This window comes from Triticum aestivum, chromosome 7A, assembly GCF_018294505.1.
Source record: "Triticum aestivum cultivar Chinese Spring chromosome 7A, IWGSC CS RefSeq v2.1, whole genome shotgun sequence".
In the NCBI taxonomy this organism is placed as follows: domain Eukaryota; kingdom Viridiplantae; phylum Streptophyta; class Magnoliopsida; order Poales; family Poaceae; genus Triticum; species Triticum aestivum.
The window spans coordinates 455877894-456022072 of NC_057812.1; the positions used below are offsets into that span (position 1 = coordinate 455877894).

Below are 144179 nucleotides of genomic sequence, written 5' to 3' on the forward strand. Positions count from 1 at the left end.
TTCTGAGAATGCATATGACCTCTTCTACTTCCCTCGCACCTTAATGCTGTCACAGGTACATGTCAATGGGAGAATCCCTTGGCTCTCATAGTCTGCATTCATTTGCAGAGTTCTTACAGCATCGCATTCACTCCCCTGAAGCCAGTTCTTGTTTGACCAGTAGACGGAAGCCATTCACCATTCTGAAGCCAATCAGTCTAAATATAATGGCAACAGAGAAATTAGCTAGAAAAGGTGGCAGGCAGCGCAGAGGCAACACAACTTTAGATCTGCCTCCGGATCTGTATGAACTGTACAAGTCAGATCCTGAAGAAAGTTACGGTCAGCGCAAGACCATAATCCAATGGATTCGAAGATATTGGGCTGAACAGTGGTTCAAGTATAACTTCGCGACCCCTGAATATGCAGAGAAGAAAGCTATCAAGCGCCCATGGGGAGATATCCTGTACAGGAATCTACAGCCAAAGTCGAAGCCTGAAGCCATTGCCCAAGGCTTCTACCCATTGCATGGTCCGAGGACCGAAGCCTGAGAATGCTGACCCATCATCCATGTTATGGTGTCGCGAAGACAATCTGTTCAAGCGCAACTATTAGTTTGCTAAGGAGTCAGCTACAAAGAATAAGACGGAGCTAGGACTCAACTTCAACCCTGGTCCATCTGCTCCAAGGGCTGATGGCACGCGCGATGCCAATCCAAATGTCACCGGCCCCTTCGACAACTTCGATGGCCTCCTCTCTCATGTCGCTGCTCAGAGGGCTACGATGAATCAATCTACTAATGACGCAGATTCTGAAGATGCGCCAGCACCACCGAAGCAGATGAAGAAGTCAAAAGCTTCGAAGCCCTCTGCCACACCCAAAGCTTCGACTGTGAAGCCATTGACTACTGCACCTCCTGAAGCCAGTGTGCAGTCCGAAGATTTGTCTCGTGTCTCCAAGAAGGACGAGAAGTCCAAGAAAACCAAGAAGCCCAAGAAGATTTCTGGGCATCAACTGACTCTTGCTGCCGTTCTGCGCAACAAGGAAGACACCATTGATCTGTCTAGTGATGAAGATCTTGGCGATGATGTACTTGAGCAGCTGATCAAGAGCAAGCAAGAGGCGGAGATCTTCAATGATCTGCCCCTCTTTGATGTTGACATTCTGAACAACTTCATCGATGAGTGGTTCGGTGACCATAGCATTGGTATTGATGATCTTCAGCTGCCTGTGGACATCAGTGTCACCTTCCACGGAGCCATTGCCAATGAATTGGTCGTGGCTCAGAAAATCATCGAGCTGAAAAACAAGATTGATTATGAGAAGGCACATTTCAAGAAGAACGTGGCCAAGCTCAGCGTGGCAGATGTTCAAATCTTCAAGAAGATGATGCATGATCTCAAAGAAGAGTTTCACAAGAAGAGGGAAGAAGCCAAAGGCTCACGATAGTGTATGAAGTACTTCGCAGATAAATGTGTTCAAGCCCACAATGAAGATGAAAAGCACAAAGCTCTTAGGTGTCCTGGCATCGATCCCAGGATGGCTGCCAAGTAAAAGAAGAAGTCTGTTATAGCCCAAACTGAAGCATCAAGGCAGGAAGAACCTCGCATTGTCTTCCCTGTCAGCATGACAGGCTCGAAGCATAAGGTCACCTCAGCAGCTTCAGAGCTGAAAAAGACAAGGACAGCTGAAGCCGAAGCCAGGAAACACAAGCACAAGGATGCGTCTGATGATGCCCCATCCAAGAAGAAATTAAAGACAAAGTCTTCAAAGAAAGAGCGTGCTGCGGCCTCTGAGCCCCTCATTGTTGAACCCATTTCTGTTGCTCTTCCCGCCTCCACCAACCAAGAGAGTCGCCTTGTGATTCATGAGCCTGCTTCCACAGAGGCTCCTGAAAATGAAGAAGTTCCAGCTGTTGACCCCATCACAGCTGAAGACATTGGTCATGATGACAATGTTGAAGATGATGTAGTCCTTCCTCAACTCGAGCCCCAGTCGGTATCATTGCCTGCTCCCACGAGCAGTGAACTTATCAACATTGGTCGTCCATTGACGCCAATTGCTCAGGATGACTCATGGGCCGAGCGCCCTCAGCAAGACACTCCCGTCCTTGATGAGACACCCAGAACTCCACCACCTCAAGTCACCACTCCGGTGCTTGACGACGGCAACTACATGGTGCAGACCACTCCTTCACCAAAGGCGTAGCCCGCATTTCGCAGGCTTCGCAAAGGCTCCAGGCCATAGGTCACCATGTCGAGCATTCCGGAAGGGGAAGTGCAACAAAGCTCAGTAGCACGTCAAGTGTTTCATGAAGCCACCCCTACTGTGAATGTCTCTGAGTCTGAAGCCAAAGATGTCGAAGACATTTCGGCTGCATCAGCCAATGAAGATAAATGAAGAAACAAGAGAAGAAGAAAGAGTTGCCACACCCCCTGCTACTGATTAGCCCCTTCGCGAGGAGAATGTGATTGTGCCCGGCCCTCCTGTTATTGAACAACGAAGGTTGAAAACACTAAGGCTGCCACAAACAACACCACTGAAGCCAATGACACTATCATGGGTGAAGACAATGTGGAGCCTGAAGCCAACGTGGAAGCTGAAGCCACTGTTCCACCTCCAAGGCATCACACCATTGAACAGGCCTATGATCATGGTCAGCTTACCACAGTTAGATGGCCTATTATGGTTCCTCCCACTGCTCCTGGGCCACAATATGATTATCATGTGTAGCAGAGGCCACAAGTTCAGAAGCCCAAGCCACGACTGCCAAGGCTTCCAGGTGTTGCAACTACTCCAAGTTCTTTCAATGTGCACAGCTTCAGAGCGCATAACACCTTCTTTGACAGTGACAAGAATCTATACTCGAAGCCAAAGATCTCTTCCGATTGATTCTGGAGCCATCCTCAGCGCAACTATTACTCCTGCATTCTATACAATCAAGAACAAATCTTTCCACACATGCGTCTTGATTGTGAAGCTATTGCTGGGCTGCCCTGTCTTGAAGAAGCACTTGATTGCTTCAGGGATGTTGGTCTTCTACCATTTGTGACAGACGAAGAGCACTGGAATGAAGATCTTCTGCTGCAGTTCTATGCTACAGTTCACATTCGTGGTTACAACAGGGATCTGAAGACATGGATCCTTGAGTGGATGTCAGGTGATGTACACCACGAAGCCAAAGCTCGTGACATTATCGAGCTTACTTCTCTGCCCACTCCAAGTGAGTTCTACAAGCCTGGTTTCCAGCATCATCGAGATGAACTGCAGAGTATCTTCCAGTGGCTCGAGCCAAATATGAGTGAGATGCTCAGTATGATGAAGTCACTACCTCCCGATGCTGAATACCCCAAAGAGTTCTTCGTGCAGGACCTCGAGTACTTGCCACACACAGTTTATCATATTCTGAGGCGTACTCTCTGGCCAATCAAGGGACACTCTTCTGAAGCCAAACTTGAAGGAGCCATGAAGACTTTGGTATTTTATATCATCAATGGCATCAGATTCAATACCCAGGATTTCTTCCTCAAACAACTCGCTGCATCTGGGATTGATCTGTTTGGCTTGAAGTTTTATGCTCCATAGGTGATGCGCCTGATCAACCATCTTGTTTTTCTGCCTGAGGTTGATATGTCCATTGAAGCCACCTACCCCGAGCCTACCAAGAAGCCTCTACATCTTCAGAATGCCGAACACCAAAGCTTCTCACAACCAATGGAGGGAATTCTTGTCCCCAATACTGCGACCCTACTTATCATCTGGCTGGGAATATGATAGTGCCACATCGTGCCAACACCGAAGCCACTGCAAGTACGGTTGCCCAAAGGCCTCGGAAGCGATCTCGAGTACTCAATGACCGAGAGCTTCTTGGGGCCTTGCATCAGAAGTAGGATAAGCATCATGACTCGGTAAAGCATCAGATGCAGAGTGCCTTGGTGGATGTCAATCGCATTCGAAACTTGGCCACCAAGAACTCGTTTGTTGCCCATGAAGCCTGTCGGCGGTCCTGGAAGAGTCTCACACTGCTTTGTCCTGAAGACGATCTTCGCGAAGATGGCTTCACTGAGGACTTCAAGTTTGATTCCAGGCCTCCACAAAATGCAAGCTGGCATCGCACTCCCTTAATTGAAGATTCTGAGCGTTCATCTTTGGTTGCAACTATTGTTGCGAGAGTCGTCGATGAAGAAGACGACGTCACTTCACCAACAATGGCTGCACTGCATCTCGACACTGCATCAGGCCCGTCGGCACCACCAAACTCCAATGTTGACCCTGCTCCTTCATCTACTTATGATGGGAACACATAGATACTCTATGTCTTCAAACCTTTTTGGTCAGTACTGACAAAAGGGGGAGAAGCTTATGAGTTGATAGTCTTCAAGCGGGTCCGTATTGGGTGGTTGCATTATTTTTGCTAAGTCTTTACAACTCTCGTCTTTTGAAACATTTGGTTATTTGAGTTGTAACACTTAAACTCGATGGTCGTCTGCTACTTTTTCTGCTATATTGTGATGCGATGATAAATTCCGCATGAAGCCATTCCGCAGACGTCCATTTTTCATTATGCATGTCATTATCTTCGTTATCTCTTTATATGCATGATGAATTGTCTTCGTAAGTTGAAGAGAATCTCCACAAAGTATAACCTACCATGTGCATTTGCATTCAAAAGCAAACTACTTATATGCACATCTTCAGGGGGAGCCTTTGCTACTTATGAAGACAATGCCTTAATTCTTAAACTTTCACATACTTTTATCCCCGTTGAAAACTTCAACCGGTTTGTCATCAATCACCAAAAAGGGGGAGATTGTAAGTGCATCTAGTGCCACCCTTAGTTGGTTTTGGAGTATTGACGACAAATTTGATTGAGGGACTAATGTGTTTGTGAGAATTGCAGGATAACACAGGCAGTAGTCCCATATTGATACAGTTTACCTACCAGAGATGACCCCTAAAAATGTGTGAAGACATTGAAGACAATAGTGGTATGTGAAGATATTCACAGTGAAGATTATGACATGAGAAGACATTCACATGAAGACTATGGAGTGCGAAGACATAGTTGTTTCGTAGTTTCCTTTCCATCTTTGTTGAGTCATAGGAACCACCGTACTGTTAAGTGGGGTCCAAGTGAACAAAGTCAGAGTGACTAAAGTGATGTTCAACCAAATCCTATGTCTTCGAGCGAAGACAATGGGAGCAAATCTTATCCATAGCTGGATGAGTCAGCTTTATTTGTAGCCCAAGTCAAGCTGTCGCGTGTGTTTGAAATCTGACCGTTGGACACGTGTCAATTCCTTAGTGACCCAGGGTCATTTCGGACAAATCAGGTCGGGTTACCTCCTGGCTATAAATAGCCCATCCCCTACACCATAAATTGGTGGCTGCTCAGAGTTAGTGCACGGCTTTTCTCGTTTGAGAGCAACCCACCTCCGAAGCATTTGAGAGAGAGATCCTTGCAAGGATAAAGCCCAAAACACCGAGAGCCAAAAAGTGTTAGGCATCACTGAAGTCTTTCTGTCCGCGTGATCTGAAGACTTGTTACATTTGAAGACTGTGAATCCTCGAGCCGGTTAGGCGTCGCGTTCTGAGCATCCAAGAGTCATTATGGCGGTTAGCCGGCGGCGGCTAGGTCTAGGAACTTGCTGCGATAGATACCATGTAAAAGACTAGAATAGGCTATGCAACACAATTGCATTGATCGGTGCACCACATACGTATATATGATATACAAAGGGGGGCACAACCTTAATTATAAAGATAAACTAGAAGGTGAACCCAAGATATAATATACACGTACAATATATTTAACGCTCGATACTCCTCCTTCCTTCTCCCATGAACGAATCCATACAGACTTGGGCTCTCGTAACTTCTTTAAAAACGAACCGAAAGTACATCGTGAAACATTAACGAAAGAAGAGAAAACGATGGGAGCAACTAGTTAACGAGCGCTCCTTCAGAAGCCTCGTAATGATCAGCGTCACTTGACGCGCTCTCAGCCATTCGCCACGTGTCACGCTCTGGACGCTCCCTCTGGATTTTATTTTTTTATTTTTCCGCACGCTTTGGTTTTCTAAATGTTTTTTTCTGGGTTGTTTCGACGTTTTGGTTTTCTCCCAGTCTTCCTTAATTTTCCGATCAAAAAAATTTGAAAAACAAATTTTGCATGAAAAAACGCTTTTTTCCTTTCGCGAAAGTCACGGTTTTTTTCTACGAGAGGCACGGTTGTGCTTTAGCGAGAGTCACGGCCGTGCCTTTTGGAAACGAAAAAAAACGCATTTTCTGTTTTTTTTCGCGAGTCACGATTTTGTTTTCGCGAGAAGCACGGTTGTGCTTTCGCGAGAGTCACGGCCGTGCCGCTCGATGCTACCTCTTGAGCACTACGTTGGTTTTTCCTTAAAGAGAAAAGGGTGATACAGTAGAGCAGCGTAAGTATTCCTCTCAGTTTTTGAGAACCAAGGTATCAATCCAGTAGGAGGCCACGCACGAGTCCCTCGCACCTACACAAACAAATACACTCCTCGCAACCAACACGATAAAGGGGTTGTCAATCCCTTCACGGTCACCTACGAGAGTGAGATCTGATACATATGATAAGATACTATTTTTGGTATTTTTATGATAGAGAGAAATAAAGATGCAAGTAAAATAAATAGCAAAGGAAATAACTAAGTATTGGAAAATTAATATGATGGAAAATAGACCCGGGGGGCATAGGTTTCACTAGAGGCTTCTCTGGAGAGCATAAGTATTATGGTGGGTGAACAAATTACAGTTGAGCAATTGACAGAATTGAGCATAGTTATGAGAATATCTAGGTATGATCATATATATAGGCATCACGTCCGAGACAAGTAGACCGACTCCTGCCTACATCTACTACTATTACTCCACACATCGACCGCTATCCAGCATGCATCTAGAGTATTAAGTTCAAAAGAACAGAGTAACACTTTAAGCAAGATGATATGATGTAGAGGGATAAACTCATGCAATATGATATAAACCCCATCTTGTTATCCTCGATGGCAACAATACAATACGTGCCTTGCTGCCCCTACTGTCACTGGGAAATGACACCGCAAGATTGAACCCAAAGCTAAGCACTTCTCTCATTGCAAGAAAGATCAATCTAGTAGGCCAAACCAAACTGATAATTCGAAGAGACTTGCAAAGATAACCAATCATACATAAAAGAATTCAGAGAAGACTCAAATATTATTCATAGATAAACTTGATCATAAACCCACAATTCATTGATCTCAACAAACACACCGCAAAAGAAGATTACATCAAATATATCTCCACAACAGAGGGGGAGAACTTTGTATTGAGATCCAAAAAGAGAGAAGAAGTCATCTAGCTAATAACTATGGACTCATAGGTCTGAAGTAAACTACTCACACTTCATCGGAGAGGCTATGGTGTTGATGTAGAAGCCCTCCGTGATCGATACCCCCTCTGACGGAGCTCCGGATAAGGCCCCAAGATGGGATCTCGTGGATACAGAAAGTTACGGCGGGGAATTAGGGTTTTGGCTCCGTATCTGGTAGTTTTGGGGTACATAGGTATATATAGGAGGAAGGAGTACATCGGTGGAGCAACATGGGCCCCACGAGGGTGGAGGGCGCGTCTGGGGGGAGTTAGGCGCACCCCCTACCTCGTGCCTTCCTCGTTGATTGCTTGACGTAGGGTCCAAGTCCTCTGGATCATGTTCGTTTCAAAAATCACGTTTCCGAAGGTTTCATTCCGTTTGGACTCAGTTTGATATTCTTTTTCTGCGAAACCCTAAAATAGGCAAAAACAGCAATTCTGGGTTGGGCCTCCAGTTAATAGGTTAGTCCTAAAATAATATAAAAGTGTACAATAAAGCCCAATAATGTCCAAAACATGATATAATATAGCATGAAACAATAAAAAAATTATAGATACGTTGGAGACGTATCACTCGAAAAGGGAAAAACAAAATGCGTTTTCTGTTTCTTTTTTCTTTCGCGAGAGTCATGGTTTTGCTTCCGCGAGAGGCACGGTTGTTATTTCGCGAGAGTCACGACCGCGCCTCTCGGAAAGGAAAAAAATACGTGTTTTCTGTTTTTCTTCTTTCGCGAGAGTCACAGTTTTGTTTCCGCGAGAGTCACGGTTGTGCTTTCGCGAGAGTCACGGCCGTGCCTTTCGGAAAGGAAAAACAAAACATGTTTTTATTTTTTTTTCTTTCGCGAGAGGCACGGTTGTGTTTTCGCGAGAGTTACGACCGTGCCTCTCAGAAAGGTGAAAAATACGCGTTTTTTGTTATTTTTTCTTTCGCGAGAGTCACGGTTTTGCTTCTGCGAGAGACACGGTTGTGCTTTCACGAGAGTCACGGCCATGCCTCTCGGAAACGAAAAAAACGTATTTTTCTGTTTTTTCCCTTTCACGAGAGTCACGATTTTGCTTCCAAGAGGCACAAGTGTAATTTCGCGAGAGGCACGGGCGTGCCTCTTTTGAAAACGAAAAAAAATCAAGCTTTCGGTTTAGTTTTTTCGTCTGGTTTTTTTCGTTTTTTTTTTCGTAAAAAAAAGTTTGTCAAAACCTATTAACATGAAATCTAGTTTTGAATATTTCAACGCGAGGAATCTAATGATGAAAACAGTTTGAGATTTGGACACACGATTTTAAAAATAAAATATTTTAAATAAATGAATCTAAAAAAGGAAAACTCTCAAGTTGCAACAAATGACCTGTTATATGTGCGCCACTTATCGCGACCTGGAAAGTGAAGTGTTTTTACAAGTACTCGATTTCACAAAACGATTCGCGAACACAGTCGTAGAAACAGTCGAACCATGGGCCGTCCTAGAAACAGGAATCCAGTTAGGAGTTCCCATCTAAGAGGCCCAGTTTTTTTACAGACCCGACACATGACGAAACAATGGGCCCATTTACCACATTGCACCGCATCCGCACAAAGGCCCATGCGACCGTTCAGTCCAGCCCAAACTTCTACCGCGAAACCCTAGTGCTCGGCACGAACCACCTATAAATTCCCATCCCACCGCGCCTCCCCAAAGCCTAGAAGCCCCCTGCCTCCTGCGCCTCCACTTCCATCGCCTCCCCAAGGTAAGAGCCGCCGCCGCCCTTCGTTCCCACCTTGCCGCCGCACCCCTTCTTCCCCCCCCCCCCCCCCTGACGCTGCATCGTGTCTTTACTCTTGCAGATCGCAGATCCGCTCCGGTGAGAATCCGTCGCCATGTCTTCCAGCGAGGTCGCCTGCACCCTTGCCGCCCTCATCCTCCACGATGACGGGATCCCCATCACTGTAAGTTGTTTGTCTTGGTTCCTTCTCTTTGCGCGATTCCTGGTCTGTTTCGTTGTCTGAGTGTTGTTGCTTGGCCCAACGCAGTCCGAGAAGATCGCGACGGTGGTGAAGGCTGCCGGAATCAAGGTTGAGGCCTACTGGCCCGCGCTCTTCGCCAAGCTCCTGGAGAAGAGGAGCGTCGATGACCTCATCCTTTCTGTCGGATCTGGTAAATCTCTCCCGCTCTCACTGTGTTATAATCCTCTGTAGTTTGTCCGAGGCTTTGATTCACCTGGCCCGTTGTCTACTTTGCAGTAGACATATCATATTTATGTAACGTACTTTGATCTGCTGCTTGGTTAGTCTGTGCAAGTAGAGAATCCATCGCTTCACTTCATGTTAGACGACTTATTATTAAATTGAAGGATGCTCTTCTAGTAGATGTACCTCTTAGCTGTTATGTTTTCTGAATTTAATTTCATGTGTAAATTTGTAGCCATCCCTGTTTGACCAATCTTCTGCATTGTAATAGCAGAAACCGAGTATGCTACTCTTGATGTTTGTAATTTACCATGAGCAGCAACAGCAGTCGTTCTATGCTTTACGTTTTTCTTTACTTTTAATCTTGTCAATGTAGTAATGTATTTTATTTGTTTATAGGTGGAGGTGGTGCTCCAGCTGCTGCTGCTGCTGCCCCGGCTGCTGGTGGTGCTGCTGCCGCTGAAGAGAAGAAGGAAGAAAAGAAAGAAGAGGCCAAGGAAGAGAGCGATGATGACATGGGCTTCAGCTTGTTCGACTAAGCTGTTCAATTCCAGTTCTCCTGTGGGTTCTTCTATGCGAAAGACTTGTCTTATGTGCTTTTAGGTCGAATTTTGAAGATTTATTATGTTATGCTGTTTGAGACTAAGTATCTGTGCAATGAGTACTGCAAAACCTCCTTGGGATGGTCTTGTTAGAATGAAAATGGTTCTACATTATGTTTATTGATCTTTTGGTGCATGTTTTCCTTTTTCTGGTCAGTTACTGATTATGTTGTCACCAGTTTTCTATGCTCTGTGCTTGGATGACTGCCTGTAGCTTTTTTGAAATTGTGTCTCGTTGATTAATTATGGTGTTGCAGCTGATTTGGTGGGGTGCACGTAGCTGCTCGTATTATGTGTGCCGATGGGTTTGTGTATTTCTGCTAAACATATATACTCCCTCCTTTCATCTATATAGGGGCCTAATGCGTTTTTCAAGATCGCGTTTTACTATTGACAAGATTAATACTACATGACATGAAAAACATATTAGGCCCTGACATGAAAAACATATTAGGCCCTGTACAGATGAAAGGAGGGAGTAATCTGTTTCTAATGGAAAGGTACTTCTTGCATGATAATTTGGCAGCTTGTTGTGCAACAAGCGCATACTTGAATATAACAGCAGGAGTTTGACAGTACAGTACATCTACCAATACTAGTTTTTCCAAAGAAAAATTTAGGCAGTTCTGTAGAAATTTGGCTAATTAGTTCCATGGACCCCTTGTGAATATAAAAATGGTTTTCATTGTTTCGCGAACTGAAAACTCAAAATTTCAGATTCAAATTTCAGATTCTGATTTTACTAACTAAAAATCCATGAAATTGATACTAAACTTACGCCATGACTGACTCTTATTGGCCATATATATATACTTGTATCCATGGATGAGTTTAGAGGGGGCATGGATGAGTTTTGATGAGAATTTGATAATCCATGGATAACCCTAATTCCAAACACTAGGTAAAAATAAAGAAAAAATGATGAGAATTTGATGGACAAGAACTATGGAGACATAGAGGGGGCATGGATGAGTTTTGGAGATGGTCTCTTCATGGATTTATAAATAATACAAGAAATAGTCCACCACCATAAGTTCCTCAAAATCTGATTGATACAAATTAAAACCAACTGTCCACATGATAGCATAGCACGCCCAAAGATGGGTAATTATTAGTGTGGAATACTTTCTAACTTTTTTCATCTGGCAACAAAAGCATACTTGAATGTTGACTAAAATAGATATTGCATGTAACACTCGGTGCACAGAAAAAGGAAATATGATATAAACTTGTGTACCTGATCGTTGTGGGATTCAACATATATGATGTGAACATTTCGTATGGAAACTTGGATATTGTCCAGTATCTGCCAAACGGAGCAAAATTATCCGTGCTTTGGCATATCAATGTTACTATTGTTCAAAGAATAAAATTGTAAGCTTGTTACCTTTGCTGACATGTAGGATAGAAGTGATTGCCCCGTTTGGTTATCTAGAAGTCAAAAGAATTAGGGTTTTCAGGAATACCTTTCAGTGTGTTAACTCGGTAAATAAACATGCAATTTGCAAATGTTATATTAACAGTATGATAAACATAAGCAAGTACATGTTACGAATTGGTAACAGCTAGTTCATCACTGGCAGCCTTCAGATACTTGCATACAATTTGATAGATAAAAATGTCTCCCGAATGTGTGTTTGTATCTTGGTGACACTGATCTACACATTTAGTAGTTAGCATATGTACCTATAGATCGCGGATTTTTATACTCCCTCCGTTCCTAAATATAAGTCTTTTTAGAGATTTCAATATGGACTACATACGGATGTATATAGACGTAGTTTAGAGTGTAGATTCATCCATTTTGCTCCATATGTAGTCCATATTGGAATCTCTAAAAAGACTTATATCTAGGAACGGAGGGAGTATAATGCATGCTAATGCACATGCAAGAAGATAAAGAAAAACAGCAAGGACACGAAACCTGAAGTTACCACTAGCAGTCTAGCACAAACAGCTGAAGTTAGCATGTTGATATTGAAGTGAATTGCAGTGACAAACTGATATCTGAAATTTGCAAAAAAATGATGAAGATCACAGGAATCGAGACTGACCTGTCACTCTTCTGGAAAATTTAGCGAGCTCTATAGCATTAAGTTTAGCCAATTTTCCAGCTAGTTCTCTCTTACCAAGTGAATCGGATCCCCACTGATAAAGAAACAGCGTATTTATTGGGTCAACACAGTGGAAACACCATTGGCAAGCTAATTGAACAATGTAAAACCAGATTCAGCGACGTGCCTCAGAATCCTCCCGCGGATATGCACATACAAACACATCTTCTATAACAATAATTATAGGGTCCCATCCAAGTTTTTTCCATGGAATCTTTATGCTTAACTTCCCGATTCGACCTGTGATAACAGCAGAATGGAAACTTACGACTTAGGATAACACATAGTTTTACCTATACGTGACAAAATAGCAAAAATAGTGTTGATAGCATCCAGTCAAACAGTCTCAATGGGATCATAGATCATACCAGTCTTGAGTGCGAAAGGCAACTGCAGGTAGTCAAAGGCTTCCAGAATGAGCTCTACATTTTCCAAATTTATTTCCTCTGCACAAAATGAAGTCATCAAACGCTTAGCCACCATCAGGATCAGAGAGACCGCACAATCCAGAGCTAAGGCGCAAAATGTTAACAATTCTAAGAAGAATTATACTTGGCAATATGTATGTCAGTATCCATCACCGACGCAACGCATAAACAGGCGTAACGAGGGAATCAATACAACCCGTGCACATAAAAATCCCAGTACGATCAAACCCAATGCCAGTCACGCCTTAATCAAAACTCAAACATCTGCAGCACTAAACGCAGCCATGGAATTAACCAGCAAATTTACTGCTGCGGCAACCGAGGAGCGACGAATTGGAGAACAGCGGGGACCAGGACAACCGCTGGCTCGCGGGTGATTGGGCCAACCCAGGTAGCGGAACGCAGGGGTGCGGTCTCTACTCGCTAGTGTTCTTGGGAGGGAATCGAGTACGAACCGTTCCAGATGCCGATCTTAAGCTGCTCCTTCTGGATGCCCTTGACGTAGCGGCCGAGCAGGCCGGCGAGCACCTGGCTCACCACCCCCTCGAACATGGCGGCGGCGGCGGAGGAGGAGGAGTCTCCCTAGCGAGCCCGCGCTCCCATGGGGCGGGGGAGGAAAGGGCAAGGAGGCGAGGGGTGGAGTCGAGGAGGGGGCGAGGCCGTCGAGGGAAGGGAGTGTGGGGAGAGGAGAGGAGAGGCGAGTTGGGTTTGGGACTTCCGTTTGCTTGGAGGAGGAGGCGGAGGAGGACGACGGCGATTCGTGTCGTTGATGCTCGGGCATTCCGGCTCGGTGCGTGCGACCGTGCGATGTACGCGTGTACGGTGCTCGACCTGTATTGTCCGTCTATTTGGCAAACCTATTTTCTTGGACCCCAATCCTGGCGCCCGTTCGCCATGGAGTATCGGAAACTTTTTTAGACGGGACATGCCTGGTTTTGACGGGAGCAATTAGTTTTTTTTTTACGTCTGACGGGGAGCAACTAGTTAACAAGCGCTCGTAACAAGCGGTTCAGGAACGTTCCGCGTGTGACAAGTATCGCGTGTGGAGCGTTCCCGCAAGGAAAAACTAGCTGGCATGGTGGGTTCCCGATTTTCCCTTTCTGATGGTTTCGTGTGTTTTGCAGTTTGACCCTTGAACTATTAAAAAATTTTGTTTTCCCTTTTCGTGCGATAACACAAAGAAAATACCAGTTCACGCGGTTGGTTCTCTGTTTCCCTTTTTCGTTTTCCTTTTTGTTCCCATTATATTTCCGGGTAATGGAGATTTATGGGGTAGTTATGGGCGGGGACTACGAACACTATCAAATGTGACCTTTCAAGTAAGGAAAAAACAACAACTTTTTAATGCAAAACGACAGTCTTCAGGATCGTTCAATCGTGTGAATTCTGTATAGGCACAGGTGTACACAAGTAGAGCCACGGATGTATAACTTTATTAAATTGAAGAACATCGCCTTCGGCGTGAGGGAACCTCCTGCTCGTCTTCGGCTCGTTTAATTTTTATAAACATCTTAAAGGGGGGCATAGGTCAAAGTGTGTGTAGGTCGTGCAGCGTGCTGCTTCGTGCGGCGCGTTGTCCGTAGTGGTGTGACACGGCGCCTCCGGCTGAAGGAACCTCCTACTCGTCTTCGACTCGTTTAATTTTCATAAACATCTTGAAGAGGGGACATAGGTCGAAGTGTGTGTAGGGCGTGCAGCGTGCTGGTTCGTGCTGCGCGTTGTCCGTCCTGGTGTGACACGGCGCCTCCGGCGCAAGGGAACCTCTTACTCGCCTTCGGCTCGTATGTGCGTGGATGCACATGTGTGCATCCTACGAAGGCATTGGTATGTTGCCTCTGGAGGCACGGGTGAAGCATGTGCAGTCACGTGTGCGTAGGAGCTAGCCATGGTTGAGGCTCTAGAGGTATGTGCGTGCATGCACATGTGTATATTGTCCGGAGGCATGGGGCCTTGTCGCTTCCGGAGGCACGGGTGTGAATCATCTATAGTCACGTGTGCGTAGCGCTAGCCACGGTTGAGGCGCTCTTGGTATGTGTGTGTGGATATTGTCTCTGGAGGCACGAGAAGTTGTCTCCAGAGTCATGCGTAAGGGTTCGTTTAAGGAGTCACTGATGTCGAACAAATAAAAAGTGGCACTGTTGTTTATAGTGTAATGGCACTCTCTCATGATGTTCTCCTTTCAACATGAACACGCAATTTCTAATTACATTACATACAAATATGAGTTATTGATAAACTGTTTTGTCACGTCTTGATAGAATTAGCCTCTTTGGCTAAATCAAAAGTTTTAGTCTTCATTGTTGCTGAAGATCTTGTTAATCTCATCACTCATTTCATTAGTTTTGACTTGATTCATCTCGCTATGTAAAAGAATGTACATTGCCTCTGCTCTTCAGTTTTCGACCTCATTCTATGAAATTTTGCCGAAAAGAGAAGTATATTATTAGAGTTGGTGCATAAAAGTTGTATATAAATAAATATATATAGACTTACTGTCAAATCTTCCAGGTCTTCGATGAATTTTTCACCATCATAGAGGAATGCAAGATTTAAAACAACAAATGATGATTTGCCCTTTTCTACCACTGGAACATCTTGCACGGTATGAATCTGCCATCTTGTACCCTTGGCATTCATTGTTTGTCCTAACATGATGTTGAAGACTTCTTTAAACCTAGATACCTGGGAATTGCATTTTGTAATTGTTTTAATATTACAATTTGTAAAATTGAAAAAATTGTTATGTATAAATGCTTACAATTGCCGACTTATAACATGATATTTCTGAAACTGTGTTTCTCTTTCTTTTTGAGCGTCTTCATGTTCCTGAAGAACTCAATATGCTTCATGTGGATCCAATTTATCCATGTCTATCTTTTCTTTCTCAAATTCCTTTGAAGTCGCTTCTCGAGGATTAATAATGTGAACTTTGTGTTTATATTTGTCCAGCATATATAGTATGTAGCGGTCACCCTTCTCCATTGGAATGAATATCTGCGTCCAAAATAATTGTTAATTAGATGACAGTTTAATATAAAGTAATTTAATAGAATGCATATTTTTTGATTTTGTCATGGAGGAAAGGGATGTTACCATGTTTGCTGTTGAGAGCTTTTTCTGTTGATTTTCTTTGAGATACATGGGAACCAGTTGATTATTTGTTTTTTGCAATTCATTTTTAAATTTTGCAATACTAGTTTTGTGTTTCTTTAAATTTAATATATGCTGCAAATAATAATTACGATGAAAAAACTGTTAGAAAAAAGAGCAGTGTAACAATATAGAAAGAGTAGGTGTTGCAATATAGACAAGATTTTGCTTTTTTAAATTTACCTCTGCAAAGTTTGGGCCTAATATTATTCTGGCAGTCTCTTTTGAATCTTGTCTGCTTTCCCAGATTTCTGCTATGTCATCGAGCACACTCTTTTCCATATGATGTGGTATGTTTGTCTGTGCTGGTCTTAGACCAAATACTGCCTTCAGTTGGGCTCCAGTAAGTTGCGTGTTTTTCTCTCCCTACGGATGCGCCTAAATATAGTTTTACTGTGACAGGGAGATAAATAATTTTAGAGGTCAGGGTAAGTGAGAAACATTTTTTTACCTTATTTTTGGCCTCGGTTCAACTATTTTGATGTGCAATAGAAAACAACTCACTTTTTGAATTCCTCCTGCTAGCTGTCGCTCATGACTAGTTGGAAGAGGTCGGATGCCTCCTTTGTGTGTTGGAAGTAATGAGAATGTCTTCGATATGGATTGGTGCTTCGTCCTTTTTTCCTTTTTGTTTCATCTGTTTCTGTCAGTGGAAGCAGATATGTAATATGTAAGCTCTTGTGATACCAAAGACATTGATCAACCATGGGATTGGTAGGTCATTACAAAAAAAGATAACGAGAAACAATTTTCTTACCTTTGTTGGTGGAAAAGAAGTTTGAAGTTTCTGGTTTGAATTCTTTGATTCTTCCAGGTAGTTGCTCGCACTTTACTTGGTTTGTTTCACCAAATATGGTTGTAAAAAGGAACTCTGGTTTCCACTCGACATCTACCTTGCTATGTTGTATGAAGGTCATCAGGTATTCTTTTATTTTTCTTTGATGAGATAATTGAATTATTCAAGTAGTGCTGCTTCTAAAAATAAAATTGTTGCTCTCGTACTATTCACTTACATGGAAATCCTCATCATCTTTTATGAGATCAATGTCATTCCAGTATTTTACAAATTTAACCATGAAGTGTCCGCATTAGATACCCTGCTGTTTTGGCATGCAAACTTTGTTAGGTGTTTCTGCTATCCTCGACCAGTTTGGTTCACTGTTGGCTCGTAGTTCCGCTTCGTCGTAATGCTTCTTCATGAGTGCATGCATCATTTTAATATGTGATTGCGGTTTGGTTTTATTGTTGGATTTTGCCATTAAAAAGGGTATACACGAATTGGAAAACTAATTAGAAAACCAAGGTTGAATTGACGTACCAGTTCTGGGTGATCCTTATGGTGTTTTTTCCATGTATTTTTCCCCCTTCGTGTCTGTAATTCAGTGAGTCAAATATGTCGATGGAGCTCGTGTTCTTGTTGAGCACGTACAATGTGAAGTGTTTAGCTGTGTTGTGAGGTATCATAATCTGCGGTATTTGGAGACAGAGTGAGTTAAAGTTCATTCTTGTCGGAAGAATTAAATGACATGTAAATGTGCAATATATAGGAATAATGAATTATGTTTGTATATTTCTATTAACTTACCAGCTTTATTAAAATTCCTTCCCTGTTACACGGGGTACAAACTGTTTCAATGCTCCGTCCTCATTGAATTCTGCTAGTCCTCCTCCTTCTCCAGTATTAACACCGAGCACAATCTGCGACAAAAAAGTTTTCTACTTTTTAGTTCAATCTTTGTAATCACTAAAATGATGCAAGTGTTTTTGTCAAATTGGACTTCATACGTTTGCAAATTCTACGGGAAGTATGGCTTTATCAGTTGTGTTGTATTGTTGCTGCCATGTCCATTCTTCGAACAATGCATTTGCGATGGAGCCCTCCATCTGTCCTCCATATCCTTTCTGCAGCTGTTCCATTATTTGTTTTCCTGTAATCCAATCGAGTCGCTTAGAGCTAATGTATACATTTAGACTGCAAGCAGAAAAAGTTTATACATTAGTTAGGTGGGTTTAAAAAGGAGCAACATTTCTTTGTTTTTTGTTGTGATAAGAGAAAGTACTTACTTTGCGCATTCTTCCCGTCCTTCTTTGCTGAATAGGTATTCTTGAAGTGCTCTGACTTTGTTCATAAATTTGAAATCTCCTGGGACAAAAGTAGGAATCATGATTTTTCCATGGAGTCTGCTTGAAGGCTTTACCGGCCTCTTCTTAATCGAGATTTTCTTGTCTGAGCTGTTCTCAGATGATTGAGGCATTGAATGTTCTCCTAATTCTTGCTGCAAGATTGTCAGATACGGCGTGGCATCTTTGTTGAATTCATAGCTTTCATGGTCATTCAGCCATGTTTTGATTACATCGAATTTATAGCCCATCTTTACAAACTCATGGTATTCCTTTAGTTGGAGTGAGTTAAGGCTTAAAAGAAATTCATCAACTTCTTCATGCTTTTTCGTTGTTTTGGGTTTTAGGAAGTCTAGAGAGATGGTGCTGGAGGTGCCTTGCTGATTGCTTGTTGAGCCTGTTTCTTCTTGAAGAAGAACAAGTTGTTTATTCTGGTCGGAAATTTGTTCTTGTGTATTTGGTATGTCGTTGCTTCTGTCATCCTTTTTTAAAGCAGCGTCTGTTTGTTCAAGTTGCTCTATGCTCGGGATATTGCTGTTGATATTTTGCTCGTTTGTGGTGTCTGTTTCCTCTTCAGGATGATGTGGTATCTTGTTGTCTAGTGGTGGTTGATCTGGTTCTATTGGTGGATCCTTTTCTTCGTGGTCTGTGCAAGATTCTTGGGCGACGACATGCTGCTGACATGCATAAGCTCTTTCCATTTACTGGATATATGAATAACTTCATGCTCTTGTGTGGTTGTCGCATGCATAATATGTTCCTTTGGCTCGGGATTTGGCAGAAGCTCTTCTAGTATGCAACATTCTGCCTGTTGTATTACTTTGTCTCCCATATCGACTTCATACTTCAGCATATCTGTTAGAATCAAAAAATAATAATTAAAAAAACTTATTACTTGTTGTAGTGTGACAAAATTGTAAGGTTTTGTTTCTGAAAAGACTAACCTGTTGTACACTTGATTAATGACAGTTTGGTATTCCCTTTGTGTTGACTGATTAGTTGATATAGAATTTTTTTCCTCAACTTTGGTACTTGTTCTGGCTCTAAGATTGCTGCTGTTCCATCATTGGAGTAGTGCTTCAGGTTCATGTACATATAGAATGCGCAGTTCATTCTGCATGTAGAGGAATGGTACTAGTAAAATTGTTGCATTCAAGAAACATAAAGAAGAGAAATGTTTGAGCAATGGTAGTGGTAATTGTTGCATTCAAGAAACGAAAAGAAGAGAAATGTTTGAGCAATGGTAGTGGTAATTGTTGCATTGAAAAGACGAAATAACGGAATTACTTCAGTAATGGTAGTAGTGAATCTTGCATTGAAAAAAAGAAAGAAGAGTAATGTTGGAAGTGCTTACGTGTCTACTCTTGAAGTGGCACTTGCAGTTTGACCTTTTTGAAATGGTCGATGCTTTTTTTGAAAGTTGTAGCTCTGTGCTTACGTGCTTTCAGATTTTCATTAATTTGCTGGTTACATTGTTGAAGAATTCTATTGTGCCTGGGTATGGAGTTGAAGAGTCAAGGAGTTCAAAGCGCTGTTTTTGCATGTTAACTGCAATGGTGAAGTAATGACTTATAGTTTTGTCTTTCTCAAACCCGCGTAACGAACATGGTAGAAGGAACTGCAAAACACAAAATAAAAAGAAAACATTTAGAAATCTTCTTATATTTAGAAATATAAAATAAAAAGAGAACTTTGCATAACATATATGCAATTGTATTTCGTTTTTGAAACAGTTAATCTGCTTACCATGTTATAATCTTGCAGTTTTTCTTCTTCTTGCAGGTTGAAAAATGCTCTAAGCCTGGCAGGTAGTAATTTTTTTTCTAATGTGTTCTTGATCATTATTTTTGTAGCACATTGGGTCTTCGTTGTCGGCTTCCTTTATCGAGTGCTGCTTGTTTTGTCACAGATACACAAAGGGGTTTTGTTAGTTCAGTTATTTATTTATAAAGTCATATTTGTCGTTTTATATGTGATTCTTTTTGCCGTGATCTTTACAATGTTGCTTAACGCCAAAATATTTCTCCCTGTGCCATTGAGTTGTTTTCTTAAGATCGTTAGCATGGGCTCGATTGCTTCGGTGCTTACTGGTTTACCGACCTTGAAGCTTTCAGCGACATGGCCTAGATTGACATCAAACTTGTCCGTTGTAATGAAAAGCTCATCCATGCAAAGTATATTTAAAAAATGTTTTAGTTTACACATGATACAGTTAAAATGATCGTGTGTAAGAATGTGTTTTGTGTTAATTGCATGAACTTACCTTTCTTTCTTTGTCCATGGCTTGCATACAGCGTTGTACAGGTCTTCGATGGCTTTGTTGACGGAATCACTATCTTTGCCCCCTTTATCCATTGTGTCTGCGATGGTTTTGAATTTAATTTAAATAATTCCAAATCACAAGATAGCAATTAAGTTTCTATTGTCTTGCCTTCTTCGGTGCTAGAAGATAGTCCTGTCCAGTGTTGTTCCTTTCTTATTCTCCTTCTGCTTCTTGCGACATGTTATGTTCTTCTTTTTGCATTGTATTCTTTTGTCCAGTTTCTGCTCCATCCTCATTTGGGTCGTCTGTGCTTTTCTTAGCATCATGTTTTTCCTTGTCAATCGTCATGTCTTGCTGGTGGTCTTTTCCGTCTTGTTTTTCAGTCTCGACCTGGTTGGCACTGACCTCTCTCCCAGGAGAATCGGCATCGTACAACGGTGTAGGGTTTTCTTTGATAGTTACTGGTTCTTTCTCTGGAACAATCTGTGTGTTTGCTTCATTGGTTGTATCTCCGTGGTTGCCTTCTTCGTGTTTCTGCGTTATCATTGAACGAGCATTGAAATAATTTAACTTGCTACTTTATTTTAATTAATGAAGTTGTATGGGAAAATAACGAAGCGTTCGGTGTGTACTTTGAGCTATTTTGATTGTGATTAAGTTGTAATTTTGTGGAAAAAATTTGTGCAACTTCACCTGTTGAGTTGTCATTGGTGCTGCTGACTGTTCCACCCGTTCTTCATTGAGTGTTGTTTCTTGGGGATCCTCTTGTTCTTTCTTTTGATGTTCATCGTCACTATCATGGTTTTTGTCTTGCAGCTGTTCAATCATAAAGGTGGCTAAGTTGGAGTGCATTTGAGTTTTCATGGAACTACTTTATATTTTCGTAGAATCAACCTACGTAACTTTACCTCCTCAATCCTTACTGCTTCTGTTGTCTCTGCTACTGTTCTCGTTGCTGCTGCTGACTGTTCTGCCTATTCTTCATTGAGTGGAGGTTTTTGGGCATCTTCTTGTTCTTTCTTTTGGAATTCATCGCCGCTGCCGACATTTTTGTCTTGTAGATTTTGAAACACACATGTGGCTAAGTGGCAGTGCATTTGAGGTTCCAGAGAGCTATTTTATACTTTCATAGGATCAGCTTATGCAACTTTACCTTTTTAGTCATTGTCATTGCTGCCGTCTCTGCTGCGTGTTTTTCGGTGAGTGAATATTTTGGGGCTTGGTCTTTTGTGACATTGATGTCTGCCGTTTGAAGAACATGCTGCCCTTCTTCAGTGCCCTCCTTTTGCTCACTGGTCTCCTTTGTCTGCAATGCAGGAAAGTAGTGAAATGTCAAATGCGTATTTTTGAACTATAAGATCGTGAAGAGGTATTATGTGTTTTCACCTCTGTATTTGTTGTTGTTATTGTTGATTGTTCTACGTGTTCTTCGTTGAGTGGTGGTTTTGGGTCCTTCTCTTGCTCTTTATTTTGCTGTTCATCGTCACTGACCTTGTTTTTTTCTTGCAGCTATTCAAACATAGAGGTGGCAAAGTGAGAGTGCATTTGAGTGAATACATATGTGGTAGGTTGGAGTTTATTTGAGTGTGCACGCAGCAATTTTATAATTTCATAGTTGCGGGTTTCGTAACTTTACCTTCTCAATCGTTGACGCTGCCGCCGTCTTTATTACCTGTTGTTTGGTGAGTGAATTTTTTGTGGCTTGGTCTTCAGTGGCATTGTTGTCTATCGTTTGAAGAACATGTTTGGGTTGTTCATTGGGCTCCTCCGGTTGTGTTTGATGGTCTTGATTGTTGGTGCTCTCTTGAGCTTCTTGGGCCTGCTCTAACACAAAAAATATTTAAGAAATGGGTGCATCTCTGACTATTCAGTTGCAATTTTTTTATAAGACCTCTTTCTCTGGAGTGGCAGGACTGTCTATTGCTGGAACTACGGCTTCTCCTTGTCTCGTGTTGTCCTCTTGTTTTTCTTGTTCAATGTCTATGCCAGTGCTTTCGCTTGCTTCCTCTTCATGTTTAATAAAAATTGAAATTATAGATTGAACTTCATTTGTGTCTGAGTTCCTCACCTCTTCAGATGTTGTTGTTTGAAGTTCTGTGTGTTTTTGAGTTTCCTTTGGTTGTGCTACTTCTTGATCTTCGAGATCAACGTACTCATTTTTTTCCTGCATTTGTTCAAAGAAAAGGGTGAGACATCCCTTATAATTGTTGTATTGCGGTGGCGGGGTGTATTAGGTAGTTCAGACATCATAAATGTTTTGAAAAGGGGTTGTTGTTGTTGTTGTTGAATTTTTACCTCTGTGTTGATGACTGGGTTATTCATGCCTGCATCGACTGTTTCTTTGTCAGGTATAACAGTCTCTAGTTTCTCATCGGCTGGGATGTCTTGGGCTTTCTCCTTTGTACTCGTGATGGTGATCTACAATGTTGTGGCACTGGAAATCTCTTGTACACAAACTTTCTGTTCTGTGACGCCTTCGTCTATTTGAGGTTCACTATGGGGTTCAATTTCAACACAGGTTGTCTCTTGGTCTTGCAGTGCTTGTGATACCTGGAGATCAAACAATATGAGTTTGCGATTCACTTTCTTTCCTGCCATTATGAGTTTTTGGTGTGGGCTGTAGTGGGATGTGGAAGTTTAGCTCCTCTTCGTTGTTTTCTTCTTCTTTGTCGTTTGTTATGCTAACGGTTGATTGTGGGTCAGCCTCTTGCATTTGGTTGGCGGGACTGCTGACTTGATTGTTCTCTAGCTGAGCCTATATTTTGTTGGAGGTTTGTCAGTTAATTTATAACTCTATCCAGTTTTGAAAGGAAAAATGGATGTTCATACTGACCTCTTCACTGGTTCTGTCGTCGATCGTATCTTGTGCTTGTGTTGGGGTAGTTGTTGTTGTAGCATTGTCTGTTGTGAGGTTTGTTTGTTTGTTGCGTTCATTCTTGTTTTTGGGGTTGTTGACATCATCCTGCTGTTGGAGTTCATCTTGGCCTGGCGTCCTATTGGTACGTTCCTGAAAGCATTGAGAGAGTTCTTTTCAGTTGAGGTATGAAAACATCGGTTTGCTTTAGGGGGCGGAGGGCACGATGCATTACTATTTATTTACCTATTTTTGCCGCTTTATCTTTTTCTTGTCAATGCCCATGTCCCTTGATTTTGTTCTTCTCTTCCTCTCTTCGTCTTCTTCTTCTTTCTTTCCTTTTCTCCTTTCTCCTGATTTTGTTGTGGCTACGATTTCATTTGTGCGGTTGTCATCAACTAGTCTACTTGTGGCTGCTGGATCTGCTTGCTCTAGTGTCTGCAGGGTCGCCTTGTCTGTCAGGTACCTTGTGCAAACTATGTCCTGAAATTCTCTGAGTTGTCCGAGAGCTTCGATCAGGGATATTGTTTGTTGCACGACTGAGTTCTTGTTTTTTTCATCCAATCTCTTCTCTTTTTCGCTGCATTGGTGTTCAACCCTCGTGGTTACTCCGGATAACCGTTCTGCTTCATGGAGCACTTTTTCCAACAATTACTTTATCCTTTGTAATCTTTCTTCTAGTCCTGTGCTGATGCTTGTGTTTGGTTCCTTGCTTCCACTGGTGCTGACACGTGGTCCGCGCCAGCACTTGGGTGGAGGTGGTAGTAGTTTGGTCGTGTGCTGGTGTTGTTGTTGTTAGCGATGTTCTCCTGGTATCTGCTAATCTGAAGTAAGTTGATGCTATGCTAGCATAGACGATCCTCTCTGTTGTTTCTTTCCATGTCTGCATCGTTTTGGTAGAAATGGAGTTCATTATAATGGAAACAGTTTAAAAAAAGAAAGGATTGATTTATGTACAATAGAGCTATACCTGTATCTTGCCAAATTCATAGTCATCCGGTCATGCTTTTCCGTCCGTTTTCATGTCTGCTCTAGCTATTTTTGCTAGGTGACTCTCTTTCAGATGGTTTGCTCGTGGTAGTGAGGTCTTGTCCATTGTCTTTGCAATCTTCCGCATTTCTTTGGTGTCGGTTGGCGGTAGCAGGGAGTCGAGGTACATGATTACTGGTCCCTGTACCAAACCATTGAGTTGCTTTTTGTTCTTGCTTTCTTGATCCAATGTCCTATGCTCCTGCCATTTCTTGGCTCCTTCCTTAATCCTTTCGACGATTAGCTTGCAGAAATCCATCTGTGCCATATATTCATAATTCATGTTTTTGACCATTATAGCTTGTTGGCTGAAGATAGCGGCGGTTGACCCGCAGACAACGTTGTGGAAAAAAATAAGGAAAAATATTTTAACTGATTTCCTGTTCGACTCTTTGTCATCTATTTCCACCATTTTTCTAGCTCCTTGAACAGTTGTTTTGGCGTGAACTCTGTACTTTTGAAGCCAAGGTCTGACATCAGTTCTTTCATTGAACTTGGGGAACTCGTTGGTCTTGGTGCTGACATTTGCGTGCCATTTGGGTATCCAAAGACCTTGTGGATAGCTTCCTTGGTAATCTTGATTTTTTTGTCTTCGGTATCATCACCGAAGGTTATTGTCATGCTTTCTGTGTCCAGGTTGTTGTAGATGTGTGATGCAAGCGGTCTGCAGATGGAGCCCGTTATTTTGCAGTTCTCTATGCTGCCAAATCATGTCGTCCTAATATCTTGCCTGTGACGTTCTGTAAGTAATTTCCATGCTTTCTTGACATGAGCGAATGCTGCTCCTGCCTTGATTTTGCATTCGTCCTTATTTGTTGTTGCCTCTTGTTCTTCGTCAACTGTTGGTACTGTCAATTCTTTTCCGCTCACCTTTCTCCTCTTCCCGGCTTTCTGGCTTGATTTGGGCTGTTTCAGAAGAAAAAAAGGTTTTGTTAGAAAGGACCGTTAGATCTTGAGTGTTGAATAGTGGTATTCAAAATGAGTACATAAGTACGTTTTTACATCGTCGTCCTATTCTATGTCACTGTCATGCTCTTCCGCATCATCGCAGTCCGCAGGAATGAAATCTGCATCATGTTGTCTGTCATCGTCGGCATCATCGGTATTTGAACCTTTGATGTTGGCATCGTCTTGTTCTTCTTCTACCCTTTGTCGTTTGTTTTTCTTCTTGCTTTCACCTTGTTTCTTTGTGGCGATTGGTGCTGTTGGCGGGAGTACCATTAGAGGTATTGGCTGATGCTGCAAGGTACTAGTGTCGACAATGTTTTCAGCATTGTCCTTTTGCTTTGGCCTTTTTGCTCCAGGAGTAAAAACAGTGCTGGTAACTGATTTTCTCTTTTTTTTTGCTTGCTGCTATATGTTTAGTCCTGTTGAGCCTTGTGTAAGTTACCATTTCTGCCGCAGGTGCTTTGTTCTTCATGTTTTATTCTATGTCCTTTTCTGACGAATGAGGAGACATGCTGTGTGTTTCTGTGATTTCAGTATCACCGTCTTTGTGTCCTGCATAATGACCAGGTAACAAAAAAGGATATAGTTTTGTCCGGAAAAAATTGATACAGATTTAAAACTTATTTCTTCCACTATTATGCATAAGGAATGTGAAACTCCGAGACGAGGTTTTTAGTTTCTTTTTTGGGTTAAAATATTATATTACTACTGTTACCGATTCAGCTAATCAGGGGATAGAACAAACTATTAATTATGGTTATAAGTGCAGCTGAGGAAGTGAAGTTAGGGTCAAGTATTTTCTGGGACAAAAATGCATACTCCAGGTGATATTTCATAATGGGAGGAATATCATCAAGCAGAGTCGAAGATTTACTGGGTAAGATAAACTGTTTTTGAATTAAAAATAAGATAGTGTGTGGACATGTTTAATGTTTTCTGTAAACAAATATATAAAAAGGGGCATGTAGTTTTATTTGTATAAATAATTAAGTTATTATTGTCAAGGAGAGCAGTTAAGTTATTAATGTCTCTTTATAGTTTTTGTTATATCGAGAGTCGTCACTTTGCTCAAACCTTTGACAGGAGCTTGCTGTATTGCATGCTCTTCAGCAGGGTCTTCGTCAGTACTTTGCTGGGTGTTAGCTTCTTCGTGAGGGTTTCTCATTGCTGCATAAAAAATGGCCAGGTGTTAGAATCATAGTTGAGTGTTACGGAGAAAAACTGCATGGTGTGAAAACAAATTTGTATGGACAGAGAGGCACAGGTTGTTTCACCCTAGAAGCACATGGTACACCTATTCTTTGTTCACGGTTTTTCACACCAGAGGCACTTAATTTGAAAATTGGTTACATTGAAGGGACAAGGAATGTAGAAAATCTCGTATGGTTATCAGGTTTGGCCTCTCAGGATGCTTGCGGGGTTTGGATCTATCGACGTATTCTAGTTAGTGATGTTTCAGGTATAGTACCTTTGAGCACATATCGTATGGCGAAAATTCTAGGGTGGGGAGTAGTAGCATTTCTATTAAATATCATCTCTATGCTAGTTCAACCTGTTAGACAAATTGATTTAGGGTATTGGGAAACTCCTTGGTATCGGTGGCTAGGGTTGCTGTTCCTGGAAGTGGAAAAATCACTTCGATCTACCCGGTGGAATGGAATGGGATAGAATGATAATTACCTTCAATTACTTGTGCGGTGTTCTTCGCTTCCATCTGCTTATTGTGTCGTTGCTCTTTTTTTGTTGTGATTTCCTCCGCCGCTGTTGAAGTCCTCGCCGTCGGTCGCCGTAGCCGGCGGGGTTATTGATGTTGTCGCGAGCAGTGTTTGGCTGTCTGTATGTTGGACTGGAGGGCAGTTGGCAAATGCGGTGGCGGTTGTCTGGTGACGCGAACTCGATTTCGAATTTGTGTTTTTGTGCGAAAGGAAGGAGGAGAGCGTGCGGGAGTGATGAAGGTTTCGAGATTTACTTTGCGAAAGGGGAAGCAAGATAGTAGAAGAGGGAGGGAGAGATGGAAACCATCGAACCGTCTCTAATCTACAACCGTCCGTTTGAGCATCAAGATTCGTTCTGCTTGGCTCGGGTTTTTTTGTGTGCTATATTATTATTATTTTTTAGTGTTGAGTCTGGTAGTGCTAAAGTGGGGCCTCTCTACAGGCATGTGGATGCAGGCACACGAGGCACGGAAGTGCAGGTTCTACAGGCACGTAGATGCATGCACAGGAGGCACGGAAGTGCATGTTCTACAGGCAGTTAGAGAACCACGGGACAGGCAAATGTCGCGTGAGGCACGTGGATGTAAGCATCGGAGGCACAGAAAATGAACCGAACACGAGCACGGACTTGCTGCTTCTCGAGGCATGGGTGTCAATCATGTCGATGTACAAGAGTGTGGTGGCAGACGCATGTGTTAGAATGCTCGGTTAAAGAGGCACGGTTGTGAAGTGTCAGGAGCAACGCAGGCGTGGCAGTGGGAGCATGTAAGGGTCACGGCGCATGTTACGTTAGGCATGTGGGTGCAGGCACATAAGGCAGAAAAGTGAATCCACTACAGGCACGTACGTGTGTTTTCTCAAGTCACTGGTGTGCATGTTCTGGATGGACAAAAGTGTGTCGGCAGAGGCATGGGTGCGACTACTCGGTTAGAGAACCAAAGTTGTGAAGTCACGTGGGTGTGGCACTATGGGCACATAAGAGTCGTGGCAAGTGTCACGTGAGGCGCGTGGGTGTAGGTGCAAGAGGCACATGGATGTAGGCGCAGGAGTCACTGCATTCCAGGCAACGCAGGCATGGACTTACGGCTTCCCGAGGCACGGGGTATCAACCCTGTGGATGCACAAGAGTGCGGTGGCAGAGGCATGTGTCAGAATGCTCGGTTTACAGAGGAATGGTTGTGAAGTCTCGGGAGCCACGCATGTCACGTTAGGCGTGTGGGTGCAGGTACAGAAGGCACATAAGTGAAGGCAGCACATGCACGTACGTGCGCGCTCTGGATGCATAAAAGTGTGGCGGCAGAGGCATGGGTCCGACTACTCGGTTATAGAACCATTGTTGTGAAGTCACGTGGATGTAGGCGCAGGAGACACGTGGGTGTAGGCACAGGAGTCAAGGTATTCCAGGCAACGCAGGCATGGACTTATGGCTTCCCGAGGCATGGGGTATCAACCCTGTGGATGCACAAGAATGCGGTGGCAGAGGCATGTGTCAGAATGCTCGGTTTACAGAGGAACAATTGTGAAGTCTCAGGAGCCACGCATGTCACGTTAGGCGCGTGGGTGCAAGTACGGAAGGCACATAAGTGAAGGCAGCACAGGCACGTACATGCACGCTCTGGATGCACAGAAGTGTGGCGGCAGAGGCATGGGTCCGACTACTTGGTTATAGAACCACGGTTGTGAAGTCACGTCGGTGTAGGCGCAGGAGGCACGTGGATGTAGGCACAGGAGTCACAACATTTCAGGCAACGCAGGCACGGACTTACGGCTTCCCGAGACATGGGGTATCAACCTTGTGGATGCACAAGAGTGTGGTCGCAGAGGCATGTGTCAGAATGCTCGGTCTACAGAGGAATAGTTGCGAAATCTTAGGAGCCACGCATGTCACGTTAGGCGCGTGGGTGCAGGTACGGAAGGCACATAAGTGAAGGCAACACATGCACATACGTGCACGCTCTAGATGCACAAAAGTGTGGTGGCAGAGGCACGGGTCTGACTACTCGGTTAGAGAACCACGGTTGTGAAGTGACGTGGATGTAGGCACAGGAGGCACATGGATGTAGGCACAAGAGTCACAACATTCCAGGCAACGCAGGCACGGACTTATGGCTTCTCGAGGCACGGGGTATCAACCCTGTGGATGCACAAGAGTGCGGTCTGATAACCCACAAGTATAGGGGATCACAACAGTTTTCGAGGGTAGAGTATTCAACCCAAATTTATTGATTCGACACAAGGGGAGCCAAATAATATTCTCAAGTATTTGCAGCTAAGTTGTCAATTCAACCACACATGCATAACTTAATATCTACAGCAAAGTGTTTAATAGCAAAGTAATATGATAGTAGTGGTAACGGTGGCAAAAAGTAACTGTAGCAAAAGTAATATTTTTGGGTTTTATAGTGATGGTAACAGTAGCAACGGAAAAGTAAATAAGCGAAGAACAATATATGGAAAGCTCGTAGGCAATGGATCGGTGATGGAGAATTATGTCGGATGCGATCGATCATGTAACAGTCATAACATAGGGTGACACAGAACTAGCTCCAGTTCATCAATGTAATGTAGGCATGTATTATGAATATAGTCATACATGCTTATGGAAAAGAACTTGCATGACATCTTTTGTCCTACCCTCCCATGGCAGCGAGATCCTATTGGAAATTAAGGGATATTAAGGCCTCCTTTTAATAGAGTACCGGACCAAAGCATTAACACATAGTGAATACATGAACTCCTCAAACTACAGTCATCACCGGTAATGATCCCGATTACTGTCACTTCGGGGTTAACGGATCATAACACATAATAGGTGACTATAGACTTGCAAGATAGGATCAAGAATTCTCATATATTGATGAAAACATAATAGGTTCAGATCTAAAATCATGGCACTCGGGCCCTAGTGACAAGCATTAAGCATAGCAAAGTCATAGCAACATCAATCTCAGAACATAGTGGATACTAGTGATCAAACCCTAACAAAACTAACTCGATTACATGATAAATCGCATTCAACCCATCACCGTCCAGCAAGCCTACGATGGAATTACTCACGCACGGCGGTGAGCATCATGAAATTGGTGATGGAGGAAGGTTGATGATGATGATGGCGACGGATTCCCCTCTCCGGAGCCCCGAACGAACTCCAGATCAGCCCTCCCGAGAGAGTTTAGGTCTTGGCGACGGCTCCATATCGTAAAACATGATGAATCCTTCTCTCTGATTTTTTACTCCCCGAACACGAATATATGGAGTTAGAGTTGAGGTCGGTGGAGCGTCAGGGGGACCACGAGGCAGGGGCGCGCGCCCAGGGGGGTAGGCGCGCCCCCACCCTCGTGGACAGGGTGCGGGCCCCCTGACATGGATTCTTCTTCCAGTATTTTTTATATATTCCAAAAATAATCTCCGTTGATTTTCAGGTCATTCCGAGAACTTTTATTTCTGCAAAAAATAACACCATGGCAATTCTGCTGAAAACAAGGTCAGTCCGGATTAGTTTCATTCAAAACGTGCAAGTTAGAGTCCAAAACAAGGGCAGAAGTGTTTGGAAAAGTAGATACGACGGAGACGTATCAACTCCCCCAAGATTAAACCTCTGCTTGTCCTCAAGAAATTCAGTTGATAAACTGAAAGTGATAAAGAAAAACTTTTACAAACTCTGTTTGCTCTTGTTGTTGTAAATATGTAAAGCCAGTATTCAAGTTTTCAGCAAAGATTATGAACTAACCATATTCACAATAACATTTAGGTCTCATGTTTACTCATATCAATGGCATAATCAGCTAGCGAGCAATAATAACAAATCTCGGATGACAACACTTTCTCAAAACAATCATGATATGATATAACAAGATGGTATCTCGCTAGCCCTTTCTGAGACCGCAAAACATAAATGCAGAGCACCTTTAAAGATCAAGGACTGACTAGACATTGTAATTCATGGTAAAAGAGATCCAATCACAGTCATACTCAATGTAAACTAACAGTAATGGATGCAAATGACAGCGGTGCTCTCCAACTGGTGCTTTTTAATAAGAGGATGACGACTCAACATAAAAGTAAATAGATAAGCCCTTCACAGAGGGAAGCAAGGATTTGTAGAGGTGCTAGAACTCGGTTTTGAAATAGATATGAATAATATTTTGAGCAATATACTTTCATTGTCAACATAACAATCGAGAGATCTTGATATCTTCCATGCTACACACATTATAGGCGGTTCCCAAGCAGAATGGTAAAGTTTATACTCCCCCACCACCAACAAGCATCAATCCATGGCTTGCCCGAAACAATGGGTGCCTCCAACTAACAAAAATCCTGGGGGAGTTTTGTTTGCAGTTATTTTGATTTGATTTGCTTAAAGCATGGGACTGGGCATCCCAGTGACCAACCATTTTCTCGTGAGTGAGGAGCGGAGTCCACTCCTCTTGAGAATAACCCGCCTAGCATGGAGGATACAGACAGCCCTAGTTGATACATGAGCTATTCGAGCATACAAAACAGAATGTTTATTTGAAGGTTTAGAGTTTGGCACATACAAATTTACTTGGAACGACAGGTAGATACTGTGTATAGGCAGGTATGGTGGAATCATATGGAATAACTTTGGGGTTTATGGAATTGGATGCACAAGCAGTATTCCAGTTTAGTACAAGTGAAGGCTAGAAAAAGACTGGGAAGCGACCAGCTAGAGAGCGCAACAGTCATGAACATGCATTAAAATTAATCAACACCGAATGCAAGCATGAGTAGGATATAATTCAACATGAACATAAATATCGTAGAGGCTATGTTGATTTTGTTTCAACTCCATGTGTGAACATGTGCCAAGTCAAGCCACTCGAATCGTTCAAAGGAGGATACCACCCCGTCATACCACATCACAACCATTTTAATAGCATGTTGGCACGCAAGGTAAACCATTATAAACTCCTAGCTAATTAAGCATGGCATAAGCAACTACAATCTCTAATTGTCATTGCAAATATGTTTCTTTCATAATAGGCTCAATCAGGAACGATGGACTAATCATATTTACAAAAACAAGAGAGGTCGAGTTCATACCAGCTTTTCTCATCTCAATCAGTTCATCATATATCATCATTATTGCCTTTCACTTGCACGACCGAATAGTGTGGATAATAATAATAGTGCACGTGCATTGGACTAAGCTGGAATCTGCAAGCATTCAATTCAAGAGAGAAGACAAGGTAATATGTGCTCTTTGTTAGATCAACAATAATGCATATGAGAGCCACTCAATATTTTCATTATGGTCTTCTCCTCTCGACCCCCAAAGAAAAGAAACAAAACTATTTACACGGGAAAGCTCCCAACAAGCAAAAGAAGAACGAGAAATCTTTTTGGGTTTTCTTTTTAATTACTACTACTACAGGCATGGAAAGTAAACTAACTAAAAGCTACAGCTATTTTTTTTGGTTTTTCTTAAGGTTTATTAAGGCACACAAGAAGAAAGCTAAAACGGAAATAAACTATCATGGATGATACAATGAAAAAGTATGAGCACCGACAACTAGCATGAGTGTGTGAACATGAATGTAATATCGGTGAGAAATACGTACTCCCCCAAGCTTAGGCTTTTGGCCTAAGTTGGTCTATGCCCATGGATGGCCTGGTGGATATCCAATGTTGAAGCTGGGGTCATACTGAGATGCATCAGCTATTGCCTGAAGAGCTGCAGCTTGGAGGCAAGCTGCCTCCGTCCTCCTCTCGTACTCGGTCGCCTCCTCCCTAGTTATAACATATCTCCCTTTTCCCTGAAAGTCAAAGAAGGCAGGATCAGGGAGAGCGACGTGATAGGTGCGTCGTCTATCAAAGATTAGTCGGTACTGGAGGAACTGATTGTTCCTCTCAACAAACTGATGGCGAACCATGGCATTATAATCTAAATAAGCAGGAGGCAACTCAATATCATCTCCACGTATGAGTATCTCAAGAAAATCAGCTAAACGGGCTGCGTAAATTCCACCAAAGAAATTTCCATTAATTTTGTTATTATGCAACCTGCGTGCAACAATGACCCCCAAGTTATATTGTCTATCTCCTAATATAGCACTCTTGAGAACACTAAGATCTGGCACACACATGTGACATGCCTCATCCTTACCATTTATGCATCTACATATAAAGAGAGCAAAATAATGTATAGCAGGAAAATGAATGCTCCCTATGGTAGCTTGCATGATTTCCCTAGATTCCCCCACAGTTATACTAGCAAGAAAGTCTCTATATTCAGATTTGCGAGGTTCACTAACATTAACCCACTTTGGGAGTTTACAAGCAGTGTTAAAATTTTCTAAGTCCATGGTATAAGATTTATCATAAAGATCAAATAGGACAGTTTGAGAATTGCGTGATGATGAAAATTCAAACTTTCTCACAAAGGAATCAGTGAGGTAGTGGTACTGACGGCACTTATCTGCCATGAAGCTCTCAAGATCGGCATTATGCACATATGGTTCAAATTCCTCCTTGATTCCTGCTCGAACCATGAAGTCCTCTGACGGCCATTCACAAGGCCGCACTTGAGCATCCCTTGGTGGTTCATTGTCCGGCTCGCGTATTGCGGGCCTGGGTCCTTGCTTCCTTGAGGAACCACCTTGGAACATTTTCCTAAACATATTTTTTCCTCTGAAAAATTTCTGAAATTTTTAGTAACTTAAAATAAAAGTGAACCAAACTCAACAAAATTGATAGCAACTACTCCTACAAGTGTATAACGCCCTCGACGCGGCTATATCCCCCACGTGTCGAAGCACGACTTAGAGGCATAACCGCATTGAAAGCAATGTCGCAAGTGAGGTAATCTTCACACAACCCAAGTAATACATAAGGGAAAGAGATACATAGTTGGCTTACAATCGCCACTTCACACAAATACATGAATAAAGCATTACATCATCCAAATACAATCAGGGTCCGACTACGAAACCAAAATAAAAGAAGAACCCCAAATGCGTCAAGGTCCCCGATCGACCCCAACTGGGCTCCACTACTGATCAACTGGAAACGGGACAACACAAAGGACAAGATCTTCATCGAGCTCCTCCTGAGCTTGGTTGCGTCACCTGCAAGCTGGTTTTGGAAGTATCTGTGAGCCGCAGGGACTCAGCAATCTCGCACCCTCGCGATCAAGACTATTTAAGCTTATGGGTAAGGTAAAAGGTATGAGGTGGAGCTACAGCAAGCGACTAGCATATATGGTGGCTAACATACGCAAATGAGAGCGAGAAGAGAAGGCAAAGCACGGTCGATAAAAGTATGATCAAGAAGTGATCCTAGAACAACCTACGTCAAGCATAACTCCAACACCGTGTTCACTTCCCGGACTCCGCCGGAAAGAGATCATCACGGTTACACACGCAGTTGATTCATTTTAATTAAGTTAAGGTTCAAGTTATCTACAACCGGACATTAACAAATTCCCATCTGCCCATAACCGCGGGCACGGCTTTCGAAAGTTCAAATCCCTGCAGGGGTGTCCCAACTTAGCCCATGACAAGCTCTCACGTTCAACGAAGGAATAGACCTCCTCCCGAGACATTCCGATCAGACTCGGTATCCCGGTTCTACAAGACATCCTCAACAATGGTAAAACAAGTCCAGCAAGACCACCCGCTGTGCCGACAAATCCCGATAGGAGCTGCACATATCTCGTTCTCAGGGCACACCGGATAAGCTAAGCGTACAGGAGCCGACGTAACCCAAGTTGCCAAGGGATGGCCCTGCACGGTGCTCTGGGTTGGACCAACACTCAGAGGAGCACTGGCCCGGGGGGGGGGTTTAAAATAAGATGACCCTTGGGCTGGCCTAACCCAAGGGAAAGAAAAGGCTAGGTGGCAAATGGTAAAATCAAGGTTGGGCCTTGCTGGAGGAGTTTTATTCAAAGCGAACTGTCAAGGGGTTCCCATTATAACCCAACCGCGTAAGGAACGTAAAATCCGGGAACATAACACCGATATGACGGTAACTAGGGCGGCAAGAGTGGAACAAAACACCAGGCATAAGGCCGAGCCTTCCACCCTTTACCAAGTATATAGATGCATTAATTAAATAAGACATATTGTGATATCCCAACAAGTAAACATGTTCCAACAAGGAACAACATCTCCATGTTCCAACAAGGAACAAACTTCAATCTTCACCTGCAACTAACAACGCTATAAGAGGGGCTGAGCAAAGCGGTAACATAGCCAAACAACAGTTTGCTAGGACAAGGTGGGTTAGAGGCTTGGTTCACAAAATGGGAGGCATGATAAGCAAGTGGTAGGTATTGCAGCATAGGCATAGCAAAAGAGCGAGCATCTAGCAAGCAAAGATAGAAGTGATTTCGAGGGTATGATCATCTTGCCTGAAATCCCGCAAGGAAGAAGAACGAGTCCATGAAGAAGACAAATGGACGTAGACGAACGAATCCTCACAACACGACATTATCGGAACCAACCCGAAGAAGCAACACCGGAAAAGAAGCAAACAACATAGTAAAAAACCATCACATAATCATGGCATGATGCACAACCAAGTATGATGCATGTCCGGTTTAATTATGCATGGCATGGCAAACTGCACAAGCAATCCTACAAATTAAGTGGAGCTCAATATGCATCGGGATGCATAATGACAAACACCACATTCAAGTTATTTAGTTCGATCTCGTTTATGTACCCAACAATATTAAATGTTGATAAACATGGCAAGAGATGAAGCAAAAGTAAACTACACAATCTAAGCAATTTAAATGGGGCCGGAAACATCAAACAACAATTCTGGTAAATCCCCGTATGCATTTAGCAATTTAAAGCAAACAACAATTTTAAAGATTTAAATTGTTGTTATCATGATGCGGATGACATGAACAAGTTTATGCAATTTTTATTAAAAGTTTGACAAGAGCATTATGAAGCATTTGTCACCATGTTGGAAAGGAAAGGGGTGCCACGGCAACGATAATGAAAATGATGCCACGGCAACGTTCCGGTTCCGGTAACTCGATTGAGATACCGATGCAAAGGAGAAGTGTGCGGATGCGTGCAAAAGATGGTGGGGCACTCCCGGATTCCGGGTGTCCCACGAGACGACGGTAACAAGGCAAAAGAGGGGCAACATGCATCGACAATTCAGACACGGTTAGAACATGAGCATCTCATACAACTTGCATTCATTCTCGGAAGGTCGTCTCGGCGATTATACCTTTTGGAGCGTGCATTATCGGAACGGATCAAGTTCAAAGCGGAGAAGGGGAAGTAGACGTTCTCGGGACCTTCGTAGTGGAAGTAGTCGTTCTCTCATGCTCTAGGGTCGACGGTAGAGGTTCTCACACTCTCGGCGACGGTAGTGGTACATGCTTATCGGTAGTCGAACATGACGATCCGGAGAGGGTACTTGGCAACATGCATGTCGTCGATAGTTGTACACAATCGTTGTCGGACTTGACGGGTTCGAGGTCTCCGGACGTAGTGGTACATGTTCGTTCTTCGGTCATAGGTACTTGACGGTTTTGCTACCCGGGTCTTCGGCGACGGTCGTTGTTCTATGCATCGGGTGATACGGTCGTTGTTCTATGCATCGGGCATCACGGTACTAGCCGAGGTACTTGCCGTTCTTAGCGGTTCCGAAGACGGTGGTAGATGAACATGACGCGTCGTCGTGATACTTGTTGGTCTCGGTCGAGGCGGCAAAACGTAGTCGAACTTGAGGTGGCCTTGACGACCCGAAAAACGTTCCTGCTCGAGAAGGTCTCTGTCTTGGTCTTCACCGGGCGTGGTACTTGGCGAAAAGGATCTCCGAAGGCGGCCTTGTGTCCCTGGATTCTGTGACCTTGGCAACGACAAAAAAAAGGCAGCGGGGCAGCGAACAGAAGGCGAAACACGGGCAGGAGGTGATGCGGTTCGTCCTCCTCGTCCTAGACATGTCGAGGCAGGGGAGGTCTTGGCGCTGGGCGCGGGCACACACACTTCCAGCGGGGCATGCTGGAGGCAGGAGGCGAGGCAAGGCGTCGGAGCAAGGGAAGCAGCAGCAGGAGTAGAGGCGGAGGCAAGCTCGCCGGCAACAGAGCAGCAGCGACCCGAGGTCAACCGCAGGAGGTGGGGCGACGAGCTCGCTCCGGCGATGGCGGGGCACAAGGCGTGGGCATGGCCGGACGCTGGTGAACGCCGGAGACGGAGGCGCTGTGAACTGCAGCGGTGGGCACGGCGGCAAGGTGGACTCGCCGGCCGACGGGGCGCCATGGCAAGGAGGCGGAGCAGAGGAACGGATAGCAGGGGAACGAAGGAGAGGGAGGTGGCTCGGGCGCTGCTCTCCTTCGCTGATGGCGCGTCGAAGGAGGAGGGGATCGAGAGGGGCACGATCGATGGAGAGGGAGAGAACTGGATCGGGCAGCGCGTGCGCTCTGCCTCTCACTAGCGGCGCTGGAGGGAGGATGAGAGGGAGAGGAGTGGGATCGAGGGAGATGGTAGCGATCGGCTAGGGTAGCGCTAGGGTTGGCCGGCTGGGCCTTGGGCACTAGTGCGGGTAGCATAGGGTTGAGAAGGCGGGGCCGGCTGGGCCTAAACAGCCAAATGGGCCAGAGGTGGTTGGGAGGCCCGGGTGGCCAGAGGCCTGACTGGGCTCCTCTCTCCTTCCCTCTTCTCTTTACCATGAAGAGAAAACAAAAAAAAAGATAGAAAAAAAATAAAGAGATGGTTAGTGAACGAATTTGAGCAAGGGGTTAAATTTCTTGGACTCACACAAAAATGTGTTGATCCAAGAAATTAGGAAAGACCAAGATTGAAAGAATAAATTCAAATTTCTTTGGATTTAATTCAAAAGGTTTGAACTAGGATAGGTTTTAGGAATGCCCAAAAATGTTGAGAATTTAGGTGGAGCTCCGGAAAATGAGGAAAAGATATATGACAAAGTTAGAGACCAAGAGTTGAGAAGGAAAAAGGCATGAGGATTATTTTTGCACGTGTGTTATGGTGAATATCAAATTAAAGAAATATTGAATATAGCTCCCTACTATCGGGAGGATAGGTTATAAAGAGAAACCACCATGTGAGTTCCCTCAATTTAAATGGACCAAAGATCCATGCAATTTATTTAGTGAGTTGAGGTGCAAAGATTTATGAGATGATGGCATGATGACATGATGCAATGCACATGATGCAAAGATGAATGCAACAGACAAAACAAATCACACAACGAATCTCGGAAACCCTGGAAGACATCTGAAGCTCCGGTCTTGGGGCGTTACAACACTCCACCACTACGAGAGGATCTCGTCCCGAGATCTAGAATGGCACCGGAGGGAAAAGGAAGAGGAAGAGAAGAGGTAAAACTAAGTTGCTTCTTTGACAAATGAGTGAAACCAAAGAATCTTGAAAAAAAATTGAGCAAATTGAAAGAAAGAATGCAACGGGGATAAACAAAGTTGAAAGCACTCCGTTAAGAAAGAGGAATAAGAAAGAACCGATTCGGGTAGCACTCCGCTTGAAAAGAGATGAAAGACTTGATAAGATGAAGGAACTTGAGCACAGGGCACAACACTCCGGTTGAATGTATAAACCCATAAAAGAACACGCTCCTGAAAACACAAGAAGATGTGTTGAAGAGAGCAACATCACAATGCCTCCGGATGAAGGAATAAAAGGTAGATCGTCGAAACGAAAGAACGGAGAAGAAAATGGCAACTTCTGCCACAAGTGAGCTTGAAAAGGCATCCTTAAGATAAGGGTCGAACAGAGTTGTTGGAACACCAACAACGAAAGGATAAGCTTGATAACGTCTTGTAGTAAACATTATGAGGTGACAACTTGCCACTCACGAAAAAAAGATTTGATTGGATTGATATTACAAGGAGACGAGAAACTATATCACCGGGAGGATAAATGAAGAACTTGGGTCATTTACAAGCACCACAATTAGCAATGATCCTTAGGGAAGGCTTTAGGTGAAGTATAGCCCAAGATAACTCCAATGACGAGATTGCTGGATTTAAAATATCTCATTCTTGACAACATGTGAATCATGACAACATGAACTCAATGATTAAGAATGACATAATACCACCTCCAATAATATGGAAGAAAGAATTGCACTCCGGATAGCAAGATGATGAAAGCTTGAGTTTCTTAGAAAAGAATCTCGATGAACACTTCGAGAAGGAATTAATTCCTTGATGAAACACCATGTCGAGCCTCCCTGAAGAACTCCGGTGACAAAAGGATGATCAAACGGAAGGAAAAAGAAGTTGAAAACACAAGGTGAATCCTTGTAAAGATTTTTGATAGATCTCCGTGATTACATAATTGCGAGAGCTTGGAACTCCGGGAAAAGAAAGATGAGCACTTGAAACCAAGAATTTAATCATCGTGAACAAACTCCAGGAGAAAAGATTAACATATGGAAGAAACAAGAATAAGAATTACATTATGCTTATCCTTCACCAATTTAATTGGTGACAAACAATGGATTTGGCACACTACTTATTCCCATAGCAAGGATTAAGAGAGATATAGCATAAACTTGGGAAGGTCTTCAATGAACCGCCGGTAGGATTGAAACAACGAATGAATTGATATGATAAACGAAGGAAGAGGAACTCTTGAACGAACCACCGTAAGAATTGAAAGTGAACGAAGAGAAGATAAAGAAACACCGGGAAAAATTAGCAAATGAATGAAGATGCTTGAGAGAAATTATATATGAGAGAACGAAGAGATCTTGCACTGATTAGAGGATATTTGATCGATGCACCGGTAAAATTTAGAGAAAGAGAGCTGAAAGCTGAGAATGAAAAAAACCCTGAAATGATGGACTCCGGATAATCAAACTGAGAAGACTCTTGAATTACTCCGGATGGGTGAAAAGAAATTCTCACAACCGAAACAATTATGAGGGGATGGCAACAATCTCGAATGACGAATCTTGAAGAGAATGGAGCAAGGTTGAAAGAAGAATCTTCTTCGGTCTTTCAAACTGAGAATGCCGACGAGAAATACCACCAAATTGTAGAGATACTCCGCGATGAAAATTAGAAAGGTTGAACCAACGATGAAAAGAAAAGAAAGATCTTGGAGAAAGGCATTTGACTGATGAAAAATCATTCTTACATCAAACTTCGAAAATAAATTTGAGGATAGCTCCGGGAAAATAAGAAGAGTCAGGTAAGATCCTGGGAAAAGACCTGTGGGTTAGGGCTCACTCAAAAGAAACACCGTTGAATGATTTAAAAGATAGATTGCAGCGGTTGAATTAAATGGCTTGAATGAGATACCAATCTCGAAATAGGTTGAACGGATCTTGAATGACAAGAAGATCTTTCTAAGATATCTTTAGCACTCCGGAATCATTGAATAGCGAGAAATGGATGATTAAGAGGTCCACCGGCACGAAAAGGCATAGAAATGAGGAAAAAGGGTAAAGAAGCATCAAAAACTTGAATTGTATCCACAGGAGAAGAAAACGAGTGAAAAGTGACGAACTTGAAACTCTGTTAGAATCTTTCTGAGAATCACCGGATAAGAGCATTGATGGAAAAGAATGGAGAGGCTTGCCATCACTAAAAGGATACTTAATAAGAAATCTGAGTCCTTGAAGAAAACAAAGGGAGGGAGGGCGGGAAAACAAAGACAATTTGGAATGGATGAAACGAACACCGTTGAGAAACTTAGAATTGATCTTGCGGATGTTGAAATGATCGGATCCACTTGAAGAGAAAACACGCCGGTTGAAAAGGATTGACAAGACAGACTCGATGATCAAGAAGGATTAGTGTTCACATCGAGGTATGAGAACACCGCTTAGGAAAAGGTATGGAATCAACATTTGACTTCGAAGCAACTCGAATACCACAACTCAAAACAAAACAAAGGATTGGCTTGCAGAATAAGCCGGAACAAACATATGATAGAGATTTCGTCCGAAGTTTTCGTGGTGGGGCCTACACGGGCTCGATCGTACAACACCATCATGTACAAGGCAGTGCACATGACATACGAAGCGTCCCCGAGTCGGCATAGCCAAGGACTCTTTAAGACACAACGAGACCACTGTAAAACCGACCGTGGATAGGCGGACCACTAGACATCGAACCCCAATTTCATAACATACATCTGTCGAAAAGATATCCTAAGAGCTACTTGAATTCCCACTTATAAACTCCCGAAATTTTCCCGGTTATGCAATCAGGTGTTGGGGATACAGGGGAAGCATAATATCTCACCCAAAACTAGCAAATCCTACATCCAGCTGTATCCATCCTTCAACACATAACCAAGAAACCTTCAGAAATCGTCTACCTCAACCTTCGAAAAACATCCGTTATACAAGTTATGGCAATACTCCCAAACTCCCGCCCCAGTACTGGGTGGCGTCGAGGTTATCTCACCAACAACTGCAGAAAAGAGATTTTCGATGTCGGCGAAACTAATCTTAGGTATTCCAGAACTGCAACGATAAAATTGTGATGACAACACCTCGGAGCTCAACTCCCTGAGACACTGCCACAAAACCCCTGACAGGAGGCACCAAGACAATGTTCTCGTCACAAAACCATCGGAACGATTCCAAGATACCCGCGTGATCCTAAATTTTTTTAGTGAAATTTGAGAAGAGAAGAGTCAAAACTCTACGTCAGGATGCCTTACCAGAGTGATGAGGAGACTGGAAAGTAAAAAGAATTCCTAAACTCTCCGATATATAATTCCTAATTGACTCAAAACATTTTTCTAGACACAACTCGGCCGCTAATAACGATCAATCAGTGAGGGGCTCCTAAGGTCGGGGAAGGCTCTGATTACCAACTTGTAACGCCCTCGATGCGGCTATATCTCCCACGTGTCGAAGCACGACTTAGAGGCATAACCACATTGAAAGCAATGTCGCAAGTGAGGTAATCTTCACACAACCCATGTAATACATAAGGGAAAGAGATACATAGTTGGCTTACAATCGCCACTTCACAGAAATACATGAATAAAGCATTACATCATCCAAATACAATCAGGGTCCAACTACGGAACCAAAATAAAAGAAGAACCCCAAATGCGACAAGGTCCCCGATCGACCCCAACTGGGCTCCACTACTGATCAACTGGAAATGGGACAACACAAAGGACAAGATCTTCATCGAGCTCCTCCTGAGCTTGGTTGCGTCACCTGCATGGTTCAACGACACCTGCAAGCTGGTTTTGGAAGTATCTGTGAGCCACGGGGACTCAGCAATCTCGCACCCTCGCGATCAAGACTATTTAAGCTTATGGGTAAGGTAAAAGGTATGAGGTGGAGCTGCAGCAAGCGACTAGCATATATGGTGGCTAACATACGCAAATGAGAGCGAGAAGAGAAGGCAAAGCACGGTTGATAAAAGTATAATCAAGAAGTGATCCTAGAACAACCTACGTCAAGCATAACTCCAACACCGTGTTCACTTCCCGGACTCCGCCGGAAAGAGACCATCACAGTTACACACGCAGTTGATTCATTTTAATTAAGTTAAGGTTCAAGTTATCTACAACCGGACATTAACAAATTCCCATCTGCCCATAACCGCGGGCACGACTTTCGAAAGTTCAAATCCTTGCAGGGGTGTCCCAACTTAGACCATGACAAGCTCTGATGGTCAACGAAGGAATAGACCTCCTCCCGAGACATTCCGATCAGACTCGGTATCCCGGTTCTACAAGACATCCTCGACAATGGTAAAACAAGTCCAGCAAGACCACCCGCTATGCCGACAAATCCCGATAGGAGCTGCACATATCTCGTTCTCAGGGCACACCGGATAAGCTAAGCGTACATGAGCCGACGTAACCCAAGTTGCCAAGGGATGGCCCTGCACGGTGCTCTGGGTTGGACCAACACTCAGAGGAGCACTGGCCCGGGGGGGTTAAAATAAGATGACCCTTGGGCTGGCCTAACCCAAGGGAAAAAGAGGCTAGGTGGCAAATGGTAAAACCAAGGTTGGGCCTTGCTGGAGGAGTTTTATTCAAAGCGAACTGTCAAGGGGTTCTCATTATAACCCAACCGCATAAGGAACGCAAAATCCGGGAACATAACACCGATATGACGGTAACTAGGGCGGCAAGAGTGGAACAAAACACCAGGCATAAGGCCGAGCCTTCCACCCTTTACCAAGTATATAGATGCATTAATTAAATAAGACATATTGTGATATCCCAACAAGTAAACATGTTCCAACAAGGAACAACATCTCCATGTTCCAACAAGGAACAAACTTCAATCTTCACCTGCAACTAACAACGCTATAAGAGGGGCTGAGCAAAGCGGTAACATAGCCAAACAACGGTTTGATAGGACAAGGTGGGTTAGAGGCTTGGTTCACAAAATGGGAGGCATGATAAGCAAGTGGTAGGTATCGCAGCATAGGCATAGCAAAAGAGCGAGCATCTAGCAAGCAAAGATAGAAGTGATTTTGAGGGTATGATCATCTTGCCTGAAATCCCGCAAGGAAAAAGAACGAGTCCATGAAGAAGACAAATGGACGTAGACGAACGAATCCTCACAACACGACGTTATCGGAACCAACCCGAAGAAGCAACACCGGAAAAGAATCAAACAACATAGTAAACAACCATCACATAATCATGGCATGATGCACAACCAAGTATGATGCATGTCCGGTTTAATTATGCATGGCATGGCAAAGTGCACAAGCAATCCTACAAATTAAGTGGAGCTCAATATGCATCGGGATGCATAATGACAAACACCACATTCAAGTTATTTAGTTCGATCTCGTTTATGTACCCAACAATATTAAATGTTGATAAACATGGCAAGAGATGAAGCAAAAGTAAACTACACAATCTAAGCAATTTAAATGGGGCCGGAAACATCAAACAACAATTCCGGTAAATCCCCATATGCATTTAGCAACTTAAAGCAAACAACAATTTTAAAGATTTAAATTGTTGTTATCATGATGCGGATGACATGAACAAGTTTATGCAATTTTTATTAAAAGTTTGACAAGAGCATTATGAAGCATTTGTCACCATGGTGGAAAGGAAAGGGGTGCCACGGCATGACGATCCGGAGAGGGTACTTGGCAACATGCATGTCGTCGGTAGTTGTACACAATCGTTGTCGGACTTGACGGGTTCGAGGTCTCCGGACGTAGTGGTACATGTTCGTTCTTCGGTCCTAGGTACTTGACGTTTTTGCTACCCGGGTCTTCGGCGACGGTCGTTGTTCTATGCATCGGGCATCACGGTACTAGCCGAGGTACTTGCCGTTTTTAGCGGTTCCGAAGACGGTGGTAGATGAACAAGACGCGTCGTCGTGGTACTTGTTGGTCTCGGTCGAGGCGGAAAAACGTAGTCGAACTTGAGGTGGCCTTGACGATCCCAAAAATGTTCCTGCTCGAGAAGGTCTCTGTCTTGGTCTTCACCGGGCGTGGTACTTGGCGAAAAGGATCTCGGAAGGCAGCCTTGCATCCCCGGATTCGGTAACCTTGGCAACGACAAAAAAAGGCAGCAGGGCAGCGAACGGAAGGCGAAGATTGAAAGAAATTAGGAAAGACCAAGATTGAAAGAATAAATTCAAATTTATTTGAATTTAATTCAAAAGGTTTGAACTAGGATAGGTTTTAGGAGTGCCCAAAAATGTTGAGAATTTAGGTGGAGCTCCGGAAAATGAAGAAAAGATACATGACAAAGTTAGAGACCAAGAGTTGAGAAGGAAAAAGGCACGAGGATTATTTTTGCACGCGAATTATGGTGAATATCAAATTAAAAAAATATTGAATATAGCTCCCTACTATCGGGAGGATAGGTTATAAAGAGAAATCACCATGTGAGTTCCCTCAGTTTAAATGGACCGAAGATCCATGCAATTTACTTAGTGAATTGAGGTGCAAAGATTTATGAGATGATGGCATGATGACATGATGCAATGCACATGATGCAAAGATGAATGCAACAGACGAAACAAATCACACAACGAATCTCGGAAACCCTGGAAGACATCTGAAGCTCCGGTCTTGGGGCGTTACAACACTCCACCACTACGAGAGGATCTCGTCCCGAGATCTAGAATGGCACCGAAGGGAAAAGGAAGAGGAAGAGAAGAGGTAAAACTAAGTTGCTTCTTTGACAAACGAGTGAAACCAAAGAACCTTGAAAAAAATTGAGCAAATTGAAAGAAAGAATGCAACGGAGATAAACGAAGTTGAAAGCACTCCGTTAAGAAAGAGGAATAAGAAAGAACCGATTCGGGTAGCACTCCACTTGAAAAGATATGAAAGACTTGATAAGATGAAGGAACTTGAGCACAGGGCACAACACTCCGGTTGAATGTATAAACCCATAAAAGAACACGCTCCTGAAAACACAAGAAGATGGGTTGAAGAGAGCAACATCACAATGCCTCCGTATGAAGGAATAAAAGGTAGATCATCGGAACGAAAGAACGGAGAAGAAAATGGCAGCTTCTGCCACAAGTGAGCTTGAAAAGGCATCCTTAGGACAAGGGTCGAACGGAGTTGTTGGAACACCAACAACGAAAGGAGAAGCTTGATAAGGTCTTGTAGTAAACATTATGAGGTGACAACTTGCCACTCACGAAAAAAAGATTTGATTGGATTGATATTACAAGGAGACGAGATACTATATCACCGGGAGGATAAATGAAGAACTTGGGTCATTTACAAGCACCACAATTAGCAATGATCCTTAGGGAAGGCTTTAGGTGAAGTATAGCCCAAGATAACTCCAATGACGAGATTGCTGGATTTAAAATATCTCATTCTTGACAACATGTGAATCATGACAACATGAACTCAATGATTAAGAATGACATAATACCACCTCCAATAATATGGAAGAAAGAATTGCACTCCGGATAGCAAGATGATGAAAGCTTGAGTTTCTTAGAAAAGAATCTCGATGAACACTTCGAGAAGGAATTAATTCCTTGATGAAACACCATGTCGAGCCTCCCTGAAGAACTTCGGTGACAAAAGGATGATCAAACGGAAGGAAAAAGAAGTTGAAAACACAAGGTGAATCCTTGTAAAGATTTTTGATAGATCTCCGTGATTACATAATTGCGAGAGCTTGGAACTCCGGGAAAAGAAAGATGAGCACTTGAAACCAAGAATTTAATCATCGTGAACAAACTCCAGGAGAAAAGATTAACATATGGAAGAAACAAGAATAAGAATTACATTATGCTTATCCTTCACCAATTTAATTGGTGACAAACAATGGATTTGGCACACTACTTATTCCCATAGGAAGGATTAAGAGAGATATAGCATAAACTTGGGAAGGTCTTCAATGAACCGCCGGTAGGATTGAAACAACGAATGAATTGATATGATAAACGAAGGAAGAGGAACTCTTGAACGAACCACCGTAAGAATTGAAAATGAACGAAGAGAAGATAAAGAAACACCGGGAAAAATTAGCAAATGAATGAAGATGCTTGAGAGAAATTATATATGAGAGAACGAAGAGATCTTGCACTGATTAGAGGATATTTGATCGATGCACCAGTAAAATTTAGAGAAAGAGAGCTGAAAGCTGAGAATGAAAAAAAACCTGAAATGATGGACTCCGGATAATCAAACTGAGAAGACTCTTGAATTACTCCGGATGGGTGAAAAGAAATTCTCACAACCGAAACAATTATGAGGGGATGGCAACAATCTCGAATGACGAATCTTGAAGAGAATGGAGCAAGGTTGAAAGAAGAATCTTCTTCGGTCTTCCAAACTGAGAATGCCGACGAGAAATACCACCAAATTGTAGAGATACTCCAGGATGAAAATTAGAAAGGTTGAACCAACAATGAAAAGAAAAGAAAGATCTTGGAGAAAGGCATTTGACTGATGAAAAATCATTCTTACATCAAACTTCGAAAATAAATTTGAGGATAGCTCCGGGAAAATAAGAAGAGTCAGGTAAGATCCTGGGAAAAGACCTGTGGGTTAGGGCTCACTCAAAAGAAACACCGTTGAATGATTTAAATTGTTGTTATCATGATGCGGATGACATGAACAAGTTTATGCAATTTTTATTAAAAGTTTGACAAGAGCATTATGAAGCATTTGTCACCATGGTGGAAAGGAAAGGGGTGCCACGGCAACGATAACGAAAATGATGCCACGGCAATGTTCCGGTTTCGGTAACTCGATTGAGATACCGATGCAAAGGAGAAGTGTGCGGATGCGTGCAAAAGATGGTGGGGCGCTCCCGGATTCCGGGTGTCCCACGAGATGACGGTAACAAGGCAAAATAGGGGCAACATGCATCGACAATTCGGACATGGTTAGAACATGAGCATCTCATACAACTTGCATTCATTCTCGGAAGGTCGTCTCGGCGATTATACCTTTCGGAGCGTGCATTATCGGAACGGATCAAGTTCGAAGCGGAGAAGGGGAAGTAGACGTTCTCGGGACCTTCGTAGTGGAAGTAGTCGTTCTCTCATGCTCTAGGGTCGACGGTAGAGGTTCTCGCGCTCTCGGCGACGGTAGTGGTACATGTTTATCGGTAGTCGAACATGACGATCCGGAGAGGGTACTTGGCAACATGCATGTCGTCGGTAGTTGTACACAATCATTGTAGGACTTGACGGGTTCGAGGTCTCCGGACGTAGTGGTACATGTTCGTTCTTCGGTCATAGGTACTTGACGTTTTTGCTACCCGGGTCTTTGGCGACGGTCGTTGTTCTATGCATCGGGCATCACGGTACTAGCCGAGGTACTTGCCGTTCTTAGCGGTTCCGAAGACGATGGTAGATGAACATGACGCGTCGTCGTGGTACTTGTTGGTCTCGGTCAAGGCGGCAAAACGTAGTCGAACTTGAGGTGGCCTTGACGATCCCAAAAACGTTCCTGCTCGAGAAGGTCTCTGTCTTGGTCTTCACCGGGCGTGGTACTTGGCGAAAAGGATCTCCGAAGGCGGCCTTGCGTCCCTGGATTCGGTGACCTTGGCAACGACAAAAAAAAGGCAGCAAGGCAGCGAACGGAAGGCGAAGCACGGGCAGGAGGTGATGCGGTTCGTCCTCCTCATCCTAGACATGTCGAGGCAGGGGAGGTCTTGGCGCTGGGCGCGGGCACACACACTTCTAGCGGGGCATGCTGGAGGCAGGAGGCGAGGCAAGGCGTCGGAGCAAGGGAAGCAGCAGCAGGAGTAGAGGCGGAGGCAAGCTCGCCGGCAACAGAGCAGCAGCGACCCGAGGTCAACCGCAGGAGGTGGGGCGACGAGCTCGCTCCGGCGATGGCGGGGCACAAGGCGTGGGCATGGCCGGATGCTGGCGAACACCGGAGACGGAGGCGCTGTGAACTGCAGCGGCGGGCATGGCAGCAAGGTGGACTCGCCGGCCAACGGGGCGCCATGGCAAGGAGGCGGAGCAGAGGAACGGATAGCAGGGGAACGAAGGAGAGGGAGGTGGCTCAGGCGCTGCTCTCCTTCGCTGATGGCGCGTCGAAGGAGGAGGGGATCGAGAGGGGCACGATCGATGGAGAGGGAGAGAACTGGATCGGGCAGCGTGTGCGCTCTGCCTCTCACTAGCGGCGTTGGAGGGAGGATGCGAGGGAGAGGAGTGGGATCGAGGGAGATGGTAGCGATCGGCTAGGGTAGCGCTAGGGTTGGCCGGCTGGGCCTTGGGCCACTGGTGCGGGTAGCATAGTGTTGAGAAGGCGGGGCCGGCTGGGCCTAAACAGCCAAATGGGCCAGAGGTGGTTGGGAGGCCCGGGTGGCCAGAGGCCTGACTGGGCTCCTCTCTCCTTCCCTCTTCTCTTTACCATGAAGAGAAAACAAAAAAAAGATAGAAGAAAATAAAATAAAGAGATGGTTAGTGAACGAATTTGAGCAAGGGGTTAAATTTCTTGGACTCACACAAAAATGTGTTGATCCAAGAAATTAGGAAAGACCAAGATTGAAAGAATAAATTCAAATTTCTTTGAATTTAATTCAAAAGGTTTGAACTAGGATAGGTTTTAGGAGTGCCCAAAAATGTTGAGAATTTAGGTGGAGCTCCGGAAAATGAAGAAAAGATATATGACAAAGTTAGAGACCAAGAGTTGAGAAGGAAAAAGGCATGAGGATTATTTTTGCACGTGTGTTATGGTGAATATCAAATTAAAGAAATATTGAATATAGCTCCCTACTATCGGGAGGATAGGTTATAAAGAGAAACCACCATGTGAGTTCCCTCGATTTAAATGGACCGAAGATCCATGCAATTTATTTAGTGAGTTGAGGTGCAAAGATTTATGAGATGATGGCATGATGACATGATGCAATGCACATGATGCAAAGATGAATGCAACAGACGAAACAAATCACACAACGAATCTCGGAAACCCTGGAAGACATCTGAAGCTCCGGTCTTGGGGCGTTACAAAGTGCCTAGAGGCCACATCATGCATTAAAACTAGTTTTGACCACATAAATTTGGCATGCAAGCTCAAGAACAGGGTCACCTAAGCAGAAAAGATTTGCAATAAATAAAGCACTAGAACAAAAACTAATTGGACCTTTGGAGGAGTCACATACCAAAGAACAATCCCCCAAAGCAGTTTTGTGAATGGAGCTTTGAGCTAGGAGATCGAAAATGGCAGCAAGATGAGCTAGAACTCGTGCTTGAGCTGGTTGGTGATTTTTTTGGGAGGAAGAAGGAGTGTGTGGTGGCTGGAATAAGTGGAGGGGGCCACCAGGGTCCCACGAGGTAGGGGGCGCGCCCAGGGGGTAGTGCGCGCCCTGGACCCTCGTGGCCAGGTGCTGGCTCCCCCTGATGTGTTGTCAGTGCCAGATATCCTCAAATATTCCAGAAAAAATCATATTAAATTTTCAGGGCATTTGGAGAACTTTTATTTTCGAGGTATATTCTATTGCATGGATAATTCAGAAAACAGACAGAAAATATTATTTTTGCTTTATTTAATATAAATAACAGAAAGTAAAAAGAGGTGATGACCCACAAGTATAGGGGATCTATCGTAGTCCTTTCGATAAGTAAGAGTGTCGAACCCAACGAGGAGCAGAAGGAAATGATAAGCGGTTTTCAGCAAGGTATTCTCTGCAAGTACTGAAATAAGTGGTAACAGATAGTTTTGTGATAGGATAAATTGTAATGAGCAACAAGTAACAAAAGTAAATAAAGTGCAGCAAGGTGGCCCAATCCTTTTGTAGCAAAGGACAAGCCGGAACGAACTCTTATAATAGGAAAAGCGCTCCCGAGGACACATGGGAATATCATCAAGCTAGTTTTCATCACGTTCATATGATTCACGTTCGATACTTTGATAATTTGATATGTGGGTGGACCGTGCTTGGGTGCTATTCTTACTTGAAAAAGCATCCCACTTATGATTAACCTCTATTGCAAGCATCCGCAACTACAACGAAAGTATTAAGGTAAACCTAACCATAGCATGAAACATATGGATCCAAATCAGCCCCTTATGAAGCAACGCATAAACTAGGGTTTAAGCTTCTGTCACTCTAGCAACCCATCATCTACTTATTACTTCCCAATGCCTTCCTCTAGGCCCAAATAATGGTGAAGTGTTATGTAGTCGACGTTCACATAACACCACTAGAGGCTAGACAACATACATCTTATCAAAATATCAAACGAATATCAAATTCACATGACTACTCATAGCAAGACTTCTCCCTTGTCCTCGGGAACGAACGTAATTACTCATAAAGCATATTCATGTTCATAATCATAGGGGTAATAATATTCATATAGGATCTGAACATATACTTTCCACCAATTAAACCAACTAGCATCAACTACAAGGAGTAATCAACACTACTAGCAACCTACTAGCACCAATCCCGGACTTTGAGACAAGAATTGGATACAAGAGATGAACTAGGGTTTGGAGATGAGATGGTGCTGGTGAAGATGTTGATGGAGATTGCCCTCTCCCGATGAGAGGAGCGTTGGTGATGACAATGGTGATGATTTCCCCTTCCGGGAGGGAAGTTTCCCTGGCAGAACAGCTCTGCCGAAGCTCTAGATTGGATCCGCCAAGGTTCCGCCTCATGGCGGCGGAGTCTCGTCCCAAAAAGTTCGTGTCTATTTTTTTCTCATTGAAAGACCTCATATAGGAGAAGATGGGCATCGAAGAGCCACCAGGGGGCCCACGAGATAGGGGGGCGCGCCCTAGGGGGGGGGGCGCCCCCACCCTTGTGAGCAGGGTGTGGGCCCCCTGGCCTTCATCTTTGGCGTGTATTTTTCTTTATTTCTTTTAAGATGTTCCGTGGAGTTTCAGGACTTTTGGAGTTGCGCAGAATAGATCTGTAATATTTGCTCCTTATCCAGACCAGAATTCCAGCTGCCGGCATTCTCCCTCTTTATATAAACCTTGTAAAATAAGAGAGAATAGCCATACGTATCATGACATAAAGTGAAATAACAGTCCATAATGCAATAAATATCGATATAAAAGCATGATGCAAAATGGACATATCAACTCCCCCAAGCTTAGACCTCGCTTGTCCTCAAGCGAAAAGCCGATAACAATAAATATGTCCTCATGTTTAGAGGTAGAGGCGTCGATAAAAATAAAATACGAACATGAAGGCATCATGATTATTCTCATAACAGCAACATATATAAATTTTGTCATATGATTACTTATGCTCAAGTGATGATCTATTCACAATGCAAAAGTATAAATCATAAACCTTATTGGGTTCCAACAAACTATAATCTCAGTCATTGAAGCAATTGCAATTTATCATAACATCGGAAAGAGTCTATGTCAGAGCTAAAAAGCAAGTCCACATACTCAACTATCATTTAGTCCCCCATAATTGCTAACACTCATGCGATACTTGTGGTTACGGAGTTTTAATCGGACACAGAGAAAGATAGGGGCTTATAATTTTGCCCCACAACCTTTTACCTCAAGGGTAATGTCAACAATAATGGTTCATGCTCCCCTACATCCAATTAGATATATATATCATGTTCTTTCCAACATGCTGAGCTTGCCAAAGGATAAAATGAAAAAGAAAAGGTGAAGATCACCATGACTCTTGCATAAGGTAGAAGATGATAATAAAGGATAGGCCCTTCGCAAAGGGAAGCAGAGGTTGTCATGCGCTTTTATGGTTGGATGCACAAAATCTCAATGCGAAAGAACGTCACTTTATATTGCCCCTTGTGATATGAACCTTTATTATGCAGTCCGTCGCTTTTATTACTTCCACATCACAAGATCGTATAAAGCTTATTTCTCCCTCATCAATCAATCATACATATTTAGAGCAATTTTTATTGCTTTGCACCGATGACAACTTACTTGAAGGATCTTACTCAATCCATAGGTAGATATGGTGGACTCTCATGGCAAAACTGGTTTAGGGATTTTGGAAGCACAAGTAGTATTTCTACTTGGTGCCGAGAATTTGGCTAGCATGAGGGGGAAAGGCAAGCTCAACAAGTTAGAGGAACCATGACAACATACTTTATCTCAGATATAAGAAAGACATAACTCATTACGTTGTCCTCCTTGTCCAACATCAACTCTTTAGCATGTCATATTTTAATGAGTGCTCCCAATCATAAAAGATGTCAATGATAATATATCTATATGTGAAACCTCTCTTTCCTTATTACTTCCTATTAATTGCAACAATGACCAAAGCTATGTCTGCCAACTCCCAACAACTTTTAATCATCATACTCTTTCTATGTGAAGTCATTACTCTCAATAAGATCAATATGAGCTTTTTGTTTCTTTTTATTCTTTTCTTCTTTCTTTTATTCACCCAAGATCATGACAAAATAATCAAGCCCTTGACTCAACACTAATCTTTATTATATATAACTCACGGACTCGATTACATATAGAGATCATAAAGCAAAACTCAAAACTAGATCATGCCATAAACTTTATTCTACTAGATCAAGATACTACTGATAGGATCGAACTAAGAAAAACGGTAAAGATAGGAGTTGTGATTGTGATACGATACCGGGGCACCTCCCCCAAGCTTGGCAGTTGCCAAGGGGAGTGCCCATACCCATGTGATCATGTCTCCTTCTTTGTTGGAGGAGACGATGGTGGTGATGGATAATCGCACATCGAGCATAAGAGGTCCTCCAGCTTGCGAATAATGCCCTTGAGTGCGACAATATGCTCCTTCAATAAAATATTTTCTTGTGTGAGATACTTGTTTTGTATACGAGCTAACTCAATCATCTTAAAAGCTTCGATCTCAGTTGGGGTAAGAAGGTTATGATCAAGTTGAAGGATGTCTTTTGCTGCCGGAGCTTGATCCTCCGTGGCCTTCTTGATCCTTTCATCTTTGTTGACCCTCGTGGGTTCTTCCCTCTTCAGATCTATCTTCATTAGCCAAGCATCGTTGTCACCATTGTTGGAGGAGGGAGATGACATGATGCCTAGCCTAGGAAACCCTGACAGAAAACAGCTCGAAACAAGAACAGAGGAGGTTTGCGTGATACGAGAGTCAAAACCTTCGGGAGGTTATATAATGAATTTTTACCGACCAAAATACGTAACATGCAAGAAAACGGAGTCCGGAAGGCACACGAGGTGCTCACGAGGTAGGGGGCGCGCCCAGGGGGTAGGGCGCGCCCACCACCCTCGTGGGGCCCCCGTGTCCTTCCCGGACTGCTACTTATTTTTCTATTTTTCTAAATATTCCAAAACGGAGAAATATTGCCTTAAAAATTGTTTTGGAGTCGGTTTACTTACTGTACCACATACCTATTCCTTTTCGGAGTCTGAAACGTTCCGAAAAGTGTCCCTTATGTATTCCTCCGGGGTTACGGTTTCAATAATATTGGTTTCAACATTTATGGGATTACCTGAGATATAATGTTTGATTCTTTGACCGTTTACCACCTTCGGATTTGTGCCCTCAAAGTTGTTGATTTTTATGGCACCGGAATGGTAGACCTCCTCGATAACATAGGGGCCTTCCCATTTAGAGAGAAGTTTTCCTGCAAAAAATCTTAAACGAGAGTTGTATAGCAGTACATAATCACCTACATTAAACTCACGCTTTTGTATCCTTTTGTCATGCCATCTTTTAACTTTTTCTTTAAACAACTTGTCATTTTCATAAGCTTGGGTTCTCCATTCATCAAGTGAGCTAATATCAAATAACCTCTTCTCACCGGCAAGTTTGAAATCATAGTTGAGTTCTTTAATAGCCCAATATGCCTTATGTTCTAGTTCGAGAGGTAAGTGACATGCTTTTCCATAAACCATTTTATACGGAGACATACCCATAGGATTTTTATATGCAGTTCTATATGCCCATAATGCATCATCAAGTTTCTTAGACCAATTCTTTCTAGACCTATTAACAATCTTTTGTAAAATTAATTTGAGCTCTTTATTGCTCAACTCTACTTGAACACTAGACTGTGGGTGATAAGGAGATGCAATTCTATGATTAACATCATATTTAGCAAGCATTTTACGGAAGGCACCATGAATAAAATGTGAACCACCATCAGTCATTAAATATCTAGGGACTTCAAACCTCGGAAAAACAACTTCTTTAAGCATTTTAATAGAAGTGTTATGATCAGCACTACTAGTTGGAATAGCTTCTACCCACTTAGTAACGTAATCAACAGCAACTAGAATATGTGTGTATCCATTAGAGGCAGGAAAAGGTCCCATATAATCAAAGCCCCAAACATCAAACGGTTCAATAACAAGTGAATAATTCATAGGCATTTCTTGACGTCTACTAATATTACCAATTCTTTGACATTCATCACAAGACAAGACAAACTTACGAGCATCCTTGAAGAGAGTAGGCCAATAAAAACCAGATTGCAATACCTTATGTGCAGTTCTATCTCCAGCGTGGTGTCCTCCATAAGACTCGGAATGACACTTGCGTAGGATCTGTTCCTGTTCATGCTCAGGTACACAACGCCTAATAACACCATCTACTCCTTCTTTATAAAGATGTGGGTCATCCCAAAAGTAATGTCTCAAGTCATAGAAGAACTTTTTCTTTTGCTGGTATGTGAAGCTAGGTGGTATAAACTTAGCAACAATATAATTAGCATAATCAGCATACCATGGAGTACTACGAGAAGTACTTATAACATTTAATTGTTCATCAGGAAAGTCATCATTAATAGGTAGTGGGTCATCAAGAATATTTTCTAACCTAGATAAGTTGTCTGCAACGGGGTTCTCAGCTCCCTTTCTATCAACAATATTCAAATCAAATTCTTGTAGCAAGAGAACCCATCTAATAAGTCTAGGTTTAGCATCTTTCTTTTCCATAAGATATTTAATAGCAGCATGATCAGTGTGAATAGTTACTTTAGAATCAATAATATAAGATATGAACTTATCACAAGCAAATACAACTGCTAAAAGCTCTTTTTCAGTAGTAGCATAATTTCTTTGAGCATTGTCTAGAGTCTTACTAGCATAATGAATAACATTTAATTTCTTATCAACTCTTTGCCCTAGAACAGCACCTACAGCATAATTACTAGCATCACACATAATTTCAAAGGGTAAATTATAATCAGGTGGCTGAACAATAGGTGCAGAGACCAATGCTTTCTTAAGTATTTCAAATGCTTCTACACAATCATCATCAAAGACAAATGGTATATCTTTTTGCAATAAATTAGTCAGAGGCCGAGAAATTTTTGAGAAGTCCTTAATGAACCTCCTATAAAATCCGGCGTGACCAAGGAAACTTCTTATACCTTTGATATCCTTGGGACATGGCATCTTTTCAATAGCATCAACCTTGGCTTTATCAACTTCGATACCTCTTTCAGAAACTTTGTGCCCCAAGACAATACCTTCATTAACCATAAAGTGGCACTTTTCCCAATTCAAGACAAGATTAGTTTCTTCACATCTCTGCAAAACTCGATCAAGATTGCTCAACCAGTCATCAAAGGAGGAACCATAGAAGGAAAAGTCATCCATGAAAACCTCACAAATCTTTTCACAAAAGTCGGAGAATATAGCCATCATGCATCTTTGAAAGGTAGCAGGTGCATTACATAAACCAAAAGGCATACATCTATAAGCAAAAGTACCAAAAGGGCATGTAAAAGTAGTCTTTGATTGATCTTTAGCCGACACAGGTATTTGAGAGAAACCAGAATAACCATCTAGAAATCAATAGTGTGTATGTTTGCATAATCTTTCTAGCATTTGATCAATAAAAGGTAAGGGGTAATGATCTTTCTTAGTAGCTTTATTTAATTTGCGGAAATCAATTACCATCCTATAACCTGTGATAATTCTTTGTGGAATCAATTCATCTTTATCATTAGGAACAACAGTAATACCTCCCTTCTTAGGGACACGATGGACATGACTTACCCACTCGCTATCAGCAACGGGATAAATTATACCTGCCTCCAGAAGCTTGAGTATTTCTTTTCTTACCACTTCTTTCATTTTAGGATTCAGACATCGTTGAGGATCACGAACTGGTTTGACATCTGCTTCCAAATTTATTTTATGTTGACATAAAGTGGGACTAATGCCCTTAAGATCATCAAGAGTATATCCAATAGCAGCACGATGCTTCTTCAGAGTTTTCAATAATCTTTCTTCTTCATGCTCTGAAAGGTTAGCACTAATAATAACAAGATATATCTTCTTTTCATCAAGATAAGCATATTTAAGATTATCAGGCAAAGGTTTAAGCTCAAACACGGGATCACCCTTGGGTGGAGGAGGATCCCCTAAAACTTCAACAGGTAAATTGTGTTTCAGAATAGGTTCCTGTTTAAAGAATACTTCATCTATTTCCCTTATTTCATTCATGAACATATCATTTTCATGGTCTAGAAAATAGTGTTCTAAAGGATCACTTGGAGGTACGGGAATAGAAGCAAGACCAATAATTTCATCCTTACTAGGTAATTCTTCCTCACGATGTTGTTTACTAAATTTAGAGAAATTAAACTCATGAACCATATCATCCAAGCCAACAGTAACAACATTCTTTGTGCAATCTATGGTAGCATTGACAGTATTTAAGAAGGGTCTACCAAATATAATGGGACAAAAGCTATCTTGCGGGGAACCAAGAACAAGAAAGTCAGCAGGATATTTAGTTTTCCCACACAAGACTTCAACATCTCTAACAATTCCCATTCCTGAAATAGTATCTCTATTGGCAAGTTTAATTGTGACATCAATATCTTCTAACTCAACAGGTGCAATATCATGCATAATTTCTTTGTATAAGTCATGAGGTATAACACTAGCACTAGCACCCATATCACATAAGCCATGATAACAATGATCTCCTATTTTAACAAAAATAACAGGCACGCCTACCACATGTCTATGTTTATCTTTAGCACAAGGTTTAGCAATTCTAGTAGTTTCACCTTCGAACTGAATAACATGCCCATCAATATTATCAGACAAGAGATCTTTAACAATAGCAATATTAGGTTCTACTTTAACTTGCTCAGGAGGTGTATAAGTTCTAATATTGCTTTTACGAACAACAGTTGAAGCTTTAGCATGATCCTTTATTCTAACAGGGAAAGGTGGTTTCTCAACATAAGAAGTAGGAACAATAGGATCATTATAAGTGACAATCTTTTCTTCAACTTTAATAGGTGCAGCTACTTTTACTTCTATGGGAGGATGATATAAACCACTTCTCCTTAGGGAGATCAACATAAGTAGCAGAAGATTCACAGAAAGAAGCTACTATCTCAGAGTCAAGTCCATATTTAGTGCTAAACTTACGGAAAATATCGGTATCCATAAAAGATTTAACACAATCAAACTTAGGTGTCATACCTGACTCCTTACCTTCGTCGAGGTCCCAATCTTCAGAGTTGCATTTAATTCTATCCAATAAATTCCATCTGAATTCAATAGTCTTCATCATAAAAGAGCCATCACAAGAAGTATCGAGCATGGTGCAATTGTTTTCAGAAAGCCGAGCATAAAAACTTTGCATAATTATTTCTCTTGGGAGCTCATGATTGGGGCACGAATATAACATTGATTTAAGCCTCCCCCAAGCTTGAGCGATGCTTTCTCCTTCGCGAGGCCAGAAATTATATGTATAATTGCGATCACGATGAACAAGATGCATAGGGTAATACTTTTGATGAAATTCCAACTTCAATCTTTTATAGTCCCATGATCTCATATCATCACATAGCCTATACCATACCAATGCGTCTCCCTTCAAAGATAAAGGGAAGACCTTCTTCTTAGCAACATCATCGGGTATACCTGCAAGCTTAAATAATCCACAAACTTCATCCACATATATTAAGTGCTCATCAGGATGCTTTGTTCCATCTCCTGTAAAAGGTTAGCTAGCAGTTTTTCCATCATAGCCGAAGGAAATTCAAAAGGAGTTTCATTTTCAATAGGTTCAGTAGGTTTAGGAGCAACTCTTTGCTCTACTGGACGGGGTGAAGATACCCCGAACAAGCCCCTCAGAGAAGTACTTTCCATAGTAACAAGTGACAGTAAATTTCAGCACACTATATAAATTTTTCCTTACCAAATTCCACCTACCAAAGGCGCTACACTCCCCGGCAACAGCGGCAGAAAAGAGTCTTGATGACCCACAAGTATAGGGAATCTATCATAGTCCTTTCGATAAGTAAGAGTGTCGAACCCAACGAGGAGCAGAAGGAAATGATAAGCGGTTTTCAGCAAGGTATTCTCTGCAAGTACTGAAATAAGTGGTAACCGATAGTTTTGTGATAAGATAAATTGTAACGAGCAACAAGTAACAAAAGTAAATAAAGTGCAGCAAGGTGGCACAATCCTTTTGTAGCAAAGGGCAAGCTGGAACGAACTCTTATAATAGGAAAAGCGCTCCCGAGGACACATGGGAATATCGTCAAGCTAGTTTTCATCACGTTCATATGATTCGCGTTCGATACTTTGATAATTTGATATGTGGGTGGACCGGTGCTTGGGTGCTGTTCTTACTTGAACAAGCATCCCACTTATGATTAACCTCTATTGCAAGCATCCGCAACTACAACAAAAGTATTAAGGTAAACCTAACCATAGCATGAAACATATGGATCCAAATCAGCCCCTTACGAAGCAACGCATAAACTAGGGTTTAAGCTTCTGTCACTCTAGCAACCCATCATCTACTTATTACTTCCCAATGCCTTCCTCTAGGCCCAAATAATGGTGAAGTGTTATGTAGTCGACGTTCACATAACACCACTAGAGGCTAGACAACATACATCTTATCAAAATATCAAACGAATACCAAATTCACATGACTACTCATAGCAAGACTTCTCCCTTGTCCTCAGGAACGAACGTAATTACTCACAAAGCATATTCATGTTCATAACCAGAGGGGTAATAATATGCATATAGGATCTGAACATATAATCTTCCACCAATTAAACCATCTAGCATCAACTACAAGGAGTAATCAACACTACTAGCAACCTACTAGCACCAATCCCGGACTTTGAGACAAGAATTGGATACAAGAGATGAACTAGGGTTTGGAGATGAGATGGTGCTGGTGAAGATGTTGATGGAGATTGCCCTCTCCCGATGAGAGGAGCGTTGGTGATGACGATGGTGATGATTTCCCCCTCCGGGAGGGAAGTTTCCCCGGCAGAACAGCTCTGCCAGAGCTCTAGATTGGATCCGCCAAGGTTCCGCCTCGTGGCGGCGGAGTCTCGTCCCGAAAAGTTCCTGTCTATTTATTTCTCATCGAAAGACCTCATATAGGAGAAGATGGGCATCGGAGAGCCACCAGGGGGCCCACGAGATAGGGGGCGCGCCCTAGGGGGGGGGCACCCTCGTGAGCAGGGTGTGGGCCCCCTGGCCTTCATCATTGGTGTGGATTTTTCTTTATTTCTTTTAAGACGTTCCGTGGAGTTTCAGGACTTTTGGAGTTGCGCAGAATAGATCTCTAATATTTGCTCCTTATCCAGACCAGAATTCCAGCTGTCGGCATTCTCCCTCTTTATGTAAACCTTGTAAAATAAGAGAGAATAGCCATAAGTATCGTGACATAAAGTGAAATAACAATACATAATGCAATAAATATCGATATAAAAGCATGATGCAAAATGGACGTATCAAGAGGGTACAGAGAGTTGTGTTTTCTAACTTCATCCATCTCATGCTCATCAAAAGGAATCCACTAACAAGGTTGATCATGTCTTGTTAACAAACTCATTTCGAATAACATGAAACCGGAGAAATTTCGAATAACACTAGGTTACCTCAATGGGGATATGCATGTCCCCAACAATAAGAATATCATATTTCTTCTTGACAGTAGGAAGAGGAAATTCAAAACCTCCAATAGTGATTGTTGAAAATTTTCCAATAGAATTAATACTGTGGACTTGAGGTTGTTTCCTCGGGAAGTGTACCATGTGCTCATTACCATTAACATGAAAAGTGACATTGCCTTTGTTGCAATCAATAACATCCCCTACAGTATTCAAAAAGGGTCTTCCAAGAATAAAAGACATACTAGCGTCCTCGGGAATATCAAGAATAATAAAGTCTGTTAAAATAGTAACGTTTGCAACCACAACAGGAACATCCTCACAAATACCGACAGGTATAGCAGTTGATTTGTCATCCATTTGCAAAGATATTTCAGTAGGTGTCAACTTATTCAAATCAAGTCTACGGTATAAAGAGAGAGGCATAACACTAACACCGGCTCCAAGAATACATAAAGCAGTTTTAACATAGTTTCTTTTAATGGAGCATGGTATAGTTGGTACTCCAGGGTCTCCAAGTTTCTTAGGTATTCCACCCTTAAAGGTATAATTCGCAAGCATGGTGGAAATTTCAGCTTCCGGTATCTTTATTTTATTTGTAACAATATCTTTCATGTATTTAGCATAAGGATTCATTTTAAGCATGTCAGTCAAACGCATACGCAAAAAGATAGGTCTAATCATTTCATAAAAGCGCTCAAAATCCGCATCATCCTTTTTCTTGGATGGTTTAGGAGGAAAGGGCATGGGTTTCTGAACCCATGGTTCTCTTTCTTTACCTTGCTTCCTAGCAACAAAGTCTCTCTTATCATAATGTTGATTCTTTGATTGTGGGTTATCAAGATCAACAACAGGTTCAATCTCTACATCATTATCATTACTAGGTTGAGCATCAACATGAACATCATCATTAACATTATCACTAGGTTCATGTTCATTACCAGATTTTGTTTCAGCATCAAAAATAGAAATATCATTGGGATTCTTAGGTGTGTCAACAACAGGTTCACTAGAAGCATGCAAAGTCTTATCATTTTTCTTTTTCTTCCTTTTAGAAGGACTAGCTGCATCTATAGTAGTTCTCTGAGAATCTTGCTCAATTCTCTTAGGGTGGCCCTCATGATACAAAGGCTCCTGAGTCATTTTACCACCTCTAGTCATAACTCTAACAACATTATCATTCTTATTGTTTAATTCATTGAGCAAATCATTCTGAGCTTTAAGTACTTGTTATACTTGAGTGGTAACCATAGAAGCATGTTTACTAATAAGTTAAGTTCACCTTCAACATTAGCCATATAATCACCCAAGTGTTCAAGCATATCAACATTGTGTTTCAATTGTCTACCAACATATAAGCATTGAAGTTTTCTTGTTTAACCATAAAGTCATCAAACTCATCCAAGCATGAGCTAGCAAAATTAGTGAATGGGATTTCACATTTATCAAATCTATAGAGATAATTTACCTTTACTACCTGTGTCGGGTTATCAAGACCATGTATTTCTTCAATAGGCGGCAAATTAAGACCATGTATTTCTCCAATAGGTGGTAAATTCTTAACATCTTCAGTTTTAATACCTTTTTCTTTCATAGATTTCTTTGCCTCTTGCATATCTTCAGGACTAAGAAATAGAATACCCCTTTTCTTCGGAGTTGGCTTAGAAGTTGGTTCAAGAAGTGTCCAATTATTTTCATTAGTCAACACATTATTCAATAGCAATTCAGCTTGATCAACAGTTTTCCTTGAAAACACAACCAGCACAACTATCCAGGTGGTCTCTGGAAGCATCGGTTAGTCCATTATAAAAGATATCAAGTATTTCATTTTTCTTGAGAGGATGGTCAGGCAAAGCATTAAGTAATCGGAGAAGCCTCCCCCAAGCTTGTGGGAGACTCTCTTCTTCAATTTGCACAAAATTATATATTTCCCTTAAGGCAACTTGTTTCTTATGAGCGGGGAAATATTTAGTAGAGAAGTAAGAAATCATATCCTGGGGACTACGTACACAACCAAGATCAAGAGAATTAAACCATGTCTTAGCATCACCCTTTAATGAGAACGGAAACAACTTAATGATAAAGTAATAGCGAGTTTTCTCATCATGAGTAAATAGGGTGGCTATATCATTTAATTTAGTAAGATGTTCCACAACAGTTTCAGATTCATAGCCATAAAAAGGATCAGATTCAACCGAAGTAATTATCTCAGGATCGACAGAGAAATCATAATCCTTATCAGTAATAAAGATAGGTGAAGTAGCAAAAGCAGGGTCATATTTCATTCTAGCATTTAAAGACTTTTCTTTAAGCTTGGCTAATAATTTCTTAAGATCAGATCTATCATTGCAAGCTAAGAAATCTCTAGCAGTTTCTTCATCCATAACATAACCCTCAGGAACAATAGGCAATTCATATCTAGGGGGAGAATCTTCATCATCACTTTCATCAATATTATCAGTTTCAATAATTTCATTCTCTCTAGCCCTAGCAAGTTGTTCATTGAGAAATTCACCTAGTGGTACAGTAGTATCAAGCATAGAAGTAGTTTCATCATAAGTATCATGCAAAGCAGAAGTGGCATCATCAATAACATGCGACCTATCAGAATCAATAGCATGTGTAGGTGTCACAAGTTTACTCATAACAGAAGGTGAATCAAGTGCATAGCTAGATGTCAGTTCCTTACCTCCCCTCATAGTTGAGGGAGAGATCTTGGTTCTTTGATCTTTCAAGTTCTTCATAGTGACCAGGAGATATAAATCCCAAGTGAGTTAAAGAATAGAGCTATGCTCCCCGGCAACAGCGCCAGAAAATAGTCTTGATAACCCACAAGTATAGGGGATCGCAACAGTTTTCGAGGGTAGAGTATTCAATCCAAATTTATTGATTCGACACAAGGGGAGCCAAAGAATATTCTCAAGTATATGCAGCTGAGTTGTCAATTCAACCACACCTGGATAACTTAATATCTGCAGCAAAGTGTTTAGTAGCAAAGTAATATGATAGTAGTGGTAATGGTGGCAAAAAGTAATTGTAGCAAAAGTAATATTTTTGGGTTTTATAGTGATGGTAATAGTAGCAACGGAACAGTAAATAAGCGAAGAACAATATATGGAAAGCTCGTAGGCAATGGATCGGTGATTGAGAATTATGTCGGATGCGATCAGTCATGTAACAGTCATAACATAGGGTGACACAGAACTAGCTCCAGTTCATCAATGTAATGTAGGCATGTATTCCGAATATAGTCATACGTGCTTATGGAAAAGAACTTGCACGACATCTTTGGTCCTACCCTCCCATGGCAGCGGGGTCCTATTGGAAAGTAAGGCATATTAAGGCCTCCTTTTAATAGAGCACCGGACCAAAGCATTAACACATAGTGAATACATGAACTCCTCAAACTACGGTCATCACCGGTAATGATCCTGATTATTGTCACTTCGGGGTTAATGGATCATAACACATAATAGGTGACTATAGACTTCAAGATAGGATCAAGAACTCTCATATATTGATGAAAACATAATAGGTTCAGATCTGAAATCATGGCACTCGGGCCCTAGTGACAAGCATTAAGCATAGCAAAGTCATAGCAACATCAATCTCAGAACATAGTGGATACTAGGGATCAAACCCTAACAAAACTAACTCAATTACATGATAAATCTCATCCAACCCATCACCGTCCAGCAAGCCTACAATGGAATTACTCACACACGACGGTGAGCATCATGAACTTGGTGATGGAGGAAGGTTGATGATGACGATGGCGATGGATTCCCCTCTCCGGAGCCCCGAACGGACTCCAGATCAGCCCTCCCGAGAGAGTTTAGGGCTTGGCGGCAGCTCCGTATCGTAAAACGCAATGAATCCTTCTCTCTGATTTTTTACTCCCCGAACACGAATATATGGAGTTGGAATTGAGGTCGGTGGAGCGTCAGGGGGACCACAAGGCAGGGGGGCGCGCCCAGGGGGTAGGCGCGCCCCCACCCTCGTGGACAGGGTGTGGGCCCCCTGCCGTGGATTCTTCTTCTAGTATTTTTTATATATTCCAAAAATAATCTCCATTGATTTTCAGGTCATTCCGAGAACTTTTATTTCTGCACAAAAATAACACCATGGCAATTCTGCTGAAAACAGCGTCAATCCGGGTTAGTTTCATTCAAATCATGCAAGTTAGAGTCCAAAACAAGGACAGAAGTGTTTGGAAAAGTAGATACGACGGAGACGTATCACGGTCATAGAGGCATGTGTCAAAATGCTCGGTTTACAGAGGAACGGTTGTGAAGTCTCAGGAGCCACGCATGTCACATTAGGCGCGTGGGTGCATGCACGGAAGGCACATAAGTGAAGGCAGCACATGCACGCACGTGCACGTCCTAGATGCACAAATGTGTGGCGGCAGAGGCATGGGTCCGACTACTCGGTTAGAGAACCACGATTGTGAAGTGACATGGGTGTGGCACGACGGGCCCCGTAAGAGTCACGGCAAGTGTCACGTGAGGGACGTGGATGTAGGCACAAGAGGCATGACATTGAAGGCACATGAGGCATGGATGCAGTTACAGGAGGCACTAAAGTAAAAAACACTGCAGTGACGGACATGAGGCACTTAACTTGAAAACAGTTACAATCAAGGGACAACGGGCAGAGAAAATCTGGTGTAATTACCAAGTTTGAGCTCTCAGTATGCTCGCAGTGTTTGAATCGTTTGAGGTATTTCAGTTAGTGATATGGCAGGTATAGTAGGTTTAAGCACATATCGTGTGGCAAAAATTTCGTAGCGGGGAGCAGTAGCGTTTCTATTAAATCTCGTGTGTACAGTACTTCAATTTTTTAGACAAGTTGATTTTGGATAGTGCAAAACTCGGCTGTTGTGGTGGCTAGGGTTGCTGTCCCTAGAAATGGAGAAACCACTACGATCTACCTCGAGGAATGCAATGGGATAGATTGGTATTTACCTTCGATTGCTTGTGTTCGGCTTCTCGCCTCCATTGGTCTATTCTGTCTGTTCGTCTTTTTTTGTTGTGATCTCCGCCGCCGGTGTTGAAGTCCTCGCTTCGTCGCCACCGGGTGGGTACTTTGTGTTGTTGGGCGCACTGTTTGACGGCGTGTATCTCGAAGTGGAGGGTGGTTGGCGAAACGTGGTGGCAGTTGTTTTGTGAGTGGAACTGTACTTCGATTTTGGGCTCGTGTGCAAAATGGAGGAGGAGACCTTGTGTGAGTGCGAAATGTTTCGAGATTTACTGTGGAAGAGAGGAAGCAAGAGAGTGGTGGAGGTGGGAGAGATGGAAATGGTGGAACCATCTGCAATGTTCGACGGTCTCATTTTAGCATCAAGATTCGTACCGCTTGGCTGTGGTTTTTTTGTTCGCTATAGCATCTTAATAAACGTGTGAGGCACGAAACACCAGGCTCTACAGGCACCGACATTGGAATTATAGAGGCACTGGTATCAACTCTATGGATGCACAAATGTGTGGTGGCAGGGGCATGCATCCGAAGACTCACTCAGAGAGTCACGATTGTGAAGTCTTTAGAGTTACTAGCGTGTGTCACCACGGACACGTGAGAGTCATGCGTTGGGAAGTGTGCTAGTAGAGACATGGGTGCAAATACTACTTAGAGAGTATCGGTTGTGGGTCTACATGTGTGAAGTCTCTACAACATTCGTCGTGTGGTATTAGCGGCGTGCGTCAGGAAAGGTGCAAGCAGTTCATCATAGTATGCGCTTAATAGCTGAACGGAGTGCACACTATCTAAGCGTGCCAGTGCAGTATGTGCTTAAATGGCTTATGCAAAAACATTTGTATGTGCTTAAGAGGACGCTTTGACAGTTGCTTTTTCCCGGCAACCGCGTGCACTGCCACTCGGCGGTTTCCCCGACGCACAGCAACGACGAGCGCATGTCTACCGCCCTCACTACCACGACGAGGCCACGTCCAACTACCTCCTCCATGACCCAAACCTTGACACAAAAAGGCAACTGCGCTTCCATAGCCGCTCAATTCCGAAAATACCATTGCCGCTCCATCTCAACTAGCAACTCCCCACAATCTCTGTCTCAAGGCCGCCATCGCTGGAGGAGCGTAATGGCGGAGGAACCATCTGCCAAGCGTCCCCGTGGTGAGACATCCGACCAGAGCATCGAGGTCGACGACATTCAGGTCCCCGGTCAGAAGCATGACTACAAAAGGCACCTCAAGGAGGTTGACATCCACAACAAGGAAAAGCTGGATGTCATATGCACCAGCAATCCTGACGAAGCCGACAAGATGATCAGCAGGATCCTGAGAGGGTCTGCGGCTTGTACCCTTAGTACATCAGTGTTGATGTCGAGTATACCAGGGATGACGAACCTCCGCAGAGGGTAGTGGTCCTGCAGTTATGCATGGAGGAACTCTGTCTGGTATACCACATCACCGCGGCAACAAAATGGTGAACCATCCTACAAATTCAACCTCTCCATGCTTCTGTTTAATTAGCTATGCACCTTAAATTTTGATTAAATTGGTTTATTGACTTGATGTATCAGTGAAGTTTCTGAAGTATATGCAGCAGAATAGATTTTGAACCTGACTCACCAGATCAGTTTATGTATTTGATGCACTAGATTAATTTATGAATTTGATGTACGAGATTATTTTCTGAACTTGACGTTCTAGTGTAGTTTCTATACTTGATGTTCTAATATAGTTCAGTTTCTTGAATTGATGTGGTAACGTGGCTAAGAAGCAGATAGGTCATTGATTCAAGTGTAAATACCAAAAGAAAAATAACATGTTGTGCTTGTATTTAATTTTGAACTTTGCATAGCAGTTTTTGAAATTTTTTCATCCATGAATTATGCGTACTATATAAGCATGTACTTGATGGATACTTGATGGATCCACCTTAAATGTGTCATCCCCCTTGCAGGCCCAAGAGCCTGCGCCCGTTCTTGAAGGAGAACAGGTTCTACACCTTTGTCGGCTTTAGTATTAAAGATGACAAAGAGATGCTGTGAAGATCTAGTTTGGAGATTGTCGGTGTCAAAACCGGCGGATCTCGGGTAGGGGGTCCCGAACTGTGCGTCTAGGACGGATGGTAACAGGAGGCAAGGGACACGAAGTTTTACCCAGGTTTGGGCCCTCTCAATGGAGGTAAAACCCTACGTCCTGCTTGATTAATATTGATGATATGGGTAGTACAAGAGTAGATCTACCACGAGATCGAGGAGGCTAAACCCTAGAAGCTAGCCTATGGTATGATTGTTGATGTGTATGTTGTCCTACGTACTAAAACCCTCCGGTTTATATAGACACCATGTAGGGTTAGGGTTACACAAAGTCGGTTACAATGGTAGGAGATCTTCATATCCGTATCGCCAAGCTTGCCTTCCACGCCAAGGAAAGTCCCTTCCGGACACGGGACGGAGTCTTCAATCTTGTATCTTCATAGTCCAGGAGTCCGGCTGAAGGTATAGTCCGGCTATCCGAACACCCCCTAATCCAGGACTCCCTCAGTAGCCCCTGAACCAGGCTTCAATGACGACGAGTCCGGCGTGCAGATTGTCTTCGGCATTGCAAGGCGGGTTCCTCCTCCAAGTACTTCATAGAAGATTTTGAACACGAAGATAGTGTCCGGCTCTGCAAAATAAGTTTCCACATGTTGCCATAGAGAGAATAATATTTACACCAATCTAATCTGCTGACGTATTCCATAGCGTGTCACACCACGACCAAGCCTTTATCTGAGTCGTTTCATTATCCCACCTCAGCGCGTCATGCGAGGCGGTTTCCTTGGCATGTCTTGTTAAAGCAGAGATCGTGTCCCCTTATCCTGGGATTCTCATCAATACGGGCGTGGGTAACCCAACCGCGCCATTGATTACGGCGCTTGGAGAAAAGCGAGTTTTACCAGGCTGGTGGGGACGCGTAGTCGCATCCACCCATATAAGGGGATAAGGATCCATCTTTTCACCTACGCCTTCTTCCTCCTTTGCCTATCCATTTTCGCGCACTCGAGCTCCAGCGCCCAAGTCCGCACTCCCCACCTCAACCTTCTCCAGCCATGTCCGGAGCGGGAGGCAAGTGGATGGTCTCCTCTGTCACGGAGGGACACATCAAAAAGATGGGGAAGGCCGGATACCTGTCTAACGACATCGCGTACCAGCTTCCCGAAAAGGGGCAGCTCATCCCCACCCCTAGGCCCCATGAGAGGGTGGTGTTCCTCCCCCATTTCCTCCGCGGACTGGGCTTTCCTCTCCACCCATTTGTCCGGGGGCTCATGTTCTACTACGGCCTGGATTTCCACGATCTGGCCCCGAACTTTGTCCTCAACATCTCGGCGTTTATCGTCGTGTGCGAGGCCTTCCTCCGCATTCGCCCTCATTTCGGCCTATGGCTCAAGACTTTCAACGTCAAGCCAAAGGTGGTGCGCGGCAACCAGGCGGAGTGCGGAGGCGCCATGGTGGGCAGGATGGCCAACGTCCTTTGGCTCGAGGGCTCCTTTGTGGAGACCCTGAAGGGGTGGCAATCGGGGTGGTTTTACATCACCGAGCCACGCGATGCCGAATGGGTCGCACCCCCTGAGTTTCGATCTGGACCCCCTACGTGGCTCACCTCCTGGAAGGAGACGGGCCTGTCATGGGGTAAGAAGGGAGAGCTGACAGACTCCAAACATGCGTCCAAACCCTGGTAGACAAGAAGCTCAAACTTGTCAACGTAGTCCAGGTTATGCTCATCCGCTTGATCCTCCCGTGTCAACGACGGGCTTTCAACCTGTGGGAGTTCGACCCGGCGCGACACCAAACTCTGAGCAGGCTCTTCGACACGACATACGAAGATGCCTGGAAGGTGCTTTTCAAGGGCGCCAAGGCTCCCGCATCCGCTACCGAGGATCGCGGATTCAGTGCGCAGCGTCATGCTCTCGCGGTAAGCTGTTTTTTTCCTTTTACAGGGTATCCGTTTTTCATAGTTTGACTCCATGCGGGATCTAAACTCCCTTACCTTTGACAAGATTGGCATGTGACATCCAGACAGATCAACTGTCCGGCTCCTTTGCCCGAAGGCCCAGCGGACGCTTGCTTGGCAAAGCTGCTGGTTCCAGCACCCTATGTGGTGCCGGCGAAGAAGGCTGCAAAAAAGGCCGCGAGGACTCAAAAGAGTGCCCGGCGCCAGGAGGTGTCGGATCCATCATCCGACGGTTCCGAGGCGCATTCCTCCCGTGAAGACGAGGAGGAAGAAGAAGAGACCTCCCCCCTCCAGCGGGAGGAGAGAAGAAAAGGAAGGCCGCCCTCTCTGGGGAGGCCGGAGGGTCCAAGAAGGGGAAAACCCTTCCTCCGGACTACTCCACCGACGCCGACGGCGGAGAGGAGTGGCAGCCCAGGGCCAAGCCCCTGGCAAAATCGTAAGTATCCGATACCAGAGTAATTCATAGTATTCGTTTATTGCACAGCTTTCCCTTACGTCGAATATGTTTATGCAGCCCACCCAAAGACCGGCTCGACGCGTCGTCGAGCGGCTCACTGGACTCGTGGATGTGAACTCGCTTCCGACGGCTTCCTCCCCCCGCCCTACGGACGACACCGAAGTGTTGTCCCAATAGGTTCCAAGCCGGGAGGAGGTGGTCCTGGAGGCGCCGCAAGGTGACCTCCCGGACTCCAGGAGTAAAGGGGATGAAACCCCCCAGGGCTCCAAGTCTGGCTCTAGGCCGGATACCGCTTCGGAACCTTCAAAGGTTCCAGAGTCCGGCGGGGGACCTCCTTCCAAGAGGAGCAAGTCCACCGTGCCGGCGGCCCCCGTCCAACCGGAGGCGCCGGACAATATGTTGGAGGCGCTCCAAGGTGCCTCCATCGACGAGGAGCACCGCACTATTATGAGTGCAGTGGTCCAGAAGGTTCAGTCCGCCAAGAGCGGACTGACTGAAGCTTGTACTAGCCTTTTGACAGGCTTTGAGGTAAGTAAAGAATGTGTAAATAATAGTACCGCATAGACAGTAGCCCCTGATGCTCTGTTTGGCGTTCGGGAAGAAAAGACGAATAGAGGATCAAATAGAATATGCAGGAGTCTAACAAAAATGAGTCAATATGCATATGCAGGCTTCCCTACTTGTGTCCGCCGCACTGACTGTGGAAGTGGACACGCTAAAGCAGAACCTTGAGCGGTCCGAGCAAGAGCTTGGGCGTGCCAAGAAGCAGATCGAGGACAATGAAGGTAAGAAATACCATGTTTTTAAATATGTATAAAAAGGTGAAATTGCAAAGAATGACAGGATTATCGTGGCTATTTTAGGGGCCACGTCTGAAGTGGCGACCCTTAAGCAGGCGCTGGTCAAGGCCGAGAAGAGGGCGGCCTCGGAGCGCACCGAGCGGGAGAAGTATGAGGCCGAGGTTGGCAAGGTGCGGCAAGAGCTCCAGGCTCTCATGGAAAAACATGAGAGTTTGGAGCTTGACTCAAAGACGCGAGCATCCGAGCTCGCGGTGGCTATTGAAAATGCCAAGTCTGCCAAGGCCGAATCCCAGAAGACCCTCCCGGAGTTGGATGAGGTGAAGAAGATAGCGACGGGTAAGGCATTCTCTATGCAAAGCAAACACATAAACGTGAGTTACTTGTTACTTACCCGAATCCAGAGCTCCCCAGGAGCGTTCGCAGATCTTCCCCGGAGTGTATCCGATGCCGCCGCATTCTACCGAGCCGAGGAGGGCAGCTCGACAGAGAAGGTGTTCTGGTCTCAGTATACTGAGGCCGGACACCCCGTGCCCCTGAGCGACCAGCTGAAGCAACTGGTCGAGCTTCACAAGGCGGCCGAACAGGCCATGAAGGGCCTCATTGTTCGGCTGTGGCCTGGAGGGGCTCTGCCTGGGAGCTATTTCGGGCTGGTGCAGCGGTTGGTGGAGGCCTGTCCAAGGCTTGAAGTCATCAAGCGCTCCGTCTGCATTGAAAGTGCCCGTAGGGCCCTTGCCCATGCTAAGGTGCACTGGGGCAAGCTGGATGTTGAGAAGCTGGTGAAGGACGGGCCACCGCCGGGGAAAGAGCATCGCAAGCCCAAGAATTACTACAAGGATGTTCTGAAGGGTGCCTGCCTTGTGGCGAATGAATGTTCTAGGGATGTAATTTTTGAGTGAAACTTGCTCGTTTTGTCCTGTGCGCTGAAAACTTGTTTATATGCGCTAAGCAATGTTGTTGGAATTTAAAATATTACCTTCTGTGTGGTTGTTTATCAATTCTGAGAGATGGCGAGTCATCGGCTTCTGCCCCCGTGCCGCTAGTGCTGGGGTGTTCGGGGATAAACCTGAGCGATCTTTTTCCCATGTTTGGGTCCTTCGAGGGAGGCGCTCAGCCCAACGAACAAGGCAATCAGACTATAATGCGTGAACACTCTCACTTAGCCATAGAATTCTATAATTTTAAATTTCGGCGAAGCCCCTGGTATTCGGAAGACCGAGTTCGGGGCGCTATCCACGCCTTGGCCGGACAGAGCCGGCTCCTCGCCCTAAGCGGCATAAGTCTTTAGGGACTCGAAAAACCTCTCGAACAGCGACCAGCTCTCGCTTCATCATGACAGTCAGTTTTAGCTTTCTCCACTGAGGTGCTCGACCCAGCTCAACTGGGGCACAATCGCAGTGGTTCTCCTAGTGCTACCTTAGCCGATATAGCGGAACGTAAGGCACCAAAACATAGGAGCCGGGCAAACCCAACTATTGACCCAAGACATGATTCGGAGCTGATGCATATAATGCTATAAGTTCGGGGTGCCGCACTTGTTAAAGTGTTCGGAATTCTCACACCATATTGAGGGGTACTAAAGCCCCTGGCGTATTTTGGCCGTACCAACGTGTACGGGTGCAACATGTCGTTAAGGAACATATATAAAGAAAAAAAGGTAATGCAAAAATAGACGAAAGCTATGCATTGTTTATTAAAAAGGGCTGCGACCAAAGCAGAACGATACAAATAATGCGATAAGTGGAAGGACTAGTTAACATGTCCGTTCCAGGGGCAAGCTGCGGAATAGTATGCGGAACAGGTATACTGCTTGTGATAGAGACCACCTGGGAGTTTCGTACTGCGGCGTGGCTTGTCTGCTTCCCTAGTTCTTGCATCATTTGTGCGGCAATTGAACTGCCGAACAAGCCTTCCGAAGGATGGATTCTTGAAAGTAAGAGAAAATTAAAAAAAATCGGCAGCCCCTGGTACGGTTTAAGCCGTATTTTTGGGCGTGCCGTGATGGTGCCCTTCCCCCTGTACCCATGGTATCTCTAGCGAGGGTTGGGGTTGGGGCCGCATTGCTACGCCTGCTCAGATCATGCTAGGCGGTCTTGTTGTAGGTTACTCCGGGCGTGCTTGACGGTGTCCGGTCGTTTAGTGGCCGGACTGGAGAACTGCCTGGAGAGGCTGCTTTGTACTTCTGCTGCAAGGGCCGCCATGTGCTCCTCCGTTCGAAGGGAGCGTTCGGTGTTTCCATTGACCGTAATTACTCCTCGAGGGCCTGGCATCTTGAGCTTAAGGTATGCTTAATGCGGTACCGCATTGAACTTAGCGAATGCGGTTCGCCCGAGCAATGCGTGATAACCACTGCGAAACGGGACTATGTCGAAGATTAACTCCTCGCTTCAGAAATTATTCGGGGATCCGAAGACCACTTCAAGTGTGACTGAGCCTGTACAGTAGGCCTCTACACCTGGTATTACGCCTTTAAAGGTCGTTTTGGTGGGCTTAATCCTCGAGGGATCTATGCCCATTTTCCGCACTGTATCCTGGTAAAGCAGGTTTAGGCTGCTGCCGCCATCCATAAGGACTCTAGTGAGATGAAATCTGTCAATAATTGGGTCTAGAACCAATGCGGCGAATCCGCCGTGATGGATGCTAGTGGGATGGTCCCTTCGATCAAAGGTGATCGGGCAGGAGGACCATGGGTTGAACTTTGGGGCGACTGGCTCTACCGCGTATACGTCCCTTAACGCGCGCTTCCGCTCCCTTTTGGGGACGTGGGTTGCGTATATCATGTTCACCGTCCGCACTTGTGGGGGAAAACCCTTCTGTCCACTGTTGTTCAGCGGCCGGGGCTCCTCGTCGTCATCGCTATGCAGCCCCTTGTCTTTGTTTTCAGCGTTTAACTTGCCTGCCTGATTGAACACCCAACAATCCCTGTTGGTGTGATTGGCCGTCTTTTTGGGGGTGCCATGTATCTGGCACAAGCGGTTGAGGATTCGGTCCAAACTGGACGGCCCCCTAGGATTCCTTTTGAATGGCTTTTTCCGCTGACCGGATTTAGAGCCTCTGAATCCGGCATTAACTGCCGTATCCTCAGCATTGTCGCCGTTAATGCGGCACTTCTGCTTGTTGCAACGCGACCTGCCACTACTGTCCCTGGTGTCCGAATTACCAGGGTTCTTGGTCATATTGTTGCTACGAGCAAGCCAGCTGTCTTCTCCCGCGCAAAAGCGGGTCATGAGTGCTGCCATAGATTTCGGCTTTTCCTGTCCAAGGTGCCGGGCCAGCCACTCGTCACGGATATTGTGTTTGAAGGCTGCTAGGGCCTCAGCGTCCGGACAGTCGACTATTTGATTTTTCTTTGTTAGGAACCGTGTCCAGAATTGCCTGGCCGATTCCTCTGGCTGCTGAATTACGTGACTTAGGTCATCGGCCTCTGGGGGTCACACATAAGTGCCCTGGAAATTGTCGAGGAATGCGGCTTCCAGGTCCTCCCAACAACCGATTGATCATGTTGGCAAGCTGTTAAGCCAATGCCGAGCTGGTCCTTTAAGCTTGAGTGGGAGGTATTTGATGGCGTGGAAATCATCACCGCGGGCCATGTGGATATGAAGGAGATAATCCTCGATCCATACCGCAGGATCTGTTGTGCCATCATATGATTCAATGTTTACGGGTTTGAAACCCTCGGGGATTTGATGATCCATTATTTCGTCTGTAAAGCATAGTTGGTGTGCGGCGCCTCTGTACTGGGCGATATCATGACGTAGCTCCAATGAGCTGTGTTCGGCCCTGCTGAATTTGTGGCCGGCGTGACGGTTACCGTCTCGAGCCGTGGGGCGCCCACGCGATCCGTAGATTGATCTTGTTTGCCTTGCCTTGTCCTCCAACATGTCTCGTAAGTCCAGCGCATATTCCCGTGCCTTGGTACGGGGTGCGGCTTGAGTGGAGGGCCGAGAGGCCTCTCTGTCGCGACCACGAGGTGGCCGGTCGGCCGCATCAAGTGCTTCCTCCTCTAATCGGGGTAGCAACCTGCGCTTTGGGTAGCTCTTGGAGGGGCGTTCGAGTTTATGCTCTTCGACCGCAAGGACTTCAGTCCATCCGTCGACCAACTAATCTTGATCAGCTCTAAGCTGTTGTTGTTTTTTCTTAAGGCTTCTTGCCGTGGCCATAAGCCTGTGTTGAAAACGCTCTTGCTCGACGGGATCCTCTGGCACGACGAATTCGTCGTCGTCGAGGCTTGCCTCATCTTCGGAGGGATGCATATAATTATTGTCCTTGACCTCTATGTCTGCCGCTCTCTCATGAGGGTTGGTTTCTCCATCCTCCTGTGCTAAATCTTGCTGGAGGGGGTTTTCTTCGGCGCTTTCCGGAGTATTATTATCTCCCGTGCTGGAATCATCGTGTTTGTTTTGGCGGGATTTTGAGCGGCGCCGCTGATGCCGACGCTTAGGCTGTTTCTTGGAGGGGTCATCCTCCGTTGTTCCATCGCGATCTCCCTCTTTTGGGGTGTCCACCATGTATATGTCATATGATGAGGTGGCTTTCCAGGGCCTAGTAGGCACTGGTTCTTCATCATCTCCTTCATCGGCGTCCATACCGTCGATGTCCTCGGAGTCGAAGTCGAGCATGTCGGTTAAGTCATCGACAGTGGCTACAAAGTGGGTGGTGGGTGGGCTTTGAATTTCTTCATCGTCCGTACCCCAACCTTGCTGACCGTAGTCCGGCCAGGGCTCTCTTGATAAAGAGAGAGACTTCAGTGACTTCAGGATATCGCCGAAAGGCGAGTGCTAAAAGATGTCCGTGGCAGTGAACTCCATGATCGGCTCCCAATCGGATTCGATCGGTAGGGGCGCGGAGGGTTCGGAGTCCGGCTCCTTGGAGTCACGAGTCTTGCAGAGTACGGGGCTGGTGCTTGGCTCAATCACCATTGGGGTCGCAGCCCCCGAGGTGGCATCCAACCGCCCATCCTCGATCAGCGCAGTTGGCTCCGAATTAAGGGTCGGAGCCGATGCGGGTGTGGCCTCCAGGGCACTGTTCGGCGGCAGAGTTAGATCATGCCCGTCGTGACAGTGCGGCGCACTCAGCAGTGGCTCGAATCCGTCGAAGATCAAGTCCCCGCGGATGTCAGCCGTGTAGTTTAAACTTCCAAATCTGGCCTAACGGCCAGGGGCATAGCTTTCGATCTGCTCCAGACGGCCAAGCGAATTGGCCGGCAGTGCGTAGCCGCCAAAGACGAAGATCTGTCCGGGGAGGAAGGTCTCACCCTGGACTGCATCGCTATCGATGATCGTAGGAGCCATCGAGCCTGACGGCGATGACACAGAGGAACTCTCAATGAAAGCACCAATGTCGGTGTCAAAACCGGTGGATCTCGGGTAGGGGGTCCCTAACTGTGCGTCTAGGCCGGATGGTAACAAGAGGCAAGGGACACGAAGTTTTACCCAGGTTCGGGCCCTCTTGATGCAGGTAAAACCCTACGTCCTGCTTGATTAATATTGATGATATGGGTAGTACAAGAGTAGATCTACCATGAGATCGAGGAGGCTAAACCCTAGAAGCTAGCCTATGGTATGATTGTTGATGTGTATGTTGTCCTACGGACTAAAACCCTCCAGTTTATATAGACACCAGGTAGGGTTAGGGTTACACAAAGTCGGTTACAATGGTAGGAGATCTTCATATCCGTATCGCCAAGCTTGCCTTCCACGCCAAGGAAAGTCCCTTCCGGACATGGGACGGAGTCTTCAATCTTGTATCTTCATAGTCCAGGAGTCCGGCTGAAGGTATAGTCCGGCTATCCGAACACCCCCTAATCCAGGACTCCCTCAGAGATCAACCCCGACAAGTACATCGACATCCAGCGCAAATGGAGAGTTCCATTCAAGGGAAGAAAGAGGTACCACTCTTTGGCTGATGTTGTAGGGAGCGTGATCCACCCATTATACAAACAAATGAAGAATAAGATTGACAGGGTTGAAGACCATAAACTGTGTGGGGGATCAGCCCACTGCCAAATTACCTCATCGAGTATGCAGCGATAGATGCGTACGCCACCTATGAGTTGTGGAAGAGAATTAAAAACATCAGAGAAGGTGTGGAGAGTGCAAAAGAGGCAGAGAAGAATTATGATGATCCCTACTACGGCTACTAGTGATGACGAAAACTTAGAAAACTGGCCTTGGAGTTGCTTGTGTTTCTGCTTGTCCTTTCTATTGTTTCAGGTTCGTAGTTTACTTCTGTTAGAACGAAGCAGTTTTTAATGTTATGTGTATCAGGTTAAACAAGTTTGCTTATGTCAAGTTTGTAGTTTGTTTATGTGATTGAACAAGTTATTTATCTTGCTAAGAACTATGTTTATTCAACAATCATGTGATTTTGAAGTAGTTATGTTGCTCTTTACTCTAAGAACAACAAAATACAAAGCAGTCTTTGGACAGTAAGTACAATTTAGTTGTGCACACAAGCATGGCTTCTCGAGGAGCGGCAGGAGTGGCATGGGTCAGAATACACATTTAGAGAGGCACAAGTTTGTAGTCTCTAGAGCCACCGGCGTGGGTTACTACAGGGGCTGGAGGCACGGAAGTGAAGTCTATACAGAAATGAAGGCATCACAAGCATCGAGAGGCACGTGGATGGAGTAGGAGAGGTGAGCTCCGAATACATAGTTACAGGGTCATGGTTTGGAAGTGTGCAGAGCCAAGGGTGTGTGACACCATGGGGCATGTAAGAGTCATGGCTGTTGTCGTGTGAGGGAGGCACCTGGATGCAGGTACGCAAGGCACGAGATTGCGACTTCTCGATGCACGGGTATCAACCTTGTGGATGCACAATAGTGTGGTGGCAGAGGCATGTGTCGGAATGCTCAGTTAGAGATGCACGGTTGTGATGTTTGTGAAGAGACACGGGCGTGGTACCACGACCATGTAAGAGTCGTGGGGCGTGACACGTTAGGCACGTGGATGCAGACACGGAAGGTACGAAGGTGAAGCCGCAAGAGGCACGAAAGTGGGTTTTTTCTTGTTGCGAACAACTATCAATCATGTGGATGCACAAAAGTGTGGTACCAGAGGCATGCTTCCGAATACATAGTTGGGAAGTCACGGTTGTGAAGCCTCTAGAGAGTCACGCATGTCTTTCATCACGGGCGTGGAGTGGTGTGGGGCTTTGAGAGGCATCACCGGCCCTCAACCCTCTGGATGCACGGTGGTGTGGTAGGAGAGGCTTGCTTGCTAATACTGAGGTAGGGAGGCACCATTGTGGATGCACAGGTGTGAGGTCTCTAACGACGTGAGTGGGTGGCACCACATGCATTTGTTCGAATACTCATTTAGAGAGTCACGTCTGTACTCAAGCCATATGCATGTTGTAGGTTGGTGGCATTCGGCATCACACAGTTGCAGAGAGGGGGAATGTTTGTGAAACATCAAAGTCACCGGCGGTCACGTGTGACGGCATGAGGTGTATGTAGAGTCACGACGCGTCGATGTGACGCATGTATGTCTAGGGACGGACTTGGGGCTTTATGGGGCATGGTCATCAACCGCCTGGATTGATAGTCGTGAAGTGTCTAGGGGCACCAGCTTGTGTTCGAATGCTTGGTTACAAAAGAAACAAGGAACTACATCAATAAAAAGAGTTTGTTGTTTATTATCACAGTATGATGTGCGGTTAAACCATTTTTCTGAGGTTTCGATGGAGCTAGGCTCGTTCGCTTATCAACAACTTTTTATACCCTGATGTCGCTGTAGATCTTTCTAATCTCATCGCCCATTTTGCTGGGTTCGATTGTATTCTTTTGCTAAATAATAGCCTGCATAGTTGTTCTGCTTTCCATTGTTCCGTGTGATCCTATAAAAAGTTCAGCAAAACAAGGAGAAAAAACACATCAAAATTAGTTCATGCAGTTGTATGATATCTAGCATATTTAGTGCGAGTTTTCAGCGAAAACTTACGTCGAAATTATCTATCTCTTCGATGAAGTGGTTGCCATCAAAGAGATGCGCGAACCTTAGAATAGCAAATGGGGTTTCACCTTTGTTTACCTTTGGAACACCTTGTAAAAAATGAACTTCCCATCTAGTCTTTTCCTTTTTGATTTTTTCACCGAGTAATATTTCGTATACTTCTTTAAGCCTGGGTACCTGGGAATTGCATATTGTTTTTGTTTTAGACAGACATGTGGTGTAATTTGTAAAACTGAAAGATGATCTTATTTACAATTCTTACCAGTTTGTCTTTATGGTTGTGGTATTTCATATGCTCCTTTTCTTTGTTGGTTTCATTGATTTCCATGTCAGCAATTGGCTTACTTAGTTTGCCATCATGCACGTGTCGATCACGTTGATTTTTTAGGTATTCTTGCCTCTTCAATTCTTCAAGAGATGTTTCTTCAGGTTCGATGATTTGAAGTTTTCTTGTATATCTGTCGAGCACGAATAGTGTGTATCGATCTTCCTTTTCAAGTGGCATGAATACTTGCGGTACAAAAGTTTTATTGTTAGAGGAGAGTTTAGAATATACTCCCTCCGTAAACTAATATAAGAGTGTTTAGATCACTATTTTAGTGATCTAAACACTCTTATATTAATTTACAGAGGGAGTAGTATTCTGTGTGAAATGCTTATTTTTATTTTGTTGTATGGAAAACACTATTACCATTTTTGCTGTTTTGAGCTTCTCTGATTGACATTTCTTAAGGAACAAGGGAACCAAGTTATCCTTCTCTCGTATGAAATCATATCTGAAGTTCTTCAAAGCTTTTGTTTTATCCTTTAAACCCAGAATATGCTACAAGCAACAAATAAAAAACGATAACAACGAGTTAGAAAAAATAGATCGGTACCAAGAGATTAAACAATCGTTGCAAAAAGATGAGTTTATATGATTGTTGTGTTTTTTTTGAAATTTACCTCTACAAAGCTTGGGCCTAATAATAGTCTATGTCTTTTGTGTATAGTTTGGTTTCTTTCCCATGCTTCTGCTAACTCATCGAGCACCTTCTTTTCCATACCTTGATGTTTTTTCTTCTTTGCAGGCCCAAATACTTCCTTTAGGTTTGATCCAGTAAGAGTTGTGTTGTTGCTCTCTGAATGATGTCGCAAGAATACTACTTTTCTGCTTACAGGCATGACAGTAGAAGAAATTTTTCTTGAGAAAGTCATTAACTAGCAAGCTGATAAACAGGAATTTAAGGTTCTTTCTAGTTTCCTATCTTATTTGTGTGATTGCTGCCTAACTTTAACTAATTTCAGGTGTAAAAGGAACCAAGTTACCTTTTGAATTTCTCCTGCCATGTGTCACTCATGACTATGTCGTAGAGCTCGTTCGCCTTATCCACGTGTTTAAACGAATGCCGGTGTCGCAGGTATTTCTTGCTGCTCCCTGATTGATGCTGATTTTTTTCGTCTCACTCTATCAAAATAAATAAAAAATTATGGCCGTTGTTTCTAAAATAAATATTTGAAGCTCTTGTCATGTTGACTAATGGTAAAAATGAAAATAGTTATATTACCTTTCATGGGCGAAAAAAGGTTTGTAGTCTCTGGTTTGAAATCTTTGAGTTTTCCAGGAAGTTGATGGTGCTTTATTTGGTTGGTTTTACCGAATACGAGTGTGAATACATACTCTGGTTTTCATTCGGCATCCACCTTGCTGGGCTGCAGGCATGTCAAAATGTATGGTTTATAGTTCGTGTTGTTCACGATTGTTGATAAACTAATTACGGTAATAAAGAAATCAACTTCTTTGACGTGTATGTACTGGTAACTTACATGAAAATCCTCTCTGTCCTTGACCAGTTCTTTCCCATTATAGTATTTCGCAATTGGGCCGTGAAGTGACCGCATTGTGTTCCTTCTTGCTTTGGTGTGCAGACCCTGTGAGGCCTTTCTGCTATCCTTTCGCAGTCTGGTTCGTTCTTGTGTTTTAGTTTGTGGTACTTGTTCATCAACACGGACATCCTTCTCATATGTGATTGCATTATGGTTTTGTTGTTTGGGTGCGACATTGAGAACAGTAAGAGTATCATACTATCACGAGGAAAAGAGTAAATCAATGTACAAAAGTACGTATGAGTTCTGCTCGATGCACGTGGTGTTGGCTCCAAGACAAATCGACGTAGTTTACATAGTTCAGTGAGTCAAGAATGTCGATGCTATCTCTGTACTTGTTTAGTACATAGAGCATGTAGTGGTTGTCTGTGTGATGAGGTATCATGATCTACGTTGAGAGAGGAGATCATTGTTGATGTAAAAATTGAATTTCATTTATTTGTTGAAGCTCAAGGAGAATAGGTCATGTGTTCAGTAATAATACTGAACTTACCATCTTCGAATGCAGGATGTTTTTACCACCCACGAGGAGTTCAAATCCTTTTATTGCATCGTCCTCGTTGAATTCTGATAGCTCTCCTTTATTATAATTGAGACCGAGCACCAGCTTCAAGAAAGAGAGTGGGTGGTTTTAGTTAAATATACAACGCGATACTATACTTGCTCTATACTAGCAGCAGAACAACTCGTAGCAGCGGAATACTTCTAGCAGCGGAACAACAATGAAGGTGGTGAACTCCACTCTGCAGGGACTCTGGCTGGGACACGATCTAGCTCGCACGCACGGCAACCTCAACAAGCAATCAAGCAATCATGGCATCACCTGCAATCTGGCATGACACGCCTGGCCAGTACATTGAATGTACTTGCAAGCTCACAACAACCATAAACATCAAGGCAAGACAATAACATAGCATTAACAAGTTAATTAATTAACAACTACCATGATGAAACAACTACTAAGCATGGTATGAAACTGATACAATACTAATAAATCACCATCTCAGATCTCCATAACCATATCTCTCTTGGCTAATAGGCCAAGCAATATACTATCTCGATCACCTTGTGATCAAAATCAAACGGTGATCTTTCCAAGGATCACAACCAGGACCAACACTTGGTCTCAAACGGTGATCTTTCCGGCGATCATTAGCATGACCAACACTTGGTCTCCAACATCATCAACATCCCGCCAATCTATACTGCTGAAAATATCAACATATAAATCACCTATAAGTCATTCCGTCATGTGAGTGTTGATCGAACGGTGTGACCTAGTACGAACCCATGCCCACGACCGAGGACGCGACTATCGATAGTTTAAACACACACACTCTTGATACGTCTCCAACGTATCTAAAATTTTTGATTGCTCCATGCTATATTATCTACTGTTTTGGATGTTTATGGGCTTTATTATACACTTTTATATCATTTTTGGGACTAACCTATTAACCCAGAGCCCAGTGCCAGTTTTTGCTTTTACCCCGTTTTAGGGTTTCGAAGAAAAGGAAAACCAAACAGAGTCCAATTGACCTGAAACTTCACAGAACTCATTTTTGGAAGGAAAGAATCCTAGAAGACTTGGAGTGCACGTCGGGGGATCTACGAGGAGGTCACGAGGCAGGGGGGCGCGCCCTCCACCCTCGTGAGCCCCTCGTGCCCCCCCTGACGTACTTCCACCTATATATCTCCATATACCCTAAAAACATCCGTGAGCACAATAGATCAGGAGTTCCGCCGCCAGAAACTTTCGTAGCCACCGAAAGCCAATCTAGACCCGTTCTGGCGCCCTGCCGGAGGGGGAATCCTTCTCCGGTGGCCATCTTCATCATCCCGGTGCTCTCCATGACGAGAAGGGAGTAGTTCTCCCTCGGGGCTGAGGGTATGTACCAGTAGCTATGTGTTTGATCTCTCTCTCTCTCTCTCTCTCTCGTGTTCTTGAGATGATACGATCTTGATGTATCGCGAGCTTTGCTATTATAGTTGGATCCTATGATGTTTCTTCCCCCCTCTACTCTCTTGTAATGGATTGAGTTTTTCCTTTGAAGTAATCTTATCGGATTGAGTCTTTAAAGATTTGAGAACACTTGATGTATGTCTTGCCGTGCGTATCTATGGTGACAATGGGATACCACGTGATTCACTTGATGTATGTTTTGGTGACCAACTTGTGGGTTCTGCCCATGAACCTATGCATAGGGGTTGGCACACGTTTTCGTCGTGATTCTCCGGTAGGAACTTTGGGGCACTCTTTGAGGTTCTATGTGTTGGTTGAATAGATGAATCTGAGATTGTGTGATGCATATCGTATAATCATACCCACGGATACTTGAGGTGACATTGGAGTATCTAGGTAACATTAGGGTTTTGGTTGATTTGTGTCTTAAGGTGTTATTCTAGTATGAACTCTAGGGATGTTTGTGACACTTATAGGAATAGCCCACCGGATTGATTGGAAAGAATAACTTTGAGGTGGTTTCGTACCCTTCCATAATCTCTTCGTTCGTTCTCCGTTGTTAGTGACTTTGGAGTGACTCTTTGTTGCATGTTGAGGGATAGTTATGTGACCCAATTATGCTATTATTGTTGAGGGAACTTACACTAGCGAAAGTATGAACCCTAGGCCTTGTTTCCTAGCATTGCAATACCGTTTACACTCACTTTTATCATTCGTTACCTTGCTTTTTTTTTATATTTTCAGATTACAAATACCTTTATCTACCATCCATATACCACTTGTATCACCATCTCTTCGCGGAACTAGTGCACCTATACAATTTACCATTGTATTGGGTGTGTTGGGGACACAAGAGACTCTTTGTTATTTGGTTGCAGGGTTGCTCGAGAGAGACCATCTTCATCCTATGCCTCCTACGGATTGATAAACCTTAGGTCATCTACTTGAGGGAAATTTGCTACTGTCCTACAAACCTCTGCACTTGGAGGCCCAACAACGTCTACAAAAAGAAGGTTGTGTAGTAGACATCAAGCTCTTTTCTGGCGCCGTTGCCGAGGAGGTTAGTGCTTGAAGGTATATCTTTAGATCTTGCAATCGAGTCTTTTAGTTTCTTGTTTTATCACTAGTTTAGTTTATAAAATAAAACTATAAAAAATGGAATTGAGTTTGTCTCATACGCTTCACCTTTTTAATATCTTTCGTGAGTATGATGGAAAGGATAATTGTGCTCAAGTGCTAGAAGAAGAATCTATAAAATGTTTGGCACTAAATATTTGAATGATGAGCATGATTGCAATGTTGTTAGTACGAATTCTTTGAATATCCATGATACTAATGATGATTGCACTAGTTATGATGAAAATGTCTCCTATAAACATGTCAATTTTTGTGGAGTGCATTGGGTTTGTAAGTACACACCAAATAGGGAAGATAGATATTGCAAGAGGCATAAGTACTTAGAAACTGAATTGTTGCAAGAAAGTCTTGATGATTGTGCTGAAAAATTCAATATTTTTCGCGCCCCTTGTGAACTTTACAATGAACATGGTCATTTAAATCTCCAATGCAAATTGTTTCATGACCGAATCGTATCCAAAAATTGTGATAATTTGATTACCCTTGGGCATCATAAAGAGCTTAGTCTTCTTTTGGGGTATGAGGAAATGAAACATATAACTGAGGGTATTCCAAAGTTTAATCTTGATAGATTTCTTGATTTTGATCTAGAGAAAATTTATATGTATTGTGCGGTGAATTGTATTGAAAATCCTTATATTGCCAACTACATAAAGAAAAGAAAACAAATAGAAGATGAAGAGAAATGCTAATGAAAGGGAAGAGACTTCCCAATATCCTCCTATTATTTCTTATGATGAATCAGGTAATGAGGAGGAGCCTCCTATTCAACCAATCTCATTAATAAGGAGCTCCAAAAAGAGGATTGAACCCACACATGATGTGGTGAAGAAGAAGAAAAGAAAAAGGAAGAGAGGTAAAAGATATCTCTCCCAAATAATGCTGCTCCTATTACTATTGTGCCTCATGAAAATATAATTGTGGAAGATAATGATACTTCTTATGATCTTGAAAATCTTTTTGGCACTTGCTTGGAAGAATATGATAATTGCTATACTATTGGTGCTATCCATACTATTAATTATGAGAGTGATTATGCTTATGATATGAAAAGGCCCAAGCTTGGGGATGCTATGTTTGATGAAAATGATGTTTTTGAGAATATATTTGCTGCAATTAATGTTTTTCCCAAGCTTGGGGATGCTACGTTTAATGAAGATGATATTTTTAGTCTCCCAAGTTTTGATATGCAAATTTATAATGATGATAGCATGCCTCCTACCTATGATGATTATTATGATGATACTTATGCTATAAAAAGTAGTGATTATATTTTAAAACTTGTCATGATTATGGTTACCCATTTTCTGAACATTACTCTTTTAATGTGGAAACAATTTATAGTATTCGAGTCTCTTATGATACTCCCACTATTCCGAATGAGAAGAATTTTGCTTATGTGGAGAGTAGTAAATTTTCTATGCTTGTAGACCATGAAAAGAATGCTTTAGGTGCTGGTTATATCGTTGAATTCATTCATGATGCTACTGAAAATTATTATGAGGGAGGAATATATGCTTGTAGGAATTGCAATAATATCAAGTTTCCTCTCTATGTGCTTAAAGTTTTGAAGTTATGCTTGTTTTGCCCTCCTATGCTAGTTGATTATTATTCCCATGAGTTGTTTACTCACAAAATACCTATGCATAGGAAGTGGGTTAGACTTAAATGTGCTAGTCATATTCTTCAAGATGCTCTCTTTATGTTTCACTTCTTATCCTTTATGTGAGAATCGTTGAAATCATCATGCCTAGCTAGGGGCGTTAAACGATAGCGCTTGTTGGGAGGCAACCCAACTTTATTTTTGTTCCTTGATTTTTGTTCCTGTTTAGTAATAAATAATTCATCTAGCCTCTGTTTAGATGTGGTTTTAAGCTTTTAATTAGTGTTTGTGCCAAGTAGAACCTTTGGGAAGACTTGGTGAAAGTCCTGTTGATCTTGCTGTAAAAAAACAGAAACTTTAGCGCTCACGAGAACTACTGCCATTTTTATTTGGAGAGTTATATTTAGTTAATTCTTTTTGCAGATGATTAATAGACAAATTCCTCAGGTCCATAAATTTATTTTATAATTTTATGAGGTCCATAAGTATACGTTTGATTCATATTACTACAGGCTGTTCTGTTTTTGACATATTCTGTTTTCTATGTGTTGTTTGCTTATTTTGATGAGTCTATGAGTAGTATCGGAGGGTATGAACCATACAGAAGTTGGAATACAGTAAATATTACACTAATATAAATAAAGAATGAGTTCATTACAGTACCTAAGTGGTGATTTATTTTCTTATACTAACGGAGCTTATGAGTTTTCTGTTAAGTTTTGTGTTGTGAAGTTTTCAGGTTTTGGGTAAAGATTCGATGGACTATGGAATAAGGAGCAGCAAGAGCCTAAGCTTGGGGATGACCAAGGCACCCCAAGGTAATATTCAAGGATATCCAAGATCCTAAGCTTGGGGATGCCCCGGAAGGCATCCCCTCTTTCGTCTTCGTTCATCGGTAACTTTACTTGGAGCTATATTTTTATTTACCACATGATATGTGTTTTGCTTGGAGCGTCATTTTATTTTCTTTAGTTTTGATTGCTGTTTGAATAAAATACCAATATCTGAAATTATTAAATGTTAGAGAGTCTTCACATGGTTGCATAATTATTCAACTACTCACTGATCTTCATTTATATCTTTCGGAGTAGTTTGTTGTTTTCTCTAGTACTTCACTTATATCTTTTAGAGCATGGTGGTAGTTTTATTTTATAGAAATAGATGAACTCTCGTGCTTCACTTATATTATTTTGAGAGTCTTAAATAGCATGGTAGTTTGCTTAATAATCCTGATATGCTAGGTATTCAAGATTAGTAAAAAAAAATTCCTATGAGTGCATTGAATACTAAGAGAAGTTTGATGCTTGATGATTGTTTTGAGATATGGAGGTAATAATATCAAAGTCGTGCTAGTTGAGTAGTTGTGAATTTGAGAAATGCTTGTGTTGAAGTTTGCAAGTCTCGTAGCATGCACATATGGTAAACGTTGTGTAACAAATTTGAAACATGAGGTGTTATTTGATTGTCTTCCTTATGAGTGGCGGTCGGGGACAAGCGATGGTCTTTTCCTACCAATCTATCCCCGTAGGAGCATGCACGTAGTGCCGAGGTTTTTGATGACTTGTAGATTTTTGCAATAAGTATGTGAATTCTTTATGACTAATGTTGAGTCCATGGATTATACGCACTCTCACCCTTCCATCCTTGCTAGCCTCTTCGGTACCATGCATTGCCCTTTCTCACATTGAGAGTCGGCGCAAACTTCGCCGGTGCATCCAAACCCCGTGATATGATACGCTCTTTCACACATAAACCTCCTGATATCTTCCTCAAAACAGCCACCATACCTACCTATTATGGCATTTCCATAGCCATTCCGAGATATATTGCCATGCAACTTTCCATCATTCCGTTCATCATGACACATTCATCATTTTCATATTGATTAGCATGATCATGTAGTTGACATAGTATTTCTGGCAAAGCCACCGTTCATAATTCTTTCATACATGTCACTCTTGGTTCATTGCATATCCCGGTACACCGCCGGAGGCATTTATATAGAGTCATCTTTGTTCTAGTATCGAGTTGTAATCATTGAGTTGTAAATAAATAGAAGTGTGATGATCATCATTATTAGAGCATTGTCCCAAGTGAGGAATAAAAAAAAGAGAGGCCAAAAAAAAGAGAAGGCCCCAAAAAAAGAGAAAGGCCATAAAAAAGAAAAGACCCAAAAAATGAGAGAAAAAGAGAGAAGGGACAATGTTACTATCCTTTTACCTCACTTGTGCTTCAAAAGTAGCACCATGATCTTCATAGTAGAGAGTCTCTCATGTTATCACTTTCATATACTAGTGGGAATTTTTCATTATAGAACTTGGCTTGTATATTCCAACAACGGGCCTCCTCAAGTGCCCTAGGTCTTCGTGAGCAAGCAAGTTGGATGCACACCCACTAGTTTCTTTTGTTGAGCTTTCATACATTTATAGCTCTAGTGCATCCGTTGCATGGCAATCCCTACTTCTTGCATTAACATCAATCGGTGGGCATCTCCGTAGCCCATTGATTTGCCTCGTTGATGTGAGACTTTCTCCTTTTTGTCTTCTCCACATAACCCCCCTCATTATATTCTATTCCACCTATAGTGCTATATCCATGGCTCGCGCTCATGTATTGCGTGAAAGTTTATAGGTTTGGGATTACTAAAGTATGAAACAATTGCTTGGCTTGTCATCGGGGTTGTGCATGATGAGAGCATTCTTGTGTGACGAAAATGAAACATGACTAAACTACATGATTTTGTAGGGATGAACTTTCTTTGGCCATGTTATTTTGAGAAGACATAATTGCTTAGTTAGTATGCTTGAAGTATTATCATTTTTATGTCGATATGAACTTTTGTCTTGAATCTTTTGGATCTGAATATTCATACCACAATTAAGAAGAATTACATTGATATTATGCCAAGTAGCACTCCGCATCAAAAATTCTGTTTTTATCATTTACCTACTCGAGGACGAGCAGGAATTAAGCTTGAGGATGCTGATACGTCTCCAACATATCTATAATTTTTGACTGCCCCATGCTATATTATCTACTGTTTTGGATGTTTATGGGCTTTATTATACACTTTTATATCATTTTTGGGACTAACCTATTAACCCAGAGCCCAGTGCCAGTTTCTATTTTTACCCTGTTTTAGGGTTTCGAAGAAAAGGAAAACCAAACGGAGTCCAATTGACCTGAAACTTCACGGAACTCATTTTTGTAAGGAAAGAAGCCCAGAAGACTTGGAGTGCACGTTAGGGGATCTGCGAGGAGGTCACGAGGCAGGAGGGCGCGCCCTCCACCCTCGTGAGCCCCTCGTGCCCCCCTGACGTACTTCTTCCGCCTATATATCTCCATATACCCTAAAAACATCCGTGAGCACAATAGATCGGGAGTTCCGCCGCCAGGAGCGTTCATAGCCACCGAAAGCCAATCTAGACCCGTTCGGGTACCCTGCCGGAGGGGGAATCCTTCTCCGGTGGCCATCTTCATCATCCCGGTGCTCTCCATGACGAGGAGGGAGTAGTTCTCCCTCGGGGCTGAGGGTATGTACCAGTAGCTATGTGTTTGATCTCTCTCTCTCGTGTTCTTGAGATGATACGATCTTGATGTATCGCGAGCTTTGCTATTATAGTTGGATCCTATGATGTTTCTTCCCCCTCTACTCTCTTGTAATGGATTGAGTTTTCCCTTTGAAGTAATCTTATCGGATTGAGTCTTTAAAGATTTGAGAACACTTGATGTATGTCTTGCCGTGCGTATCTGTGGTGACAATGGGATACCACGTGATTCACTTGATGTATGTTTTGGTGACCAACTTGCGGGTTTCGCCCATGAACCTATGCATAGGGGTTGGCACACGTTTTCGTCGTGATTCTCCAGTAGGAACTTTGGGGCACTCTTTGAGGTTCTATGTGTTGGTTGAATAGATGAATCTGAGATTGTGTGATGCATATCGTATAATCATACCCACGGATACTTGAGGTGACATTGGAGTATCTAGGTGACATAAGGGTTTTGGTTGATTTGTGTCTTAAGGTGTTATTCTAGTACGAACTCTAGGGCTGTTTGTGACACTTATAGGAATAGCCCACCGGATTGATTGGAAAGAATAACTTTGAGGTGGTTTCGTACCCTACCATAATCTCTTCGTTCATTCTCCGCTATTAGTGACTTTGGAGTGACTCTTTGTTGCATGTTGAGGGATAGTTATGTGATCCAATTATGCTATTATTGTTGAGGGAACTTACACTAGCGAAAGTATGAACCCTAGGCCTTGTTTCCTAGCATTGCAATACCATTTACGGTCACTTTTATCATTCGTTACCTTGCCTTTTTATATTTTCAGATTACAAATACCTTTATCTACCATCCATATACCACTTGTATCACCATCTCTTCGTCGAACTAGTGCACCTATACAATTTACCATTGTATTGGGTGTGTTGGGGACACAAGAGACTCTTTGTTATTTGGTTGCAGGGTTGCTTGAGAGAGACCATCTTCTTCCTACGTCTCCTACGGATTGATAAACCTTAGGTCATCCACTTGAGGGAAATTTGCTACTGTCCTAAAAACCTCTGCACTTGGAGGCTCAACAACGTCTACAAGAAGAAGGTTGTGTAGTAGACATCAACTCTGCAGAGGTAGTGCACTTAATCCACACCACGGAATCCATGGCCTCGCACTCCCATTCGGGTGGACCAACGACATTCCGACAAAACCGATCTACTGCCATGACACTCTCCCGGCCACTCCGACCAACTCCCCTCTGGGCCAGGTCATGGGTGGCCCCGTGCCTACCAAAGGCGCCAACGGCCACCGTCGTGGCGAAACGGCCACCATCGTGGCGAAACGGCCACCATCGTGGCAAAACGGGGACAATCCGGATATAACAACAACGGGCACACAAGGTTATGTCTGCTTACCGGGCTAGGGTACCGCACGCCCATAACCTTCCCTCGTAGGAGGCACCGGCGAGAGGCACGACAATAGACCGCATTAGGGCCTTCCCATAAAAGGCAAATGTGGTTGCACTGGAAAAGCCCGGTTCGTTGGCACTTGACCAACTTAATGATGGAATTTATCCCCAAAATATAACAGTAATGACTGATACTCCAGTATCATCTATCAACCTATAATCCAAGTCATAGCAATATCCAACAAATAATCCAAAGCTTAATATCGTCATATCAAAATACTCCGAGGACAGTATAACACTACCATCATGATGAATCCAAGAACGATAATACTACTACTCAAATATCAAGAACTAACTATCCAGCTATGATCGACATGAAAACCTCATCTCCAACATCATACTCCAAAACAATAATATCATCTAGCATCATGATGAAAATAACACTGGCCACTAATAATCCAAAGGCAACATGATATCCAAAGTAATACTCCAAAATAATACCAGATACCATCATGAAAATAATAATAATAGCCACTAAGAATCCAAAGGCACATGTCATCTCCATAACCATCAAAATATAAGTCCTAGAACTCCAAGCAATATCATGGCAATATCAAGATCAAAACCATACTCCGAGAAATGCCATGAACAAAACATACATAGCTAATGCAATATTTTAGACAAGTTAAAATAAATAAACCATGCTAATGCATTGCAATCATGCAAATGGATGGTGTGGCTTGCCTAGGGTGGAAGAAATCACATGGAGAAAGTGCGAGAAACTCGTGGAAGCGATCGCCGGAAAACGTACTCTCTCGGAGGGGCAGAATAAGGGCAGGGGCAAAATAGTCATTTTCAGAATGTCAAAACATGGTGAAAATGTTTCCATCAGAACGGGTTCGACAAAACGAAGACGTGGGCTTTGGAATCACCTGATTTGGAGCTATGGGTAAAAAGATATAAGGGTTTTTCTGACTGGGACCTATCTGTAACAAAATCATCACAAACACGCCCTTAGCCGGAAAAACAGAACGTGCACTCGAGGAAATACACTTTCGGTGAACTAAAAGCGCAATGCAGCCCACAACCGCAGCTGCTTACGCTTTTGGCTAGCGTAAACGTACTCTCGGGAATACGTTTCCACTAATCCACATAAGCGAGGGCGGGTCAACGGGCTGTGCGGCTGACGAGTGGGGTCCGTGGGTGGTGGAGCCCGCCGAGCCAGGTCAGCGCCTTCGACCTCTCGCGCCGGCGTTCGGTCGCGACAGAGGAGGATCCCAACGGGGCTCGTCGGCGAATCCGGCCGCCTCCCGCGGCGCTCGGCACACCAACGTGCTCGGGGGACCGAGCCGCGTCGCCTGGTCGGCCTCCCGGTTGCTGAAGACGACAGGAGTGGGAGCATCTTCGACCGCAGCGGACGACCACATCATGCAGCGATGGGCACGACTCCCTGGTGCACCGGAGGATGAGGGAAATGGCAGGGGAGGGTCGCCGGAGGTATATAGGGGCTCTGGTGGTGGAAGAATACAAGGAGGAGGACAACTTTGAGCGAATTTAGCCGGGACAAAGCGACGTCCGTGGCGACGAGGGCAGGGAATGAGAGCTCCTCGAGCTCGCTTGGGTGGTCGGGGAGGAAGCTAGGAGGGAGGGAAGAAGCTTGGTGAGGTTGAGAGGCCTCGGGTGGGCTTATATAGCCAGGGGAGGAGGAGGTCGAGCTAGCGTCGCCGCGGATGCGTGGCCACGCGCATGAGCTCGGGGGTAGACGACGGGAGGGGGCACAGGGAGCAGCTCATGGGGTAGAGGGAGCCAAGAGAGCACAGGGAGGAAGGGACGAGGAGAAAGACGATGGTCGGCGCACTGTGCACTTGTGGGTGTTCTGCGGCGAGTGTCGGTGAAGAAGCGGACGGAGGGGGAGAGGGGTCCAGGGGAATGGTGACGATGAGGTGAAGCCAAGGGACACTCTCACGCGTGCGAAGCCGACGAGAAGGGAGCGGACGAAGCAGAAACGACGCACTGGACACGGCCATTGCGCACAGAGCGCGCGCACAGGTTTGCCAGCGTCGTAGTCACCATGTGAACCGGGGCATTCAATGCTCTACAGCACCCAAAACGTTGTCTAGCTGATAGTCCTTCCAAGATAAAGCATTGATGAGGCCATGGCTGGATCTGGGGTGCTATGGTTAAATGGTAACTAGGCTCTAAAGTTTACTGCATCAAACTTGGCAGAGCACTGCTGATAAACAGGAAACTGACTGGGTCAAATTGTGTTGTCTGTGATGATTAACTACGAAAGGACTATGATCCTGGAGGTTTTGGAGCATAATGGAGCACAAACTAATATAGTTGCTTTGTAACTCACATTATGGGTCCAGAATCGAAATGATGATGGTTCACTCACATAGAGTAACCACTTGAGATGAAATTTTGCAGGGCCTAGTGATTTGGCCAGATAAAGGTGCTGTAGAAAGTTTGCACCAAATGGATTCACCAAAATGATACTTCCTTCACAGCTATTCTCTCTGTCCAGAAACTTGCAAAAATTCTAGAGAAATACTGGCTAGATTAATTGGTCCCAAATTTGGTGGAGAGAGGTTTTATGGCCATTAGAATGCTCTGGTAAATTTTCAGGAAAAATGAAGCAATATAAAATATACTTGCTTCACAAGCTGAAAATATTGGCAGAATCAAAGATTTGATCCTGTGCTCACATAGATCAAGAGATGGGGCTTAAATTTGGAGGAGTGTGATAATATGAGAACATGAAGGAGTGTGCAAAATGTCAACTCATTTGGATAACCCTATCTAGTACTTCCTTCACAATGCCTTCTGTCTGACAGAAAGTTTGTAAATTTGCTGAGGAAGATTGGATAGGTAAATAAAGTTGAATTTTGGCATGAGGCAATGATTTGGACATAAGAGAATGCCCAAAAGGTTTGGGAGCAATCAGGAAAGGATAGGTGGCACTTCCTTCACAAAGTGCCCCCCCTGGACAGAAATGAAGAATAATTATTGGGGAATTATTCTTGGGCTAGGACAGGGAAGTTTGGCATATTTGATCTACATATGGCCCAAAGAAATTATGAGAATTAATTTGGATTTTTGGGAGTGACGGAAATATAGGTTGCTTCACAACCTAGGGCAAATAGGGTTATTCCTTTTATAGAAAAAAGGAATATTCCTGAGAAAAAGAAATTAGGGTTTGGTCAAGCAGTGAAGTGACATGATCTTGGAAAGGTTTTGAGAATGATGAGACACTTGGGAGAGCAAATGAAGGTGATTTCCTAGGTGGCAAGGCCACAGAACCACTCCAAAAAGAAAAACAGAGCAAAAACCAATAAATCAAAAAGAAAAAGAAAAGGGCCAAAAACCAGGCTGTTACAACTCTTACCCCCTTGAAGAAATCTCGTCCTCGAGATTTAGTTGCTTAGGGAACAAGTATGACTTGAGGACACCGTTTCCAGCCCGGGTATCCTTTTTCCTTTAGTTATTGTTCCCCCGAGAATTTCATATGATTTATTATCTATGCTCGGGGGTGGTTTGCTCCCCTTTCCCCAAATTCTGACGGGTTTTTGGCTCACACACCAAATCCTTTTGCTGACGTTGATTCTTTCATATCTACAGTGATATCCACTGGATCTGAGCATAAATTTCCTTTTGTCATGAAAACCTTAATACTTCTATGATGGGGTTGCTTCAAATAAATGCATGCCTTCTGGTTTCAATAAATGTTGAGAATTAATCATAGCCATCTTCTGACGAGATCTGACTGCTCATAGGTGGTAATGATTTTGATTTATTTCTTTGGCTCGAGCGTGAGATATGTACTATCGTGGAAACGTCATGGCAGATGTCCTAGTGTGAGGACTTAGTCGTGAGGCCAACGCATCTATGCGGTAGCTTGAAGGGGTTGATCGGAATCGAGAGACGCAACACGCAAGACGAAGATTTAGACAGCTTCGGGCCCCGGGAAACATCATCCGGTAACGACCCTACACGCTGTTTGTGGCTAGGTCTCATTATCATCATGAGGGAGTCGCCGTAACTCCGGCTCTCCTAGTTGTGTCTAGACTTAATGATTATTCAACTTGCCCCCCTTGGGGTGCACTGCCCCTCCTTATATAAGTTGAAGGAGCGGGTTACATGTAGAGTCCAACTCGGACTTAAGACTTAACTATTCTGAATTCTCTTCACGGGCTTCTCTCCATGGGCTTCTTAACGTCTTGGGATTCTTTAACTGCCGAATTACAATCTGGCTTAACTGTCTAGCTTAACTATCTGCTTAACTGTCTGCTTAACTATCTGGCTTAACTGTCTGCTTAACTGTCTGGCTTAAACATTCTGCCGGCTTACAGTAAACAATCGGCCGGCTTACATGACTGTGTCTGCCGGCTTAACCCGCTCAACTGTTCCAGCTGACTTATAGTCTGCCAGGTCACCAATGAAACATTAAGTCCCAGCCGGGTCATATCTCCGGCTGGGTCACACCGCGGGGTATATCCCCGATATTAGCCCCCAGTTTAATTTGGATTTATCCATGTTAAACTGATCCTGTAAACAAAACACAATAACAATTTTAACAGGTTATGCTCTGGGTTAAATATTCTTTTAAGCCGTCACATGAACATCCTTAAGTTCTTGTCATTTCCTTCTTCCAGAGAATCTGGGTCAATAAGCCAACTTCATAATCAATTTGCTGACATTGGTTTCTCACAGAGAAAGACTATGAAGAATAATTCATTTGACTCAGCTCCCAATGCTTAAAAATATTGGTCTTTGAAATACTCATGTGACCTTCAACCGACTTAAAGATGAAAAACTTGTCGGGTTATAAATAGATAATGCCGAGTTATAATTGTTGTAGACACCCGGTCAATCTGGTTTACTCAAAACTGAGAATTTGAAGATTTTTCTCCCTTATATCCATATTACCTGTAGCCCCCAAGTCTTGAGCAGAAACAAAGTGGTGACTTAAGACTTGCTTCAACATAAATATTGCCACTTTGAAGAAATCCATGTGTTCATCTCAGTCACTAGTAAAGACTGAATACTCCATATACGTAGCCCCCAAGTGCCGGGTTGTCATGCTTGCAGCAACTTGGGACTTGTAATTGCCTTATACTCATAAAAACTTCAACCAGTGTAGCCCCCAAGGGCCGGGTCATTATGCAATAATGAGCAGGGACTTTATAAATATGATCATATAGACTTGAACAACAACGTGTAGCCCTCAAGGGCTGGCTCAGTAAGATAATATTGAGCTGGGACTTTATATATACTTCTTTGAAAAGAACATCATATGATGTAACCCCCATCATGGGGCTTGAACCCACATCCACAAGGTTAAGAGCTTTGTGCTTTACCAACTAAGCAGTGGACCCTTCAATATAATGGAATAAAACTTGTGTACCTTGAATTGTTGACAGGAGCAATTGGTAGCCCCCAAGGACCGGCTCATTACAATGTGATGAGTCAGGTCTTCAATAAGGCCAGTTAAAATGACTTTGCATTAGCCCCCAAGTGCCATGGTGCAGGCTGGCAGTGACATGTGACTTGCATATTTGATGTAATCTCAACTTGAATAATGTAGCCCCCAAGTGCCGGGTTGTAAGCCTGCAGATAATATCCATTGCACTGAAGCGACTTTGAAAACCTCAATCGTAATATTGGTTACTGATAACCATAATAAAAATCCAGCCATGTTGGCTATTAAAGATTTGAATGATATAACCCGGTTTGAAAAACCGGTTCCTGTGATATTGAATCGTACTGCCGGTTTAGGATACTTGTGCAGTAAGGGTGATAACCCAATCTTTAGAAGCCAAAAAACTTCCAAATGTTTATGATTGTCATATATGGTGACTTATCATCCAAAGTCAAGCCGGGTTAATCGAAACCACATATATGCTTCAGATATGAACAAAAAGTCTCAAGACAAACCCAAAAGACTACTTTCAAAATACTTAAGCAAAATAGAAAAAAGAATTTGAGGCTTCTGATTCGAATACGATTAGTAAACCGGATCAAAGGGGTTAAGCTAGGATTCGAATACGATCATGTAGTCCCCAATGGCTTTGGCGTTGCACCGATCAAGAGGGTACCGACAGCTATGTTCTCTTTGGTTCGAATACGACCTATGTTTGAATAGGAAGCCCCCAAATGACCTTGTGAGGTTTTTAACGACCCTGATTCGAATACGATCCAAGTTGGACCCAAAAGGGGTTAAGCTATGATTCGAATACGATCAAGAAGCTCCCTAGTGGGTTTGGCATTGTGCCGATCAAGAGGGTACCGACAACTATGTTCTCTTTGGTTCGAATACGACCTATGTTTGAACAGGAAGCCCCCAAATGACCTTGAGACTTTTTTAATGACTCTGATTCGAATACGACCAGAGTCGGACCAAAAAGGGGTTAAGCTAGATTCGAATACGATTCGCCCCCAATGGTCGTTGAAGCAGAGTACCTATGTTTCAGTTGTGCTTTGCAACAGACTCTCTTTGGTCCCTTTATTTTTCTGAGAACTCAAACTTGTGAGTAATGAATTTGTCTTGAACCAGGCGTTGAGCCGGATATTGAAAGCTTCAGAGCTTTGTGGGAGACAGATTTCCCTTGAGCCAGATTTTAAACCGGAATTTTCGTTTAGAGCCAGAAATTTTCTGATGGCCTTTAAATTTTTATCAATATGGCAGCAGCCTCCGGGACCGGGTTATCTTCCCCTTCAGCGTCCTGGGGTCTTGAATCTCACAATTTTTGCTAAGTCATGTCATCATAGCCCCAGAGTCTTAAGACTACTCGAGGAGTTGGCTTGAGACTCTCCATGCTTGACCATGATATGACCAATGGATTGCTGGAGTATGTTGAATCTCGGTGGGTTATAATTGACCCTGTCCATTGACCCGTCCGGTGTAGGTAAGGGCCGTAGTTTGATGGCCTCTTTTGTTATGAAGAATTGTTGTGCATAAGAAACTGCACAAACAAGAGTAATTGTTCTCAAAGTAAATAAAATGTATCAATAAAAATTGACCGGATGGATTTCACCAGATCCGTCTGGACGACAGATTATCCTCAGAACATGTTGATTGATGTAGCTCAACACGGACCCTCCGGGTCATCATATATATATATATATATATATATATATATATATATATATATATATATATATAACCCGGCCAATGGAGACTTTTTTGTATGACCATGGATACCGGAGATCCAAAGCATATCAAACGTGTGATATAGCTCCTTTGAGCAGCTGGTTCCTTTGACCATAGTCCAACTTTACATGGACAGCCGGTCTCCTGTTCTTTCCTTCTCTCCTTAGTAGCAATAGAGTGCGGCAGTGGAAACAGGGGCGGAGGCCGACATGGGCGGCGAGCCGGTAGGCATCTTGAACGCGGGAGGCGGCAGTCAACCAGCGCGAGCGACTCCCTGGACAGCGGAGGCGGGTCAGCCCGGAGCAGCAGAGCAAAAGGGGAGGAGCGAGGTTGGCCATCTTCAGAAGAGTCCGGAGATCCGTCGTGATGGCAGCTCGTCAACGGGACGGAGGTGAGGCCCTGGCCATACGGGTCAAGGATGAAGCGGAAGTAGCAGGCCGACTCATCGCGATGGCCAAGAGACTCGCCCACGACGACTTTTGAGATCACACCCGCAGAGGCGAGGTGAGCGCCGCGGTGACGGCGACTCAGGAGCGATTCGGCCACGCGAGGGCGACTTATGGAGGCGATGCGAGATCACGCGACGGCCGGCTCGGCTCACGGGCAGTCTGCAGCGGCGAAAGCAAAGGCCGCGGGATAGCTCGTTCCGCAGCCATCGAAACCCCCGGCAAGGCAATTGCAGGGACTTGGCTAGCGGCGGTTTGCGCAGACGGGCACGGAATTCCGCAGTTGGCAGAGGAATCCACTTGGCGACTCACAAACGGCAATTATGGAGGCGATCTATAGCGTCTTGAGGGAACTGCGGCTGAACCAGGGCGCGGCAGGTCCCAGAATAGTGGCGCAGTAGCATCCGCGAGAGGAGGCTCGGCGACCCGAGGAAACAGAGTTGCAGAAGGCCCGGTCCAGGCGATTTGACGCGGCGACCGAGGGTGACTTGTAGGTACAACAGTTTAGAGCCCGAGTCTAAAGCAGAGTCCTTGGGCGACTTGGCAATTCACGGCACCAAGGCGGATTCGAGGGCGAAGGCGAGCTACGGGTGCAGCACTCAAGTCCGTGGTCTAGGTGGCAAACACGAGGCGCGACATCCATGGAGTTGACCCGGTGAGGCGGAGGCAGACTCGCTTGAGGTATGGCGGCTTTAAAGTGAAATGCGAGAACACATCTGCGAGGCAGCTGTCGGCGGTGGCGGGCCTTCTCATGGAGAGCCGACAGGGCGCTGGCGATTATCAGTAGAAGCCGATTCACGGCAGAAGCCAACAACGGAGGCAACCCACGGCGACAGCTTGTAGGCGAGGCCATGGCGGCTCGACCGGGGTGGCGTCTTGACAAAGGCGGAGGTGGGTCACGGCGAACCTCGGCAGAGGAGCAGACCGGCCCCGAGGCAAGGCAGGCCCGGCTCGGAATGGCTTCGCGGGTAACTTGACGCCGGCCACAACAGGAGCGCCTCAATTATTGTTGTAGCCCCGCGACGACGACTCAAGGCCGAATCGGCGACTCAACGAGGTAGAAAAATGGCGGAGGTGATTCGCCAGCGACGGAGACTCGCGGCCGCAATGGCGGGTCATGACGTCGATGGCGAGGGCGGCCCGGCGCCTTAAGGCTGCAAGGCTGGCGTGACGCGGGGTGGCTCAGATGGAAACGGCGGCCTGCAGGCAGGTAGTTGACGCCGTGAAGGCCAAGGTGAGCAGAAAAGCAAGTCCACAACGACAAGGCCGGGAACATGGGACCACGACAGTTTGATGTGGTGGTGCCTTACTGCAAAGGGAGAGGCGGACGGCGACTCGGCAACCTTGGTGAGGCCGGCGGCTCGAAGCCTGCTCGAAGACGGTCGCTCGGGCAGACCAGTGTGAATAGAGCGAGGCCACTCCGGCGGGCCGATCAGGTGCGACCGGCTTGGGGCGCTAAGGTCGCAGAGGCGGCGAAGTGTGGTTGAGCCGGCGGTGGGTTTGGAAAGTGCTGGTTCAGCGGGGGCGCGGCTGAGCGGCAGTCAGAGGCGCGCCCGATGATGGCGGCTCAGAGACGAAAACTGTGGCCGTGTCCAAGTCCGTGGCCTCGTCCACTTTCGTCGATGGCCGCTCAGAGACAACAATTGAATCACATTAACCCAGGCCTATAAAACGTGCGGTGATAGCTTGCCCTGATGGATCTTCCTTGTCCTCACGTGCGAGACCTGTGAACTTACGTAGTATCTTTTCCTTCCATAATTCTTGAATTAACCTCCCAATAGTTTCCTTGTGCGCGTGTACCAATTGGCGTTTTTGACTTGATACATGATTTCCGCCCCTTTGTTTGCCTCAACCTTGTGCTTGTACGCAGTGGCGGCGGCTCGACCAATGAGACAGAAAACGAACGCAACTTAATGATTTTGGTGTGTATGGATGGAACTCCCCTTGCACTTGTCTTCTTGTGGTAGTGCGGCAGACATTAATCCGGCTTATATGGATCACCTGGCCGTGCGATTATGTCAGTCTCGGCGATGCGCGGTAGCAGTAGTGGAAATTTTATCTCCTCTCGCATCCGGCTTGCAAAGGCGGCGGCTCACGGCGCAACCCTAAGTTTTTGTTTAACCTTTAAACCTCTCCGTTCATAAATCTGATCCGACAAACCTGAAGATGACGCATATCCTTTCAAATCGGCTCTTCTTCATCTGAAAAATTATAAACTCTCGATCCCTAGGAGAGATCCCTCTAAGAACTCAACACCACAGTGCGCGAGCCCCACGGCGGGCGCCAACTGTCGTGGAAACGTCACAACAGATGTCCTAGTGTGAGGACTTAGTCGTGAGGCCAACGCATCTATGCGGTAGCTTGAAGGGGTTGATCGGAATCGAGAGACGCAACACGCAAGACGAAGATTTAGACAGCTTCGGGCCCCGGGAAACATCATCCGGTAACGACCCTACATGCTGTTTGTGGCTAGGTCTCATTATCATCATGAGGGAGTCGCCGTAACTCCGGCTCTCCTAGTTGTGTCTAGACTTAATGATTATTCAACTTGCCCCCTTGGGGTGCACTGCTCCTCCTTATATAAGTTGAAGGAGCGGGTTACATGTAGAGTCCAACTTGGACTTAAGACTTAACTATTCTGAATTCTCTTCACGGGCTTCTCTCCATGGGCTTCTTAACGTCTTGGGCTTCTTTAACTGCCGATTTACAATCTGGCTTAACTGTCTGGCTTAACTATCTGCTTAACTGTCTGCTTAACTGTCTGCTTAACTATCTGCTTAACCGTCTGGCTTAAACATTCTGCCGGCTTACAGTAAAAAATCGGCCGACTTACATGACTGTGTCTGCCGGCTTACATGGCTGTGTCTGCCGGCTTACATGACTGTGTCTGTCGGCTTAACCTGCTTAACTGTTCCAGCCGACTTATAGTCTGCCAGGTCACCAATGAAACATTAAGTCCCAGCCGGGTCATATCTCCGGCCAGGTCACACCGCGGGGTATATCCTCGACATGTACCAAAGATCTGACTGCCTTTTGTCAGGAGCAATATAACGGCGTATGGAGTTATAGCTGTGTCATACCTCAAATATTTACATCTTGAGACTGGCCCGACAGGGGGCTGATGGACAAATGCTTTTCCTGACAGACTGACCGCGTACTTGATTTCGTCGGTGATTATACCTGACCTGAGCTGATGGTTCTGCTTTTAATTTACCCATGGTGTCGGTATACCCTTTTTGTGATAATAGACTATGTGATGTTCTAATACTGCCATTGAAGTCAAACTATTGAGGTTGCAAAGGAATCTTTGGATCTGACCAAAACAGACTTGGATATTCCACACTAACCATTTTAAGCGGGTCAACGGGATATGAAATCCTTGTAAAACAGAGTAGGCCGCCCTTGTGGATCCATATGGAATTACGGACTCCAACTGATTTGGATATCCGGACCCTGGTGGTCGTGCAAATATCATCATACCTTTGCTGTTAGTCTCACCCTTTAACAGTCATGATTTTCTTTGTTAGGATTTCTTACTGAAATAATTTGGCCACACCTGTCCTTTATTCTTCGTATGACCATGGACGTGATTCACTACAAAAAAAGACACATCCGTGACATTTTGGACCGAACGAAATTTTTTTTCTATCATACATATGACACTTCTATGACGATAATTGTGACAAAACCCAGTATCATCATAGATGTGGTGGGCTCCTACTTCTATGACAAAAAATCATGACAAAAAATGGGCTTTTCGTCCTAAGCGGGCCGGAGACACAGTTGCATGACATTCTTTGGGCCGTCCATGACGGAAAAAACTGTGTTAGAAGCGAAGGGGAGGAAAATTTCGGGGAGTTCCCGGTTACGGTGGGAGGTCGGGGGCCGAGCGATGCGCGTTTCTCTCGTACACGTACACACGTGTGTGCGAGGCGTTGGCTCTAACTGAACCCGAGCGAGGCGTTGGGCTCTAACTGAACCCGAGCGATTGCACTGCAGGAGCGATCGATCGATGGCTGTTAACTGAACTCGATCGAGCGATTCCTTCGCTACTGCTACTAACTGAAGCCGATCGATTGGATGAACAGTGAGCATTAGGGGGGGGGGTGGATGAACAGTGAGCGGTGGCGTAGCCTCTGGATGAACAGGACCCCGTAGTGTGGAGGGCTGGATGAACAGTAGAAGGTGGGAGGGGTGCCCGTGGAGGGGTGGTTGAACAGGACCCCGTGGTGTGGAGGGCTGGATGAACAGTAGATAGTGGAGGGGTGCCCGTGGAGGGGTGGTTGAACAGTAGCCGGTGGAGTAGCACGCGGTGGAGGCTGGATGAACAGGAGCCCGTGGAGGCTGGAGGAGGTTGACGGTGGAGATGAACAGTATCCCATGGAGTCTCGTTTTGCGGTACGCCACACCCCTCCCGATGAACAGGACCCCTGTTTCGGTCGTAGGAGGTCCGTTTCGTACGTTTTGCGGTACGCCACACCCCTCCCGATCAACAGGACCCCCGTTTCGACCATAGGAGGTCCGTTTCGTCCATTTTGCGGTACGCCACACCCCTCCCGATCAACAGGACCCCCGTTTCGACCGTAGGAGGTCCGTTTCTTCCATTTTGCGATACGCCACACCCCTCTCGATCAACAGGACCCTCGTTTCGACCGTAGGAGGTCTGTTTCCTCCGTTTTGCGGTACGCCACACCCCTCCCGATCAACAGGACCCCGTTCCAAACGTAGGAGATCCGTTCCCTCCGTTTTGCGGTACGCCAGGCCTCGTTTCCATCGTCTGTTCCATCCAAGCCCTCCCGATGAACACGGCCATGCATTCCGTTCTGACCCAGCCGGTTGGCTCCCACGCGTTCCGTTACCTCTCGATGAACACGACGCATTCCGTTGCCTCCCCATGAACACGATGCATTCCGTTGCCTCCCCATGAACATGATGCATTCCGTTGCCTCCCCATGAACACGACGATGACGCTGTTTTCTCCGTTCCGACCCAGCCATGTACACGAGCCCTGGCCGTACGTATGCGCGAGTAGGCGTTCGAGACCCTGCCCGTATGTACACATACATGGCCGTATTTTCTTTCTTGCACCCTGGCCACTGTACGTATGTGTACATGCTACGTGCGCGCCTCTACTACGACACATGCACGCCTCTACATCCACCAGTATATATGTACATACACGTTCGCGACCAGAATGACAACGCTACGTACGCTTCGACCAGGTGGGTCCCGACTGTCAGGCACTTCCTTGCGTGCGAAGATGTAGCTGGTGGGTCCCAGCAGTCAGGGGGAAACGTTTTTTTCTGAAATACGGTGGCCCGTCCGGTGGGTCCCCGCTGTCAGGTGGAGGAATAATTATTTTGCACGTAATAAGGAGGCACTTCCTTGCTGCGGCCGTGGACCCAGCTGTCAGCCTCTCCACGTACAGTCCACGTCCGATGGAAGCCGTTCCTTGACCACGTTGACCACGCCGCGCCGAGAGCACCAGGGCGGTGGACGACGGCGAGGCCTAGGAAGGGGACGACGCGGAGCCGGGGAAGACGCGGCAGTGGATGCCCACGCGTAGAGGAGTACGAGGGTTCACTGGTTCGCTGCGGTGTGAGGCTGCCGTCGCCGCAGAATAACAGGGGGTGTGGGTGAGTAGAGGGATGGCCTGGCCAGCGGTGGGAGTAGTAGGGGGCGGTGAGGCCTCCGCCGCATCGCAGCCGGCCACGGGAGGCAGGAGCACGAGGCACGACCGGCGCTGGTTTGGGCGGCTGGAGCAAGAAGACCAGAGGTTGAAGAAGCACTACGGCCGTTGGATGGACATCGTACGGTCACTGGAGCTAGAATCGTGCATATTGACTAAGTTGACAAAGCCCTCCGTCCCCGTCAACTTAGTAGGCCCACAAGTCAGCCTGCCACTATACTGGGTCCCAGCTAACAGGGGGAGTATTCATTTTTTTGTGCGTAATAAGGAGGCACTTCCTTGCGTGCGAAGATATAGCTGGTGGGTCCGAGCTGTCAGCGGCGGTAACGTTTTTTTCGCGAAATACAGAGGCCCTTTCGGTGGGTCCCTGATGTCAGGTGGAGGAATCATTATTTTGCGCGTAATAAGGAGGCATTTCCTTGCGTGCGGCCGTGGACCCAGCTGTCGGCCTCTCCACGTACAGTCCACTTCAGATGCATGTCGGTCGTTGACCACGTTGACCAGGCCGCGCCGAGAGCACCAGGGCGGTGGACGACGGCGAGGCCTAGGAAGGGAACGACACGGAGGCAGGGAAGACTCGGCAGTTGTTTCCCACGCGGAGGGGAGTACGACTGTACGAGGGTTTACTGGTTCGTCTGCCGTCGCCGGAGAATAACAGCAGGTGTGGGTGAGTAGAGGGATGGCTAGGCCAGCGATGGGAGTACGGTGGGGCGGTGAGGCCTGCGCGGCAGCAGAGCCGGCCGCGGGGAGGAGGGAGCAGGCAGTCCCGCCGGCGCTTGTTTGAGCGGCTGGAGCAGGAAGAGCAGAGATTGAAGAAGCACGACGGCCGTTGGATGGCCATCCAACAGTCACTGCTTGTGCGTCAACCTTTTTTTAGGAAAGCCTCAAATCTGTGGAAAACAGCATACAACCCATCTGCCATTATTTCTAATAATTTACAGCCCATTTGCTAATTATTAAGGTTTTTTTGGAGCCCATATTCTTTTTGTTAGCATTACAGCCCATATTGTGGCCACGGTTAAAAAATTATACGAAATTTTGCATATTTCGGTGCGGTCCGAACTGTTTTTAATCCCGAAATTTCGACTCACATTCAAACTGATTTTAAAAATAAATGTATATCAATATAAAATCCAACAAATTCTCCACGCATAAAAATTAATGTAATTTAAAATCTCGAAATGAAAAAAAAGATATTTGAAACTAATTGCCGGTTTGATGTGTTTTAAAAATGTACAACCCATTTCTCATTACTGATGGGCCATTTTCTCGGCCAGCCGAATGAAAGCTCTCCTCGTCTTGAAAGATTTGCAGCCCAACAGGCCTGACAAAGCGACTTACTTGGCAAATCACAAAAAAACTGGGCTGTGGCCGTGGACCCAGCTGTCAGCCTCTCCACGTACAGTACTCTTCCGATGGAATGTCGTTGACCACGTTGACCACGCCGCGCCGAGAGCACCAAGGCGGTGGACGACGGCGAGGCCTAGGAAGGGGACGACGCGGAGCCGGGGAAGACGCGGCAGTGGATGCCCACGCGGAGAGGAGTACGAGGGTTCACTGGTTCGGCTGCGGTGTGAGGCTGCCGTCGCCGCAGGGCCTGGCTAGCGGTGGGAGTAGTAGGGGGCGATGAGGCCTCAACGGCAGCACAGCCGGCCACTGGAGGCAGGAGCAGGCGGTCTCCCCGGCGCTGGTTTGGGCGGCTGGTGCAAGAAGAGCAGCGATTGAAGAAGCAGCAGGACCGTTCGATTCAAATCCAACGGTTACTGCTGCTAGAATCGTTTGTTGACTAAGTTGACAAGCCCTGCGTACGCGTCAACTTAGTAGGCCCACAGGTCAGCCTCCCAACCGGTGCGCCCCAGATGTCAGTGGGAGGAATCATTTTTTCGCGTAATAAGGAGGCAGTTGATTGCGTGCGGCCAGGCCAGCGGAGGGAGTAGGGTGGGCCGGGGAAGCCTGCGCGGCATCACAGCGGGCCACAAGAGGAGGGAGCAGGCAGTCCCGCCGGCGCTAGTTTAGGCGGCTGGAGCAGGAAGATCAGAGATTGAAGAAGCACGTCGGCCGTTGGATGGACATCCAACAGTCACTGCTGCTAGAATCGTGTGTTCACTGACAAAGCCTTGCGTAAACAAGTCAGCCTCGAAATCTGTGGCGTGTACAGCCCATTTGCTATTATTTTTATAATTTTTACTCATTTTCTAATTCATATGGAATTTATTGCAGCCCGTTTTCCATTTTTAGAATTGCTGGCCATTTTCTGGTCAGTACCAGGGTCAAAAAATTAACTAAATATGTGGGAAATTTTGAAAATTCGCAAATTTTTGCTGGGGAACGAAATATTCTTAATCCAAAAATTAATAGCCATACTAAAACAAATTTAAAAATAAATTAGTACTATGTCATGTTAAATCCAATGAAATACGTATAAGATATCAGTGAAGAACAAAAACAAAAAAAGAAACTTATATCCCATTTGCTATAATTTTTTTGGAATTTTCAACCCCTTTTGATATTACTTTTAACAGACATTGACCATACTCTTAAGCCAGGCCGGAATGCATCCCTCCTCGTCTTGAAAGATTTGCAGCCCAGTAATTCGGAGAAAACAAATAGGCCTAGCTTGGGTATTCTTCAAAAAGAAATACTGGGCTACCTATTTTCCCAAAGAACTGGTGCATGAGCATTTAGCTTTATTTATTTATTTACTTATTTATGTTTAGGGGACCATGAGCATGTACCTGGGCCGGATTCATGTGAGAGCCTCCCTTCCAGTTAATTATGGGCTTCTCTATTGGGCCTTCATCAGTGGGCTGCATGTTATCAACAAGTGGAAAATGTGTTCCGTACGAAAAATAGTATGCGCTACGTACGGTACGGGGCACTAAAGGATCGAACCGTGCAACGACTTCCAAAACATTGTGTTTGTCGTTCTAACAACACATTTATTCAACCAACAGACGAAATATACTACTGATTGTACATTGAAAACAGCAGCAGCAGCAACCAGGGCTGGGGGTGCAACAGAAGCAGTAAGCAGGCCAGAAGAGTGAAGACGCAGCTCTCTCTTCCAAACCAAACATCAGCCATCATTACAAAAGGGCTACCAAAAAAGAACAAGTGTATGCATCAAACTAAATAAAGATCCTACTACACCAAGTGTACGCATCTAACTAACTGGCTCAGTTAGACGTTACTATTTATTAAGCTGTGGAGATTGGCTGACGGCTTGAACCAGATGGGTGCCTGACGGGGGAAACTCCAGCCAGCAGGTCGAAGTCTGATACTTGCGACCCTCTCTCCTACTTTGGGCTGCAGAGCGTGGCGGCACATATCAGGGTATGGTGCATGCAGAGACGCATGGTACGCTGTGTACACACAGTTTTGCCTGATGAACGAAACCGCGCTGCCATCATGATCCTTGCCGTCGGTTATCTCCTGGTTAATCGGATAATTCAGTCCGACAAACAGAGAGCGTGTACCAAGGCTACTTACCAGCCTCCAGTCAAAAATTCCTGAAGGCCCAGAGAAGCTGGGATCCTGCTCAAAGACCTTGCAGTGACTGTGATTGTATTCCGCGAAACAACACGTCCGGTACGTGCGAACGATCATCAATCTTTCGCCGTCGTCTGATCGAGCCAGGAACCACCTGCAACTGCCATGCCGCTTTTCTTTGAAAGGTTCTGGGATTAGGAAGGGTAGGGACACCAGGCGGCCTACAACATCATATCAAGTTGGAGTCAAATAAAAAAGGGCTCTTGATTTAGTCAATCTTAAGAACAGCATGTTATGAGCATGAATATTTTTTCAGCAAATGTTGACAGTAATATAAGCAAGCCATCATGATATCATAGGAAAGTAACATACTGCTGTAACAGCCGTTTGTAGCGATGACTGGAGTAGGCCAGCAATACGTCCAGCCATAGAAGGAGTCGACAGCGTAAATGAAGCCCTTGTGTTCAATGGCATCAGAGAACCATGGAGGATGTATGATCCTGCGATGGACGTGCAGATTTATCCACTTACCGCAGTGACCTGTCAGATAGGCGAGACCGCGGTTGAAGAACGCAATTAGCCTGAAGTCTTTATAATTCGCAGATCTTGTGGGCACTTGGCAGATTACAACCTTGAGCAAATCAAACTTGGTATCATGTTGGCTACTGTAAGATTCCGAGTATTCTGGGCCGCGGTGCCAAAGCAGTGCAGTGTTAATCGAAGGAAGGGGGATCAATCGCCGGGTGTAGACCTCCACGAGCATCCAGCTGCCGCGACCGTCGACGAGCACCATCCAAGACGTGTTCATGCCGACCCAGTACATACCGTTAATGTAGTTGAGGCTGACGGGGATCGGATCGCAGTCAAGGGGGTTGATGCTCGCCACCCTACGATCGTTATGCTGCGTGACACGCCGTTTCTGAAGATCAGGCGGCATCAGCAAGCAAGGAGCTGGCTTAAAAAGCTCCGGCCTGAGGGCTTTGAGTAAACGGTACAGCCCCGACGAGCACGCGGCGAGCGGCATGGTACTGAGATTGTCCACACGCGAAACAATGAGCTTGATTACCTCTGTGGGGAGCGAATTCCAGCCACTCTTTCGGCGGACGCTGCTCGGTTCTGCCATTGTTAGTGCTTGGGTTTCGGACGAGGGGGGAGGCGCCTTAGCGGGGATGGAAGATTGGACGAGATTATGTGCGGACAAAGATGGAGAAGCGAATATGTGCTGCGGGAAGTGGACAGGTGATGATGACTACAGCACGCCGCTTGACTTACGAGACACATACCAGCAGCGTAGGGTCATGTCGATGCCAGACAACTTGCTTGAGTGATCACAGTACTGGTACTCCCTACAGTGCTATGCCCTAACTTGCTTGAGTAGAGTAGTAGAGTAGGACTCTGCTCTACTACTAGCACCGGAGGAGTAGTATATTCTAATCTAAAATAGTTACAAACTTCAATGCCCGAGCGTGGAACGACTACGAACCGTGCTCAAAGACCGTGTCTACGTGGTGTTTGGACATGGGCGACAACCTCAACGCCAACGGTGCTGCTCCCGTTGCACCGTATGTGTTTCTGTCCTTCCTGTTCGAAATCGTGGTAGAATTCATGTTTCTACTCTGTATCCTACTACTATGCTAGTCCACATGATTAGTTTCATCTCTGTTATAGCCGTCATGATTTATTTTGTGCTTATTCGGATTAAATCTCGTAGTAACTTGCTCATATATTCAACTGGCGCAACGTCCCCTACAGCCACTCCCGTTTCATGGACGGCCTGGTCGATGCCTCCAAGGAGCCCTTCGTCCACTGCTATGAGTGCCCGATGCCGTTTTGTGGCTCGCCGGCGGACATGGTGCATCACCTCACGGATGCGTGCAGCGGTCACTGCTGGCCCTTGGCGGAGAACATCAAGTACGAGACGTGCTACCCGTTCACCATGCCGGAGTCGCTGGAGGATCACCGCCGCCTGCTAGTCTCGGAGGAGGACGGCAGCGTCTTCCTCTTGATCGTGGGCACCGGCGAGGCCCGCGCAGGCCGCCGCCCCGTCTCTGTAATGTGCGTCAGGGGCGACGCCGCTGACGCTGACACTGACACGAGGCCGATGTACGGGTGCGTGGTCAGTGTTACTACCCCTCCGGGTCGCGTGGGCGGCGACACCGGCCTCATCGAACGGACTTGGACTTGGAAAACCCATGGCATCCTTTACCCGCCGACGCGGTGCACGGGGACTCCAAGGAGGTTCACCTGGACATACGCATTATCAAGTTAAATGTTGATCATTAGTCTTCGCTCAATGTAATCCGCTGTCTAAGCATGTGGAGACTTCCATGCAGGATCTTGCTCTATTGGAGTATCGCGCATGAATAAAAGTGTATCCGTTTATGGTTTAGTCTAGAATCTTCCATGTATGAATTTTTACTACAGTACTGGTGAAAGACTTACGATGAACCATTTCTTACATCTCCTCTGCCCGCTTGCAAGTCATCCTGATTTAATCCCTCCGTCTAGGTGTATAAGGGCATGGTTAATATTACTTAATAGTATAGCCAACTGTTGACTATAAGAAAGTGCCATGTCATCTGTAGCCAACATGTATAACAATCGATACTCAAAAACTAATTCTTAAAGATCATTTCTTGCAAAGCACAATAAGTGTTATTTCTTCACAAGTTTTGGATGCAGGTTGAACAGTTGAACGCTTTTGTTTGCAAAAGATACCTTTTTATCTATTTCACCCGGATGTTTGTGAGCTCTAGAGATGAAATAATATCCGAAGAAACCTATCGATACCCGTTACACATGAGATGACCCCCACATCCTTTGTCAAAATAAACAACTCCCCGATCAATGCATTTCACTCTTCGGTGCAACGCACGGGCACCTTACTACTATAGATTAGTACGACCAAAAATTGAACTAACATTATATATAGTACGATAAATGCTGATGCATGTCACCTAAAATTATATCATTCAAAACTATGTTCAAATACGAATCCAACGATATAGTTTTTGTTGACATGCACTAACATTTTGTCAGTTAAATCTTCAGTCAAATTCAATGGGGGACTAATAAACCACGACCGATGTAGTACAAGTGTAGAGGGCGGCGCTGCACGGGAGTCTCACCTCTCACCCCGCTCGTGGCGCGGCAGTAAAGCCGTCATATCACAAAACCCAACCACTCCCAGTAATAAGTGGCCTGGTAAAATAAACGGACAAGCAACCATCACATCCCTCCGTCTTTTTTGCATTTCATCTCTCTGCATTTACTTTCTCCGGTTCATCTCGCACACTCGATCCCTAGCTACTACTCCTAGGGCCAGTTCTTTTGGCGGCTTCCCCAGCTTTTCCCACAAGACTAGTCACAGTGGAGAGTAACAATAAGGCGCCTCACTCATTTATTTGGGCTTCTAAACTACTACTCCGTCCTGGTTTATTCCTCACCATTGTAATTTGTGCTAAATTTTGACCAAAGATTTAACTGGTTTATTCCTCACCATTGTAATCCCTCCGTCTAGGTGTGTAAGTCATCTTACGAAAACCAAATAATCCCAAAACACTTAGGCGCGGTGCATTAACTTCTACCTCGTTTCTTGTTTCTTGACATATCAACCAATAAGAGATAAAGAGTGTGCATGCTTTTAATGACTTGAGATATCAAACACGACATGCAGTGGTTAGTTCATTGCATGCAATACTATTAATTAGCAAATAAACATTAACGTTTCTCGTTTTCTCCTCCTCCTTGGTCACGGTGCACAGCCTAAGATGACTTACTCACCTAGACGGATGGAGTAGTGCATGTGACATGCACTAACATTTCATTAGTTAAATTTATGATCAAAATTTGACACAGATTACAATGGGGACCAATAAACCAGGACGGAGGTAGTAGTTATGGGATTACTAATCTAGAAGCCTAAAAGAACTGGCCCCTGGTACTCCTACTAGTAGTAGTACTCAAGTTGGAATTCCAATTGCACGACACAACTTGTTAGGCAAAAAATTCGATACAGGGTGTAGGAAGCGGTTCGGGAATTTGCATGTCTTTCCAACCAGTGAGATACTCCGTACAAAGTACGACAGAGAAATAACCACAGAGAAGGAAGCTAAAAGTAAACAATCAAACGAGCATTTTTGCATTTGTTTTGCATTGAATCGTTTCACAAGCTTGACTAGTGCTGTTTTTCTACTTTTACAAAAACCGCATCGTAATGTTAAAACGTGCATTTGCACATCCATAAGTAATAGTAGTACTCCCTCTGTCTAGGTGTATAAGTCTTCCCTCCTTCTTGGTCACGGTGCACAACCAAAGATGACTTATTGACCTGGACGGAGGGAGTAGCATAGTCTGCAAGCATATCGAGAGAGACGTGTAGTGCGATAATATATAGTAAAGTTTGTGCTATATGCACGTACTTGCAAAATGCGTACGAATACACAAGGTTTCCAAACTTTCCCTTTTACATACTTAATTAAGGACGCTAAAAATTCCTGAACGTCCGGGATTTATCATTTGCATCCCAAAACAAATGAGATCGCCTTACGAAACAAAAATTATACTCCTCCGAAAAGCCACGGCGCTCGCAGGAGCGCTTGCGGCGTGCCACGAGTGCCCTGGTGCGCGGCCGTTTCCCAGCGCGCCGACACAATGCCTCTTCCTCAGCCTCGCAACTCGCGAGGTGCTGATTGGCGGCTTGCCGGCGGGCGAGCGCGATCTCACCGGTGTGGTGATCCGGCGCCAACGGGTACCCCTCCTCGCTGGAAGCTGCTACCTCTTGAGCACTGCGTTGGATTTCCCCGAAGAGAAGAGGATGATGCAGCAAAGTAGCGTAAGTATTTCCCTCAGTTTTTGAGAACCAAGGTATCAATCCAGTAGGAGGCTACGCGCGAGTCCCTCGTACCTACACAAAAACAATAGCTCAACGCAACCAACGCGCTTAGGGGTTGTCAATCCCTTCATGGTCACTTACGAAAGTGAGATCTGATAGAGATGATAAATAACATTTTTGGTATTTTTGGTATAGAGATGCAAAGTAAAAAGTAAAAGCAAAGTAAAAGCAAAGCAATAATAAAATGATGGAGATTGATATGATGAGAAAGAGACCCGGGGGCCATAGGTTTCACTAGTGGCTTCTCTCAAGAGCATAAGTATTCTATGGTGGGTGAACAAATTACTGTTGAGCAATTGACAGAATTGAGCATATTTATGAGAATATCTAGGTATGATCATGTATATAGGCATCACGTTCGAGACAAGGAGACCTACTCCTGCCTGCATCTACTACTATTACTCCACTCATCGACCGCTATCCAGCATGCATCTAGAGCATTAAGTTAAAAACAGAGTAACGCCTTAAGCAAGATGACATGATGTAGAGGGATAGTTTCATGCAATATGATAAAAAACCCATCTTGTTATCCTCGATGGCAACGATACAATACGTGCCTTGCTGCCCCTTCTGTCACTGGGAAAGGACACTGCAAGATCGAACCCAAAGCTAAGCACTTCTCCCATGGCAAGAACAACCAATCTAGTAGGCCAAACCAAACTGATAATTTGAAGAGACTTGCAAAGATAACCAATCATACATAAAAGAATTCAGAGAAGATTCAAATATTATTCATAGATAGACTTGATCATAAACCCACAATTCATCAATCTCAACAAACACACCGCAAAAAGAAGATTACATCAAATAGATCTCCACGATAGAGGGGGAGAACATTGTATTGAGATCCGAAAAGAGAGAAGAAGCCATGTAGCTACTAACTATGGACCCGTAGGTCTGAAGTAAACTACTCACACTTCATCGGAGGGGCTTGGATGATGATGTAGAAGCCCTCCGTGATCGATGCCCCCTCCGACGGAGCTCCGGAACAGGCCCCAAGATGGGATCTCGTGGATACAGAAAGTTGTGGCGGTGGAATTAGGTTTTTGGCTCCGTCCCCGATCGTTTGGGGGGTACATGGATACATATAGGAGGAAGTACATCGGTGGAGCTTCGAGGGGCCCACGAGGCAGGGGGGCGCGCCCTGGGGGGGGCCCTCCACCCTCGTGACCGCCTCGTGGGTTTCTTGACGGAGGGTCCAAGTCTCCTGGATCTTATCTGGTGAGAAGATCACGTTTTCGAAGGTTTCATTCCGTTTGGACTCCGTTTGATATTCCTTTTCTCCAAAACCCTAAAACAGGCAAAAAGCAACAATTCTGGGCTGGGCCTCCGGTTAATAGGTTAGTCCCAAAAATAATATAAAAGTGGATAATAAAGCCCAATAATGTCCAAAACAGTAGATAATATAGCATGGAGCAATCAAAAATTATAGATACGTTGGAGACGTATCAAGCATCCCCAAGCTTAATTCCTGCTCGTCCTCGAGTAGGTAAATGATAAAAATAGAATTTCTGATGCGGAGTGCTACTTGGCATAATTTTAATGTAATTCTTCTTAATTGTGGTATGAATATTCAGATCCGAAAGATTCAAGACAAAAGTTCATATTGACATAAAAATGATAATACTTCAAGCATACTAACTAAGCAATTATGTCTTCTCAAAATAACATGGCCAAAGAAAGTTCATCCCTACAAAATCATATAGTTTAGTCGTGTTTCATTTTCGTCACACAAGAATGCTCTCATCATGCACAACCCCGACGACAAGCCAAGCAATTGTTTCATACTTTAGTAATCTCAAACCTATAAACTTTCATGCAATATATGAGCACGAGCCATGGACATAGCACTATGGGTGGAATAGAATATAATGAGGGGGTTATGTGGAGAAGACAAAAAAAGAGAAAGTCTCACATCAATGAGACTAATCAATGGGCTATGGAGATGCCCACCGATTGATGTTAATGCAAGGAGTAGGGATTGCCATGCAACGGATGCACTAGAGCTATAAATGTATGAAAGCTCAACAAAAGAAACTAGTGGGTGTGCATCCAACTTGCTTGCTCACGAAGACCTAGAGCACTTGAGGAGGCCCATTGTTGGAATATACAAGCCAAGTTCTATAATGAAAAATTCCCACTAGTATATGAAAGTGATAATATGAGAGACTCTCTACTATGAAGATCATGGTGCTACTTTGAAGAACAAGTGTGGTAAAAGGATAGTAACATTGTCCCTTTTCCCTTTTTCTCTCATTTTTTGGGCCTTTTCTTTTTTATGGACTTTCTCTTTTTTGGGCCTTCTCTTTTTTATGGCCTTTCTTTTTATTTATTTATTCCTCACTTGGGACAATGCTCTAATAATTATGATCATCACACTTCTATTTATTTACAACTCAATGATTACAACTCCATACTAGAACAAAGATGACTCTATATGAATGCCTCCGGCGGTGTACCAGGATATGCAATGAACCAAGAGTGACATGTGTGAAAGAATTATGAACGGTGGCTTTGCCACAAATACTATGTCAACTACATGATCATGCTAAGCAATATGACAATGATGAATGTGTCATGATGAAAGGAATGATGGAAAGTTGCATGGCAATATATCTCGGAATGGCTATGGAAATGCCATAATAGGTAGGTATGGTGGCTGTTTTGAGGAAGATATAAGGAGGTTTATGTGTGAAAGAGCATATCATATCACGGGGTTTGGATGTACCAGCGAAGTTTGCGCCAACTCTCAATGTGAGAAAGGGCAATGCACGGTTTCGAAGAGGCTAGCAAGGATGGAAGGGTGAGAGTGCGTATAATCCATGGACTCAACATTAGTCATAAAGAACTCACATACTTATTGAAAAAATCTACAAGTCATCAAAAACCTCGGCACTACGCGCATGCTCCTAGGGGGATAGATTGGTAGGAAAGACCATCGCTCGTCCCCGACCGCCACTCATAAGGAAGACAATCAAATAACACCTCATGTTTCAAATGTGTTGCATAACATTTACCATACGTGCATGGTACGGGACTTGCAAACTTCAACACAAGTATTTCTCAATTTCACAACTACTCAACTAGCATGACTTTGATGTTATTACCTCCATATCTCAAAACAATCATCAAGCATCAAACTTTTCTTAGTATTCAACACACTCATATGAACGTTTTATTATTAATCTTGCATACCAAGCATATTAGGATTTTAAGCAAATTACCATGCTATTAAGACTCTAAAAATAATCTAAGTGAAGCATGACAGATCAATAGTTTCTATAAAACAAATCCACCACCTTGCTCTAAAAGATATAAGTGAAGCACTAGAGCAAAACTATAAAGCTCAAAAGATATAAGTGAAGCACATAGAGTATTCTATCAAATTCCATATAATGTATGGCTCTCTCAAAAGGTGTGTACAGCAAGGATCATTGTGGTAGACTAACAAGCAAAGAGTCAAATCATAAAAGACGCTCCAAGAAAAACACATATCATGTGGTGAATAAAAATATAGCTCCAAGTAAAGTTACCGATAGAAGTAGACGAAAGAGGGGATGCCTTCCGGGGAATCCCCAAGATTTGGCTTTTAGGTGTCCTTAGATTATCTTGGGGGTTCCATGGGAATCCCCAAGCTTAGGCTCTTGCCACTCCTTGTTCATCAAATCTTTACCCAAAACTTGAAAACTTCACAACACAAAACTCAAAGTAGAAAATCTCGTGAGCTCCGTTAGCAAAAGAAAACAAAAGACCACTTCAAGGTACTGTAATGAACTCATTATTTATTTATATTGGTGTTAAACCTACTGTATTCCAACTTCTCTATGGATTATAAACTATTTTACTAGCCATAGATTCATCAAAATAATCAAACAACACACGAAAAACAGAATCTGTCAAAAACAGAACAGTCTGTAGTAATCTGTAGCTAGCGCAAGATCTGGAACCCCAAAAATTCTAAAATAAATTGCTGGACGTGAGGAATTTATCTATTAATTATCTGCAAAAATAATTTAAAAAATATCACTCTCCAAATAAAAATGACAGCAGTTCTCGTGAGCGCTAAAGTTTCTGTTTTTTTACAGCAAGTTCAACAAGACTTTCCCCAAGTCTTCCCAACGGTTCTACTTGGCACAAACACTAATTAAACACAAAAAACACAACCAAAACAGAGGCTAGATCATTTATTTATTACTAAATAGGAAAAAATGCAAGGAATAAAAATAAAATTGGGTTGCCTCCCAACAAGCGCTATCGTTTAACGCCCCTAGCTAGGCATCACAAGCAAGAATAGATCTAGGTATCACCATAATAGTAAGATAGATTATTAAAACTCATTTCATATTCTCTAAGTTCGGCAGCAAGTTTTCTTTGAGGTAAGCAAAAGTAATCAAAAGGGCTAAATTTAACGGGACAAAAGTCCCCAAGATCAACCTTGGGAGGTATAGGTTCCTCCTTTGGTCCTTCATAATGCACAACCAATTCATCATTATAAGCATTCTTTTGACAGAACTTTGTGAGCCTATATTCAAGAGAATATCCTAGTTCATTATTTCGAATAGCCAAATCATCATTAAGTTCAGAAATTCTATCAACTAAAACATTGGTAGGAACCATTTTTCTAAGATTTTCATTGAAAGCAACATAGTCTAGAGATTGAAAACGCATTATTTCTTCTTGATCAAAGAGGATAACCTCTATGGGAGGATGTCAAGCGTCCACCCTATAATGCGCAAAGATTTCTTTGGCTTCTTTTATTATGTATCTAAACTCATGAGCCAAAAAGATAGTAGCGGCACGCTTAACAGAATAATGCTCAATACTAGAAAATTCCAGAAAAATCCTTTGTATGGAAGGATGCATGTGCATGAATTGTCTTTCAAGTTCAACTACAAGCATGGCAATAGCGTTGGCAAGACTACTAGTTCTGTGAAGGATAGAACTACCCATAGAAGGTAAAGCACCGACACAAGTAAAGAAATCTTGAATAACTCCTTTTCCAATAATATTACCACTACCAACACAGATTTTTTTGTATGAAAGATGGTAGGTTCTTTAGCAGGAGCATCTGAATTTTTCATGATATTATTATTGTCCATATCGACAATAATTTCCCCAATTTAAGACATAGAGGCAGAAGGTAAAGGACTTGACATAACGACAAGCTAGCAAACTAACACACAAGCAAACAAAAGGCAAACAGGCAAAAAGAGGCAAATGGAGAAAGAGAGGGAGGATAGAGAGAGAGAGGGTGGATAAAACGACAAGGGTGAAGTGGGGGAGAGGAAAACAAGAGGCAAATGGCAAATAATGTAATGCGGGAGATAGGGATTGTGATGGGTACTTGGTATGTTGACTTTTGCGCAGACTCCCCGGCAACGGCGCCAAAAATTCTTCTTGCTACCTCTTGAGCACTGTGTTGGATTTCCCCGAAGAGAAGAGTATGATGCAGCAAAGTAGCGTAAGTATTTCCCTCAGTTTTTGAGAACCAAGGTATCAATCCAGTAGGAGGCTACACGCGAGTCCCTCGTACCTACACAAAAACAATAGCTCAACGCAACCAACGCGCTTAGGGGTTATCAATCCCTTCATGGTCACTTACGAAAGTGAGATCTGATAGAGATGATAAATAATATTTTTGGTATAGAGATGCAAAGTAAAAAGTAAAAGCAAAGTAAAAGCAAAGCAATAATAAAGTGATGGAGCCATAGGCCATAGGTTTCACTAGTGGCTTCTCTCAAGAGCATAAGTATTCTATGGTGGGTGAACAAATTACTGTTGAGCAATTGACAAAATTGAGCATAGTTATGAGAATATCTAGGTATGATCATGTATATAGGCATCATGTCCGAGACAAGTAGACCTACTCCTGCCTGCATCTACTACTATTACTCCACTCATCGACCGCTATCCAGCATGCATATAGAGTATTAAGTTAAAAACAGAGTAACGCCTTAAGCAAGATGACATGCTGTAGAGGGTTGTTATCCTTGACTGCAATGATACAATACGTGCCTTGCTGCCCCTTCTGTAATTGGGAAAGGACACCGCAAGATCGAACCCAAAGCTAAGCACTTCTCCCATGGCAAGAACAACCAATCTAGTAGGCCAAACCAAACTGATAATTCGAAGAGACTTGCAAAGTTAACCAATCATACATAAAAGAATTCAGAGAAGATTCAAATATTATTCATAGATAGACTTGATCATAAACCCACAATTCATCGGTCTCAACAAACACACCGCAAAAAGAAGATTACATCGAATAGATCTCCACGAGAGAGGGGGAGAACATTGTATTGAGATCCAAAAAGAGAGAAGAAGCCATCTAGCTACTAACTATGGACTCGTAGGTCTGAAGTAAACTACTCACACTTCATCAGAGGGGCTTGGATGATGATGTAGAAGCCCTCCATGATCGATGCCCCCTCCGGCGGAGCTCCGGAACAGGCCCCAAGATGGGATCTCGTGGATACAGAAAGTTGTGGTGGTGGAATTAGGTTTTTGGCTCCGTCCCCGATCGTTTGGGGGTACGTGGATATATATAGGAGGAAGAAGTACGTCGGTGGAGCTTCGAGGGTCCCACGAGGCAGGGGGCGCGCCCTAGGGGGGGCGCCCTCGACCCTCGTGACTGCCTCGTGGCTTTCTTGACGGAGGGTCCAAGTCTCCTAGATCTTATCTGGTGAGAAAATCACGTTTCCGAAGGTTTCATTCCGTTTGGACTCCATTTGATATTCCTTTTCTTCGAAACACTAAAACAGGCAAAAAACAACAATTCTGGGCTGGGCCTCCGGTTAATAGGTTAGTCACAAAAATAATATAAAAGTGGGTAATAAAGCCCAATAATGTCCAAAACAGTAGATAATATAGCATGGAGCAATCAAAAATTATAGATACGTTGGAGACGTATCAGAAGTGTGCACCCGGTCCATGTACCGCCAAGCGTAGATGAGGCGCTTGGGCCCGACTGCACTCAGGGCGTCGGCATGAGCATCCTCCGCCACCCTCACGGCCCTCGCACGAGCCTTCTGCAAAAGAGCCAATTGCCTGACTCTCTCGGACGCGACATAGGCCTCCTAGGCAGCTTGTTCCGCGGTGCGCTTTTCTTCCTCGGCCTTCTTCTTCGCCTCTATTTTGGGGCGCTCTGCTGGAGGCAAAGCCTCCCACAAGGCGACATCCATTTCTTTCCAAAGCTCCTTAAGGCTGGGGGGCTCGGCGGGTGGCGCGGTATTCTCCTCGTAGCGGGGAGCCAACGCGTCCTCCGGCGCGCGTGCTGGCGAGATTGGGAACGCCGATGCGTCCACCTCGACGCGTCGCGACGAGGAGCGGAACACCGATGCGTCCTCCTCGACTAGTGGCGGCGAGGAGCGGAACACCGACGTGTCCTCCTCGACTAATGGCAGCGAGGAATGGAACGGCGGCGCGTGACCATCTGCGCGGTGCGGCGAGGGGCTCCTAGGGCTTGGGAGGGGCGATGCCATGGTGGTTGACGTGAGAGGGATGGGGAGGATATAGCGATGAACGTGAACATGAGGGGGAGGAGATAGCGATGTCGTGGGAGGCGCAGTATTTATAGCGAGCAATGGCACACCTACGTAAGATAGGGACTTAGCTGCACTGACTTAACTGTAGGTCCAGTTGCGTCACTGACATGTGGGCCAGACCCCTGTTGGGCCCATATGTCAGTGACCCAATGCACCTGCAGTTAAGTAACAGCTACGTGGGCATATTTGTTGGAGTAAATTACGGGGGAGCGAAGGGGTGGAAATATTGCCGGTCACAACGGATTGGACGAGGTGGGGGGAGGAGAGTCATGCATGCAAATTTTTTCACACAGGGTGGAGTGGTGGGACCGCCGGAGGGAGAAGGAGAGTTTGGCAGGCATATTGTTTCCATACATGGAGAGGAAAATATTTGGAGACGAACGGGCTTCCTGCAGGTATGGGGAACGGTGCATAATAAGTCATCTTGCATGCCGGGCTAGGTATAGTCTCAAGTCATTAAAAACATACACGCCCCACACATGTTCATATTTCAAGGTGCACTAAATTATTGCATGCAATGATTAAGGCTGGCCATAATGGTGGTATCTTAGCTCGTATCATGCACACGGGAATAGCAAACATGTTGATGTGGCAAAGAATTAAAGAAGAGAGGGGGGTTAGAGTAACTAGTGTTCATGCATGCATTGGTAAACACATTTTTTTGTGAAGAACAACATCACTAGTTGAGTACTTTTGCAGACTTCAAAAACTATTCCACCGCCTCTACTATCTTGCTAAGAGTAGGTGAAATTTTTGAATCGAGCCCTTTAAACTAGAAGGGAGGTAGTGGTACTCTAATAGCTAACCTTGTTGTGATGACAAGATAGGACATGGCACACACCTGGACGGAGGAACTAGTCTGCATTGTGCATTTAAGTTTTGTCTGAAGTCAATGTACCTCTACTTTCACCAGACTTATAGAAAAATGTGTCAACATTCACAATGTCAAATCAATATTTTTACACTCATTATAAAACGTAGTTCTTATACTCATTATAATCAGTATTGTAGATATTGATATTTTTAGTATAAATTTGGTCGTGGGATTTCATTGATGCCTGTCAAAGCGTGGAGGAAGCGGAGCTTAGGGCTTGCATTGCCGGTCTCTACATAGGTATTTCTCTTCATAATCCTGTAATTTTAGAGACTGATTGCGCTTTTGTGGTAGTGTCTCTTACATTAGGGGACTATGACAAGTCTGCTATGCGTGACCTGAAGATGAAAGCTTTGAGCATCTCAAAGTTGATCAACAATCTTCAATTGTCAAAGATTAGCCGTTCGGCCAATAAGGTGGCACACTTAATCGCTAAGTATAGCTTTGACAATAGATTAGATGGTATTCTTGTAAATAACGTACCACCCTATGTGGTGAATATTGTATCGAATGAGTGTACTGGTGTGGCTGGTTAATTAATATAAGGTGGTGTTCAAAAAAAGTATAAATTTGGTCGAACACTTTGCAAACGGTTGACGGGAGTAAAAAGGACCAGAGGGAGTACCATGCATGCGGAGTAGGCAAAAAAATTTGCTTGCCTAAAAAAAGGAAAAATTTCTCATTTACAGCCGGTCGAAGTCTCAAAGGGCGCGACCGCGCGAGGGAGCGAAGGTCGTGGGAGGCGCAATGTTTGACGGAATTAAGTGAAGTTACATCCATGCGTCGACATGGCGTGCGAACAGGAAGAAGCTATACCGCCAGGCCTACGATATGGGTCTAGTAGACATGACATCTAGTGGGTCCCGCATAGTTCTCGAGAACTCTTTGGGGGCTTGCAGCCGTTTATCCACCGGGCAAGCCAGCAACCCCACGCTGTTTGCACGCCCTACTCGTCCCCATCTTCTACCTTACAACAGTTCACTCCCAGTCGTCCCATCCTTTCACATTAGTTCGCTCCCAGTTTTTCTTGCGGGGTACAACAGTTCAACTTCTCCTAACCCTCCTCCAAAATCCATGGCCTCCCAAATCTCCATGGTCGCTGCTGAGTACCAGGTTAGAGCCATCACCGACGATCAGTTCATCGTCATCTACACACGTGGATCCGAGACGGTGAAAGCATGGCTTGCTCGCTTCCTACGCATGTTCAACAGTTCAACGAATGAGTGGGTCGCTGGGCTAGATGTTGAGTACACCACAGTCCTGGGACGAGAGAAGGATCTAAAGGACGAAGAGAGGAAGAAGCCCGCCATGATCTAGGTTTGCGTACATAACATTTGCTTCGTCTACCACATATGCCATGCCGACGTTGAGTGCCAGGATTTTAAGAACTTCCTCAAGGACACAAGAGTGAAATTCGTTACTGTAGGATTTAAGAACGACAGGGATGTCCTGCGTCGGATAGGTCTCGTTGTAGGCCAACCCTTCGATCTCCAGAAGGCAAGCCTAGTGTCCTCCTCTCAACCTTCAATGCTGACCCTGGCAGCAGCCATGATTGATCCTTCGTACGCTAAACTGAAGAAACCTCATCACGAGTTTCATCATGCATGGGAGTTGAAGACCTTAGATGAAGATCACATCCTGTACGCAGCAATGGATGCCTACCTTTGTTTAAATATCTACAAGGGTTGGATGAAGAAGCAGAGCCCAGTGTCCGGTTCAAGCAAAGAAGCGTCGATGAAGAGGAAGAGGAAGAGGGACGAGGACGAAGTCGAGGACGTGGACTCGGACTCCGAGTAGGTGGCAGTGCCGTCGCTCATGCTGGTTCTACTGCAGTGTCAAGCGGACTAGTTGCTTAGTTTATTTTCAAGGGTGTGTTGTGCTGAGGCCCCAGCAGAACTATGTTTATGTTCTTTCTCGTTATTTGAACTCTTTAGTACGTAAAGTAGTACTAGTACTATGTCTTACTACTGTTCTTCTTGCAATTGGTACTACTGCTCGTATCTTCATGTTCCTACTGTACTTAATACGTTCGTACTAGTAGTATAATTTGGGTCAGTCGATTTGTGAAAGAAGTTCGACGGAGCGAAGGAAGAAGACGTCAGAAGAGGTGGAAGAAGCCCTTCTAGCCATCCATGTTGCATCAAACGGCTCACATGAGTCGACTGACCCAAATTGCTCTTTCAGATTGCAGGATCCACGTGGCATTCAAGGTCTCGAAGGTAGATTCCGTGTCCGCACCCGGTTTGCGGGCTCGACGCGCGTGCGACCGGCTTCCGCCGTGACAGACACCATGCGCGCCTCCTCCACGTGGGCGGAGACGACAATGACACGCTAGTTCCTCCTCGCCGGCGTGCTGGAGCACGCGCTCGTCCTCCTCTTCGTACGCTGCGTGGATAGACGCGGCTCCACCAGCTGCTCGCGTGCTTGGCAGCGCGGCGGCATCACGAGGAGGGACTGCAGACAACATGAGTGGGCGAGCCTTCGACTTCATGGCACAGGGATGGCGGCGACACGGCGGTGATGGGCGAGAAATTGTTGGCCGGAGCAGGCGGACGCCGATATGCGCAACGGCAGCGGCATATTGATGAGTGTGCGTGTGGGAGCTTACTTTAGTTTTATATATAAGGTTGGTCAAACTTAAAAGAAAACCGTACTAGTACACGTAAACATTAGACTTAGGCAGCGCTTTTATTAGTTAGTACCACAACCATGATACGGAATCCTGTGCAAGCGCGTGAACCGCGGCCGCGCGGTCGATCGAACGGTGCGTCACCGTGTCGCACTCGAAGGACATCCATCGAAACTTTTTGTGTGTGTGAAAACAATCCTCGAATATTACTCAACTTTTTTTCCTGTGAAAGTTCTTGACGCTGCAATATTTCCATATATTTGAATTTAGCTCCAGTTCATGTTTATTTGGATTTGGACGTTTTAGGTGCGCCCTAGTTTTTTTAATACTGATTTTGTGTGTGTGACTGAGAGAGAACATGTGTATGTGTCCATATGTGTGTTGTGGCGGAAGGGCAATGTGGAGACGGTGTGCATGTGATACAGACATAGAGAGGTGTGAATGTGCAAATGATCATGCATGAGTGAGACATAGACAGATGATGATACGTTGTGTATACATGAGAGAACGGTCTTCTAGTTTACTTGTGTGTGTGTGTGAGAGAGAGAGAGGGAGAGAGAGACAGAGAGAGGAGCATCCGTAACACAACAACCATCTCTCTCGATTCGTCCGTCCCTCGCACGGTCGCATGCAACACATGCATCAACACGCACATTTTGACACCCTCACCCGGCCCCTGCCCACCTCAAGGCCCGCACAATCTCTTCGTGAATACCCATTTCTCTCCTTAGGTTTGTTTTCTCTCAATATCTGACACACACACACACACAGAGAGAGAGAGAGAGACACGCAGCACAACACACACACACACTCCCCCGAGCACACAATTCATCCCCATCCAAGGTTATACGGCGACCACTCTCGCTTGTGCTTCTTTGCACCCCAACATGCACAACACCTCAATCTTCAAAGAGGGCATCAAGCAGATCGAAGACGGCGACCACACCATGCTAGAGAATGTGGGGTCATTTGGAAGCAGGGTGATGTGACGATGGCTGACAGACTCCTCCCCCACCCTCTCTCTCTTGCACAAAATTACCAATCCCTCTCTCCCCCGCACAAAATTGTCAATCCCTCAACCCACGAGATCCTTCCCCTCTCGTCCATGTTTTTCTTCCTCTCTCATCAAACATGTTGTCTCTTCTCCTTCCACGTATACAGAATCCAGATGCACACGCATCTCATGTATATTACATGTATCCATCTTTCTCACAGACCTAACTTCTTCCTCTCTCTTTCTCTCTCTATCTCTCTCTGTGTCTCGTTAGGTTTGTTTCCTACTCTCTCGTCCACATACATACAATCTTTCCCGCCCTATCTGCTCCATCTTCAAAAGCTCTCTCTGCACGTTTCATTCACACATTGGGATATGTCAAAATGTTGCTTCTATAATGGCTGATGTAGAGTTATGGTTGTTTTTGTTGCATCCTACAAAGTAATAACTATGAAATGCATTTAGATTCTCATTTGACTGGGATTATGTGAGTTTGAGCATGTTGTGAAGTACTATAGACCTTGTATACATCTTGGGATTCGACAATGATTGTAACTATTGAATTGTATAGACCATTACATTCGAAGTCAATAGCCTAATATATTTATTTCACAATTTCAACAAATGATTAGTTCACTACAAACTAAGAAAACAAATGTGTACTCCCTCCGTTTTTATTTAAGTCCGCATATTAGCATTGGTCAAAGTCAAGTTTTGTAAACTCTCAGAAAGCTTATAACAAAAATATTAACATATACAATAACAAATAAATACCATTAGATTCATTATTGAATGTACTTTCACATCATACATATTTGTTATGGTAAATGTTTATATTTTTCTATAAACTTGGTCAAACTTTAGGAAGTTTGACTTCGGTCAAACCTAATATGCAGAGTTTACTACTACTACTCGCTAGTTGCTTAGCCGAATCACTCAACACGCCACACGGGGAGTCCAGTGTCACAAAATTTTGAGGTCGGCGGGAAAATCTCCCGCGACCCTGATTCGAGCAGTGGGAAGTTACCATCATAGCCTTCGGAACAGGCCTACGGATGACGCTTGGTAGGGGGCTATTTTCGTAACTTCAGGTTCACCCTACCCAGCCAACCCCACCCCGGCACCCAGAGTAGTACACCTGAATACTCCCCATTTTCTATCCCCACCGCAAAATAGACTTCTCCACGGCACCGCAACCTTCGTGCTCCTCCCCTTTACATCGGCGCACTCGTCCACCGCAGCGCATCTGCCTCATCGACGACCTCGTACGCCGCACTGGAGCCGGTCCACCATCGTCGTCGTACACGGAGCCTCTTCCCCGGCATCATCTTCCACGGTCTCAGATCTGCTTCCCGAAAGCCGAGGCCAAGCGCAGAAGTACCACCGCCGTGGACAATGAACTGACCCCCATTGCCGACCATGACTAACAGAGGCCGCCGCGACCATCGTTCTCCTCCTCGATTGGTAATGTGTGTATTGAGTCACTTAGCAGTACATGTGCAGTTCCAATTTTGTTCATACCTACCCTTCAAATTTCCTGGGTGCTATTGTTCCCGTAAAAGTAATTGGTTATAGCCTCCATTGTCCAATAGAATATCAGCTTGTAATTGTGCGTCGCTCCTGTATCGCGTTGTGCTTGGGTAGGTTTTTCATCTGCAACCAGTAGTGTGGCAAATGATGGAAATGTTTTTAGAACTAGCAAGATGCCCATGCGTTGCACGCATCAAGATGCATTTATATGAGTAGTTTATCTTGTGGGAGAAAAGGATGAACGAGGGAAGGTCTTATTTGCAAATCTGGAGAGGGGTAGTTGAATTATCTTTTTTATCTATCTATGCTGAGAACTATCCTCTACTCTCTAGTATCTACTTCTCGATCTCAGCACTGTAAACGCTTTTTTAAAGCGCCGCGCGTTGCGATTCTGATCGAGATGCTCTAACATGGCAGACAAGTGCTTTAATGTTGCCCACAAGATGCGCGAGTATTACTAGTAGTATATTTTTCTTGCCATGTTGAGATTTTAAAACCACGAGTGCGAACATGTAGAGGAGCAATGAAGACCAAACACGGGATATTCGGGACATCTTCAAGGAGCGTGGCAAGTTAAAGAGGAGCTGCACCGAACCTGTAAAACGAGCTTTGGTAAGTAACACCCTTTCAATTACTTTCGTGTAGCCTCGTGTTCTTCGATGTGTATATGTTGTAGTTTCTGTTTCTCTTAAGCGTGGTGTTCTTCGATGTGTAATAAGAAGAGTCTTAATCGTCCTAATGCTTTCGTTTTTAGCTTGATGTAGGAAGTGGGTGTTCTCACCTTGTAGTCTGTTTTTATTTTTTTTCCTTTTGAATTCACTTCTCCGAGTTCTGTTTATCTGGCTTCTACTAAATGGATCTAGGTTGCTCTGAGTATTGATCTAAAAAAGAAGTAACTTCATGTCAGGATGCAGTTCCTGCGAGGAGGGAAGTATGGTCAACCTCGAGATCATGTTTCCAAAATGAGGCTGGATTACACACAAGGTGCCAGTTCCCTAATGATGCTGGATTAGACACAAGGTGCAAATTCCCAGATGATGCTGGATTACACACAAGCCAGGTGGAGTCATCAGCTGTTCGTGTCCTCGTGGCATTAGTAAAGGCTGAAAGAAAGCATGCAGCAGCCCTTGAGAATGTAGCTGAGTTCCTGAAGAAGCGAAAAGAGCAATCAGATGCTCTCTTCACCCAAGCCAAAGAAGAGATGGAAGAAGCCAGAAATAAGCTAGCAGAGGCAGAGCAGGCTAGGCGTCTCCTGCTATCTAAAACTATTGTCAATACAAAATTTCCTTCATAATAGCTAGGTTCAAATGTTTATCCAGTCAGCATGCCTGTTGTGATGTCCGTGCATCTACTGATGTGGCACAAAATGTTTTTTTCGGGTCATGTAATAACAGCAATTACTTTCCAAACAATAACAGACGAAGCATTGGACATGGTATAGTTCACGCGCAAGCCCGACATTCCAAGTTCAACTTGCACATCAAACTCATGTTCACAGATATCTGCACATTCATACATAATGTCCACAACCACGATTCACTTCAAAGCCAAAAAATGTGAGGAGAGTTATAAATAAAGAAAATCCTCTACTAGTTCCTGCTACCAGTGCGAACACAACAAGTCAAGACCATGCATAAATTAATTATATTTTAGTCATTTTGTGTTCTAAAATGCCTGCCAGTTCACGGAAGGACGTGTTGCCGGCACACGCGCGGATTCAATGAAGGTAGGCGGGGGCAGTCTTAAGCTGGTTGCACGCAGCGAGGAGCCGTGCTCAGCCGGGCCTGCAGCGAGTGCGACCCTCTTGGCCGACGCGCCGGTTCAATGCCTGCGCTATGAGAGGTCGCGTCCGTGTCAGAGCAATCACTCCCTCCAGTCCTTTTTTGTTTGGGTATAACAAAATCTCGTTTTCCATTCACATTTTACAAGTAAAATTCATGGACAAACTTTGACCCAAAGTACGATGGGGACTAGTAAACCAGAATGGAGGTAGTTTTTTTAATCAAAGAAGGGTTTCCCCTTCCGATTTTCATTACTGAAAACCAGCATCTAAATCTAAACCATAGTATTTGCCCTAGAACTACCAGGTTCAACATCTTGCAACATAAACCCATACAATCTCCATTGAAAAAAAACCATACAACCATACGCCAAGGAGGTACGTAGTACTATGAATTCCATTTTCGCTCCATACCAATCGTTCTAAAAACTACTTACTACTTATAACAAGCCATTGAAAATCAGAACTCTTAACCCCGCTAAAAACGATATTTTAAACGTGGCCACTCGATCTGTGGCAACTGGCGAGCCACCGCGCTCCAAGTCGTTCACCTGTGGTCCCGACCATCAACTCCTACGGATCAAATTATCACGTGAGCTGACTATTCCTACAAAGGTGCTCCACCACGTACCCGGTACCCGCGAATGCATCAATTGTGCACCTAGGGTTTTAGGGTTTATTTGTTAATGTCGCCTTTACGTAACACTGATGTGTGCGAGACAGCGAGAGGCCGACTGCGTGCGTGCGCCTCTTTTCTTCGTATATGTACTCCATCATTTGTCTGGTGTCCAAAAAATTATAATAACTACTAGCAATGTGCCAATGCGTTGCCACACGATCAAAGTAGATTAATACATATTAACTGATTTGATAGAAAAAAGTCTAGTTTTGAAATACGTATATCACTAAAAATATGTTATGTTTCACTCAAAATATATTCCTTTGGCGGTTTTGATGAGATAAGGGAGGAATGTTGTTGGTTTCAAGATTCGAGAAGTGGTATATGTCTAATTTCTACTCTTACTAGCAAGATGCCCGTGCGTTGCATGGAACATCAAGATCTTGTGGGAGAAAAGGATGAACGAGGGAAGGCCTTATCTGCAAATGTGGTGAAGAGTGCGGGTAAATTGCCATATTTTCCTTCCTATCTGTCAGATATAAATCGGACGACCTACATTGCAGGATGGCAGGCCCACCATCATCACCAACTCTATTTTTTATCCCTACTCTTATAAAAAGCATTGTTGGTGATGATCGTGTGCCTGCCATCCTGCAATATAGGCCGTCCGATCTATATCTGAAGGATAGGAAGGAAACTATGGCAATTTTGCAAAAAGATACCCACACCCCTCTCCACATTTGCAAATAAGGCCTTCCCTCGTTCATCCTTTTCCCTCACAAGATAATTTACTCATACAAATGCATCTTGATGTTCCGTGTAATGCATGGGCATCTTGCTAGTTTTTGCAAAAAGCCCATGTGTGTGTGAGAGAGAGGGAGAGTGGAGGAGGACGGAGTGCATGTGTGACAAAGACACAATGAGTGTGTGTGCGATAGGTATCAGCTTAAAATGAGGCGATAGTGTGTGTGTGCACGATCGAGAGGGCGTGTCTCAAGAAGGGAATAAAAATCTACATAGATACAAGGAGAGGGAGAGAGACATGTATGCGATGGTGGAAGCACGAGTGTGCGGGTGTATAAACCTATCTAGAGGCTAGCTAGTTGGTAAATGTTTGTGCGAGAAATACGAGTCGGGGTGCGAAAGCGAGAGTTTTGTCTGTGAGAGAGATACGGTAGTCGGGAAGGGGAGTGGAAGCAGGAGTTGTGTGTGTGTGTGTCTGTGAGAGAGAGAGAGGAGAAGGTAGTCGGGGTTGTCTGATTGGTAAACAAATGAATAATGTCAGTCTAGGATGGAGACGAAAAGGAGACCACAACAAATGTTGTGTCTACAAGAGAGAGAGAGAGAGTAATTTTAGTGGTATGAGTCATATGTAGAGACATATAGAGTGTGTGAGAGAATCCCATAGAGAGAAAGACAAAGTGAAAGATGAGTGGAGACTGTGTGTGTGGCGGTGAAAAAGAAAGCTTAGGTACCGAGTGATACCAGAGAACAGTAGAGACATGAGAGATAATGAAAACCGTGTAATGTATAATGATAGGGAGAGTGTGACACTTGTCAAGGGAGACGTCGAGAGACCATGTTTGCGAGGATAGGAGAAACATGAAGTGAGCGTGCGGGTGAGATGGAGAAAAGTGAGTGATAGCTACCTGAAGGAGCATGCATGCGAGAGAGATGGGCGTGAAAGGAGTGAACAAAAAAAGGATTCAAATATTTAAATTCGAGATGATGATACATGTAATCCATACTCGAACCAAAATTGATCTATCAAACATGCATACTCATATGAATTCACACACATCTATGTTATTTAATATGTAGATATTACTGATCCATACATTTTAGTAGAACATAATTTGGTTAATTTTTTTCGAATTCAACCTTAAGATTTCGAGATCGTTGTATTTGTAAATCATATTATACATATAAAGGAGCAGAATTCTTTGTTGTGCTTTTGAAAGTATATATACAAATGATGTATATAGAATGTAATTCCAATTGAAAATGGATCCCGCCCGAAAAAAATAGAATACAAACGGGTTTCGAATTGAGTTGGCATGGTAAACGCGCACTCTGCAAAATTTGAACGAATTGGGGAAAGTCGCAGTAACCGCCCGAAACCAAAATCTGCTAGATGGAAATCACTACTGCCTATCCCTGCCATGCAAAGCCTATCTGTTGGATTTCTATAGGTTTCGATAGGGGTAGGTTTGTAATTTCACCCAAACGTGACGTAACCGCCTCTCACCCGGATTCATACACGGTGGGCGCCAAAACACAGTGTGTCCTCGGCCGAAATTGACTCCCTCCCCGATTCATATTCATACACGGTGGTTGCCAAAAACAAACTCTCATCGGCAAATATTTGGTGTATGCGAGATTGCCGTCCTATCCCCAACCGACTAATGTTGCTGTGATGTAGTAGAAATTCAAAACGGGGGCTAAGTTTGTAACTTTCCTCGCATTTGAGACAAGCGCGCCCTGAATACATGGTTCCCCCTTCCTCTCTACCTCCCTTTTCCCCATTCGTACTCCGTGGGCGCCAAAACACCCTCTCCACCCCACCCTCCTCCGCCCGCCGCCGTCCGCCAACCCATCCACCGCCGTCCTCCTCCACCATGCCGGAGCTGATACCCCGATGCCGCCGTCCATTACAAGAGATCGACCTCTCTCTCCACAGCTTCGGACCGGGATCCTTGCATCCCGTCCTCTCGCTTCATCCCCGCTGTCGTCCACCTTGCTGGCGCCGCTCCTACGACCGTGTCGTCCACCGCGCCCCGCCGCCACTGTCTACCCTCCTAGATCTGCTTCCACGCCGCCGATAGCCATCGCTACAGCAGCACTGTCAAATTCTCAGTAGATGCGTACACGGCGCCGCACCAGAGGCGGCACTCTTTCGTATCTGCTCAACTTATTTATCGCAGCAAGAAAATAGATCGCCACTGCTTTACTCTAATTTCTTGTCTTGGTTGCAAAGTTGCCTTTGTCCGGTTTGCACCTTCAGATCCTCCATGGCACGCTCAACACTATACTCCCAATGCTTATGGTTTTCCCCTTTTATATTCCACACTAGTTAAATCACAGTAGACTAAATTTCAAAATTGGGTCAGTCGATTTTTTAGAGCTCGCCGGAGTTTGCCGGTGCGATCGGAGGGGCTCGGGTGGTTGTGGGGCCTCGCCGAACGAACAAAACTCGACGCGGGTGGGGGTGGCGGAGGAACACAGGCGGTGGGGGCTGGTGGTCCGGCCGGCGGCCCGTGCGGTGTTCTATATGGGAAGAATCAGAGACGAGGAAGAAGAAGGGTTAGGAGACGTAGGATCTTCATCCAACCGCCTGAAATGGTCGAGAGACAGCTGGGAGTTGCATTCTTAATGCACTCTGGTTCATCATGTGTGGGCACTGCGCAACCAACATTTTATTATCCAAAATCTGCTTGCTCTTCTTTACCATGTTCCTCTTCCTTTCTTCTTTAATATGTACCCTCTCCGTTCCTAAATACAAGTCTTTGTATAGATTCCACCATGGACTACATATGGAGCAAAATGAGTGAATCTACACTCTAAAATGTATCTGGATACATCTGTATGTGACCCATAGTAGAAATCTCTACCAAGACTTATATTTTGGAACGGAGGGAGTACGATAGTAGTACAATATGTTCCTTGTACTAAAGATGAGCAGGGACATTTGCAGTGTAGAGGTCTATACGGTCGGTTGTGATGGACACATTGAGCCTCTTTGATTCATAGGATCTTGTAAACATAGGAATAGGACTTTTAGTGGCCTGCCCACTTGAATCCTATAAGAATAGCAAGGAAATGCGGGGAGCTGTGTCGCCTTTGAGAGTTACACTGATATTAACAGTACCGCACCTTCACTTGAAGAGAGCTGGTATCCGAAGCCTTTCTAGCCATACCGGCAATAGTATCACATATATTCCAGCAAGTTCCACTTTGCTGATTTTACTCTGATGCTTAAGGTTTTCCCGTTATATCTACACTATGATCTGTGTAGCTGCTTTGTGTCGCACTAGCAGCAGTCCACTCTTGAAGCTAAACACCGAATGACTTACAAAATTGGCACCAAGGCATTGAGTGCCATTCTGGATGCAATGAAACTCATACGCTCCCCACCTGTTGATTCCTGTTCAGAATATGATCCTAATGACTATTCTAACCTCGAGGAGTCAAAGGCAGATGGCCTGTCCTATTCACCCATCAAGGTGCCTGTTCTAATTTGGCAATGTTTTATTGATTGCGGGTATCTTGCATATGTTGTCTTGCATTTCTTCTACTTTGTTGCACCGCCATCTGCTTAGTTTACTCATCATATATGTCGAGATGCCATGCCCATCCATTATCAATACATATTCCATCTGTCATCATACCATGTTTTTCCACTCAAATGCTGTTCTTGTGCATCATACATCAAAAAGGAAGAGGGTGATTGCCGAACCTGAAGGAGCACCAGCAAAGTCCTTGAAAAACGTGGTGGTGCCAGAGAAATCAGACATCACCCCACTTCTATTGGCTGTACAACCAGTGACACAAAATGTAGGACCGACTCCAGCAGACTATACCCATACTTCACTGGCGACACCACTAGCCCCACCACACAGGGCCTGCACTCCAGCAAAAGGTATACCGATTTCATTTGCCATAGCACCAGCTGTACCACAGAAAAATCCCACTCCAGCAAAAAGTACAGAAAGTCCACCGGCCGAAGACCTATCCCAACTGCAGAGACGGCCAATTCCTGCAGATTGGAACCCCATTCCCTTTATTCCCAGTTTAAAAGACAATGCTTTCAATGTTGTTAGGGACTACGTGCATATATTCCCATCATGGGAAGATTATTGTGAAGACAAACACCATTTTCACATCTTCCTGTCCAACTTACGTGTAAGTGCTATTATTCATGGTTATTATTTTCCTGTTTTCTACTGATTGAACACATCAATGATTTACATTACATTGTTGTAACTAGGCGAGGGTCAATCTGGATAGTCATGACGAGCAAAGCTTGCTTGTGCTTTTCAAGGAAGCATTGCAACGGTATCGGTGTTACCTGAGGAAATCACACTTTGATGGCAAGTCCATAAACAAATTTTCGGTGAAGTCTCCTGTGCTAAATTTAGAAGACATTGAATGGAAAAACCTTGTTATGCACTGGTCTCGTTCCCAGGATGAGGTACTGTCTATGAAATCACATGACAATTTGAACTTCTACTTCTCCGCATGTGCCTTACGGATCTTTTTTGCAGGAAATCTGCTTGAAGAAGAATTCCGGTTTGACAAGAATGACAGGATATCACAAATATGCTGCCCGCTGCTTTGCTCTTGTTAGTACTTGTTGTCTTGTATCACTGTACTTGCATACATACCTGGTTCATTATGTGACAGTAGTATGCATGATAGCTTGCTTATCAACTGTTCGCTCCAAATTATCTGATCTATATGAATGGTTACATTAGTGTAGAATATATCCAATGCCAATGTTTTTTTAGCTCTGCATTGTTCTTGTAAGTACATGCTGTCATTTATCAGTGTACTTATAATGATAGGTAGTTGTTCATGTACCATCACTCTGCAGCTTATTTTCCTTTGCCCTCCATTTTCTACACATCAGATCTATATTTACTCTTACCATAAGGTTGGTACAGAAGAAGTTTAGCCGCGCATTGCTCTTGGCTGTACCTTTTGCCTGTATCGCTGCACTTACATTTATAGCTACTTGGTTATGTAGCATCACTCTTCATCTTATCTTAAATATTCTCTTTTTTCCGTATATTATCACATCTATATTTACTCTTAACAAAATGTAGAATAAAGGCAATGCTTTTGAAGAAGATTCCGTGGTAAACTTCTTGAATTGCCCCCCATCAGCATGGACAAGGCCTTTATAGAGCCTGTCTTCACCAATAATGTAAGTTTGTCCATCTCAAGCCTTCAAACTTTGTTGTATATATTTGGTTAGGCATGACTGCAACAACTATTTATTTTTGGTGTTTGCATCAAATTGCTTGTTTAAAGTTTATTATGTAGTTCATAAACAAAAGTTTGTCCTTTCTCAATTTAAGTTTTCAGTTGTACAACCAAGTTCCTTCTTCATACCATGTAAATTAAACTATACAGAGCAAGTGATCTTCTTTTGCACGGCATGTATGCTTCTGTTCTTCATCTGTAATCCAGTGGTGTGGTGAACCTACCCACTACAACACAATGTCATATTCTGCAATGTCTTAACTATGAACAATGTCATATCATTCTATATTATGAGTTCTTGATCTGTAATCCAGTTGTGTCGTGAAGCTGCCAACTCCTTCACAATGTCATTTCCTGCCATGTCTTGACCTGAACAATACCATATTGTGTTAATGAATTTTTAAACTGTGTCACTTTATTCGTCAGTAAGAAATATGATGAATTGTCAGCACTGATACTTTTATGTGCAAAACCTATCATCTGTCTGCTAGTTTATCTTTCAGAGTGAGGAAGATATAAGTGTTGAACAAGCGCAGTCTCATCATCTTGCTCAGCTGCTTGCACTGCAGCTCCCTAGCAGGGCTAACCTTTCTTGAACTCTATTGAAGTGCCGTCGGTTTTGTATATTATTTTGTCGGCGTGTTTATTTGCACTGGTGGCGATCTTTGATGCCCAGTGTATGTAATCTGCTGTCTGTTTGTGCTTTATTATCATAGTGGCGAACTTTGATGCCCAGTGGATGTAATATGCCGTAATTTCTTTATTGTATAGTCTAGGTTTTTTCTTATTCACGATGCTGCAGTTATTTTACTGTATATATATCCCGTCTTCGCAGTAAACCGGCCAAACCGTAAAATTATGGTATATAATCGGGCCGTCATGCAATCACGATGTAGGTTGGGCCTGAAACGTGCCGAACAGCTCACGGCCTGGCAGCAGCCCGAAATGAACCCCGGCCCATGATTGTGCGAATCAAATCATGGGCTTTTAACAGGCCAAAATTGTCTCGGTCCTTGTTTGGCCCAATCAGATATTGGCTGCGAGCAGGCCGGATGCAAACCGGGCCGTAGTTAGGCCCAACTATATGATGGGCTTTTAACAGGCCGAAATTAATATAGGGCCGAAATGTTAAACGGGCCCTTAACAGGCCAAAACTAATATCAGGCCGAATTACCAAGTGGGCCTTTAGCAAGTGGGCCCAAAAGCATAGTGTCCAGTTGACGGGCCAAATCTGATATGGGCCATAATTGAGCCCAAAGCCTCTTAAAGGGCCGGACCTGATCTGGGCCGTAATTTGGCCCAGAATGTGGTAGGCTTTTAACGGGCCGGATCTCATATGGGCCACTATTAGGCCCGGAGCATGCCATGCCATTAATGGACCAGATCAAATATGGGCCGGCATTTGGCCCAAAACATGGCAGCCAGTTAATGGGCCGGCCTACTAGGGTCCTCAAAATCTTGTGGGCCTACAGCTGGGCCGGCCCATTAATGTTGGTGAAATCTCGTGGGCCTTTAGCTGAACCGTCCCATTATGATCCGCAAGAATCTTGTGGGCCTTTACTTGGGCCGGCCCATTATGGCACACAAAAATCTTGTGGGCCTTTACCTTGGCCGGCCCATTATGGCCCGCAAAATCTTGTGGGCCTTTAGCTGGGCCAGGCCATTATGGTCTGCAAAATCTCATGGGCCTTTAGCTGGGCCGACCCATTATGGTCCGCAAAATCTTGTGGGCCTTCAGTTGGGCCGGCCCATTTAAACTTGATGGGCCGGTCCACGTGTCAACATATCATAGGCGCATCTCGCCCATTGGATGAGTGACACATGTGCCAACGCAGACCTGACACGTGTCTCCTCCAGCCAATGATGATTTTACACGTGGAAAATCCCCATTGGTCGGGGCTGTTAACGGGTTATCAGATCCAAAACCCGACCTGATAGCTTAACGGCGTTCCGTTATGGTGGATGCCACGTGTCGGTCACCCTTGACGAAAGCACTTCTGTGACGTGCGATTTATCGTCATGGAAGTGGACACTTCTACGACAACACAGGTATGCCTATCTTGATTCTGTCATAAAATCGTCATGGATGTACATGCATGACATAAAACGCGACCTACTGTGACAAACACGTATCATCACGGAAGTGTATTTTTTTGTAGTGATTAGTGCAATATTTTTACATTATTCCTTGTGCTTGGGTTCTGCACGTATATGACATATACCCATGGTTTGTAGCTGTATAGAGCTCATTGTTTAGGCCAACCATACAAGAAGGTGACAAGGTTTTAGGACATCTCCTTGGTAGTTGCGGGAATAATGACCTTGATGACCATTGTCAAGACTGTGGATTGTGCATTGTCATCTTCAGATCTTGTCGATCATTGTATTACATGAGAGGTATCTTTGCTCATTTTCCTTTGCCTGACTCGTGAGGTTGTGGGATCCTTACTTTCCTTAGGTATATCTGTTGGATCCTTGCCGCGTCTCGTATGAGTGACTGAGGTGACTGGGGATGCATGCTCACCATATATAAAAATCATATGCAACCAAACACTTGATTCTTGAGGTAGGCATATGTTTTGACTACATTGTACCTCTGACAAACTTATTGCAAATCTGATCCTTGAACTGCACTTCTGCTCAAATCTTTTGTCTGGGTAGTGTGCAGAAGAAGCCTCGATAGCTTACACACGAAGCTTGACCTGAGTATTGTGCAAGAGAATCCGGGTTTCCATAATTGAGAAGCTTCTCCTCGGGTTGATTGTCGAGAAGGATTCATTTTTCGTCTGTCAAAAGCTTTTACTGAGGTATCCTGCTGTGTAAGACCGGAAATTGTTCACATATCATGCTGGGGAAAATTGAGGAGCCTTGCATCATAAATTTCTTCCGATAACGTGTGGAAGAAGACTGGGTTTCTTACATCCAAAGCTTCATACTAATATGCAGACTGAAATCTACACACACGCCCATAATATTCCGTGGCTGATTATTTGCATGACAAAGTTTTTTTGACTGTCTTCCTTGAGCATATCACATTCTGACTTTATTTTGGATGATAACATATTTCAAGCATCATGCATTGCTGAGCCAAAATTTTGTCTATGATCCATACATATGACTAAAAATATAGCGTTGAGCTTGTACCTGATTTGTCTTGCTGCTTGACTTGATCATTACCATTTTGAGGATTTTGTACTGATGTAGACTTGAGTTATCAGTACTGTGGTGAGGAGTGCACACTAATGCAAAATTGATTATCAGCCTCAAAATCAGATATTCCCCATTTCACTACAGTAGGCTGATAATTCCATTCTGTTTAGCTGAGTTTCCAAATATTTGAACTCCTTGCTGATTCTTCGGGTCCGGTGTCGGTTGATGAGAAACTCTTTATAGGGAAAAAATAATGCAACACTGGGGCCCAAAAGAAAGAAGAAAACTCAACTAAACAAAAGCACACGGCAACAATCAATTCAAACACAATCAGTGTCACATATTACTGCTAGTCACCCAATATGCATGCCTACTTAAGCACACAAATCTCGCGGGATCTCCGGTTCTACGATCTAGCATGCTGTGACGATGTGCACGAGGACGAATAAAGGTGTGGATGAATTGGTGTAAACAGTGCTACACCAAGTGCTAGCTTAGCCAGGTAGCAACCTGGACTAGCTCGGAGGCGAGGATGTACTTGGTAACCATGTAGCAGGACACAAATGTTGTTGCCACATTATTATCAAGCAGACGGAAAATATCCGTATTCGTCCAAGAAATAAGGATAGCGGGGAAACTGAGTCTGCTGGCATTGCCCTTTCTTGATAACTAAGACCATTAAGGGTTGCCAACACGACAAAAAAAGGATGATCCGAGGTAGAAGCATGGCTACCATCGAAACAAAATGGGGCTGAAGGAAGGAGTTCGGCGCGATACCTGAGCACCATTTTTGCAAACAGTGTCAGGATCACTTGGCATCACTCTGCTGGGACAGAAATGGCACGAAACACCAAAGAATAAGCAAGAAAAGAAAACTGGAGAAATGCAAAGCCTGAGCTATAGTGGATCCGAACCGATGCCATCTACACTCACCAGATTAAACCGTTAGTTGCAAAATAATACGGCTGTATGCAAGCTATGCAATAAACAAATGCAGCAACCAAATGCAATAAACAAGCCGAACTTTAAACTACCGGTTTCTACCGCTCGCGCTGACTAGGGCGTCCTATAGCCAGACCTGCTCTGATACCAAGCGCTATGGCTCCCCGGCTCAGAGAAACCGGAACGCCCCGTATTCCAGCCCAGAGATCAAGGAAAAGTCTCTGGAATACGTACTGCTTGACATAGAACAAATCAGCTCTTATTACAAGAATAATAATACAAGGGTCTGATGTTACAAAGAAGCACATCAGCACAGCGACACTATTCCTGCGATACTATACTTGCTCTATACTAGCAGTAGAACAACTCATAGCAGCGGAACAACGACGAAGGTGGTGAAATCCAGTCCGCAGGGACTCTAGCTGGGACATGATTTAGCTCGCACACACGACAACCTCAACAAGCAATCAAGCAATCAAGGCATCACCTGCAATCTGGCATGACATGCCAGGTCAGTACATTGGATGTACTTGCAAGCTCACAACAACCATAAACATCAAGGCAAGACAATAACATAGCATTATCAGGTTAATTAATTAACAACTACCATGATGAAACAACTACTAAGCATGGTATGAAACTGATACAATACTAATAAATCACCATCTCAGATCTCCATAACCATATCTCTCTTGGCTAACCGGACAAGCAATATACCATCTCGATCACCTTGTGATCAAAACCAAACGGTGATCTTTCTGGCGATCACAACTAGGACCAACACTTGGTCTCAAATGGTGATCTTTCCGGCGATCACTACCATGACCAACACTAGGTCTCCAACATCATCAACATCCTGCCAATCTGTATTGCTCAAAATATCAACATATAAATCACGCATAAGTGATTCCGTCATGTGAGTGTTGATCAAATGGTGTGACCTAGTACGAACCCATGCCCATGACCGAGGACGCGGCTATCGATAGATTAAACACACACACTTTGCAGAGGTAGAGCACTTTACCCACAACACAAAATCCATGGCCTCGCACTCCCATTCGGGTGGACCAACGACATTCCAACAAAACCGATCTACTGCCATGACACTCTCCCGGCCACTCCGACCAACTCCCCTCTGGGCTAGGTCATGGGTGGCCCCGTGCCTACCAAAGGCACCAACGGCCACCGTCGTGGCAAAACGGCCACCATCATGGCAAAATGGTCCCAAACAGGGACAATCCGGATATAACAACAACGGGCACTCAAGGTTATGTCTGCTTACCGGGCCAGGGTACCGCACGCCCATAACCTTCCCTCGTTGGAGGCACCGGCGAGAGGCACGACAATAGACCACATTAGGGCCTTCCCATAAAAGGCAATTGTGGTTGCACTAGAAAAGCCCGGTTCGGTGGCACCTGACGAACTTAATGAAGGAATTTATCCCCAAAATATAACAGTAATGACTGATACTCCGATATCATCTATCAACCTATAATCCAAGTCATAGCAATATCCAACAAATAATCCAAAGCTTAATATCGTCATATCAAAATACTCTGAGGACAGTATAACACTACTATCATGATGAGTCCAAGAACGATAATACTACTACTCAAATATCAAGAACTAACTATCCATCTATGATCCACATGAAAACCTCTCTCCAACATCATACTCCAAAACAATAATATCATCTAGCATCATGATGAAAATAACACTGGCCACTAATAATCCAAAGGCAACATGATATCCAAAGTAATACTGCAAAATAATACCAGATACCATCATGAAAATAATAATAATAACCACTAAGAATCCAAAGGCACATGTCATCTCCATAATCATCAAAATATAAGTCCTAGAACTCCAAGCAATATCATGGCAATATCAAGATCAAAACCATACTCCGAGAAATGCCATGAACAAAACATACATAGCTAATGCAATACTTTAGACAAGTTCAAATAAATAAACCATGCTACTGCATTGCAATCATGCAAATGGAGGGTGTGGCTTGCCTGGGGTGGAAGAAATCACCGGGAGAAAGTGTGAGAAACTCGCGGATGGGATCGCCAGAAAACGTACTCTCTCGGAGGGGCGGAATAAGGGCAGGGGCAAAATGGTCATTTTCAGAATGTCAAAACCTGGTGAAAATGGTTCCATCAGAACGGGCTCGACGAAACAAAGACGTGGGCTTTGGAATCACCTTATTTGGAGCTATGGGTAAAAAGATATAAGGGTTTTTCTGCCAGGGACCTATCTGTAACAAAATCATCACAAACAGGCCCTTAGCTGGAAAAACAGAACGTGCACTCAAGGAAGTATGCTTTCGGTGAAATGAAAGCGCAATGCAGCCCACAACTGCAGCTGCTTACGCTTTCGGCTAGCGAAAACGTACTCTCGGGAATACGTTTCCACTAATCCACATAAGCGAGGGCGGGTCAACGGGCTATGCGGCTGACGAGTGGGGTCCAAGGGTGGTGGAGCCCCCTGTGCCTGGTCAGTGCCTTCGACCTCTTGCGCTGGTGTTCGGTCACGGCGGAGGAGGATCCCGACGGGGCTCGTCGGTGATTCCGGCCGCCTCCCGCGGCGCTTGGCACACCAACGTGCTCGGGGACCGAGCCGCGTCGCCTGGTCGGCCTCCCGGTTGCTGAAGACGATAGGAGCGGGAGCAGCTTCGACCGCAGTGGACGGCCACATCGTGCGGCGACGGGCACGACTCCCTGGTGGGCAGGAGGATGAGGGAAACGGCAGTGGAGGGTCACCGGAGGTAGATAGGGGCTCTGGTGGTGGAAGAATACAAGGAGGAGGACGACTTTGAGCGAATTTAGCCGGGACAGAGCAACGGCCGTGGCGATGAGGGGAGGGAATGAGAGCTCCTCGGGCTCGCTTGGGTGGTCAGGGAGGAAGCTAGGAGGGAGTTAAGAAGCTTGGTGAGGTTGAGAGGCCTCGGGGTGGGCTTATATAGCCAGGGGAGGAGGAGGTCGAGCTGGCGTCACCGCGGATGCGTGGCCGGAGCCGCGGACGCGTGGCCACGCGCATGAGCTCAGGGGTAGACGATGGGAGGGGGCACAGGGAGCAGCTCACAGGGTAGAGGGAGCCAAGAGAACACGGGGAGGAAGGGACGAGGAGAAAGACGACGGTCGGCGCACTATGCACTCATGGGCGTTCGACGGCGAGCATTAGTGAGGAAGCAGACGAAGGGGGAGAGGGGTCCAGGGGAACGACGACGATGAGGTGAAGCCAAGGGACACTCTCACACGCACGAAGACGACGAGGAGGGAGCAGACGTAGCAGAAACGACGCGCTGGACGCGGCCACTACGCACAGAGCGCGCGCACAGGTTTGCCAGCGTCGTAGTCACCACGTGAACCTGGGCATTCAATGCTCTACAGCACCCAAAACGTTGTCTAGATGATAGTCCTTCCAAGATAGAGCATTGATGAGGCCATGGCTGGATCTGGGGTGATATGGTTAAATGGTAACTAGGCTTTGAAGTTTACTGCATCAACCTTGGCAGAGCACTGCTGATCAACAGGAAACTGATTGGGTCAAATTGTGTTGTCTGGGATGATTAACTACGGACTATGATCCTAGAGGTTTTGGAGCATAATGGAGCACAAACTAATATAGTTTCTTTGTAACTCACACTATGGGTCCAGAATCAAAATCATGATGGTTCACTCACATAGAGTAACCACTTGAGATGAAATTTTGCAGGGCTTAGTGATTTGGCTAGATAAAGGTGCTGTAAAAAGTTTGCACCAAATGGATTCACCAAAATGGTACTTCCTTCACAGCTATTCTCTCTGTCCAGAAACTTGCAAACATTCTAGAGAAATATTGGGTGGATGAATTGGTCTCAAATTTGGTGGAGAGAGGTTTTATGGCCATGAGGATGCTCTAGTAAATTTTCAGGAAAAATGAAGCAATATAAAATATACTTGCTTCACAACCTGAAAATATTGGCAGAATCAAAGATTTGATCCTGTGCTCACATAAATCAAGAGATGGAGCTTAAATTTGTAGGAGTGTGATAATATTAGAACATGAAGGAGTGTGCAAAATTTCAACTCATTGGATAACCCTATCTAGTACTTCCTTCACAATGCCTTCTGTCTGACAAAAAGTTTGAAAATTTGCTGAGGAAGATTGGATAGGCAAATAAAGTTGAATTTGGCATGAGGCAATGATTTGGACGTAAAAGAATGCTTAAAAGGTTTGGGAGCAATCAGGAAAGGATAGGTGGCACTTCCTTCACAAAGCGCCCCTCTGGACAGAAATGAAGAATAATTATTCGGGAATTATTCTTGGGCTAGGACAGGGAAGTTTGGGCATATTTGATCAACATATGACCCAAAGAAATTATGAGAATTAATTGGGATTTTTGGGAGTGATGAAAATATAGGTTGCTTCACAACCTAGGGCAGATAGGGTTATTCCTTATATAGAAAAAAGGAGTATTCCTGAGAAAAGAAATTAGGGTTTGGTCAAGCAGTGAAGTGACATGATCTTGGCAAGGTTTTGAGAATGATGAGACACTTGGGAGAGGAAATGAAGGTGATTTCCCAGGTGGCAAGGCCACAGAACCACTCCCAAAAGAAAAATAGAGAAAAAAACCAATAAATCAAAAAAGAAAAAGAAAAGGGCCAAAAACCAGGCTGTTACAGAGTGCTTGTCCCAATGTGCTCGGGAGTTGGAGGAATCTCTTCTTCTACTATGTCACAATCTATTCGTTGCATTTCCCTGTCTTCCATATCGACCTCACAGTTCAGCATATCTGTTAAAATAAGAAATAAAAACTTATTGGCGTGTCTCTGGAAATTAGATAAGTAAAATTTTACTTTGTTGTCATTAGAAAGAGAAACCTGTGGTATTATTGATTAATGACAGTGCGGTCGTATCTCTGTATTGGATGATTATTTGATAGAGAATTTTCTTCCTCAACTCCGGGACTTGTTCTTCTATTAGTAGCACTGTTTCTCCACCGTCGGTGTAGTGCTTTGCGCTCATGAACATATAGAACGCACAGTCCAGTCTGCAGGTAGAAGAATGATTGATTATTGTCACTGTCCAAAGACGTTTAGGTAGTTTAGATGAAGTTTCCCTAACGTCCTATGTTTTTATAAATTGCATTAATAATTGTTACTGTCAGTTAGGAAAAGGAGAAAGGTTTGTAGTGCTTACGTCTTTCCCTAAAGTGGCACCTGCATTTTGACCTTGTTGAAATGGTCAATACTACTTGGAGACAGTTGGAGCTATCTGCTTATTTGCTTCCATATCCTCTTTACTCTGCTTGTCACTGTGTTGAAGTAATCCATTGTGCCTGGATATTTATCTGTTAAAGAGTCAAGGAGTTCAAAGCGCTCTTTTTCATGTTAATTGTAACAACGAAGTAGTGGCCAATAGATCCTTGTTGAACATGCCCGCCTATGCAAACTGGTAGAAAGAACTGCAAAATGCAAAATAAATAAATAAGCGATCCTTCTTGGATTTAGTCATGATTTGTTGATCATTCGACGGAATTATAGTGCCGAGGTTGTATCTCTTATCTGTAACATCAGATGTGCTTACCATGTCGAAATCTTGTAGTTGCTCTCCTTCTTGCACATCAAGGAATCTTTTAAGCCTTTTAGGCATTGTCTTGTCTCTAATGTGTGCTTCGTCTTTATTTTTCAACTCCAATGGATCTTCATGGTTGGCTATGTGTATTGCTGCGTGCTTGTTTTGTCACATGTGCGTAAAAGAAATTTGTAAATTCAATTGTACAGAAAGGTTGATTGATCGATAGATTGATATTCATTGTTGAAACTTGAGCTTTACTTACGGTGTTGTATACTGATAGAATCTTTTTCTTTGTGCCCCTGAGTTGCTTTTTCAACATCTGTAGCATGACTGCCATGGTTTCGCTGTGCACTACCTTTCCAATCTCGAAGCTTTGTGCCATGTGGCTGACCGTTACTGTTGATGTCTCTGTATTTATTAAAATCTTGTGCCTGCAACATATATATATATATATATATATATATATTTACAAATATACATATAAAATGTTTAAGGGAGGAAATCATTGGAAGAAAATAATTCTTTGGTGGTAACATGAACTTACCCTTTGTCCTTATGCGCTGTCATCATGTTGTTGTACAGGTGTTCGATCCTTTCATCTTTTGTGCCTTCCTCGATGGCCAGGTTTTGCATGATCAATGGTTCACGTTCTGTTTGAGTGACGTCCTGGGTTACCGTCATGTTTGTGGCGGCAACATGTTTTACAACACATTCTTTCTTGCCTGATGGTGCGGCCTTTTTCTTGATGTTGTCTGACTCTCTCTCTGGAATATTTGCTGCATGGTTTTCCAATGCACTGTGGCCCTTTTCTTCTTTGCTTGTGACCGTGTGTGTGTCTTGTTGAGGTTTCTGCGTTATCGTGCAAAAGCGTGGTTAATAAATAAATAAATATGCTCATTATTTTCATTGTAGTTTAGTGTCTGTTCCCTAAGAAAAATACTCAAATGTTTAGTGTGTCTTTAACTTTTTTATTGTAGCTTCACCTTTACAGTCGTTTCCGCCGGTGCTGCCTCTTCGACCTTTACTTCGGTGAGTGGAGGTTCTTGGACCTCCCCTGGATCTTTTTCGTTTTGTTCATCCGTGGTGTCGTCGTTTTTGTCTTGTGGCTACTGAGACATAGAGGTAGGTAAATGAGATTGCATTTGTGTCTTTGTTCACTCAAATTTGTAATTTCCTTGAAAGCACCTTATCTGACTTCACCTTTTCAATCATTTGCGACGTTGCCATCCCTGTTATTCCTTGCTCGGACAATGAGGGTTTTCTGGCTTGGTCTA

The 144179-nt window shown here is 44.3% G+C and overlaps 1 protein-coding gene across 1 annotated transcript; it reads left to right on the forward strand.

The window, feature by feature from the left end:
• The first annotated feature begins 8969 nt into the window (after positions 1–8969).
• Positions 8970–10242, forward strand: LOC606341 (60S acidic ribosomal protein P1). Its single transcript, XM_044566810.1, has 4 exons — positions 8970–9081; positions 9179–9280; positions 9365–9488; positions 9920–10242. The coding sequence occupies exons 2-4, from the start codon at positions 9212–9214 to the stop codon at positions 10057–10059; spliced, it is 333 nt and encodes a 110-aa protein (XP_044422745.1). The 5' UTR covers positions 8970–9081; positions 9179–9211; the 3' UTR covers positions 10060–10242.
• Positions 10243–144179: the final 133937 nt, after the last annotated feature.

Excerpts from the sequence above, each read along its gene's own strand:
- LOC606341 (XM_044566810.1), top strand. The coding sequence starts at position 9,212 with ATGTCTTCCAGCGAGGTCGCCTGCACCCTTGCCGCCCTCATCCTCCAC. Across the intron at positions 9,281-9,364 it reads ATGACGGGATCCCCATCACT|TCCGAGAAGATCGCGACGGT; the intron begins GTAAGTTGTTTG and ends GGCCCAACGCAG. Across the intron at positions 9,489-9,919 it reads CATCCTTTCTGTCGGATCTG|GTGGAGGTGGTGCTCCAGCT; the intron begins GTAAATCTCTCC and ends ATTTGTTTATAG.